This window comes from Danio rerio, chromosome 8 (genome assembly GCF_049306965.1).
Source record: "Danio rerio strain Tuebingen ecotype United States chromosome 8, GRCz12tu, whole genome shotgun sequence".
NCBI classification, from domain to species: Eukaryota; Metazoa; Chordata; class Actinopteri; order Cypriniformes; family Danionidae; genus Danio; species Danio rerio.
Window position 1 is genome coordinate 48,144,303 of NC_133183.1, and position 102,929 is coordinate 48,247,231.

A 102,929-nucleotide genomic window follows, 5' to 3' on the forward strand; every position below is an offset into this window, starting at 1 on the left:
CTAAAATCAGTATGCAAGCCAAGTAGTATGTCCGAATTCATAGAGTTCAAAAATCAGTATGCGAGAAGTACCTGGATGACTTACTACTTCCTGCGAGATTCTAGAGTGCGCATCCCATGCATGCTGTGCTATCCCATGATGCCCCGCGAGCGAATTCATGAATGGGAGTAAAGCGACGCAATTGACGCAGGTAGGTCACGTGACCATGACAAAATGGCGGATGTAGTACGTTCGAATTCCGTTCATACTTTTCACGTTCATACTGTATAGAAAATACTTTTCTAACGGCCGAGTAGTACGTTTAAATTCAAATGCAGTACCTACTGAGCAGTAGGCGGTTTCAGACGCAGCCATGGAGAACATAACAGCAGGTCCCATTAACTAATCGTCCCCCCTAGAAACATGCAACAAACTTTAGTTCCTAGTCCATCAAGCAGGCTTTCTAACATTTCAAATGTAAATGAAGGAAAGGAGGGGAGCTGGCTTTCCCGCATTCCCACCTGGTGAGGTGTGGAGCCTATTGTCTCTGTTTCCAGTATATGAAAGTATTTGTGGTATCTCAAATCTTACAGTCATTTGTAATTATTCAAATTTAATTTACAAGAATTGTGATATTCCATAACTGGAAAAGCTATTTCTGTCAGGATCCAGCCCTTACAGCCCTGTCACTCCTGCCTGTGTTTAATGTCTCTTTGTTTGTTTTGTGTATTAGCACATGGTTGTCTCTTTTGTTGTGTTGCTTGTGTCACTTCCCTCCTGAGTCATTGCTGGTTGTGGATCCCCTTCCCTTGATGATCAATCTGTTTGCCACCCATGTTGCTAACCAGAGGTTCGGTTAGCCACCTTTTGACTGCTTGGCCTGAAATTTGGAATTCCCCTTTCCTGACCAGCCTGTGTTACCCTCTTAAGACACTTCCCTCTGTATCATCCTGAAGTCCTGAGTCTCCTCCCCTCACCAGCCTGTTCTAAAATCGTCCTGCACTATTGACTGTCCTCTTGCATAGTCTTGTTTACCTCCTGAAAATAAACCTTGTGTTCTCTTGTCAATTTTGCATTTGGGTTCTCCTTGCCACCCGTGACAATTTCAACCATCCATAATTTGCATGACCTTGTGTTAAATATGGCTAAAGTATAACTATGAACACATACACACATGAAAAAGTAATCCCTGCTGAAAAAAAAATGGCATGCACAAAAATATCTGAAGAACCATGTGTGTGTGCATACATGCGTAAAACAAAGAAGAAAACAGTAATTATAAGCAGATAAAAAGTAAATGGAGCAGCAGCAGTGTAAAGTATTTAATTGTTATGTTCCTGTAATGTGAATATGAGTTTTGCATCATAGCTTACAGTTTTTCGTTATGAAAAATGTTTAGTGTATAATCGCCTCAAGAGAAACGTGTTTAAAAGTGAAAGTTACATGTAGTTACACACAAAAACCCTATTAATTCAGACTGAATGATTGATTCATGCATATGACATGGTGACATTGAGGATTATTATCAGTTAAGCGTTTTATGATTAGGGGAAGAGACTTGTAACTTGACACATCTCTCGAAAGATAGATGTGCAGTTCAGAAAATGTTTTTAACTGCAAATAGAGAAATATTATAATTTTTATATAACTAAGTAGGGCGACATAGTGGCTCAGTGGTTAACACTGTCACCTCACAGCAAGAAGGTTGATGGTTCAAGTCCCGGCTGGCCAGTTGGCATTTCTATGTGGAGTTTGCATGTTCTCCCAGTGTTTTCATGGGTTTTCTCCAGGTGCTACTGTTTGCTCTTACAGTCCAAAGACATGCACTATAGGTGAATTGAATAAACTAAATTGTCCGTAGTGTATGTGTGTGAATGAGTGTGTATGGGTGTTTCCCAGTACTGGGTTGTGGCTGGAAGGGCATCCGCTGTGTAAAACATATGCTGAATAAGTTGGCGATTTATTCTTATAAAAAAAGGGACTAAGTTAAAGGAAAATAAATGAATGAATATTACAAAAGCAAACACTTTTGATTCCGCTAAACTCCATGATCTCAGAGAAGTTGTTTTCACAACCATTTTTTCAATGTAAGAACATTTTTAAAAACTATTTGATTAAAAATATGATATCCTATACAATAAAATTTACTTTAGATTTAATTAAACTGTAATTTCCAAAAGCAGAATTTCACCATGACAATATAATTTGTAATTAAATTTTTTTAACTTTTTTACAGCTCTTCACTTTTGCGTTTGGTATGGATGTCTATATTACATTCTTATTCTTTATTGTGACTCTACCAACATGCAAGTACTGTTTGCCATGTTATGTTGGTATAAATGTTACCTTGGTTTAGCTGTCATGTTGATACAAATTTACATGATAAAATCTGCAATAAAATATGCTGGAGTCAAAAAATGTTTCTCTCTTTAGGGAACTCTTATGTTCATCAAGGACTGAATTTATTTTATTAAAGATATTATTTTGTGTTATATTTTTCAAAAATTCTAATTATTAAAGATATTTTTTAATGTAATTTATCAATGACAGCTGAATTTGCATCATCATTGCTTAAAGTTTCTGTCACATGATTTTTAATTGATCATTCTATGATGATTTACTGAAAATTATTATTTTATGTTAAAATGATCTGCTGTTTAATTTGTGTAATGAAATTATACATTTTTGGAAAAGTTCAGAATACTTGCTTTTTTCTTTAATAGAAATAATTTTGATCAATTTTACTGTCTCTTTGGATAAATTCTTTCTGAAAGTATTTTAAATAAAGATTTAATGCTCACATGCTAACATGTCAGTTTATTTGTTTGTTTATTACCTTTCTTTTCCTTTTTTTAAACTGATCCAAAACTAAAAATGTTACTAAAGTCACATTTTAATATGTCTCCACTTGACAAAACAAGTGTGTAAAACCTTCAAGATCATCTTTATCTTGGGTTTTTATTAATGTCATTTTTTTAAAGAATCTAAAGCAAAATAAAGTGACTACTACATTAATTGTCTATTTGACACATTTCAAGAGTTTACACTTATATACTGCTTGATAATAATAGGAGGTTTGGCATGCTGTTCCAGGAGAGAACCCTGAGCTCACTTGGTCAATGACCTCGTAAGGGTGTATGAGATCAGGTATAGTTTTCGAGAGCTCCCCCTGGTAAAGGAGGAAAAGGAGAAGATGGGGTCGATTGGTGGACTTTTACAAAAACAAAGATAAGGAAGTAATACTAGATGGGTTATTTATAGTGAGTTTGGATTAATCCTATTGGTTTACTAATGTTTATAGATGGGAGTACAGCCACAATCAATCATATCACATGCTCCTCTTGAAATGAATTTTCTGAAGCTTCACTTAATTAATATGATTTGAATTCTCAGTTACATTCTTAAAATAAAAAATAAGGTTCTTAAGTTTTATGAATGTTGCCCTGAAGAACTTTTTACTGCATAAAATCCTTACCCTTCACAAAAAGTTCTTTATACAGCAAAAAAGGGTATTTAAAATATTTTGGAACGCAATTTTTTTAAGGCATCAAAAAAGTCCTGTATGTGTTCTATGGTTTAACTTTGGATCAAACCTGTTTGCCAAGCACATGCCAAAGATGCTCAACTGGATTGAGACCTGGAATTTAGAGGCTGGTGCAACACTCTTCATCATGTTCTTCAAACCATTGCTGAACAATGTGCGCCAGCTGGCAGCCTCCATTATCATGTATTACTGGTCTGGAGCAGTGCTCAGATCAAACACATACCCAAACCTAGGGTTTCTATAGCCTAAAAAGTGCATCCTGGTGCCATGAGTTCATTTCCTTCACCACAACTACTCTAGCATATGTTTTATGCAGCAGCTTCCCTTCCAGCCACAACCCAGGGTCATGCTGGGAAACACCCATACACTCACAAACTCATACAGCTACTGCATATCTTTTGACTGTAAAGAAAACCGGAGAACCCGGAGGAAACCCATGCTAACATGGGGAATACATGCAAATTCAACACAGAAATGGTATCTGACCCATGCAGGATTCGAACCAGTGATGTTTTTGCTGTGAGGCGACAGTGTTAACCACTAAGAAAAAAAAATCTCTGTGATTTCAACAGTAAAAAACTGAAAAAAAAATAAATAAAAATATATATATAATAATAATAATAAATGCTACAGCGGTAATCTTTAACCTGTTAACACAGTGTCCTTAATGTCCGCAAAAACACTTTCCCACATTTTCCTGCATTGCACTTTTTATGCTTTTTGCTGACGTTACTGTGGTTCTTTTTAGTTATTTTTTACCCATAAGTTATGTACATTAAAGCTTTATGTTACATGTTGATAAATAATATTTATTCCATTATTTTTATTTCAAGTTTGTTACCATGATTGTGTTTAGTAGTCGTGTAAATGACACTGAGCGCCTTCTATATGTTGCCATATATGTTATTTACAGATTGTTTTAAAAAGTGTATTTAAATACATTTAAATAATTGTTTTTACCATTAACATCATGGCTAATCATACTATGTATAGCTTTTTAAAATTGTATGCCAATTGTACAGTGTATGCCTTTGATTTGTTTGTCATGTTCGACACTACTGAAGTTCTCCCTAAACAGCATAAAAGCAACTAGGTTAGACCTTACTTTGCAGTAAGAGATCATTTACTTCCCAAATGGTATGCTGTACTTAAAATAGTCCCCAGTTCCTAAAGTGTGATACACCAACCGTACCTTTTAGGAATTATACAAATGATCATCTTTTGCAAAATCCCTTTATGGTACACTAGTTTGTCTGCAGCAGTGTAGCGAAGATTAGTGCACTGTAACTGCATTTCAGACACTCACTTATCTGAAAACATTGTAAATGTGCAGAGGCATCTGGGTAAAATATTCTCTACCAATTGGCCCCAAGAGAGCTCAGACAAGGCCTCAAAAGTGATAGTGTAAACGAGACTGGCCATGGTACACATAACATGCCCAATTTAGGCCCAAAAGTGGAAATGCGGCCAATGAGCTGGTTTGTAGTTTGTCCTTCCTCAGGACACATTTGGTAAATTCTCACCACTGTTGGCTGGCACTGAACCACAAGCCTTGGTCTTTCAGAGATATACTGACCCAGTCACCTTCCCATAAGAGTCGGGTCCTCATCAAAGTCCCTCAAACATTCCCCTGCATCCAACATATGCAGCATAAAAGAAAACTGATTGTTTCTTTGAAGGTCCTATTTACTGCATCAGTTCAATAAGTTGAATTGCTCTCTAATATCTACATAATAGACAAGTAAGCATAGCTTGAGGCATGCATATTAATGATCCTGTTGGCAACATTTTAGTCAGAGTTTTTTTTTCTAATAACGTGGCTATTTGTCAGGTACAGATGACGAAGAAGTGACCTAAAATGCTTGCAAATGATGAGTCATGCAACAGTCTGTTTTGTTTCTGATTGGCCTTTTGGTAACCAGGTTGATCTGGGAAGACTCAACAAATGGTAATTATAAACGTTTACAAAGCAATGTAATATTTTTGAAAGTTACAATCGCAATATATATCCATGGCTAATATCCGATTTCCAGAAAGTGATAATTTTTTATAAATTGTTAAAATTTTGGTTTCTGTGATGCAGCAAGTATGAAGACTGATGTGTGCACCATGATTTCATATAAAATTCACTTTAATGTGTGATATGATTAAAGAGTGGTCATAAACGAATATTTTCTCAATTCAAATAAGTAGCGGCTTGGACCCGGAAACAGTATTTCATACGTCACGACTTAAGCGGATTTACATGAGAACAAGGAAACAATGGTGTCTGAGGGTCACGGTATAGCTATTTCCAAATACCAACACTAATTATTCATTCATTTATTTTCTTTTCGGCTTAGTTCCTTTATTAATCCGGGGTGGCCACTGCGGAATGAAACGCCAGCTTATTCAGCTTATTTTATGCAGCGGATGCCCTTTCAGCTGCAGCCCACCTCTGGGAAACATCCACACACACTCATTTACATTCATACACTACAGACAATTTAGCCTACCCAATTCACCTGTACCACATGATTTTGGAATGTGGGGGAAACCATATCACCCGCAGGAAACTCCAATGCAAGCTCCACACAGAAACGGCAAACTGACCAGTGACCTTCTTGCTTTGAGGCGACAGCACTACCTACTGCGCCACTGCGTCGTGAAATTTCTACCAATTTTTCCAATCTTAAGGTTCATCCCATGCTGTTATCTTAACTCTAACATTAATATCTCCCCTTTAGCACATCTATCTTTTATGAAAAACTTGCAGTAGTTTAAGAACTTGATTGAGTGTACAATACCCAGCAGTTCATATTATCCAGTGATAATATTTAATGTTGTACATCCCCTAACAATGTTTGTTTTTATTTATTTTTTTTTTATCTTTGTGATGTTTATAAAATAAATGTTCTTTCTTCTTACCTGGTAGGTGTTGTTTTAAGATTCCTGCTATGCTCAAGCAAAAAAACCTTGAGTCCTGCTTGCTTTTTGACGGTCCCCACACAAACACATATGACTACAATTGCGATAAGATTACAAGAACCTTCACGTGTTTGAGTGAGTAAAAATAAAACCCATGATTCCATCACATATCAGTGACTCTAAGAGACATCCTTTTTTTAAAATTGAAAAAGATGAATGGTCACATAGATGACAACACTGGAAGAAAATAAAATGCCACATTATAAGCAATATCACAAAAGAGAGAGTGCTGTAATCTAAATATTAACCAAAGCTTCGGACACAATAAATAACCAGACAATATTATGTTGGTTGTTTGGGCTTGGTTGGTTGGTTGTGAATGTACTGTAGCTGAACAAAGTAGTTGAGTGAATTATTCAGTCACTTACTTAACACACAGAAGTTCTCTTAATGCATCACCCTTTGTTAATGTGCATTTTAAAGTATTGCATGAGAAACAAGTGATGGAAATGGCGATTTTGAATAAAATATCCCTTAATTCGCAGCTGGGTTAATGTAAATAATGGGAGGTGGAAATGCTTTTGCTGAATAAACTCTGACATAATGAACACTATTCAACTGTCTCTGATATGCTTGCCTTTGATAACTGTTGGTTACTAGGTTACCAATACTACAGTCAGACACTGTAACAACACACCATCGTCATTTACCATTCTATCCCGATATCATCCCGTTAATATATTTTCCCATATTTCTCCCGTAATTCATCCTTTCTATGAAAAGTGTCAACACAGAAGTAAAATCAACACAGAGTTGATCCGCTGAAGCCCTAGGGGGCAGCTTTGCTTTCTAAATGTAAATAGTTGGTGTTCCCGGTGACTTCTCTACACGCAATTTGAACAGGAGTGAAAGTGGACACTTTGTAATTCGGGTGTGTGTTTAAACCAATGACTAAAAAATATGGACGACGCAACAGCCCTTTTTCCCATTGAACGCCTTGAGGGCAAAACGCCTGCTTGACGGGCACAAACTGTCGCAAAAGACTGCTGAAATTGGAGCCAGACATGCGCAGAAGGATTGTCTGATGGAGCCAGAGGAGGAGCCGCGAAAATGAGCAGAGTCGAGCTTCCAATCAAACGCTTTATGTAAAATCAACTACGCCCCCCGAACTTCTCAGCATGCGTTTGCTGTCATATCAACACAAATGGATGTAATAACGTTAACAAATATGAGGGTTTTATATATTCAATCGCGCCAGCTCCAGGCCGCAGCGCATAACTTACTCGCGGCGTCGCGGGCTGATTCCGGCTCGCATGCGGCAGCGCCTGCTCGCTCGGCCGCCGCATCTGGCTCGATTGACTCGGGCTGGAATTGGGTAGTGAGTCCAGGCATCCGGAGTAGGTCCAGCAGAGGTAACATTAGTCAGTCTGAGCTCTAAGAGATAAGTCTCCGGCAGGCGAGAATCTAGCCGGAACTGTATTTTGCTATCTGGGTGGCTAGGCGTGTATCAGCAAACTAATAAAGCCCGAAAAAAGCCCTGAACTTAGCGAATAAACAGTGTTCCACCAGGATCATGTATGTCAGAAACTATAGTTTACTGCTGAACTCATTTTGTCATGGTAAAATAACACAGAAATCGAATAATAACATTTCAGTCTACTTCAGTCTCCTGCCGAAGCTCAGACGCCGCGCTTTGAGAAACTGTCAATCACAGCTGTCAATCACGATGACACGCCCAGCATTAAATTACTGCTAAAAACAAACTGTTTACAAAAATGAAGATCTGCACCTATTTCAGCACAATAACCAGTGCCTTAATCGACCAGAACTATCTTTCGCGACATTTTATTGCAAGTGTAATTTTTTTTTGATTTGGGCTCAAGTCTCCTTCATTAACACGGAGGAGGCGGGCTTTATGACTTGTACTGCAGCCAGCCCCCAGGGGGCGATCTAACGGCCGAAACCTTCACTCAAACGTAGGCTTGCGGCACACTTGGTTTAAACAGACAATTGCACATAATAACATGTAAACGTCCATCTTGGTGTGTTTTATTAAAAACAAAATCAATTGTTCCTTGAATGAGCATAAAGATGGGAATGGAATTGAAAGTTTCTCATTGTAATCTCTTATTTTTATGTCCCAATGTTGACAGAAACAGTACATTGAACAACTTGATAAAAATGGGTGTTAGAAACTACCATGGACTGAGTTCCGGGCGGCAGCAATATTATACTAAAATTGACAACCAGGGACACAGTCCAATATGTAGTGGATGTGGGCGAGAGCAGATTTTGTTGTAGATACAAATTATTTATTTTAATTGTTAAATTACACATTAAATTGTGTTATTAATGTCTACACTTTCCCACTTCCCTTCCACTTTACCTTAGTGAGTGTTACATTGTCCACTACGTAATGTACCTGGTCTAGTAGATCATCGTGTTACGGACTGCAGCAAGGACAGAGAAATAACAAAACATCTCTGTCGAGAGATGATTCTAAAATATGGGAGACTCCAGAGAAAAACGGGAGTGTTGGTAAGTATGGTGTTATATCCTGTTTGGATTGTACTGCTGGCTAGTGTTAGTGAAAGAATCTGCTAATTCAGTGGCTCATTTGTAAAGATACCACACCTACTGCTGAAACATATAACTACAGAAAGATTCAGTTAAAATCATCAACACTAATACAAAGTCAACAGACAAGCAAACAATCAAACTGATTATAACAATAAAAAAAGTTTCAGAAATATCTGTTATAAAATTTCACATTAATAAATGGATCTTGGTCTCGCAGAATAACGCCGACAGCTTTTAGGGGCCTTTAATTCTTTAATATAAAATCTGCAAATACATTTTTTTAACTACACTTTAAAGCAAGACAGGCTCATTCCAAAAACCTACATTTCTGAATATCGCAAATTAAGTAGCAGAAGTATGTATGGCTGTTTTTTGTCTTTAAAACAAATGCTACGGGGCAGTATGATGGTGTTCCCTTTTCGCACTTACCAGCTGACCACTTACCTCCATGTGGACGGTTTTCCGCTGTTACCATTTTGTCCAGTTAGCTCACCATGTACATCGGCAGACTTGAGACACAGAGAGGAGTTGACCACAACGATAGGGTTCAAGTCTGGTGAATAATAGTTCCAGAAATTGGATAAGACAAGAAATCAAAAAATAAAATAAACAACAGCGTAAGAATGTGGTAAAATCTGAAAGCATTGTAAAAAGCAGGCAAGGGCTTTTCTTTTTCTGGATTGCTTTTTAAAACTGTCGGTTGAGTTTAGGGAAGTGGGTGGTTGGCTCAATCGGTGCTTTTGAAAACACTATTGGTTGGGTTTAGGAAAGGAGGAGTCGATCGGTCATTTAGTCAGTCGACAGCAGCCTCTGGTGGATTTAAGTGAGAACAGCAGGCTCGAACGACACTTGCAAGCGAAATTTGAGATCTCAAAAAGTGTACACAGCGGCCTCTGGTGGATTAGCAAAAACAAAAACTTAAAAAAACATTGCTCTTCGCACGTATTTGGCACTCTCCAGAAATGTATATACAGTGTAGCGGTACATTTTCAGAATGAGCCTGGGTTCCTTTTAAGATATGCTCAACCTGAAGTATACTGGAAGTTCACATTCAAAACAGTGAGTTAATTTTGGACAATTTTCTCTCTGTGTCTCTCTTTCAGCCAGTAATGATGCCTGTGAAATGTTTATCTGCAAGTGTAACACGAGTGTTTGCAGTGCAGCATCCAGACATCAGCAGCTTCTTACTGCATTCACATTCACTCTCATAATCTCCCTGTTCACCCACAGCCGTCAGTGAAATGTGTATACAATGAACATTACTGTATTGGTCAAAAAACATTAGAAAATGTTCTGTGGTGACAGCTGTTTTGCATGTACTCTTGTAATGGACGCTTAGTAACTTTTTCAAGGCCTTATGACGTTTTTGCCTTTTTAGAGAAATTGAATTCTCATCCCAGCTGTGCAAATTGCCAACATATGCTGATGTTCCCAAAGAGTGAAACACGCACACATGCGCACACGCACACACACACACACACACACACACACACACACACACACACACACACACAAACAAGTGGACATAAACACTCAGCTTGTACTGTAAATAGCTCTACATCTAACACAATATATTAGGTGTCTTTTACTACAACGCACTTACATTTGAATGAATCGTTTGGTACAATACAATTATTGTTTACAAAGTTTAACAGTACTTATGTTTTAAAAATGTTCTGCATGTAATTACATCTGAAAATAGGTTTACAATTACACTCTTGATCCATGCCTGAAATATTAGCCTACCCTTGTGTGTGCATAATATACTGCTGAGGTCAGAATTATTTGCCCCCCATATTTTTTCTCCAATTTCTGTTTAACAGAGAGAAGATTTTTTTCGACACATTTCTAAACATAATAGTTTTAATAAGTCATTTTCTAATAACTGATTTATTGTATCTTTGCCATGATGACAGTAAATAATTTTTTAGTAGATATTTTTGTTGAGATTAGTATTCAGCTTCAGCTTCATGACATTTAAAGGCTTAACTAGGTTAGTTAGACAAGTTATGGTAATTAAGCAAATTACTGTATAACAATGGTTCTGTTGACAATGGAAATAAATATAGCTTAAGGGAGCTATAATATTGACCTTAATTTAAAATTAAAGTTTTAAATTAAAACTAAAAATTTGTTTTTTTTAAAACTACTTTTATTCTATCTGAAATAAAACAAATTAGAAGAAAAAATATTATAGGAAACACTGTGTAAAATTCCTTGTTCTGTTAAACATTATTTGTGAAGTATTTGAAAAAGAAATAAAAAATTCACAGGAGGGCTAATAACTTTGACTTTCACTGTATATATCACATGTTCCTAATTTACACAGAAATGGTTTATCAATTAGCCCCGCCCATAAGGTTGTAAAAATGATATAAATAATTGTCCGTTGACAGCTGTTCAGTTAGTTTTCACCATGAACACATTCCTGTCTCTCGTGGTTTTGAGCATCAGTTTGCCTACCTGTAAGTACATCAGATGAGTTTTACTGTACGGGAACATTTTGTTGAACATTTTCTGTAATATTTTAAGTCTTTACTTTAGCAGTGTTGGGTAAGCTACTTAAAAATATACTCTACCGGTAAAAAGTTTGGGGCCTGTATGATTTTTAAATGTTATAAAATAAGCTTATCATGGTCACCAAAGCTGCATTTACTTCATCAAAAATACAGTACAAACTGTAAATAGTTACTGCACTATACAATAACTGTTCAAAAGTAGTTTAGAATTTAATTTAATAATTTATTCTTGGGATTCTAATGTTGAATTTTCAGCTTCATTACTTCAGTCTTCAGAGTCACACAATCCTTCAGAAATCACAGTAATAAAAATTATTATTATTATTATTATTATTATTATTATTATTATTATTATTTATAATAATAATAGTAATAAAAGCAGTAATGACTGGAGTAATAATTTCATTTGAAACTACATACAATAAGAAAGCAGTTTAAATCTTAAAATCTTAATATTTAAGATTTTTTTTTCATTAAATAAATGCCGCCTTGATGAGCAGAATAATTTTCTAAAATTATTAAATAAAACAGATCCATCAAAAAAAATGATACTTAAGTACTTTAATGACAAACATAACATTCTCTAGTTAGCTGACAGAATTACTCAGATGTTTAACATTATATTTATGACATTATGATAAACAAGCAATGACAGTATATGTAATACCACATATTGTCATTAACTAATTTCTTAATGTTTTCTAAGTATGTGCAATTGTCTGACAAATATGACATTCAGTTGAAAATAAAATTATGCTGCAACACATCTGAAAAGCAACCAAAAATTGCTCAATTGCTTTTCTTAAATTATGAACTAATTTCTGACTCAATTAATTTTTTCCTAAGCATATGCAATAACCCTGAAAAATTGTACCTTCTTTAGCTGAAAAGAAAAGAATTATTATCATATATTATTGTTCATTATAATAGTATACAAACACAAGTCTCTGAATTAATTACAAATCTGTTGCATTTCTTAACAGATTAAGGCTAGTAACTAATTTTTTATTGTTTTTAAAAGAAACAGTAATCCCAAGTGACTTCTAGTAACCTAGTGACCCTGTAAATATGCAAATCAACTGTTTATTAATATGTTCAACAATTGCACATTTTATTGTTTATTTATTAAAACTGTTTTGAATTGAAAGAATGCGAACCATCCTGAATTGAAAATTATGTGAGAGCTTAGCTGAAACTTGCCTAAAGTTTCTAGAATATCTAGAGAGCTTGATTAGCTGGTTTAGGAGTGTTTGATTAGGGTTGGTGCTAAACTCTCCAGGATCTCCAGGACCAAGTTTGGACTACCCTGGTCTACACAGTAAAAGGCAAATGGTTAATGTTGTTTAGTTCCTGGAGTTCACTGAATTATCTTTTATGATGCAATTTAAAATATAAATTAATTAATTAATCAATTAATAAAAAAACAAACAAACAAATAAAATTTTGTGACCACATGATAGAGTAAAAGATGATAATGTTTTAATATTTGGATGATGTATCTCTTTATACAACACCACAAGGCAGGCAACTGGCTAAAAGATCATTGTGTGAAATTTGGTAGACATTTTGTTGCAATGTCTATATTTTTGACTATTTAACTTTTTTATTTTGATATGATATCCACATATTCATCTGCCACCGACTGCAGTTCTTTTTTAAAATTACAGTGCCATGTGAAAATTAATACAGCAATTTGAATTGTGTAATGCGGTCATTTCTTAACCCTTCAACTGCCCCACCAAGAAAAAAAAAATTGATTGCACTTCTTAACTCATATGTCGCTAGTTAACACACTCAATGCATTTTCTTAATGCACATCCCATAGTTTCTTAAACATCAACCTCTACAAAATTTGGTTGTCAGTTATGTTATAAGTACTGAAATGATAACATATGCTATGAAAAATCTGAAAATATGAAGTGTAAGTCTAATTTACTTAAAATATGATCAAAATAAAACATTTCTGAATACTAAATCATCTTTATTTTTTTAAGTTAAAATATTTCAGATTCTCATTTAAAATTTACAATAAAGCCAAAATCAAGTGTAGTACTCAATTCTGTGTTATTTTTAACACCGCTGGTGGTTCCCATATAAGCAAGATTTAAATGTGAGATGACTGCACCCTTACGACTTCTAAAGTATTGGGATAGCTTGATAGCTTATATTTTAGAAAATATGGAAATTTAATTTATTGTATTTTATTTTTGCTGTTGTTACAATGCAATTTCATGACAATTCGTAACTTTTTGATTTAGTGGCTAATTCGTATGAATTCTTATGATATAATTTTTTGCACAATTTAGTACGATTTGCCTATCACACAATGATGGTTGGGTTTAGGGACAGGGTTGGGTGCCATGCCTCCTTTTTAAATCGTACATTTTCATACGACTGAACAAAATGTAAAATACTTTTGTTTTCTCATGAGATTAGGCTGGTTGTTAGTTTGAAAAGCCAGTTATTTACTAAATATTAAGATTATTTTGCAGCATTGTATCACATAAAGCAATAATCAATGTCACTGTTCAACAGTGTTGGCGACTCTAGACTATCGTGCACTGTGGCAGTTCAGGGCCATGATCCTCTGTACCATCCCTGACAGCTGGCCCGCACTGGATTACGCAGACTACGGGTGCTACTGCGGCAAGGGAGGCTCGGGCACCCCGGTGGATGAACTGGACAGGTCAGATTTCAACATCAGCCATTTCAATCAGTTTGTTCAATCACAGTTTATTAGACAGTTTAATATAGCATGCAGAATACTCCATAAATTGTATAGATTACAGATAAGTCTCTTTTTTTTAATTACCTTATGTTAAAAAAGGATCCAAATCCCTTCCATTTTGAGGCCCACTGCAATTTAACGTAAGAGCATGGTTTCTCCGCCCGCCGAATTAATTGACAGCAACGTATGAACATGTCTCCATAGTAACTCATTTATTCATATCAACATGACAGGATGTGAGCAAAGTTACTGGAATTAAAAGATCTGTTGAGCTCACTGTGATCATCAATCATCATCAAATGTGATCAAGAATGAGTTTTACAAGTGTAAAACATTTTTAAAACAATGCTTGTTTATAATGAATTATTGCAATTTTACTGTCTTTATCACCAGAGCCACTTGTCTGTGTGATTGCAAAGGAAGCGTGGAATCGTATTAAATCAGGTTTATTTTGTAACATAATGGAAATCCATACAGCTCTTGATGGTAATGTGTATCTTGTCACATTTGTTGTGCAAAAAGTCATGCTGTGTGTGTGTGTGTGTGTGTGTGTGTGTGTGTGTGTGTGTGTGTGTGTGTGTGTGTGTCTGCTGTGTGTGTGTCTGCTTTGCATGTATGTGAACTTTGTAACGACATTGTGTGTGACTCATCGTTGCAGAACACACTCTGACAGGCACATGGGAATGGGGCAGGGAGAACTAGCATTAAATATACAGGCCACAAAAACAGATACAGAGTGTTTGGGGCAGAAAATTCCAATATTCTGAAAGCTAAGATAAAAAAAATATGATGGGTTATATTGAGCTGAAACTTTACAAACACATTCTGGAGACAAATATTTTTTTTTAAACTTAAATCTTGAAAAAGGGGTAAAATAGGTCAACTTTAATGTATTGCATCCAAGCAATTTTAAACATTAAGCTCGGAAAGTTTTGACTATTCTGTTTTTGCACATATGAGTTTGTCTAAGTAATAATAATTAGATAATAAAAATTTTGCCTTTAAATAAATTTAATGTTTCTTACTTAGCATACTTTTTTGCATGCTGTGATATTATTTACCACCGCTAAGAGGTTTCTTGATATAAATTTTTGTGTTATTGTATCCTAAACCTTTGTTGCACCAGCGGTGTTGATTTCAGTCATGTAAATGATAAAGATATCTCTTAATGTTCAACAGAAAAGTGAATTCATTGTTTTTCTCCTAATTCTCTTGTGAGAAATGAACTGACCCTTTCATGTGTTGTCTGACTGGCTGTTTGCTGCCTTTGTCACACTTTTAGCTGCATCCAATCCAGTGCTTAGTTTGTAAATGAAAAATGTCTGGAACAAAATCAGCAAATAAAAGTTACTGTGACCGATGTCTGACACACAATTTCAGTTTTCCTGGAACATGGTACTGAAGTGGTCATAGCGAAAAAAAACCCATCAAATTTCTGAACAGTCTTTAATTATTTTGTGCAATGTAACAATATGGGACAACCATGGATAAAAAACAAACAAACAAACATGTAGCTATAAACATAAATCATATGAAACAACATTGCCATTCAGTTTATTAACACCACTGACATAAAAAATGACTCACTCAGTCTAATCTTGAAGAGCCCATGGTTACCTCTTCCGTCATGTTTTCTGGCTGACTAAAGATCACTTTGCTTCTGTCTCCTGCTTTCCTTATTCGGGAGCACAGTTTCTTCTTCTCTTGATCAGGCTAATAATCAGGTTTACTCATGATTTTTAAAAAGTGGTATAAGCATGACTGCTTCTGGCATTTTGAAAATGCAAACACTGTTTAGGTAGGCCACTATGGCATAGACCCTTGTCATATTTCTGGGTTTCTCAGCATAAGGCATCATGGTTGGGTAAACTTAGAGCGCAGTGAATGTGAGAATACAACAAATCATTGTTTTACAATATTTGCTGAAATTATAGAAGGAAACACTCCTTGATGGTGTTATCAAGACTTTCAGAAAAAGGGAAAAAATGTGTGAGACTGATGATGGCAACCTGACGAGAGAAAAATGTCAAATTTACTCTCAGCCCCATAGACGCTGCATTAGAAAAATCTCGCATAAGCGGTAATTAGTTTTTTGTAATTTGAAACAAAAATTATAAAATACATTCATAAATGCATATAAATATTACAAATATTAAAATAATAATAAACTTTCAAAGGATTTAAGATTATGATTACTGCTTAACATGTCATAAGTCTTGTGAAAAGGGTCCATTATTTATTACCGCTGCTCACTGCATGCGAAACAATCATCACTAACCAATGAGAGTGATTGTAAACGTAAGAAAGCTGATTGGTCTAGAGTGACTTCCTTTATGTGTGTGTGCATGCACACAATCAACACATCTTTGCTCGCTGTTTTACAATCAGACTCAATCAAATTCTCTTTCTCTCTCTCTCTCTCTCTCTCTCTCTCTCACACACACACACACACACACACACACACACACACACACACACACACACACGTAGGAATTTACATGAAGGAGTTTACCATGGAAGTTATTGCTGGATCAATTGAAATAAATACCGGAATGCACAACATGAATATCTGACATTTCCCGGAACAGGATCCGGCTCAACTTAAGCACTGGTCTAATCCATAGTTAAACACAAAATCTGAGCTAAATCCACAGTTAACAGAGAAAATTTACATCAAGCATTGTTTAACAGTTTAACGGCACAGTTCCCCCAAAAATGTTACATTTACTCAAGATTTACTAATCCTCATGTGGCTTTAAACTTTTATAAGATTCTTTCCTCTTTTCAAACAAATACTATGGACGTCAATAGTAACTTTCTTCTAAATATCTATTGCAAAAATATAACAGCAGAAAGAAACTCATAAAGCTTTGGAACAAGAAAAAGGTGAGTAAATGATGTAAGAATTCTTTTACCTGAAACTTAATCCACAACCTACAGTTTGTTCAACTCAGTTTGTGCAGCAAGCCTGTTATATGAAAGCAAAACAAATCACAGAAACAGTGTAATGTTTACATGAGTTTTGTCTATCTATGTGCTTTTTTTTGAAGAGTGTGACCAACATGCTGCAAGCAGGTCTCATTTCCTCTGCAAGGAGATCCTATTTTTTATATTTAATTTCTGCTTATAGAAATGGACTTCTGTGTCCTTTTAAACCTTTCCATCACACTGGGGATAAAAAGATGCATGTGCTTTTCTGGCATCACTTTAAAATCAAACCACACGACACAACCTTGAAGTACAAAAATAACGTGAGCATGCAGGGGCAAACAACCAGTGCTTTGATGATAAAATATACTGTGGTTTGGAGCCAAAAACCAAGGCAAGGGTGGATTAATCAAAGTTGAGTTTGAGTCAGCCGATCAGGCAAGCATGTAAGCACCCCTTTATTATTCTTAAAGGAACACTCCACTTTTTTTTTTTTTTTTTTGGAAATGAGACATTCTACCGGAAACGTACATTATCTGTCCCTGAAATAAAAACACAAATACAGTGAATAAAAAGTATTTAATCCCAGAAATGTCTAAAATGTAGAGATAGTTGATTTCTGTGAGTTGTTCTCAAAGAAATATGTCATTTACTTGGTTCTCAGATTTTTGTTACTTATTAAAAACACTTTACAAATGTACAAACCCTGTTCACTGTAAACCAACATGTCATTGTCCTCAGCCCCTTGAACCTACAGCTTTAATAGTTATGGTATGCTAAAAACTATTATTTGGGGGAAAAAACTTCAGAAATAGCAAGTTTAAGTTGTTATCATTCATATCAATTAATTTAAAATATATAAATTATAAATACTACAAATATAAAATACAAATAAACTTACAATTGTCCCCGGTTTCTGTCAGTTCTGTCACATTTGCAATCAATTTAACATAAAATGCATGCAATACACCTTTAAGGTTATGACTTGGCAGGGACATCATTTGATGGAGAAACTCACAATGATCAAGGATGCGTTTTATAGATTTAGGACATCAGGTGATCAAAATTCATTGTCTAGCCAGCGTCTAAGAAGAATGTTAAATAATGTCAAAATACATTTGGTTGATTTTAGGTTGTGTTGGAAAGTGACCAAAATCCAACGTCTGATAGATGTTATAGTGATAACGTCCACACAACATCAAGGTGTAATATGATTAGACATTGATATTTGGTTGATTTTAGGTTGGACATTGGACATTGACGTCGGTCAGACGTTAGGTTCTGACGTCAACCCGATTTTTCACTTCCAAACAAAATCAAACATCCCTATGACGTTGGGTTACAATGTCAGTGTGACTTCATGTTAATATCCTGTGCCTGCAGAGTTGTCATTCTAAACTATCTTACAGCAGATCACCAGAGTAGGGAAGTCCCAGAGTAAAATAAGAAAATATGATACACCGGTGTTTTGGAACATGGAAAAACGCTTTACGCTGTTTTCATCTGTTGTTACTATTTGCTTTGATTTTATTTATACTTCTCTCTTTTATTCCTGTTTATGTAAAGCACTTTGAATTGCCACTGTGTATGAAATGTGCTATATAAATAAACTTACCTTGCCTATTCATTAAATTTAGCTAATATTACTGCAGTGTTTTTTTCCAAGGTGCAGGAATGTGTTATTGATCAAAAAGTGAATGTAAAAAATGTTTATAACCATATTCCTGCTTCTTTATATCTGTAGATGCTGCCAGGTACACGATCAGTGCTATTCTGACTCGTGGCAACATGACGACTGTTGGGGAATCTTGGACAACCCCTACACTGAAATCTATTCATTTGCATGTGATAAACCAGCAAAGATAGTCTCCTGCAATGGTAAGGCACATTACTAAATGAAACAGACTGTGCTAAACAAGCAAACACTAACTATTATTTGATATGCGTCTGCATTGTGGCAACATGGCTGGAACGTTTTTATTTTTCTTTCTGTTTCTTGCAGCTGACAAGAATCGCCCCTGTGAGATGTTCATCTGTGAATGTGACAGAATAGCAGCCCATTGCTTTGCACAAGCAGGTTACAACCCAGAGTATGAGCACTATCCTAGCAAAAACTGCAAATGAAGAAAGTGAGAATGCTTGAAAAGTGTTCTCAAAGTTGTATTAAACAGAGCAAATGGTCTATTTGTTCATTCCAGCTGGTTTTTAATTTAAAGCAGACAGATTAAAATTATTTATTATACACGTCTTTAAGTTTTTGTATTTTATTTTCCACTATAAACATTTAAGTTAGGTACAGAACATTGAGATCTCAGAGAATATAGCTTTATTATAAGACTGAATATTATTTTATTTCTCATTGGTAAACTGTTTTTTTTTTCTTGTTTTATGAAAATTAGGTTTGAAATAGATTCGAATGGTTGTTAACACTTTAAAAAATGGTCAATTAGTTAATGTCAGTTAATGTGTTTAATAATGTCAGAATTATATTTGTATTTATTTAGGTTTGTTAATGCTAATAAAATAATTTAGTTAACTGAGTTGGGTTGTTAACCCAGTGTTGGGTTGTAGCTGGAATGGCATCCACTACTTAAAACATATGCTGGATAAGTTGGAGGTTCATTCTGCTGTGGTGACCCCTAATTAATAAAGGGACTAAGCCAAAAATGAATGAATGAATGAATGAATGAATGAATGAATGAATGTTAACTCAGTGTGCACTAATAAGCACAACTATGGATTTTAATATTTCATTAGTAAATCTTGAATGCTAAACAAGATCGTTCATACTTAGTTCATGTTAGTAAATATAATAACTAACATTAACTAATTGAGCATTATTTTAAATGTCACTGATAAATTTGGGAATTGAGCAATTGTTAATAAATAATTTCTGAATCATTTTATAATTCTTTACTAATTTAATTCAGATAATTTTTTGCTGATTCATCTCAATTAAATTTACCTTGGAAAAACAGAAAGAAAATGACACATTAATTTGTAGTTTAAGCATATTGAACACACACCTTTTCTGAAAATCATAACCTTTTAAAATGTTGCATATATACTTAAAAATAAAAAAAGTTGTAATACTGGATACTATTCTGTCACAAACTATTTTTGGCAATAAAAAATAAAATGTAATAATTATAACATGAATTTAAAATTAAATTTTCCAACATCTAAACATCCTTATCAACAGTAACAATTCTTTTTTTTAAAGCATTTAAGCACAAATTTAATTCGACTATGTTTGACATAATAACTAACCATTTTGTTGTCATTTTTGACAACAACCCTTTCAAAATTTACACTGATTCATGGAAATGTCTAAAAATACAGATTATGCAAGTCAGGCTAGCAATTTAGTTTAATTCATGTTTATTTCTATAGCGATTTTAAAATGTAGATTGTGTCAAAGCAGCTTAACATAAGATTTCAGAGTTAAAGTTCAGTGCGGTTTAAATGTCACTGCTGAAAGTCCAAACACTGAAGAGCAAATCAATCTAGTATGGTCAATTGTTCACCAATTCAAATAATATGCATGTTAATGATGTTCTCATTTTCACAAATGCATTGTTGTTTTGTTTTACACTAAAATAATTAGTTTAGTATTCAAAAACTTGTACTTTGAACGCTTTTCAGGCTCCTGCATTTTTTTTGTGTGTGTCAATTAATGTTCAAAAGAACAAAAAAACATTTATAGTTGTGTAAAATGATGTTGTGTAAACATAAAATTCAGCTACAAATTCCAGATATGTCTTCTGATTAGTCTATGATCATCAGTTTACTGTCAAATAAATATATCTTGTTTTAAGGATGTTTAGCTATTTCTACTGGAACAAAAGAGAGCAAATTAAAGTTTAAGTGAATTAGTATTGGAGATTAGATGTTGATTGTCAGTGGCTCTTGGGGTTGCCCTCACAGATGTAAGGGTAAGAAAGTGTGCAGTCTGCATCATTCCACATCCTCCGTCTGTTCACTATCTCCCTAGAATGAAGCTGCCCACAATCCTCACCATTCACACGGACATCCCAGTCATCTGGCTGACCGACATCCCAGTGGCTGAAACAAACATTTGTAATTATATTAACACTAAGCACCATGTGGTCAATAGCCAAAGCTCAAAAATATCCAAATGTCCTAGTCAAATTGTGTTTTCTTACAGTCCCACAGCTTTAATCAATAACGAATTAGATGAAACGACATTTTTTTAAACATTGTAATTTATACCTATAAGCACCAGAAGGTCAAATTTACCCATACTGTAAAACTCAAGTTAAGAGAACTCAAGCCATTTTGAAAACCAATTGCATTAAATTGTGCTCCTTTTTACAGGATGTAAAATAAGTCTTTGGTGTCTCCAGAATGGCTTTGTTAATTGTACCCTGGTGAAAATGTCTTTTTTTTTTTTTTTTTTTTTTGCTTAAGAGGAAATTGTAGCTGTTTTGCACCTGTGCCTTTAAATGCAAATTAACTGGTTAACCCCGCCCACCCAGCATCAGACAAATAAAAGAAAGCAAAATGACAGACAGCAACTGATGAAAGAGACCTGCAGTCACAAATACCAAAGGTTAGGACTGAATCCGATAGTTTCCAAATGGTTATTTGATTTAGTTGTTGTAGAGTTTGTTCAGCTTTTGTGTAACGACAAATGAGCCACACACAAATATTGTTATTAAATGTGCTATTATTACAAAAAACAGTCTTAAAAGGGTACCTATTATGTAAAAATCACTTTTATAAAGTGTTTTAACTTAAACACAGTTGAGTGGCAACAATAAATGAATATATGCAGCTTCTAATGGTAAAAAATATTAATTTTATTTTTTAATAATCACACTTTTGAAAAACTGCAGAAACCCTTCGATTGACATTCTCCCATTGTACGTTTCATCAGAGGACAAAAGCCCCACCCATAAGTGAAGATCTTTCCCTCATTTGCATAGAACGCTAGTCTTGTTTCTGAATTTGCCACTATGCTGACACATTTGTAGTCCTGTCCTCTTTTGAAAAGCGGACTAGGAGCAAAACTCATTTAAAATCAAAGCCACAGTCAGTTTCAAAGAGTCATAAAACATTGTTTGTGGGATATTTTGAGCTAAAGTTTCACATACACACACTAGGGCAGTAGTCCCAAACCTATGAGTACTGTTAACTTAATCCATTTGAATAAACAATTGTTCTTACTGTTCAGTAGCACTAAACTCTGTTCCATCCACCCAGGACCATTGTCCCTCTTCTTTCTCAACAAGCCCGATCCAGTAGCTGTCAGACAGCTTTACGATTGAAGACAGAAAGTCCTGGTTTAAAAAGAAACCAAACTCCAATTGAACTTCATGTTTAGACTTCAACAGATATCTGTAAGGTGTGTTCTTGTCTTACCAGTTCAGCCAAGTCATTGACAACCACTAAGTGCGATCCTTTCTGGATACAATTGCTTTCTGCAGTTTTCCAGTTCCTCTTCATTGTAGACTGAAAGTAGCACGAGCCTTTATAAAACACCCAGTTTTCCTGACAGGGTCCTGTACGAACATTCAGTTACACATATATAATCTACCTCAAATCAGAAAATGTTGGGACTACATGAAAAATGCACATAAAAAAATAAGTAGTGATTTCTAAATATACTTTGACTTGTATTTTATTGCAGACAATACAACAAACATTATTTAATGTGTTCCTCAAGAATTATATTTATTTATTTATTTACATAATTTTTCCAAATAAACTCGTATTCCAATTTTGGTTCTTGCAACACAATTTAAAAGTTGGAACAGTCCAGCATTTACCACTTTGTACTGCTGCTATTCATTTTCACAACACTTAAAAGATGTTTAGGGAGTGAAAACACCAAGTGATAGGGTCGATACCAGATGCCGCCAAGCCCAGAGAAGTCAATGACACCTCTGGACACTGGTAACATGGGGCTTTCTTTTGGCACAGTACAGTTTTCACTGGCATTTGTGTATTGTGTACTGGCATAGCTGTGTATTGTGGTACTTGACAAAGATTTGCCAAAGTAGTCCTGAGCCATGTGGTGTTATCGCTTATAGATGAATGACGATTCTTGATGCAGCATCGCCTGAGGCATCAGAGATCACGGTTGTTCAGCTTAGTCTTGTGCCCTTCTCATTTACACATAGAAAGTTTTCCAGATTCTTTGAATCTTTTAATGATATTATGCACTGTTGAAGTTGAAATATCCAAATGTCTTCCCATCTTTCTTTGAGAAACATTGTTTTTAAACATTTCAATAATTTTATCACATATTTGTTTGCAAACTGGCCATCCTTTGGCAATGTTTGCTTGCTAAATGACTAAACTTTTCTTGGATGCTGTTTTTGTATCAAATCATAATTACAATCACCTGTTGACATCTGTTTTAAATCACATCATTATTTACTCAATTTATCTGCTTACTAGCCCTAAATTGCTCCTGTCCCAACTTATTTGGAATGTGTTGCAGGTCTGAATAGCAGGAAAGGATGTATATTTACTAATTAAATTAAATGAAATATTTTGTGTTCATATTGTCTGTAATAAATTACAAGTCAAAGCATATTTGGAAATCACTATTTTCCTTTTTTTAATTTGTGTTTTCTATACTGTTCCAACTTTTTCTGATTTGGGATTGTAAATAGAAATGAACTTTAAAGAACAGTTCACCAAACTTTGAAAACTTTCTTAATTGACTATAGGGCATCTGAGATGAAGGTGATTTTTTTCTTAAGTAAAATATTAAAGAGGATTTTTAGATGAAACCGTGGTCCTTGGTCTCTCATAAATTGCAACTCAGTGTATAAAAGAAAAAAAACTGGGCCACATAGCATAGGCTACATCATTTAAAAATATTTTTACATTTTGATTTCCAAATAAAATTGTTAAATTGCTAATGCTATTATTAATTAATTAATTTATTTATTTTATTGGTAATAACAAACCTTGCTCTGCCACTGGCACCTGCATCACAAGTTCAGAGAAATGACCATTCTCTGTAAGAAAAAAAACATGAATAAATTTATTTTTACACAACAAATTAGATAGTTAATATGAATGAACCACATTTACCAGTTGTTTGTAATATATGATTCATAAGTGTTTTCCTGTAATTACACTTTTGAATTGCATTGATGGATCATTTGTTTATATATGTTTACATAGTGTATATACAGGGTTTCTGCATGTTTCACCAAGTTAAATTTAAGACTTTTTAAGTGATTTTTAAGACCATTATGAATGAAATGACCTATACAGGGTTAATTGTTAAGGATTTTTGGTGAATATCCCAGAATATCCAAGATTTTTCACTTGCCCAAATAAAAACTATTATAATTTAATACAGTTAATGATACAATAATAATAATATTAATTTAATAGTGTGTCGGTTTCCCCTACAGTCCAAAGTGTATTGGTGAATTTGTGTAGGCTAAATTGTTCTTAGTGTATGTGTGTAAATGGGAGTGTGTGGGTGTTTCCCAGTAATGGTTTGCTGCTGTAAAGGCATCCGCTGCGTAAAACATAAGCTGGATAAGTTGGCGGTTCATTCCGCTGTGGCAACCCCAGATTAATAAAGGGTCTAAGCCCAAAAGAAAATAAATTAATTAATTAATAATTTAATATATACAGTTGAAGTCAGAATTATTAGCCCCCTTTGGTTCTTTTTTCTTTTTTAAATATTTCCCTAATGGTGTTTAACAGAGCAAGGACATTTTCACAGTATGTTTGATAATATTTGTTCTTCTAGAAAAAAGTTGTATTTGTTTTATTTCAGCTAGAATGAAAGCTGTTTTTAATTTTTCAAAAAACATTTTAAGGGTAGAATTTTTAGCTTTATTTTTTGATATTTTCCAGAACAAACCATCGTTATACAGTGACATGCCTAATTACTGTAATCTGCCTAATTAACCTTATTAACCTAGTTAAGCTTTTAAATGTCACTTTAAGCTGTATAGAAGTGTCTTTAAAAATATCTAGTCAAATATTATTTAGTCATCATGACAAAGATAAAATAAATCAGTTGTTGGAAATGAGTTATTAAAACTATTATGTTTATAAATGGGTTAAAAAAAATCTTCTTCTAGAAACATCTGTGCAGGTGTGTTGAGGCAAGTTAGAGCTAAAATCTGCAGGACACTAACCCTCCAGGACCGAGTTTGGGAACCACTGTTGTAAGGAAAGAAACGATTCTGTTTGTAAATAAAAAGTTAAAAGTTTTATTGAGATTGGGATTGTTGATGAGTGTATGTGTGTTAATGGCCAGATTGGGATACATGAACAAAGGAAAATTACGACCCGTTAAAAAAGATTTAAGACCTACAATTCTATATTTCTGTAGGTTTAAGACTTTTCAAGGCCTACAATTTTGCTTTGGAGTTCCAAAACATTTTAACACTTTTTAAGACCCTGCGGATACCCTGTATATAACATTTTACTGAGAAACAGGTCCTTACCAAATTGTGGAGTTTTGGGGGCATCAACAAAGGTCTTCATATAAAGTCTAACATCTGCAACCTCTTGGCTGATCTGAGAGACTTTAAAGAATCATAGCCAAAATCAAACTCCAAAAAGACAAACTACAATATCAAAAACATAATAGGTGGCAGAAAAATGCTTAAACATACTTTTAATTCCAACAGCCAGTGTCAGAATAAACACATAGAGGGCAAGAATGGCATATATTATATAAATCATTCTGTTCCTTCTTCCTGTAGATGGAAACAAGAAACAATCTGAAAAAACAAACCTCTCAATTCAATGTCATTTAACAAACAATAATAGTATTTCATCATCATGTTGTTTTTAAAAGTCAGACTTTGTTAGTGATGTGGAAAATTTATTCTGTTTTCAGTTTTTAGAATACCTTTTTATTATTATCATCCTTAATTAAATTAAACATTCTCTACAAGAAAGAAAAAAAAATCGTCTTGCTCACCTGATTGCATAATGAATTTTTGTCCACTGTGATTAATTTCTGTCTCAGCTGATGTAAATCGATCATATGATACAGTTTCCATGTCTGAGAAAAGCAAGACGGAGGACGTATTCAGAATAAATGATTAAAAATAGATTGAAATGTGCATATTTTTTTCCTTTAAACAAATGCCAAGAGTAATACTGAGGTGTAAATAAAAAGCATGAATGTACAAAACGCAAGAGTTTCAAGGCCATGTAACAGGCAGTTGAATATTAACTTTATCTGAACTTCATCCATCACAAACATGGAGAAGAGCAAATGAAAATGTCTGTCCACATACTGTTTGTTATATAAAAAAGAGCAGAATGAAGGCACTTTTGTATATTAGAGATTTATTACACAATATATTTTAGTTAAAGAAATTTATTGTAAAGCTGAAAGCATTCTTACTACATTAAGAAGCACTTAAAACATTCTCATTACATTCTAATTTTAAAACAAACTAAATAAAACACTGACAAACCAAATAACTCTGTTAAAAGTTTCATTTCAAATGACATATTTTAAGATCATGGTTGTGTTTCCCCTAATTTAACCCACATTTGGATAAAAAAACAGCATTTTACCTGAAATAAGGATTTTATCATTAAAGTTCTTATAAAAGAAAATTATTATGCAAAAATACAGAAAATCAAACAGTGGAGTGCAGTCAATCTTACTGTATAAAGTGAGTTTGTGTGGACTCTTCTGCTCGTCTGCTGCGGTCAGTGTCCTGATGGCTGTTTTCATGGCAGTCTGCACTTACGCAACAACTCCTATTCATTTCCGAGAGGGAAATCGACCATCCTAATGTCAACTGGACTTATTTATAAAAATTGTGATTGCACAAGTGTGAAATATCACAAAATTTTCAGTTAAGAAATGGGCTACACATCCACATTTTGTTTTACACCCTGTTATTCCAAATGGATAAAATGCATTGCTTTCCCTCTGCACTTAACAAATCATACAAAATATTGACAACATGAAAGACATTTGAGTGAATTCTTTGCAAATTTATTTCAAATTTATATAAGGATTCACTGTCATTTCTCAATACTTTGTTGAAGCACTTTACTCAAGCAATCAATTTAATTTTGATGTTGTTGTTTTTGTTGTATCTAAATCCTTACAAGTATTATCACCACCTATTGTATCGGATATCAATTTAAACTTGTACTGGTGATGAGTCTGAAGTTTAAAAGGGGCAGGAGGAGGGGTTTGGGCGTAAGTAGAAGAGTGGTAGAGATGCTACATACTGTAAATACACTATAAATATCGCGTCCCAGCCCTGAAAATGAGTCAATACCGCTGCCATATTGGTACTGGGTTCCCAAGACAAAAGTAGTTAACTGCTCTTAGTAATGACCAAAGGCGCTTTTGCGCATTGTACGGGTCTAATAATCAGTGAACAAAGAAAACCAAGCTTAAAGGCATAACATTTCAGATATAGGTATGATTACTTTTTTTATGATTTTGCATGGTACAAATCTTTTTACTCAATGTTGCTGATGTTACAGTTCCTTACCGCATTAACCATATTGCAAATTGTGCCAACTTGCAATGAATAGCAGCTTTTTTTTTTAATTGGCAGGATTACATGATCTCAGTAAACAGAGCTTCCTAATGTCATACGTGTTTTGAAAACTGTACGTTTCTCCACTGAGGAGAGATCTGTGTAATACCATAAAATCCACACAGGTTCTCACAGCGTGCCTGCAAGTGGTGAATCATTGAACAGATTTATAGTTTTTAACTGATCTCAGATCAGTTTTACAAGTTTGTTGATGAAATTAAAAGGAATATTTATAGCTACACTGCAAAACATTACAGTGAAAATCACTTAATAAAATAAGGTAGTTTAACTTAGAATAAAAAAGTTACTTTGATTTAATGAAAAAGAGTTATGATAACTCATAAACTGATTATGTTAATTAGAACACTAATTGAATGAGTTATGAATTAGTTAATTCTATATTTGTGTTAACTCTAATGCTAGAAGGAATAGCAAACCATTGTAGTTTCTTTATAGATGTTTGGACTTCCCTGAAGTTAATTGACCTGTTTAAGTTAATTGAAGTACTAAACTGTTTAAGTTACAAATACTCTTAAAGCTTGATGATATCAAGACAATTGATATATGTGTGCATGTAACACAATATATATGTTTACAGTACTCAAAACATTCTGTTTCAAAACTTAAATAGCAATTTAAATTGCAACTTTTCCGCAATCAGTTTCCTCAAACTGTTTGAGAACCTAACTTATCCGGTTTTACAGTGTCTCTTTTTTACCTGAATAGTCCAGCTGGGAACAAACAATAAGCCATATTCATAAAATTTATTTAAAAAATGCAAATTATGCATACACTTAATATTTAATGATAATGATAGTTGATAAGTGCATTTATACACTGTAAAACCCAAAAAGTCAAGGTAGCTCAAACTGATTGAAAACTGAGAAAACCGATTGCAAATAACCATTTAAGTTCCAAAACTAATCCTAATGAGTTCTGTGAACTTAATCCATTTGAGTAAACAAAGCAATCTGAGCACAGTAAAACCCAAATAAATGAAAAAGAACTCAAACAAACTGAATACTGTAAAACCTAATAAGGCAACTCAAACCATTTGAGAAAACCGATTGCCACAAACCATTTGATTAAAAATAAAATCTACATGAGTTCTGTGAACTTACTCCATCTGAGATGAAGTAATGAGGTATTTAAATAACTTATTACCTTCAACACTGAGTTCAAAACTCTTTTCAAATGAGTAGAATTAACTTTCAGTCAATTTTGAGTTAAATACTCATTTCATTTGACAAAGTTGACTGTTGGGTTTTATAGTCTAGATTAAACTGTCAATTTAAAGTTTGCAATGTGTTTGAAAAGGTCCATTCTAATGCCTGTTTTGTCTGAGTTTTTGTTACATTTACAAGTCTAAAATTTTTGAATGCTTTGCAAAAACAGTAGTAATTTTTCAGAGTAATTTTGCAAATCAATTGGTTAAATTGTTTTGAGGCTTTGTTTCTCCCAACACTACTGCAGTTTATGAGACACTCAGACCATGTTTATACCAAAGCTGCATGTTCAGCTTCTTTAACACTTATAGGGTTCCTATATCTTTATGTAGAGTACTTCTACTAATTGGCGATGCATTCTAAAAAGGATACATATTGCCCTATGAAGGTCACTTAGGAGTGACAAAAGTTATGGCTGCCAAACTGAAGTCGTTCCAAAGCCAAAGTGCTCGAATCTGGCCATTTCAAAGAGCCCTTTGGAATGTCAGATTTTGAAGGATGTGATGGACAATTCGGGCCATGGTCCTGTGAGTAAGGAAATTGTTTGGTGACACACATTTTTAACTTATTGGGGCATGTGTAGACATTCACAAAGCACAATAGTGGGCTTTGTGTCATGTACAAGACATTAAATAAATAAAAACTCCAGTTTTGTACAGCATTTGGAGCTCAAGTCCCACCTACTTGGAGATGGTTCTGACTTCTGTCTATATCCTTCTCAATTTTATTGCCAAAGTTCAAAATAAGGCTTGTCTGTTAGAGGCACATTTCACCCAAATTATGAAAGTTTCAAGTGGTTCTAAATGCTCTAAACACAATACAAGATATTTAGAAGAATGTTGGGAAAATTAGCCGTTGATATCCACAGTAAGAACAAAAAATACTATGGAAGTCAATAGCCATTTTATTCAACATTATTCATTCTTTGTGTTCAACAGAAGAAATAATATCAGACAGGTTTGTGGGGTGTGAGTGAATGGTAACAGAATCAAAGCTCTTTCAGATTGACAGTATATATTTTGGTCACTATGCACTATCAATGAACACTTCTGAATGTGTTTGTCAAATCCTTTTCTTTTTTTTTATTAAGATCACACTTCATTTTATTACAACAATTGTAAACTGAAATTATATTTGTGATACTGTACTCAAGTGTTTGTACATAAACTTATAAAATTATAATAATATAATAATTATGTAACAGACAATTGCTTTAAAGATAAGATGAACAAAATAAGAATTTTAGTAAATATTTTACTCAACAGGTTATGTTCATATAACAGGTCTTGAAACTCAAACAAATGTAAAAAGCTCAAGTACAGGTGCACCAGTCAAGCATGTACAGCTTAAATCCCAAAAGCAGACATGTATAAAGATTTAACAAAAAATCAGAAGGGGTTTATCCAGAGCAGGATTTTTGGAAAACAGGTAACTAGGAAACGTTTCCTTCTACGCAGTTTATATTTGGTGTTCACAAATGTGAAAACGCTGACTGCTGCAGTCAGAATCATGAAACAGCTTCCGATTCACTGTGTCAGATCCTTTTAAGTAGACACAGGACTCCATACCACCATGAGCAGGCTGATTTTCATCCCAGAAACTGAAAAGTACACAAAACACAATCAATTTAGAAGACAATGTGTAAGCTTTTTTTGGTATGTCATCTGCTTGTGGTCTGGTTTAAGATGTTTTTGTGGACTCAAACTTTGACATTCAGTTGTTTTTGTGTTTTATTTGCTGGTGTTTCTCAACTCGGTTTTGCAATGTTTACGCAGCAACGTTTTCAACTAAAAGGGAAATCTTTCTTATGAGTTTGGACATTGTGCACTTACAAATCTTGCTGTAATCTAGAATTGAAGTAGGATTGTTTGGATGCGAAACAGCTCTAGGTTTGTGCTACTAAGTATATTAATCAACATCACAAAATACTGGCCAGACATACAACATTTTTAGGCCAAATACACACATATTTGTATATTTTTCTCTCTGTTTAAGCTTTCAGTCAATTTTGTTTTCTTTAATTATTCCTGCAGTCCTATGTGTTCCATGTCCAAGTTAGATTTGTGAAAAAAAACTTTTGTTTTAAATAGCTGTCTTGTTTTTATCGAGTGTTTACACCACCACAGATACATCATAATATTAATAAGGCTGCCCTTCCTTATAGATTTTCAAAAGCAATCCCAGACAACATAAAAGTTTGCTAAAAATTTTTTTTTTAAAGGCAGTTCTGTAATGATTCGCTACTTCTCCAGAGAAGGCACAAAAAAAAAAAAAACACTTGGCCTTTGCAAATACTCATCTGGTTGAAGAAGACTTCTGGTCTTCAGTTGTATGGTCATTCATTGTTCATTCATTTTCTTTTCGGCTTAGTCCCTTTATTAATTAGAGTTTGCCACTGCGGAATGAACCGCCAACTTATCAAGCATATGTTTTATTCCCTTCCAGCTGCAACCCATCACTGGGAGTCACCCATACACTCTCATTCACACACATACATTATGGACAATTTAGCTTATTCAATTCATCTATAGTGCATGTCTTGAAGGACTGTGGGGGTAACCGGAGCACCTGGAGAAAACCCACGCGAACACAGGGAGAATAAGCAAACTCCACACAGAAATGCCAGCTGACCCAGCCGAGGCTCAAACCAACAACTTTCGTGCTGTGAGGCAAAATCGCTATCAACAGCGTCACCACGCCACCAGTTGTATGGTCACATGAAACAAAAATGTAATTGTTTGACCACAATAATGAAACCTTTATTTGGAATAAAAAAGGAGAAGCCTTCAACCCTAGGAACACCATCCCACTGTTAAACATAATGGACTAGGGAACCTAATCACAGAAAACAGCACCATGAAAAAGGAGCAAAAGATCAAAATTCTCAACCACAAAAGACTGCAGAGAAATTGAGAGCAGGACAACAACCCAAAACACACTGTTGAAGAAATAGTTAGCAGACAAAAACGTTAAAATTTAGCAGTGGCCCAACCATAGTCCTGACCTAAAACTAATTGAGAATTTGTGAAGGGAGCTAAAGATCAGAGTAATGACAAAGAGACTTTCCTACCTGAAAGAATTGTAGCTCATTGCTAAAGATAAATGGGCAAAAGCAAAAGGGGAGACATGCAAAAAGCTGGTCAGCTATTATAGGAAGCCTTTTATTGCTCTAATAGCCATTGAAGGCTTTTCTATTAATTATTGAGATGGTATGAATAATTTTGGACGTCCCACTTTTTTGGTCAGATGTAAATGAAAGCTGAGAAATTTTTTTTGTTTTCACAATGATGCCTTTTGTACATTGTTTCATTATCTTTTGGGTGAAGCCTATGTCGTTTCCAGTCAATAAAATCTTGCTGGTTGAATAAAAGTAACTATAAGTCATAATTTGCCAGGGGTATGAATAATTCCAGGCTTAACTGTATATGGGGTCACTGGTGGGAGGTGTGTGTTGCCTTAGTGTCCCACCAGTGACAATATACTGCCATATCATGTATGTGTGATATTGCGATTATACAACAGTTTGACGGCATAATCATGTGTATAAAAAAGAAAATTTAACACAGAGAGTCTAAAAACTTTTTTGTATGAGGAACTACTTTTTGCCGACATTCCTTAACATCTGCAGCCGACGTCAGAACAGCCGAAACTGTTACTACTTCACAAATGTCACTTTAGAGCTAGTATTTGAATGATTCTCTAGCATAATGTCTAAATTGATGACAAAGCATGTGATTTTGCTTACATTTAAGGATGATAAGGCTGAGCGGCATGAAATGCCATCAGTCTACAGAGATTTGCCAGTATTTAAATTTGGAGATCACAATAATTAACCCCGCAAAAAGCCAAAGCAACGCAAACCCCATCAGATTACTGTTGTGTTTTCGATAAGGAAAAACACTAAACACATGTGGGCGTTTCTTTTTTTTTTTTCTGTTTACGGATCTAGTCAGTAATGAAAGAAAAAGCCCATTAGAAACAGATGGTCAACCAAAAAGTAATTCAGGGTTATACAAAGAGTGGCCAACATAAAATACATACATTCCTAGAATGTGAGTCTCATTTCCCATCCAACACACTGCAATTACTATGGTATAAATATAGAACTACAACAGACAAAAGAGAGAGATCAATTTAGAACGTCATTTACCTCTTTAATCATGCATTGATCAGCTGTAGTTAGAATTTACGCTGTTTTTATCCTCTAAGAGCTTATTATGTGGTCTCTGTCACTATCTTGTAAATGAACAATGCCAACCATCTCATCACAGGTTATTGGCCGATGGCGTGCTGTCTCTTCAAAATTATAAATATTTTAAAATAGGCACTGTCAATATAAATAAATTGCATAGTTGCAATCTAAACAACGACATACTTGACTAAAAAAGCCTCAAAAGTTCATTATGTTGTTCAACAGCAGCAATATTTGTCAAACTGTAGTGTCCTCTGCTTGTCGCTGTATGTGGGTGGAGTGCAGTATGCACAGCTCTCAGCCAATCAGATTCAAGAACCAGACAGAACTGCTGTAGAAATACATTTATAGAAGGCAATGATGTCTTACTGTAGATTTGAATGATAATCATCTCCATTAACCCAGAACCATTTGCCCATTTTGTCCCTCTTGAGACCTATCCAGTAGTCAGTCCATTTCTGAACAACTCTTGAAATAAACTCCTAAAACAAAGAGGTACAAATGTGCTTTAATACTACAGCTGGTTATTTGGTTATATTTTACAGCTGTGGTTATGTATTTGATTGAAGTAAATACAGTAATATTATACAATCGACAAAAACTCTTTAGAAAAAGTATCTAAAATAACTGTTTTCTGTTTTAGTTTATAGTTTAAAATGTGCTGAATTCTTGAAAGAACAGTTAAAAAAACAGCAATTATTTGAAAAAAAACATGCTTCATAACGTTATGCAGAGCTGTCCCGTCACTTTAAGTGTATTTTTCCTAAAATTATTTGTTCTTACCAGCTCCTCCTCGCTGTCCACAACCATCAGATGTGCCCCACGGCTAAGGCATAAAGACTTTGAGGATTTCCATGTCCCATAAACATTCTCTAACAAATAACAGGTGTTCTTATATAAAAGCCAACCATCTGAGCAGAGACCTGTATTTAACAGAACAAAACACAGCACTATTGACACAGCTTTTTATAATCAACCTTAAATGTGCCTCAGTCGAAATGAAAACGGACTATCAAGTTTACATTAGGATGTGTCCTCTTTCATTTGTATTTCTCAACCCAAAATTATTTCTGTCATACATTTTTCATAATATTTAAAAAGACGATCAAAAACATTTATCAAAAAACAGACCAAAATATCTGCACCACACTGTGAATATTTCATTCGTAAAACATTTAAACTGGCAACATTTCAGGTCAAAGACCTTTATCAGGCTCACATGCTTGTAAGCAAAGACAGCAACTCCTGCCCCATTCACACGGGGCGTCAGCGTCAACGCTTCCTATTCACTTCATATGAGTGACGTCAGCCATTGCCGAACTGCATTGTGGATCCGTCTGCGCCGCTTCAGTGGCGTTGCTCACTACAGAAGTTGGGAAATTCTCAACTTTTCAAGCGCCAACAAAACCGTCAGCCAATTAGAACGTTTCATGCAAATACCCCAGCTCAGACAGTAGCCGATTGCGGACTAATTTTATTGGCTGATGCTGCTATGACAATCGCGTCAGCACCAACTTCGGACAAGCCCTCTGTCAAAGTGTTGATGCTGAAGCCCCATGTGAATGCTCGGTTAAGGTCTCAAAGTCAAACGTAATTCACAGAAATATCCACTAAAAACCCTCATTCGATATGTTTACATAAATCTTGTCAGGCATATTCATAGCAGGAACCATTGGATGACACAAAAAGAATACATTTAAAAGGATAGTTCACCCAATTATTAAAACTCTGTCATCATTTACTCACCCCGACTTGTTGAAAACCTGTAATCACAGAGTATTGAAAAACAAATACTATGGAAGTCAATGATCACAGATTTCCAAAAAACTGGTTTGGAACAAGTGAAGGGTGAGTAAATGAAGACAGATTTTTCATTTAAGGGGGCATATATCCCACTAAACACAACTGTGTTCAAATTATATCTTTGAGATGTTTCTTTTGGACAATTAGACATTGAAATGGCATCCTTTAATGCGTGAAGAATGAAAGTTTTACGATGTCCTTTTTGGATTAGACACGAATTAAATCAACTAAAACATTAAGGGCCCTATCATCCACCCGGCGCAATGTGGCGCAGGCCGCAACGCAATTGCTATTTGCTACTTTCACCTCGGTGCAAGGGTCATTTTGAGGCATTGTGCCACACTATTTAAATAGCAAATGCATTTGCTACTATTTAAATAGCAAATGCATATGTGCACCCACAGGCATTCTGGTCTAAAAAAGCAGGCGTGTTTTGGCGTGTTGCTATTTTGAGAAACTGTAAATAGTCTGGTCTTTAGACCAGAACAAAGTCGGTCTATTATCTGGCGCAAAGTGCGCCTGGCTTACACACTACACACAAGATGTAGAGCAATACGCAAATATCTTTACATATGAAAAAGATATAATATATTAAGGATATATATATATATATATATATATATATATATATATATATATATATATATATATATATATATATATATATATATATATATATATATAAAGGATATATATAGGATATAAATATAAATGATTTAAATACTACAAAACATATTAATTTCTAGCCTACATGAATTTAAAAACCACTGCCTTTATACTTTCTTCATCTCGGGAGGCTTTTTCAGTTCATTCAATTTGCCTTAGTATAATGTTATTATTATTAGCAGTATTACTTATTATATCCATATTTATATTTTTTTTATTAAAAACAAGCTTAGATTTGTCCACCTGTCAGGTTTTAGACCATATGGGGCATAGCATGTGTATTTGGAAATAACTCAGTATTTTCACTATACTTAATATTAATATTGTTTATTTATTTGTTTGCTGGAAATTAGAACTGAATTTAGAAATAGTTTTGAAACAAATCTTTGCACTTAACAAACGAAATTAAATATTTATAGGCTAATTGATGTCTGTGCGTAAAGGTTTTCCTATCCACGAGAGCAAAAGCGAAAGTGAACTTACTTTACGTTCTGCAAATAGCAAATGCGCTTATGACATGACACAGCTGGCTCTTAAAGGTAATGGGAGATGAGACTCTCATTGGTTTATTCTCAAAACACACCTCTAACTCATAAAGAAAATAAACTCAACCCTTTTAGACCATGCGCCATGGCGCAAAGTGGATTTTCCCGTCCTTAAATTTGCAAATATGGATTCAGACACGCCCTGACAGCGTTTGCGTTTTGCGCATGGACCGTCAAAATAGAGCCCTATATCTTTTAAAATCTCAGCAGAGGATCAATAATCTTTGCAAATAGCATTAGTAGCTTCACTTACTACTAATCTGCTTGTATTATTACTGTCAGATGTCTTGAAAAGCCCTTCATCACATTTATTAAGAATGAAATTCTTTACTTGTTTTATTGACAGTAAGTTTTCAGAATCACCTTTGCAGTGAAGCATGGGTCCTTAACTTGGGGTCATTGTTTTAAGGATAGCTAAATCGTGTGATTGTTGCTATGGCAAGAAAACCTAGAAGCAGTTTGTTAATACTGCTGGGTTATTTAAAAATTTGATTTGCTAATCTCATTTAGTCAGTGACTTTTAATGTTGTATAACAATGGCACAGTGCTGTTAATTTCACTGATAACACAATCAGAGCCAGCAGTGCATTGATCTGGTTTTAAAAGCACAGTGGATATCTGAGGCACTAAAATACTCACATATCAGGAATCAGCATATGCATCTCAAAGATGATGAAACATGTCCATAGATAAATTTTGTATGATTCTCCCAGCATGCACTGCAGCATGAAATGTGCATGTCACCATGATTTAGAAGTATATGATGATTCTTGATGTCTCTCTTTTTTTAATTCAGTTACTCAGATGTTCAAGGTGTTTTTAAAACCTGACCAATGCACTGCTGTCTTTCAATTTGCAGAACCACATAATTTCTATTAACAGCTCAGTAAAATCAACACCATGTTATCATTTTTGTACATGATAAAAATCACTGACAAACCAGTGAATCAATCTTTTAAAAGAAAATGTTGTCCCGCAGAATGTTTTGACATAACACATTGCTTTAACAAACAAAGAGAAGTTAACATGAAACACTCAAAGTAAAGCAAACACTTTTCACTGTCGTGGTCATTTGTTTTTAAGAAAACATCTGAAACTTTATGTTCTCAATAATTGGAACTGTGCACTTGGAACAAGAACGCTTGTTCATTTGTATATTTGGATACTCACTTCTTTTTTATTTAAAGTATATTTATTATCGTTTTTTTGTCCTGTCTCTGTAATTCTGTTGCACTGTAGAAGCTCTGTCACAAAAACAAATTCCTCGTATGTGTGAACAATAAAGCTCTTTCTGATTCTGATTCTGATTGGGTAGACAACTGACAGCCAAAAAGATTAATTATAAGTGAAGCTGCTGATGCTGTTTGTAAAGGAGTTTATTGAGCCTCTGCTGAGATTTTGAGAGACTTTAGTTCATTTCATTTAAATTTAGTCAATTTCAAGGCTGTGTCTAAGTTCAAAAAGTAAGTCATAAAAACGTTCATTCTGTACCTTTAGAGGATGCAATTTCAACATCTAATTATCCAAAAGAAACATCTAAAAAAGGTCATTTGAACACAATTGTGTTTTGTGGGATCCCTTTAAGGATCAAAGTAAAGCCCAACATACTAATTAACTATGCATTTTGAAATCTTTATACTTTATAAGGATTTAAATCTTTGTCACTTTCCTTCAAACTACTATACGTTTTAACTATTTGTCAACAAAAAGCTTTAATATGTTTTATATATCTCAATAGGTACAGGTCAAGATAAGTGTTTCATTTCCAAATAAATATAACTGTTATGCTCATAGACAATGGAACATTGTCACAAATAATTTGATAATCTGTTGTAAACATTATACTTTACTCACTAAATCACTTTTAAATTTAGTCTGACCCAGACAAAATCTTGGTTATAATATAAAACAATTTTAATATTAATATAAGGTTCATCATTTCACTAAAATCCTTTCATATCTTAGTTGAATCGCCATTGCGTTCAATTTCTATAAATGAATATAAAACTAACACTTTGTACCTTTATCACTTTTATACTGGAACGGGATTGGCGTGATGTCATCAGAAAGAAGACCTCTGTTCTGATCCTCTTGTGGACTCTTCTTGACTGATGGGTGGTGAAGTATATAAAAAAAAAGTTTCACATCCATTAACCCATACCAATTTGTTGAGAGACAATTACAGGGATAGTTCACCCCCCAAATAAAAACACAATTTACTGACCCCTAAATGGTTCCAAACCTTTATGGATTTTTTTTGTTGTTGTTGTTTATCACTTGAGAAAATATTTTGAAGAATGCTGAAAACCATAGATAGTAGGAAATATGTACTGTACTATGAAAGTCAATGGGTACAGCTTTCTAGCTTTCTTCAAAACATCTGTTTTTGCGTTCAACAGATGAAAGAAACTCAAAGAGGTTTGCAACAAGTAAAGGGTTTGTAAATAATGACAGAACTTTTTTGGTGTCCCTTTAATAATATTTTAAATGAAACTTACAGTTGAAACCCGTTACGATTCCTATTACCAAGAATGAAAAGAGGAGGAGAACTGTGAACATGGCACAAGCCACTTTGCCTGAAAAAAGAAATCAAGGAAATCTCATTAAATAGATTTGCTAAATGTCAACAATTTAAAAAGAAATTGGCAACATGTGCCCAGGGATACAATTTTTGAAACCACAGAATATGTTTATGTCTGGCTGAATTTTGTGTGTGAAACGAATGCTGGGCAGTATACCGACGCAGACAACTCTGATACCTTTTCGCCCCCTGTTCTTTTTCTGACCTCTTACTTCTGTATGGGCGGACTTGGGATGCAGAGCGGATCGGGTTTGGAGTCTGCCGAAGGACAGTTCCAGAAACCAGGTGTAAAAAAAAGGAGTGTAAAATCGTGGTAAATGCAAATGGCCACGATGTGCATTTCTCTAGTACTTTGCTTTTGAAAAGGATAAAACATACAGGATATTATGCGCGACAACTGGTTGATTTATGAAAAGTACAAGAAAGCACAAGAAAATTTGGTATGAGAAAACATGGCCAAGTAATGTCTTATTCACATAAGCAGCAACTTTGTAGCTTTGTGTTGCTCCGTCTGGTGATTGAAGCCGTTACTGTGCGTTCCATTTTGGGGTTGTTTAGGAAACATTTATGATGATATTCACCAAGAGAAAATGCATTTACGTTTCACGAAAGTGAACACTGTTCTGGAAAAGCACAAAATATTAATGGAATCAGTACATAAACTGCTTAATTACAAAGATGAACCAAAAAAAAAGTGTGTTCTCTGTCATTGCGGCTATTGATCTGCTGCAGACACCGGTCTGTTTAGGTCTACAGCACAGAGAATACAACTGGCTGCAGCAGGAGCTGAGAGGATCATATGAACTGTACTAAACATCCTATTGGCTGTCGCTTGCAGTTGAAGGATTCTCTTTGTCCTTCACTCGACACTTTGCTGCATCACTTGACATGAACAGATCCAGTCGCCAACAGTTGCTGTTGCTCACGTAGCCAGAGGTTGCTGGAAGTTGCTCGTTCTCCGTTGAAACGAGTCACTTGTTGCTTTGTCGCTATGTGATGCTTGTAGTGTGAATGGGGCATATTGGAGGTTGTCAAACATGCACACAGCTGCCTCTAGAGGATTTGTAAAAAAAAAAAAAAAAATGCAAGCAATCGTAGCACTGGGCACATATTTCATGGTTCCTAAAAATGTAGCCCTGGGCACATATCTCCAATGAGCCTGAGTTGGATACTAAATTTGTCAGGTGAAATTATTCAGAGTGAAATCAGCTATAATCGATGCTGACTTTGACCTTCTTTTAAAACAACTATTCTACAATTATTGAAATAAATGCAAATAAAGCAGGAACACAACAGAAGCTCAGTGGGTATCACTGACACCGCACTGCAAGAAGAACGCTGGTTCGAGTCCCAGCCACTTCAGAGTAACTGGTCTTAGTCCTCAAATTAATGTTTTTAAAGGGACAGTTCAACTAAAACTGAAAATGTTATCATATAATCACTCGCCAATCATTCCAAACCTGTTTAAACAACTCAGAAAGACATTTTGAAGAAGGATGAAAACCAGTAACTTTCCATAGTCTTTGTTTTTGCTACTTTTGCTACTGCTGAAAACGTAACCACTAACATCAGTGGTTACGTTTTCAGCATTCTTCAAAATATCTTTTTTTGTTTTTAATCAAATAAAAAAACTCAAAGTTTTAAATATTTTGAGTGAACCATTCCTTTAACTCAATAAAGATAAAATATTAACATTAATTGAATTATAAAAACCATAAACATATACTACTTTTTGTAATCAGACGGTCACTCTTTATCTTAAAGTACATTTTTAGCAGGGTTGAGCACCACTGGGTTTAGACATTTCAGTAGGAAAAAATTGTAGAATAAGATCATGCAGATTATGAACTTTATGAGTGCAAATAAACTATCAGTGAAATGTGTCCTAATAGGGTTTTTAGCAGCATGGGACACATATATGACTGTCAACAGCTCAAAAAATGTGTGTTGGTGTTTCGTGACCCTTTAATAATAGGCAGGTAATGAGTTGGTACTTAAAATGTAACCAAAAGTTTTAGCCAAATTTTAAAAAGTGTTTACAAACTGCAATTTTGTCTTAATTTTTACTCAGTTCAAAGTAATTTCACAAAAGAGACATGTTCTTCATGCACAGTAGAGCTTTTTATATATTACTTGCAGAATATAATAAATAATAATGATGATAATAATAATAATAATAATAATAATAATAATAATAATAATAATAATAATAATAATAATAATAATAATAATAATAATAATAATAAATAGGTCCAGATTTCACAATACCTTACTTTAAATCTGTGTAGCTGACATTTTATTTACGCATCATATACACTAATAAAGCCATGAATTAACATTAGTCTATTCCGTGATTTATGTTTTATTTGTTTGTCTGTTTATTTAAGCTTCTTATGGTCCTTGATCTTCCCTCCAACAACTTTTGATGTTGAGACTTTTCAATAGTCTGAAGTTATATATTGGCTAAATTTGATTTGTAAATTACACTACAAACAATACAAAAACTAAACTGGCAGTAATTTTTCAGTTTTTTTACATAATTCTCTATATGATATTTTTTATACAATATAATGTTTCAAACTACTGCAATGTCAATAAAAGCCACTTTGTTAAACGACACAATTGAATTTTTAACATCAAGAGTCAACAGAGCAGAGATAAGGTCCCGTAATGCAATTAACAGCCATAAATATACAGAAAAAATGTAATTTACGAAATTCGAAATCTGTAAATGAATACATACTTTTTACAGTGCAATAACTGCAAATGCCTATGATGGCATAACATGTCTTTTTCCTTTCATAGATACCAGTACATCTAACTTTTACCCACCGTATGAGCAAGCCAACACCCATACAGCCACTGTCTCAGCTATAATAAGCGTGAGTGAGACTACATTACTTGCCTTGCTGGTGGTAGGGATCCACCCTGTCAGGATTTCCCTCCACATCTTCTGCGAGTTTGTCGGTCTGCATTCCTTGAGGTCAGCCTATAAGCCTGATTCGTGGCGGTACAATATAAATCAAGTGTTCATCTGCAAATGTAAAAGAAAACACCTCTTTAAAACATTCACTGAGACAACACATCTCCTAAAAACAATGAGCATCAACATACTCATTTAGAGTAATCTAATCAACAAAGCACAAATAGTCTTTTAAGAAAACTTCAACTTACTGATGAGCTTGTTTCCTTACGTTTTCCATGGCATAGCATGGAAAGTGAAGACTTGTGAGGAATGGCTGGATGACGCCAGAGGGGCTGGTCTCCTCCACCCAGCCAAACCAAAGCTCTGGGTTTTCTGCCAAGAACATTGCAGCTGCCAGAAAAGCATGACAAAGTAGTTATAAAATATAAATATCTAAGTGGAAGTTAGAAAAACAACTGCACATGAGCTCTTTGCATACCCACTGGCCTTTTGAAGTTCAATCTGTCAGTTTAAACCTAAAATTACCTGTCATGTTCAATGTTGTTATCACATTTAATCAACCATACTACTCATTAAGGGACTGCTATTTAAGTACAGCTAATTGCAGCAATACTACTGAAAAAAATGTAAGGACAAAAAGTCAATTTTTATGTTGCTTTAAAATACTTTTAAGAAGGTTTCAACTACACTTTTTTAAAGTTATACAAAGTTTAACTTAATATTTTTGGTCAGTTTGGTCAATGTAAGTTGAGATGACTAGAAAAGTTCATTTGATTCAACAAAAATTAAGGCAGCAAGAATTTTACAGCATTTTATAAAATATGGATTTGTCACGATCAGTGGGTGATGAAAGGAGCAAGGACTAAAATGCAGACTAAAAATGGGTTTATAATTATAAAATAAAACAAAAAGCAACAAAAACTACCCCAAGGAGGAAAACATAACTAAAACACACATAAATAAACAAACAAACTTGACTAGGCAGGGATCAGGGCTGGAAAGGGCGAGACACAACAAGGAAAGACTGGAAATGTTATATGAACAACAACGAACTGGCACAGGACAGCAGACATGAGGAGACTATAAAGGAGAAATAACTGGCAAACAGGTGAACATAATAAACTATAGGTTAACAAGGAGGGTGGGACTGAAACATGCAGCCAATGAGAGAGCTCATTACCTGCGTGTTCACATGAAACATAACACTAAAGCCAAGATGTAGACATAGAGCCATGTGCTCTACACAGATTTTCTTGCGAGGTCCCAAATATGCGCTGCTCACGCACAAATTTTCTTGCATGTTCTCAGTACACTGCTCGCTCAGTGAGATGATATGCACACTCACAATTTGTGTCTTGTGTTACTTCTTCCTTTCATGTTTTATTTAAAAAACATTTTTCCCTGTTTTTAATCGTGTCACTATTTATTAACAATAACTAAAATTCTAAAACAAATAGATCTACATATAAAATTTTAAATCTAATGAACCAGTGAACTAGTCTCTGCTGTCTTTCACATTGTTGATGTGATTTTGGAGGGCATTTTCCTTGTCATCTTTTTCATTTTGAGGAAAAGCTGTTCCACAGTGCCTCTGATCACGTCTATTGGCATGTGCAGTGTTTTGAACAGTACTATTGTAAAGAACTTCAATTCACCTGTTGTGGTAAAACTATCGCAATAACTGTAATATAAACAAATGAGAAAAAACTGTAGTTTTTTACAATATAGGGTATATTATACTACAATTGGGCAGCACGGTGGCGCAGTGCGTAGATGGTTCGAGCCCCAGCTGGGTCAGTTGGCATTCTGTGCAGAGTTTGCATGTTCTCCCCGTGTTCGCGTGGGTTTCCTCCGAGTGCTCTGGTTTACCCCACAAGTGCAAAGACATGCGGTATAGGTGAATTGGGTAAGCTAAATTGGCCAAAGTGTATGTGTGTGCAGAATTGTGTGGGTGTTTCCCAGTGTTGGGTTGCAGCTGGAATGGCATCCGCTGCGTAAAACATATGCTGGATAAGTTAATTATGGTTCATTCCGCTGTGGCGACCTCAGATTAATAAAGGGACTAAGCCAAAAAGAAAATGAATGAATATTTTGCAATTAACCATACTTTACTGTAGTAAAGCTACACTTTGTATTTCATTTTATCAGTTCACTATTCTTAATACTACACAAATTGTGAATCCATATCATCTGACTGAGGGAGAGCAGATCATATGTACTTGAGCAGCCAGTGTTTTGAGTGTGCGCAAGAAGTTTTGTGCACAAGCAGTGTATACTTGAGTGTGCATGAGAAGTTTTGCGCACGAGCAGCGTATATTTGAGAGCGAGCAGTTTTGTCCATGAACAGAGGAAATGGGCCCGCGAGCAAAGAGTTTAGCTCGCTCGTATTACATGAATGCACTCTTGACTTGTAATACTGCATTCACGACATTTGTCAGTGAAATAATGCCATACATGCCGCGAACAAAACACACACCAGGACGAGAGTGCGCATTCTACACACCCGGACCCCACACGTCCGCATCAGGATGGTACTCATACAAAAGACAAAGACAGAGAAGAACAGCATAAAAGTGCTTGACCAGAGAAAACTCATGCCGAGCACAATATAAAAGACAAGACAGGACTAGTGTCTGGACTCTGCCACCAAAACATGAATTGACAAGGCCGAAGTTGCAGACTCCTGACAATAAGTCCTAATTTAATCTCTGGTAAACAGGGACATTTCAATGATTCAAGAAAACAGTTACCTATACTTATGCAAGTAAATTTGCACATAATATAGCATAAAACATGCTTAGTAATACAATGCAAAATAAAAAATTTTTACATATGCAATCCATAATTTTTACAACATCAAAACTACTTCACGATGAAATACCATGTAAAACACATAAAAAGATGCATGATGCATCTTGAATACTGCTCTGAAGAAGTATTAAACATATACTGTGTTCCAATATATTTTTTATGCCCTTCCCTTACTAGCGAGAAGGTTTTGGCTGCAAAAAAGTTGCACATGTAAGCTGAGATTGCTTACAGATTGTTAATGCACACACCTAACCCGCCCCTAACCCCACCCCCTCACAATGACATCACTAACTATAATTATTGCATGTGTCTGACACTGCATGTCTCAGCCTGCATGTGCAGTTTTGCAGCCAGATACTATTGAAGCTTGGTTTCATTCATTTTGTTAACTTGAAATGGATGTATGGCATTGATTAGATTACACATGTGCCCAATATTGGCTGGCAGAACATTCAAAATGGGTTTAAATGGAACACCATAAGCCCTATAAAACCTAAAATGCAGTGTGAATGAAAGCTGCTGTTGTGACATTGTTATTGCATTGTTAAATATCTAACAACAATGAAATCTTGTGCCGCAGCATTTTGATGTGGTGTAATGTAATTCATCCATTAATTTTCCTTTCAGCTTAGTACCTTTATTAAACTGGAATCACCACAGCGGAATAAACCTGCCAACTTATTTGTTTTACACAGCAGATGCCCTTCCAGCTGCAACCCATCACTGGGAAACATCCATGCACACTCATTCACACACATACACTATGGACAATTTAGCTTACCCAATTCACCTATGAGTCTATGAGTGTCTTTGGACATGGGGAACTTCTTACTGTGAAGCAATTGTGCAATTGTGCTACCACCGCGCCATTCATTGGCCTATTCATTACAAATTAGTAATTTTCTGGTTGATTAGTTATTCTTAATTCATATGACACCAGTAAAATGGGTTTTTTTATTAGCAAGATTTTTAACCAAACTTTACTTTTGCTGTTATGACTAGACATAAAAAAATGGTTGGGCATATTTAGAAACATTACTAGTGACATTTTTAAAACATACTAGTGTTTAATAAACATGTAATAACATCAAGTATCTGTTTAAAAGGTACTAGCTAACCAGTAAGTACTAGAATCTACTTATTTGGCACAACTGCCTAATTAATGAGTATTAGTATATAGTAAATAAGTATCAAATAAATAAAGACAAATAAATTAAAACTATCTGTTTAATACTATATCTCTTTTGATTACCTAATGATGAATACTCAAATCTAATAAACAATTATTAGTATATCACAATAATGTACTATAGTCACTGTGATACATACTGTGCACACACCTGTTTGGTGATTCAAAGACCCTCTTCTTAAAGGGATAGTTAATCTAAAAATGAACATTTGGTTGATTGTGCCGTCTGCTGTAACTCCTCTGAGTACATGCAATATCAGAAATACAGTAATTTCAACATACATAATGTTCTGTTTTTTTAGAAATCTGCTTTTCTATGGCAACATGATTAATGACTATATAAAACAAAATATTTTGCAGTCAGATTGTACAAGTTGCAGCTCTCTTCCTTTGTCTGAAGTTACTCAATACACTACGGAGTGCATGGTCATTCTGTAGTGGTGTCCTACATTTATTCTTTCACTTTTCATGCACTGTGTAAGTGCACATCCAAGATACTTTTGTTGAAACACCATTTCCTAAAATACAAAGTCAGATGATGTTAAAACAAAAATAAAAGTCAGAAACTTTCATTTATAATTTTGCAAGGGTTACTTCCATAATTACCTCGAGGACATTAACCTAAAAAAAAAAAAATATATATATATATATATATATATATATATATATATATATATATATATATATATATATATATATATATATATATATTTTTTTTTTTTTTTTTTTTTTTTTTTTTTTTTAAAGATTATATATATATATATATATATATACTGTTATACACTCAATGTCCACTTTATTGGGAACACCTGTCCAACTGCTTGTTAATGCAAATTTCTAATTTGGCAATCACATAGGAGCAAACCCAATGCATTTAATCATGTAGACATGGTCAAGACGATCTGCTGCAGTTCAAGCTCGGCATCAGAATGGGGAAGAAAGGTGATTTAAGTAAACGTGGTATGGTTGTTGGTGCCAGACAGGCTGGTCTGAGTATTTCAGAAACTGCTGCTCTAGGGTTTACAGAGAATTGTCTGAAAAAGAGAAAATATTAGTGAGTTCTGTGGACGCAAATGCCTTGTTGATGCCAAAGGTCAGGGCAGAAAGGTAAGACTGGTTCGAGCTGAGATAAAGGCAAAAGTAAGTCGAATAACCACTCGTTACAACTGAGGTATGCAGAAGAGCATCTTCTGACCATATTGTTGCTGACCATGTCCATCCCTTTGTGACCACAGTGTACCCATCTTCTTATGGCTCCTTCCAGCAGGATAACGCGCCATGTCATAAAGCGCGAATCATCTAGGACTGGTTTCTTGAACATGACAATGAGTTCACTGTACTCAAATGGCCTCCACACCACAATCCAGTAGAGCCCTTTTGGGATGTGATGGAGATTTGCATTATGGATGTGCAGCCGACAAAACTGCAGCAACTGCATGAAATGCTATCAATATGGACCAAAATCCTGGAAGAATTTTACAGTATCACCTTGAATCTATGCCACGAAGGATTAATGCAGTTCTAATGGCAAAAGTGGGTCCAACCCGGTACAAGTAAGGAGTCCCTTATAAGTGGCTGGTCAATGTAAGTCATTGTGACAGGGTTTAATTCTTCAAAATATCATTGTAAATTATAGGCATACTAGTCATACAGAGAAACTGTCTGTCAAACCCAGATTATTTTTTATTTATTTAATGCATTTCTCCTCCCTCCTTCTTGCGATTAAAGATTAGGGGACTTTGGTGATCATCGAGGTCTTCCAGTCATGCACACTTGCGACCTTCACGCGCCCAATACAACTCTTGGACCAAATACAAGGAAATAAGTAGAGAAGAAGCAAGTGGACAACAGCATGTGTGAGTATATGTGCAGGCCTTCAGAATCCAGACGGGTCACTCACAGCTCGTGTCGGTGGTCCACCTCGCCGGTAGGCGGCGGGCGCGTCCATTTCCCACAGCAAAACCGCTTTAAAGCTTCCTCCGCCGCTCTGCCTCCAGTCTCCGCAAAAATGGCTGCGATCGGACGCTTGTCCCAGAAGCTCTTCAAGTCCGCTGCCCTGACCCAAAGCCGTCAGCTTTCGGCTGCAGCTCATGGTGAAAATGCAGGTGAGTTTTCAACGCTAAAAGGGTTAAAACAGTCACTGTACTAAGAAGATCAACCATTTTAAATAGCCGCAACTCTACATTTGACCTTGCGGATGTGACGCGAATGGCTGTCTAGTGTTGTCCTGTCGCTGACATTGTTGCAAAATATCAATGAATAAGTGTTTTGTATAATAAAATAAGTTTTCTACATATGAATAGTATAATAAGAAACACAGCGAAGCGAGCTAACGTTAACATTAAACTACTAACTAACGTTAGCCAGTTAGACGGTTCGACTGACTTCATTATTAAGGAATTATTTAACACGTGCCATACACATTTATTTATAATACGACTTTGTTATGTGTGTGTCATGTAGCCAAGACCTGGAAGATCCTGACGTTTGTTGTGGCTCTGCCTGGAGTAGCTGTGTGCATGTTGAACATGTATCTGCGCTCTCAGCACCACCATGAGCAGCCCGAGTTCGTACCCTACAGCCACCTGCGCATCCGCTCCAAGGTAAAACACACACTTTACCCAATAACATCACCTCTTTCCTATTACCAATTACGAATAATTTAAACGATAAATAATGTTTAGAAAGGAGTACTATAAATTTTCTTCTTAAGTTTCGTTTTTGGAAACATTTTGGTGTTAACAAATAACTTTGAGCAGACTAAGAGTGACCTATTAAAAAATACTCAATGAGTCTTTCCACAACAACATTGACATGTTGAATAGTACATTACTGAAGTGATTAAGAGGAACAAAACAGTGAACAGGTGTAACGGGAGTCATATTCGCTTTGTGCCTGTACAGTATGCATTACAAGCGAACAATTAAGTGAAGAAACTGAACAAAAAGCTTTAAACCTGTGAAAGTGTAAAATGTAATATTCTCAGTGCCAGCACGCTTAAAGCAGCCCAAATGACATAATGTGACAGTCAATAAGTGGTCTTCTATTTTAACTGTCAAAGAAAAATGCACTGCTCCAGTCAGGCATATGCTGGATGAGCTTGTTGCTATAATGGTATTATAATAAAGGTGAATTCACCAGAACATGCTTGGTGTGTGTGAAAATGCTCTTCCATGAGCACCTGACAATGCTTCTGCACTTCTGCATTTAGCTCACTCTTAAACCGTCGGTGCATTAAAAAAATGAAACAAAATGCATGTTCGTGCTTCACTTGAAAAGCACCTTGTCATGCTTTCCATAAAAAAAACAGTGTTTTCATTAAATGTTTACATCGAGTCCCTTTATAATATAGTCCTCCTAGGGCTGGACAATACGATATAATTTTTTTCAATAATGGTGATATAAGTTTTATATTTTCGATATAAATTTACACACACACATATATATATATATATATATATATATATATATATATATATATATATATATATATATATATATATATATATATATATATATATAATTATGATCACAAGGTCTTTTACATTGTATCATTTGTCACTGAGTGATGGTCAGTGCTCAGTCGTCAGAAAGAGCGTGATGTACGTCATCACGCAAGTGACATCACAGACACGCTGCCAGCGCTCAGCCTCAGCACAGCAGTTGGTTAGCTCTGTTGCAGAAGAAAGTTTGCCCTGAAGTGTGCACTGAATACAGATGTGATATGAAACTGACACGGTTAAACGGGTCTCCTATGAAACCCACCACGGTAATTTGCTGAAGTCCAGATTGTGTTTTATTAAAAATCATTTTCTCACACCCTCACCCTACCGCTTGGACATAAAACAACTTAATGCCGAAAAAGCACGCTCTAAATGTATGCTCTGCAGCTGAAAAATGGTGACTTGGAACAGTCGATATGCCAAATAATTTTCCAAAGGCGAACCACAATTTGAAATGTTATGAAGACTTTTGTCCTTGTAACGCATTTGTTGCCAACACAGATTTGCTAGGCATACCGATGATAGCCAGATTTGAAAGTTTGCACAGACTACAGTCCACTACACAAGACAAATGTGTCCATTTGCGCTTTGAAATCATTAACACTGGATTGTCTTTTTAGGCTACATTTGTCCTTAAACCTTATCCCTTACCTCAAGGTATTTTGCTGTAAGCCTAAACCTCTTTTTTTATTGTGGATGCCCTCAAACATGATATACACAAACAAATGTTTAGAACATGTGCTCCAAAATAATTATCACAAGAAATCATTCAGAGCTGAACACAACACAAGGATGAACAAAATATTTTCATTTTTTTTTTTTTAAGTTTAGTGGCTTATTTACAGGATTTTTCATGGCCTGAAATCAGGATATTAAAATTCCCTGATAATTCCAGTTTTTCCTGGTTGCACAAATGTCTTTCACTCATGGTGTAAGCTATAAATTCAGAAACGCATAGCTGTGCAGCCACTAACCATTACGTGTTTTCTGTAGTAGCTGTGTATAAGGCCGTACTCACACTAGGTACAGTTGCCTCGAACCGGGCCAAAGAACCCTTAATAAACGTCTTTAATAAACTACGGCAGTTTGCATTCACTGAACAGTAAGAATGATTAATAAATCCATATGAAACAGTCACGTCTCGCTTTCAGTTTCGGGCTTTGGCACGTTTTGCACTCACACACAAGCGTACCGCGCCAAAGCCCAAGTGAACCGCGCTCAGGCCCACCTCTTCCAACCGGGCCAGGGCCGGCCAAGTGAACTGTGCTTGAGTCCAATTCAGCGCACTCACACTTCTCAAACGATCCGGGAAACGGGCCTGGGCACGGTACGGATGGCAGTGTGAGTAGGCCCTAAAAGAGGCGGGTGCTGTAGCAGGCACACATTACACTGGCGGATTCTGTATCAGCCACGCATAACCGTGGCAGGTGCTGTGGCAGACCCGTTTTCTGTGGTGGGTGCCTTATCAGCTGCGCATAACCGTGGCGGGTGCTGTGGCAGATCTGTATAACCATAGTGGGTGCCGTATCAGCCCCGCATAACCATGGCGGGTGCTGTGGCAGGCTTACAAAACAGTGGCAGGTATTTGTGGCGGGTGCCTTGGCAGGCGCGCTTAGCAGTGGCAAGTTTAGAGGCAGCTGCCTCTAGCATTGACTGCTAGAATGGCAGGCACACTTAACTTACAGGGCTACCCCTGCCACGGAGAGATTTTACTTCCTCTCCAAATTAGAGAAAAGATAATGCTTTGTGGTCTTGGTTATAATAAACAAAAAATTTAAAGAGCAAGATTTTTTGATTTGCTGTATCTAAAACATTCCAAGTTGACACCATGTTGTATCAAACCAAACTATGAATTTTGTGATATGTTACTTACACCTCTATTGATCTCTGAAAAGCTTTGGCTATAATGGATGGATATAGATATGAAAATAATGAAAAAAAAACATTCCTTTAGTTGTTCATATAGTTAGTTTTAAGCAGAGTCTTGTCATCTGAAGTGATTTCAGCTCATTTGAATGAGAATTTTCCAAATTGAAAGTGCAGCCAGTATTTTGAAATGCCATAATCACTTGCAAGAAAATAAGGATAAAGGCCACCGTAGCTTTAATTAGGTGCCCAGGTCTATAATGGAATGAGTGTTAGTTCAATGTAGTCTCATGCATCTCTATATAGACAAAATTGGGAATACTTAACATTAAAATTGGGAAAATAAAAGTTGGGTTTATTATTTTTCTGTCTTGTATTTTATCATGTGCCAGTGACATATTGTAAGATGTCCTTGAGTGCTTTGAAAGGCACTTATAAAAAGGTATTTAGTGGTTTTGGACCACTCTTTAATAATTTAATAGTTATAGTATAATAGTTAATGCAGATTCAAAGCATTTAATGCATGACTCTGCACCACTAAAACAAGTCTTATCTTACATTGTATTTTTTAGATATTGCCAAAAATATACCAGAGTCGAATGTGTCAACCATAGATTTTTAATTGATGCAAAAAACTAATTAGAATATTGGAATATTAAATGGGTTCCATAGAGATAATATATACATTTTCTACTGTCAATATATTAAAAAGATGCTTTTGAGTAGTAATGAGCATTGCTAAGCACTTTATTTAGACAGATTTGAAGTTATTTTTATCAGAATCTCTGCCAAATCATGTTTTATCCTGAATTATGCATCAATAGAAAACTTATTTATTCAGTCTTCATGTGATGTGTAAACACCCACATTGCTTGAAAATAAATCTGCACAAGCAGCTCATGATCGAATGTCATGAGCATCCCAGAGCAGATCTTGTTGCTTGTTTTACTTCACTAATATTGTGCATTTAAAAACTGAATGCTTGCCTACTATCTTTTCATTACTGTACAGAAACATGTTACATTAGTTGTCTATTATTAAATACACGTTTCTAGTTTATAATCCGTTGTTATTGTTACAGTAATAATATGAATTAACATTAAATACATTTAAAGAATTATAATTATTTTTTACTATTATTTTATTATTAATATTATTATTATTATTAATAATAATAATCAAATAATATCTAATAAATAAATAAATATCAGTATGAATAATCTGTGCATTTACTATGTTTACACTATGAGGTTGTTGTTTTTTTCCAGTAATGCAGTAATATGGCTTATCAAGACCCAAAGACTATTGGAAATGGAATTGCATAAATATGTATTCTATTACACAGCACAAACATTTTAACGTGAGCTTTTGATAGTGGTTTCAGCTTGTCAGAGCAACTGTTTGCACTTTGATTCACACAAAATCCAACTTTAAGTGCTGTAAGTCTAAATCTGATATAATATGCTTTTGAAGACGCATCAAACATCTTCCCAATGATGAGGGGTTGTAATAACAGTAAATCTCTTGTCAAAAGAGAAATTTCCGTGTTTTCCACCAAAATATATTCTCTGATTTGTTAAACATTTTAAAACACCTAAATAAAACACACAAATAATAGTTTTGTCATTTTACTGTTGTTAATTTTTCCTTGATACTGATTTTAGTTTTGTTTAATGAATCTTAATTATTGTGTTACATTTTCATAGTATTGCAGTATTTTGTTTTTTTTTTAAGTTATAAAATAAAAAATAATTTTAATGAAGTGGTGCACTGCAGTTTCACTCCGTTTAAAAAAAAAAGGACAAAATATTATTCTCAGGTCATATTGGTGGAAAGCTGATCGGATGCCTGATATTAATAGCAATATTGTCTTTTTACAATTAACCAAACATTTGCTAAATGCATAAAGTGTCACACAGACTCTTGTTCATTTCATTTTTCACTTATAATTTTAGTTAATCAAGGACATTTCTCATCTGTGCCCTATTTCCCCCCCCCCCCCCTCTCTCTCTCTCTCTCTCTCTCTCTCTCTCTCTAACATCAGCGTTTCCCATGGGGTGATGGCAACAAGACGCTCTTCCACAACCCACATGTAAACGCCCTGCCCGACGGCTACGAGCACCATGACGAGTAAAGGGTGTCAGGAGCTCTCCAGATCCCCCCTACAGGGACCACAAGGCCCTCAGTCTGCTGGCCTGGACCACTCCTCACGTTCTTTCAGTTTACATGACGCCTGTCCAGTTTGTCGATCTTACCTCTGTGCTATCCACACCTCGGAGAGGCACCTTAAGGAAACAGTTACATTTATTCATGGACCATTGTATCACACTGTCTGCTTAAACTGATAAATAAACATCTATTAGTTAAATTATAAACTGTCTGAAGTCTGATTTTTCAACGAATGATCTGACCACTTAATATTTTTAGCTGGGTTTCCATTGCACTTAAATTGCTGTTTTTAAGCATTAAAAATGAGTAAATTTAGCAAATATTACACACAATATATTACACTTTTTTTTTTTTTTTCACTCAAGGCATGATTTTTTAGGCAATTCAAAAGGCAATGTTTGACAGCTACAATAGAAATTTTTTCACATTCATAGGTCACTTGGTGTTTGCAAATTACATAATCGTGTTTAATGGACTTTTTTTTATTATTATTTCGAAAATATTGCAGTTTTTTTTTTTTTTTTTGCAAATATGAAGTGTTAACCCGACCGTTGTTTTAATTGTAAAGGTTTGGGAGGATTTTTTTATTTATTTTTTACATTTTGTGTGAGTGTCATTTGAATGGTACAATACTGTAAAGGTTTTGCCACTTGCCATACAAGCGCAAAAAATATCTAACCAATTGAAAAGGTTACTTTTTTAGTTTGCTTTCAAAAATAACCTAATTGTCAACTAGGGATGTTTCAGTACTACTAGACTGGCTATGTTGGATTATGCTGCAGTCACACTAGAGTTTGTGAGTGCAAAATTCTGTCGTATGGTGCTGCAAAAAAGGGCGGGATTAAACAAGATGATTAGACATTAAAAAAAGCGAGCGATTGGTTCATGTTATAAATTTCTGTTCAGAGTGGTCATGTTTTGATCTTCAATTGGTCTCACGCAATCATGTAATGTGATTTCGCAGGTCAGAGTTCACCAAGCTTAAACTTTCCAACGCAGCAAACTGCGAAAACATGTCACACAAGCTTGCGTTTCCGCTCTGACGCATTTGTGTATGTATGAATGAAAGTCTAAGGGCAGAAAAGTGTTGTGATTGCAGCTTTAGGGTTGCAGCAAAACTGTGCAGAGCTTGGCCCTCCAGGAATTGAGTTTGAGACCTATGTTCTGACCATTCATGTATGCAACATCCTTAATTTATTCTCTTAGGTAAGGCCAGATCTCATACATGGAGGAAAATGTGCTTATGCAATAGCAAAGTTATGTAAAGCTTGAAGCATCAGGATCGAGACTTGGAATCGGCTGAGACAAGGAATTGGTACTTAGAATCCGCTGCAAAAGTCGTGATCGCAGCATCTCTATTGTCAGCATAAACCAGTAGAAATTATGTTTAGTACTGTGCCCAAGCAAAAGTCTTACTGAAAACTGCATTTTGAGATGCTAACCTCAAATTAACAACATAACTAATTTTCTATGCTCAGAAGAGTGGTTGAATTCACAAATCGTTCATAAGCACTGCTTTAAGATTATTTGCTACTTTTTAAAACCAGCTAAAATAAAAATGTATAAATTCCTAAAATAATTAAATTTAAATATAAAAGGCATATTTTTGCCAGCACCAGTGTTACACGTTAATACTCTGAAAAACCCAATAGTCAACTTTATTAAATGAAATGAGTATAGTTAACTCTATAAAGTTAATTCTACTCATTTGAAAAGAGATTTGAACTCAGTGTTGAAGGTAATGAGTTAATTAAATACTTCGTTACTTCAACTTTGGAGTAAGTTCACAGTACTCAAATACAGTAATTTTTTTAACTCAAATGTTTGTAGCAATCGATTTCCTCAAACAGTTTGAGTTCTCTTCATTTATTGGATTTAACTTGTTTGAGTTACTGTGCTCAATTTGCTTCGTAGCTCAAATTGATTAAGTTCACGGTACTCATTAGGATTTTTTTAACCTGAATGGCTTGTTGCAATCGGTTTCCTCAAATCGTTTGAGTTACCTTAACATTTTGGGCTGCAGTGTACTTAATCTACACCCACACCACGATTCACTGAGAACGCAAGACTGAAATAGAGAGCGGTTGTCCCTCAAGGCGTGCCGTACTGTCAAGACACACTCACATGACTTCACTCTTGTGACACACATTCCACAAAACCCAAATATTGTGGCTTAATGAAACATCATGAAACGTCATTTTATATTTATTAGTAGTGTCGAGCAAATGTTTGGCTAACTGTGAGATGTTCCTAGCGGGCTGTAAGAGTGTTTAAGGCGGTGTGAGTGAATTCATGAACTCTGAAGCTGAAGATTGTGACACCAGTTAAGTTTATCTGCTGTCCATTCAAATCTCTGACGGTGAGTCAAAACTATCCTCGTATCGGTTCTTGTTTGGATGTGGAACACCATGTACCGTTTGGTTTGTAAAGCTGCGTGTTTAGCTCAGTGCACACTAAAATTGTCGTGCATTTGATGTGAACAAACAACAAATCTGCAGCAACTGTCGATGCTCAATGTTTTTAGGAAATGAATAAGTTTTCCTGCGTTTTGCAGCACAAAAGTTAGATTCGATTTTTTTTTTGTCTTGACAACAACGCTCGAGATGCTAGACCTCCCAAATGTTATCTAACACGAGTTGAACATCTAAATAACTGTTATTTCTAATTCCGATTATTTAGTTTTCTAAATTATTTTAGTTTCTAATAAGCACAGTAAACTCGTATTTATTGCAGCATTTAATGTTGTCGATCAGTGCAACTATTTATATAAAATATTGTCAGACATATTTAGAACATTATTTGATGATATATATTATAATTATTTTGTAACAAGTGATTGGCATTTCATAATGAAAACATTTATTTACAAATGTGCAAATTAATGTTAACTTAATATATGAATGTTAAAATGTTAAATTAATTCAAATTAATTTAAAGTATTTTATTAAAAATTAACTAATTTAATAATGATGTTTTAACAATTTTAATATTTTACTGACTGACAAATGGAAGCCACTTCCTACTATAGATTAATCAAAAAAAAAAAATGGTTTTATATGGTCAACTCTGATATGTTAGTAACAAGAGTTTGAAGGTAACAGAGTTGATCATTTAAAAAGTTTCTGCACAATATTGGAATAATAATGTAAAAATAATGTAAACCAATAATGTAAAAATAATATCTTCATATTTTAATATTTAATAAATAATCTATTTTAGCTAGATTAATCTCTAGTTATGTGACTTGTGGATACAAACATTGTGATATTGATTCTCAAATTGTATATTTTTCAGCCCTTTTTTTTCAACCAGTTTTTTTGTTTGTTTTTTTTTTCAATTTCTGTTCTGTTCTAGGAAGATTGTTTCAGCACATTTCTAAGCATAATAGTTTTAAAAACTTGTTTCTAATAACTAATGTATTTTATCTTTTCCATGATGACAGTAAATTATATTTTACTAGATATTTTTCAAGACACTTCTATACAGCTTAAAGTGACATTAAAAGGCTTAACTAGGTTAATAAGGTGAACTAGGCAAGTTAGGGTAATTAGTCAAGTTATTGTATAACGATGGTTTGTTCTGTAGATTATCGAAAGAAAAATTAGCTTAAAGGGGCTCATAATTTTGTCCCAAAAAATGTTTTTAAAAAAATTAATAACTGTTTTTATTCTAGCCGAAATAAAACAAATAAGACTTTCTCCAGAAGAAAAAATATTATCAGACACACTGGGAAATTTTCATTGCAATGTTAAAAATCATTTGGGAAATATTTAAAAAAAGAAAATCAAAATCAAAAGGGGGCTAATAATTCTGACTTCAACTGTATATATATATATATATATATATATATATATATATATATATATATATATATATATATATATATATATATATAGTTTAGCGCATTTACAATGTAAGTTGTGTCAAAGCAGCTTAACATAAAAGATTATAGTAAATTGAAAGTGTAAGTCCAGTTTTCAGTTTAAGTTCAGTTCAGTGTGGTTTAATTTTCACCGCTAAAAGTCCAAACACTGAAGAGCAAATCCATCGATGTGCAGCTCCACAAGTTACAAATCAATCAAATGGCGACAGCAGTAAGAAACAAAATTTACCATCATATATATATATATATATATTTATATTTATATATATATTTTTTTTTTTATATCATATAGTTATTTTTGACATAAATGTTACACTGAATGACATATAATTATACCCATATTTTGACTGTTTTCAGAAAAGTTAAGAATGACATATACTGGAAAAATTACATCAATAATATTTGAAAAAGAGTAAACATTTCACATTAGTTTTGTCTTTAACCGGATGTAAATCACATTTGTAAAAGTAATTCAATTGAGACTCTAAAAACATCTTCATCAACAGATCACCAATGGCTGAAAGTGCTGTTTTGGCCGATTCCAGACGGTGAGCGTAATATTCAGCTTATTATATTAGTGTGCAAATCTTTTTTGCCTTTCTTCAAACAAAGTGATAGTCTGTGGTCTTAATCCAACATGCATGCAGCTTCTTAACCTTTCTTTAGAAATGCATTCTTACGATGTGACCCATCATTGCCGTCACAGAGAACAGAAGGCTCATTGTCCAGCATGTTATATGCTTGCAGATAAAATCATCCTCAAGATTAACGCATCAGTTTCTTCATTTTCAATCAGTATGTCTGGTAGGCAAAGAGGTTGGTTAAAAAAAAACTAACTGTTTCTGTTTGGTCATATTTCCAGATGCTGTTTCTTTCTGTATGACAGTTCAAAAGTGCAGGAGGAAGGTGACCTGACTAGAGATGGCATTTATTACTTCTATCCTGAAGATGTAAGCCTTGCAATACTGTTTATATTAAATCATTATTTCTAAAAGTACCTTAAATGAGCACTCCACTTCATTAGGAATAGTTTGATTTTAAGCAGTTTATTCACCTGATCTTTGGGTCTGGTGGGAGCATTTTTTTTAGCTTAGCTTAGTTTAGCATAGATAATTTAATTAGATTACACTAAATAACATTTGAAGTGGATTAAAATGGTTTTCAAAATTGTCATAAGACAAGAATGGGTGTTCAATAGTTTTAGGACAACTTTGATGAATGGTTTTGATCCACTTAAATGTTGACTATTAGAGCATTAGCATCTTGCTAATAACTTTAAATAAGAGTTAATAAAAAAAAACTGTTTGACTCTTCTGTAATTACATTGTTTACTAAGACTGATGGAAAATTAAAAGTTGCTATTTTGATCAATGTGGCTAGCAATTATGCTTTCTTTCTGGCATATTTATAAAGGAACTTTGCTGACATGGCTGCTGCAGGCGCATTGATATTACAAATATTTATTCGCCATATAAGCCTAGAAAATAGCAGCTTTTCATTTCCCTTTTGGTCTTAGTACATGATGTAACTACTGAAGAGTCAAGCTTTAACCAGGAAAAATACCAAAACCCCAAAAATTACCTTTTTTGAGAGATCCTAATGGTCTAATCCGATTGTATGATTTATGCTAAGCTAAATATGCTCCCGCCACACTTTGAGATGGCTGAATGTATTAAAAAAGGTACAACACAACTGTTGGAAACTTATTCTTATTGTTGGAGACAACCCTAGGAGTCATATTCTTATTTCTTAAAAAATAAATTATCCTATTTCTTGAAAAAGTGGGGTGTTTCTTTAAAATATGCTATTTAGTCATGGTTATTTTAGAAGATGACCACAGTGTGTGTTGTTACAGACACCGATAGACCAGCAAGAACTGCTTTGTGGACAGTTGGCCGGTGTGTGTCGCTGTGTGTCTGAACTGTCCTCATCTCCTGTTCGTCTGCTCCGTCTGCGCAAAAGCAAATATGCCGTGCGAATGAAAGATAACTTTCTTTGGGTGAGAGACATTTGGGCTTCATGAATTGTTCTGTAATTGGTGATGCATTTTGCAGTTTGCTATAATAAATTCTTTTAGTTTTTTTATTGGAAATATTTTGGATGTTGATAAATCACAGATTGCCAAACACAAGTGACTTGATGACCTTTTACAAGTTTAACAAAAAAAAAAGATTTCTTTCTAGTATGGTCAACTCTATGATGTTGGTTAAACGAGTTTGATGGTAACAATTTAAAACTTTTTGGTCACAAATCCCGCTTGTTACCATAAATGCTAGGAGCATTTCTGTTTGTTTTTTGTTTGTTTGGGGGTTTTTCCGAAATAACACTCCGTTATATATTCAGAATCAGCAAGAGAAACATACCTTTCAGTGTTTCAGATCTGATCTTTTAAGCAAAATATCTTCTGTATTTTACATCGTTTTGGGAGATATTTGACTTATCTTTAAACTATTTAATGTTGCTAAATTACAAAAAAAAAAAACTATTCAGTTCATGAAATACTACAAAATGTTAAATAGACTAATTTTATTATGCATAAAAATAAACAGAATAATTTGGAATTCAAAAAATAATGATTTCAGCTATCGAAGACTCTTTTTTGCAGTAGATATATTAATATGCTTATTAACATCATGTGATACATAACAATGAGAGACAATTCTATAAAAATATTACAAAATTACCATTTAATAATGATTTTGTAAACAAAATGTACCTGCAGTTCTAGAGTCCTACTTATGTAAGGGCATGAGCTCTGTTACAAAACCTAATGCTACCTCCAGACAAGGTTGTGAAATGGATTGTTTTCGCTGCAGGCAAGGAGTTTGTCTGCTATTTTAGTGGTTGTACAACACCTTTAGGTGTTTTTTCTGGTTTTCAGGCATTGAGCTGTTCAGTGGAAATTCCGGATGTGAGTATATGTGATGTCCTCGACCAGCTGATTGCCCTCTTCTGTTTCTACAATGGGCCAGTGCGGCAGAGCTACCAGGTGCAGCATCACAGTCTATAGGATTCTATTTCCTGGTTATGATTTCTGCATGGATGCATATTTTTGATGGGGGAAAATTATTGTAGTAAAAATGTTTAAAGGGATAGTTCACCCAAAAGTTTTCCTCATCATTTACTCACACTCAAGTGGTTTTAAACATTTATGAATTTTATTCTTCTGTTGAACACAAAACAAGATATTGTGATACAAGACATTGTATCAAACAAGACACTTGACATACATAGTAGGAACAAATACAAATAATACTATGAAAGTCAATCTCTTTTACTTTTCCCATTTAATTTTGCGTTCTCTCTCTAATCTTTTGCACTCCCCTGAGTAACTGCTTGCTAGCAAACCTTTATGTTTCCATACGAAACATTGTATTTGCTGAAGTCTTATAATCCCTGAGCTTCGGGGTGACTCATGAAACTTTTGTGTTTCAGTTAATTATGCATTCTCTCCAAAACGTTTTAAATATACCCGAGAAATTTTGCATTCTCAGATATTTTTCCTGTTTAGAAACCTTATGCTCATTCTCAAAGACTTTGCGCAAAGGTAGCATGTTTTTCCTCTGAGAAACTTTCCGTTCCCTTTTAAAACTCATTGAGATTGGCATTAAAAATGTTATTGACATCTAAAATTTGATTTGAAACCTCATAACTTGACATCTAAAAAAAGATTGACATCTAAAAATAAAAAAATATTGTTTGTATTCAGCAAGAATCCATTAAATTGGTCAAATTGACATTAAAGTGTTTAAAATAAACAAATGCTTTTCTTTTGTACTTTACATATATTTGAAAAAAAAAAGTGTTTCCACACAAACATGAGCAGGACAGCTTCTTTCAACATTGATTTCTTATTGAATTTGTTATGTTGTCTTTCTGCCTGAACACAGTTGTACAGTCAGGAGGAGTTGGCTCTGCGATGGGCCAGATATCTCCATCACCTGCAGGGCGGCTCTACTGAGCTCCATAGTATCTTCAGCTGCCTGAGGACCATCGACTCTACTAATGTAAGCAAGAGTGGAATTATAGTTAGGCGGCTGTACGTATTATATTAGCAATGTGCCACAAAACAAGTTTAAATAAATCTTTCAGTCAGTACTGCAGCAAAAAAAATTGCCAAAACCACTCTATGATAATGAGTATGTTTACCATTTTGCAATACAACCCCAAATCAGAAAAAATTGGGACCATATGGAAAATGAGAATAAAAAAATAATAATTTAGTGTTCAAATTCTTTGCAATGAAATGCAATTATAAAATGAGTTAATTTAAAGATGCCATAGCTGTCATTGACTCAATGTTAAATTGTTCAATGATATATACGTAGTAGTGGTTTAACGATCACAAATCTCATGGTTCGGATCACTCTTTGGTTTTGAGTCACAGATCGAACCATTTTTTGGATCAGCATAAAAGGGAGAAGACAAAAGTCATTTGCTTTCCATTTATTACAATAGTATTAAAACAGTACTGCAAGAAACTTTTAGTTTTAACAAACAGAACTTAGAAACTGTGATTTTAGTAAAATAAAAATCAAGAAAAACACCTGAATAAAAAAGTAAAATATTCAGTAACGTGAAAAATGGTCTTTGCTACTGTTCTTGATAATACAAAATGTATAAATCTAACATTATAATCTTGTACAACACATTTATTTTTTAGTCTAATTTTTTAAAATAATGATTCAATAATTCACACATGAACTTTTTTTTTTTTGTTAGATGTGTCATTTTTGAAGATTTAGTGACACATTTTTGATGGTTGGTTGTCCCCACCTATAGCTTAAATAATGTAATTTGCATTAAACGATGATTTTAATCTTTAATACAAACATCAGTGTTTATATTTGAACTATATACTGTTATCTTAGTACTTCCGTGTTTTTGATTGTTTGTGGCTGCATTTACACTGCATGGTTGAAGTGACCCAATTTCGATTTTTTTTTTTCTCCTATGTGGCACAGATCAGATATGGCCCACGTACATGTAAGCAGGAAAAAAAAATCACATGGATTCCAATTTACTCAAATCAATTCAGTCAAAGTGAAAATAAAAAATGTGAAAATAAAAAAATGGAACCCTACAAACAGATTAAATAAGGCAGGGCTTGACATTAATACCCGCCAAATGCAGGTAGATTTCAGCTGTGGCGGACCAGACAGACGCTCACACTAGCCACTTTGGCTGGTTGAAAATAATTTTTGAAATATAGTTTTCTTAAAAGCAGGGTTTGATTTTAAAGATGACCCAATATGCATGCTAATGTGATATTAGAATCGAGAAACAGCAAGACAAACAAAAATAATTGTGTTCGCACGAGCAAAAGAAAGCAGATGAATTATATAATAAAACACATGCACGCTCCTGTTTCCTTGCATGAAGCAACCATGCCTGGAAGGCAACTATGATCGGTTCTCTTTCAAATAGATTAGACAAAAACTTATGCTCATGAACCAACACATTTGCTGCTTTTAAAAGCCCCAAATTTGTATTTTTGTAAGCAGCACCAGTTGTTTTCACTTTGAACAGATTATTAATTGGCCTTAACCGCATGCATGTGGTCATCCTTTCATTATCACACACAGAATGTTTTTCACATGCTTTCTTTTGCTTACAGTTATTCTTGTCAATATGGTTAATTACCTTTTTTTTAAAATTATTATTACAAGAACATTGCTTTAATATAAGATTAACTCTCCCTTTATGTTTAGTTAACTGGTGATCTGAGAGATCTTTAGCCAGGACAGATTACTGTGCATATTTTTGTTACATGACAATAATTGTTTTTCTTAGTTTTTTAAAGAAATGTTTTGTTAAATATAAAGTATAGGATACAGATATATTTAGCTTGTTTTGACACATTTAAATTTTGTAGCTAAGAAATAATTATTGATTGGTGTGGTTAGAGATAAATTTGGTAAATCCTTAATTTTGAGTTCTGAAAAGTCCTGTGAAATAAAAACTATTTGCAATGCACTATGAAACCATGACCTTTTTGCTCATACATGACACACACAAAACGTGAAATGAATAAGGAGGCATGCGGACAACACAAAATCTAAATCAAGTAATTTTAGCCCGTCAAAGTCTTAATTATGCATATAAAAATATTTTCCCAACAACAAAATTGTGGCTGGTGAAAATACAGCGGCTAGTAACGCTAAAAAATTACTAGCCACAGCAGCTGGTGATCAAAAAAGTTAATGTCAAGCCCTGAATACAGGAGTGGAGAAATAGAGCTCTTTTATTATCAGCTGACAGTCAGCGCCCCCTTTTTGTTTTTCCTGCTCATTACGCCTTTTTTACCTTACGCCGTGTAAATGTAGACAATTGGATATGAGTCACTTTTAAAAGATAATGTAAGCTAACTAACAGAAAAGTAAAAAAAAAAAGAAACTCTCTCGTTCACAGATTTGAATGCAGCACATCGAAGGATTAATAAACATATGCAAATCATCATCATTTACAGGCTAATTTAGGTTACATGGGTTTGAATTGAGATCCTGGTCTTTTAATGATGCATTCTGAAATACTCGCATGCAAAGTAATCACACGTCAAGTGTCAAAACATATTTAAACCTGAGTAGATCCAATCTTTTTAACTAAAGATGTAGACAAGTGGTTTATTTTAGCTAGGAGGAGTGAGTGGAGATATCTTCAAGCCACCAGAGTAACCTACTCTTCTACCGAGGTGTTTTTTTTCATTGGAACATGGAGGAAATCAAAATTATACCCGAAAAACTGGATATGTTTTTTTCTTGTTAATTGTGTATAATGCATGTATACACACACTATAAATATATATTCTTCAATTGTCACTTGTCTTTTCAGATTGATCCTCTGTTATTGCTGAAGGCGGCGCTCATACTTCAGGCTTGTCAGCGATGTCCTCTCGTTCTGGCAGGTTGTATTCTCTACCGAGGCAGGTGAGCCTTCTTGCTGCAATTTGTTTTCTATAATTCATATTTACACTAAATATTGATAGCTATAAGTATAGTGACATGTCGCTGTTATTCAGGGTTGTGAGTACTCAGATGCCTCCTGCGCTCACAGTGAAGGTGATGGTGTATGAGACGCAAACATACAGCCAGGTGCAAATCACATTCATAAAGATTCTTGATGAAACTTGACACAGTCTTATACTGTTGTGTGTTTCGTCTTGTGTTTGGTTCTGCAGGATAACCGTGTGTCAGTCAATGGTCTGAGCTCATCTGTGGGATCGGCGGCATCCGTCACAGTGACCACACAGGTGTATCTGACGCCCTCTGAGCTGAACATGATCCGTTCTCCACCAGTTGAAAGAGCATGCAGGTACAAATAGATTCAACTTGAAACTACTAGAAACGACCTTTTTTGTCATGGAATTTTTGTTTTTACAAATAGCAATTTACATTTTATAACGACCCACAAAACAATCCCCAAATAAAACAATCAATATCTGCAAATGAAGAAGTAAATAAATAAAATAAACAAAATAATAATTAATAATTAATAAAATAAACAAAAATACAGAGAAAGAAATATAATAACATACCATATACATGCATACATACATACATACATATACACACACACATGTACCTTCGCTCAATCCATATCTAAGGTTTTTAAGTAATTAAAGAATGCAAAAAATTGTTGCCATTTTTCAAAAAACTGTTCTCCCCTACCTCTTATATTGTATTTAATTTTCTCAAGTTTTAAAAAGAAGACCAAATGTTTGAGCCACAATGAAATAAAGAGGGGTTGTGGGGAGGTCCAAGACTACAGTATTCTGTGCCTAGCGAGAAGAGATGCTAAAGCCACTATGTCAGCGTGTCTCCGGTTTAAAGTTTGACACTGAGAGGGTACACCAAAGATCGCGATTAAAGGGCAAACAGCTATCTTCATCCCCAGAACATCAGAAACAATTTTTAAAAAAAAATTCAATAATTTTGCAACTTGAGACAAAATACAAGCATATGACTAAGGTTACATGGTGAAAGTTTACATTTAACACACAAATCTGAAACATTGGGATACATTTTGGAAAGTTTGGCCTTTGAGAGATCTAGCGCATGAAGTGGAGGTGCAATACTCCAATTGTCCAATACTGCACTCCAGTAGTCATCTTCAAACAGTCAAGTTCCTCTTCCCAGGCCCTGATAGCTTTAATGTTATAAGAATTATCTTTTGACAAAATAATTGCGTATATTTTAGAAATGATTCCACTCATATGACCATTTAGTTTAAATACCTCTTCCTATAGTGACTTTGTAGGCAGGGAGGGAAACTCAGAGAACAGAGAGGAAGCACAATGTCTAATCCCAATGAACCGGAAGCTGTGATCGTTCTTTTTTTTTCCCCATATTGTGACGCAGTATCTAGAGAAACGAAATAATAAATGAGCAAATAATGGGCGTGGCTTGATTTTTCTAACGTTGGCTGAATTGATGTAGTAAAGTAGACAATTCATTTAGAAAGATCGGGAATGGGGTTTTAGAACAATTATTTCAACCTAACAGACTCCTCCTGCTTACCATTTCTGTTTGTTGTCAAAACTGACAGTTGAAGCAGCTTGGTTAAGTATGTTAGCCACACCCATTACCTTAGAATGACCTAATCTGATCATTTAACTGAAAACAAACAGGAAGTGCATTTTCAGATTTTGATTAAAGATTAGAGGAGCAAAACAATTTATCTTAATGACATGCACAGCTAAATTGTTCACCACAAATCTAGCAATGTGACCTTACAAAATCATGGTTAGTTTAGATTTCTTGGGGACTTTAAAATATGAGGTTGAGTAAAATGAAGCTCTTATATCATTTCTTCAGAATTTTAATTACTTTTATATTTTTACAGCTTTTTTGGAAGACAATGATAATTAGTCAGAAAATTTTTTCTTTCATGATTAAAAATCTGGGTTATTCCACCTAATATGTATTTCATACAGTTATAAGTTACAACAATGGTATTGTGTTGTCTAAAAATAAATATAAACATGTCTGGTAACATGAGATCTTATTTTTTGATAAGCAAAAATTAAATCATACTCAAAAATATATCTATAAAACATTAATGCAGAGAATTTCCAAATAGTTTTGGTGACTGTGCATTCACTACTGTTTAAAATTACAATCAAACAATAAAGAAAGTATTTTGCACACAAAAAATAAGGGATATACCTCATCGTCTAAAGTATTTTGATAATTAAACTTACACATATACTGCTTTCAGATGCTTTAAAATTTAATTATAATATTATGTAATTATTATAGAATTTTTAGCATACTTCAGTCTTCAGTGTGGCATAAAATAAATGAAAACAGTTGCTCCGGGGTTTTTTGTGTTAAAAAAATTGATTGTGTGTGTGCGAATGTGTATATATGTTAAAATCAGAAATATTGCCCCCTTTTGAATTTTTTTCTTTATTTTTTTAATATTTCACAAATCATGTTTAATAGAGCAAGGAAATTTTCACATTATGTCTGATAATATTGTTTATTCTGGAGAAAGTCTTATTTGTTTTATTTCGGCTAGAATAAAAGCAGTTTTTAATTTTTTTAAAACCAGGTCAAAATTATTAGCCCCTTTAAGCTATATTTAATTTCGATAAAGTAGATAAACAGGGGGGCTAATAATTCAGGGGGATTAATAATTCTGACTTCAACTATATTATATATATATATATATTAGTACTGTCAAAATGAAATAATTAACGCGTTGAAAAAAATTCACGCAATTAACGCAGTTGCAAGTTTTTATTTTTTTTTACTTCCTGTTGTGGTGGACGTGTGTTTACCATGCAAAGAAATATGGATAAGATCAAGGAAGCACTTTTTGAAGGCAAGTTTCAGTTTAAAACAATTAATGTCGCATCTCACCAGGCTCTCCAGAGTTTCCTGCAATTTCGGGTGTTTCATGGCAAACGTCAAGAAAAGCCTACGCATTTCGGTACTCGGTGTTCCTTTGAGGGGATCAAATTGCTGCTTACACGGTAGTCTCTAAATAAGAGTATTAATCATATTAAAATCGGAGAATTGGTGTCCTATGTAAATGTACTCAGAAAGTCTCTGGTGAAGTCACGAGCTGTCAAAGAGTCTGCCTTTCAGCATGAGCCCTCCAATGTTTCATTGAGTTTAACGTGTTTCCTCATTAAACGCAATGAAAGCGTTTGCTTCGTGCTGTTGTATCAGAATCCTTGTGAAATACAGCCATACTTAAGAACGCAAATTTCATGAACGCGATCATGCGAGTTCAATCTAAAGGGAGTCACTCCAGCGCGTTGTGTGTGTGTCTGTCTGTGTCAGGCCCGTTGAGGCGTGTCAGGGGTTGAGTGAGGTGAGCGACGTATCTGGGTAGGGGTGTGTGCGCGCGCGATATACCTGAAGAGCTAGGAGGGATGCGGTGGAGAGTGCATTTGCGGGTTTACTCCCAGTCTTAGCAACTGGATGAATGTAAGGGACTGAGCAAAATTGTTTCTACTTTATAATTATGTTCTCACCTCACAGCAATACAACTTTACAATAAGTGCAACTGTTTGTATTCAATACTTTATTAGTATTATTATAACTTTCCATTTTCCAAATCTGCAACGCCTGTATTTTGGCATTTTTTTTGCAGTCCACTAAGAATCCAACATGGAAATCTTTTTTTTCTTTATTGGTATTGATTGTTTTGAAATTCAAATGGCATGAACATTCCTGTTTTAATTTCTGTAATAAATATGGCTGTCAAGCCAGGATCTTGATGGTTTATTGTGGGTATGTTGTTTACATGAAGAAATCTGTGTTACAAGTTAAACAAAAATTCTAATAAACAATTATATTTCGAATTTAAATTTGCGTTTACATTAATTTTACATTTGAATAGCCAAAATTACAAGTTTCAGTCTTTTAAATGTGATTAATCGCGATTAATATTTTTTTAATCGATTGACAGCACTAATATATATATATATATATATATATATATATATATATATATATATATATATATATATATATATATATATATATATATATATATATATATATATGAAATTATTATTATTATTATTATTATTATTATTATCTTTGCATTTATTTGCAGTTATTACATTATATTATTGTTACTGACACCAAAGTACTAATCATATTTTTAAAACAGAAATCTTCTGTAACATTATAAACCTCTATACTGTCACATCTATTTAATTTAATATATTTATGTCAATCCCACATAACTTGGATAACTAAACTAAGATAACTAAATATCTTTAATTTTTTCACAACAACAATTTTGTAAATATTGTTTCAGATATATTTATATTTTCAGGTCTCACTGCAATCCACCTCCCTGCCAACCTCGCAAGTCTCGCCTGTCCCGGACTTTATCTGACACCCCAACCTCAGATACGGACTCCTCAAGCTTAGACGCTCTTCAGTGTCCTCCAGTGTCCTATCAAACAATGCCGTCGTCTCCTCGCTCTTCACTCTCTGATGAACCATACTTCAGTCCATCTCCTTCACGGGGGAACACTCCCCTTCACTCCAACCTCCTCAACCAATCAGAGTACTTCAATTCTGAGTCACATGACCACCAAACTGCATTAAAAGAGCAAAGTCTGACAGAAAGTCTTAACAGAAAACAGGACACCGACACAAACTCTGAGTCCGAATCCAAAAGCGAAGGTTTGAATTCAGACCAGGACGTCCAGAGTGAAGAAATCAAAGCCCTCACTAATGGCTTTCAAGAGTTGAACTCTCATGAAAACCATGCTTCAGACAATGATGAGCAGTTTCAAAGTACCGCAGATAAACTGGAATCTGACAGTCATGTGACCAGTAAAAATGGCAAACTGCGAGGGGAAATGGAGGCAAGAACATTGAGCAAGCAGGCTGACAGAAGACATCAGGATAAATACAAGCCCACAAGTACGCTCTCACCAAATGAAACCAAGGAAGACCCCTCGCTAGTCCCCTCGATATTATACCAGCATAGGGTCCGAGGCCTGGTTCTGGCTCTCCTGGTAGAGCCTGAATTCAACACGGACCCAGCAGCCAGAGAAGAAGTGGTGAGAAGTAAATCGGTTATACTTGACGTGGATGGGTTTGGAGTCAGTAAGAGAAATTTATTTAGTTTAATTTTTTTAATTTAAATAAAAGAACTTAATAATCTGGTATTAGTCCACACGTAAGCTAATGATACATTCATTACTGTTAAAATCTACATAAATATTGATTTACAGTAATTGGACAGTATATATTTTAGCCTAGAATTGAATGTTTTTATTAATGAACAACATTTGTTAGACTTTTGGGCGGTTTAACAGAGTTAGTGAATCTTGAACTTGTATTTTGTGCTAGACCTGGCAGCTTTGAGCTGGACATTCTGTTGGCATGGATCTTGACATTCTATTTGCATGGGTAATAGTTTTTTAATAGGAATAATTGACGATGGACTATCAAAGTTTTAGGAAAAGCCACATCAACACATAGGGTGTGTATTATTGTATAATAACTCAATAGACTGGAGTGAATAATTCCACTTATACTACCTGAAGACACTGTTGAGATTTTGTATTTTAAGATATTTGCCCGTTTTTTTGTCCTAAAATGCTCCTGTGTGTAGAACTGGTCTCGTATACATTTCATTTAAATCCTTTTGTTTATTTTCATTTGATTTTTTTTTATACTTTTAGGAAGTGAAAAAATAACTAAAATAATTTAGCATATTGACATGGAACTGTAATGCAGTCCAGACCTGCCTGGAACTACTTAAACTGTGTTGATCTAATAAATAACTTCTCACATTAGAATGTTCATCAGCCAATCAAAATCAAGCCTGTAGTATAATGAAACACTAATCAATTAACACATTGATGAAAGAGCAGAGCAAAATTTTTAGATAATACCTGTATTTTAACAGTACTAGATGATCTAAGAAGTGTGAGTGAGAAGGTTTAAACTAACAATCTTTAATTTAAAAAAAAAAAAAATTTTTATGTATAAAAGCATCCCTACAGAAAGTAATCAGCATACAAATAACAAAAGTAATACGATACGAGTAACACATATGAGTAACAAAGGTACAGAAAGAGAGCAGAGTAAGTCATTCCTCTACAAGCGCAGTTTTAGTGTCATAGTGTTTTGCCTGATGTCTTGCCAGTACTTTTCTGTAACTTAGGAAGCATGGTCTTTCCAAGTCAAACTATTTTTTTAATGAATTTTAGAGTTTTGAAAATATGCAATTAATTTACTCGCCATTTACTCTTTCTCTAGTGCAGCGGTTCCCAAACTTTTCAGCCCGTGACCCCCAAAATGACAATGCCAGTGACACGCGACCCCCAATATTAGGGCTGCACGATATTGGAAAAAAATGACATTGCGATATTTTTTTCCCCTGCGATATATATTGCGATATTTTATATATATATATATATATATATATATATATATATATATATATATATATATATATATATATATATATATATATATATATATACTTAAAACTAGGGCTGTGACGGTCACCATGACAACCGCGTCACCGCGGTGGTCATTGCCACCTCGGTTGTCCATTGCCACCCGCCGTAGTACGTGAAGTCACGCACTTTAAAACACAAATTACTGTTATGTTGCCAAGTATTACATATCTGATAGAATATAACATTAGGCGCGATTCAGCAAGTTCAAGTTCAACCATGAATCTTGTTAGAATACGAACTCTTACATCTGGGAACATTTTGGATTCGTGCCGACCGAGAAAGGTGAACGAATCAATTTGGATTAAGCTTTTTGTATGGGGGTTTTAAGTAAAGTGTGTTTTAATATTCACTGCTGAGTGCTGAGAGTCCAAACACTGAGGAGCAAATCCATCGATACGCAGATCCACGGGTCCCGAACCATGCAAGCTAGTGGCGATTGACGGCGAGGGAAAAAAAAGCCATGTAGGCTTAATCAACTCCTGTCTTCTAAACGCAGAAGCCCAGCTCAGCCAGGCATGGCAGAGGCATTTGCAAAAATGGCCAGATACAAAAGAGAAAGTGATAAATGGAAGACATTGACGAGAAATTGAGCATAGGCTATTTGGTAACTACTTAAGAACGCGCCGCTCCGCGTTGCGAGAAATGCGGGCGGCGGAACAGAAGGAGAAGCCCTCTCTCGCATGGTTGTGAAAAAGTAGCCTGTCTGTGCATTATCGCTACAAGCACACCGTCTGACAGTGTATTGCTGGAAACATTATAACTCCATTCTTCACTTAAACCGGACAAAGTCAACATGTTAGTTTTTCTGGCAAATAATTTAAAATATGACTACAAAGGTGGAGAGAAACTACGCTGTTTTTTTAAACATCTGACTTATATTGTTACTAGGTTAATATTTTCTTTTTACTTATAATTATTAATATTTATATTATTATTACACTGATTAGTAAAGTGCCATTTAGACTATTTGTTAAGTTCTTAAAAATGTAACGTTTAATTGTTGTTATTATTATACAGTTTCAAGCAGTTAAAGTAATGTAATATTTAACTACAATATTTATAAACAGTTTTGTGTTGTTTTATTAACGAAAGTTCAAAAATAAACATGTACGTTTATACGGATGTTTTATTTATTAATATTAAATTCGGTTATTCCTTAATTTTTACATAAAATGTAAATTAACTTAAATAGGCTACATTATTTGTTGATGTACGAGATCGAGGAACATGTTTGCCAGTAAATAATGTTCGCACCACTTAAAAAACAAAACAAATGAATAACTTGCGAAAAGGATGCAATAAAAAATGCAAGTGCTTAATCATTCTTCACAATCGGATTCGTACGTGCAATAAGCCGAGGCTATATTGCGCCGACAAGAACAAGCCCTAAAACTAAGTCTAGAGAGAGAATTAATACTAGTTAATATTAATGATTATAAACACGAACTGCGTTGTATGATAAACGCATCACAATGATGTCGTGATCTTTGCTGAAGAACTGATATGTTATCGCCGTCTCCCCAGCCAGGTTTTCATCTGCTTTTTTCCCCTTCTTCTGGATACAAACAATAAAGTATCAGCGCCAGACCGTGGTTTAAATTATATTTTACTCTCCTGATTTCTTTTCTTTTCATTAAAAAATAATTAAATGTTTAAAGTTTTGTATTGCATAGCATATATTTTTAAAGATTATCATTCAGCCTACCTGCAGCGCATGAGGTTGTGTGCTGGGCAAATCCCCTTTACTCATGCTACCCATTTCATTTATGACACTGTAAACTTGACTTGGCAGGCTGATCATCTTTAAACTCAAAAGGTGTTTTTAACTTGAGACTGCATGCTTCTGCATAATGTGATGTTTCTTATTACAACTGTTAGTGGTGTCAAAATGAAAGCAAACATTAAAAAGGGTTTTGTTTTATCAATTGTATAGTTTAGTTTTAATAATAGCTAATGTATATAATAAATTATAATATCGATTATTGTGTAGACTACAGTGTTCAACAAAACAATTTTATTAGATTACTCTAATAGACCAAATCCCTAACTGAAAAACTAATGTGAAAATGACAGGCAGTTGCGTCTTTGCTAAAATTAATTTAACGACAAATTTCTTTTGCTTTTTTCCCCTTTAGAGATCAAAAGAGCTGTATTTAAAGAATTATTTCACTAAAACATGAATTGAATGCCCAGTTCTTTCCCGTGTGAGTTTAGTGCGCCTCCGCCGCGTCTGCGTTTTTAAGGTTACAGGTGCACCCTGACCTGACGCGGGGACCAGATCTCTGTATTGCTTTAATTTCTCAATTTTCATAACTGCATTGCATTTTCATATGGTAAAATATCAAAATTTATGCTCTGAAAGTAGTAGGAATGACGGGAGTGTTAGTAATTAATAACAGAAAGAACTTTCACTTTTGAGTGAACTTCTGTCACGTGTTATTTTAGTATGATAAAATAAACAAAAATAGTAATGCTGAAAAGTATTTTTCGCTCTGCCAAGCCTTCTCTGTTGCTGTATAGAGAAGCAGCCTGCTCAGTCTCCTTACCCCGGCCCCACCCCGCCCACCGACTCCTGAACGTCTCACTCACTAACTCACTCACTCACGCGGGCATGCACTGCGGTCTCATGAGGAAACGCAGCTTTTTGATATAATGTTTTTCTTGTTCCCAAATACAAATAATTTATCAAGTATTGTTTGACATAAGTATTCGTAAAAACACTCTATTCCTGCTTTTCCGAATACCGTATTCCGGTTCGGCTCCACCCATAATATATATATAATTTATTATTATTATTATTTTTTTTTGCATCGCACCCTCCTGCGATGTGACTATCGCGGATGCGCACATCGCGATTTCGATGCTGAAACGATATATCGTGCAGCCCTACCCAATATCCTCTGAAGTGGTTATAAATACAGAAACCTTGCATGCAATGGTGCACACACACCAACCCAAGTCTATTTTTCGTTTAATTTCTTTAATGTATTTCAGTGCTGTAAATGGGCCAGAAAGTTTAACCTGGTGTTATGAAAGCAATCTGCTGCATCTGACACTATTGTTGTGTCTTTAATATAATGTAATTACCCCAGGGGTCGCAATCCAATAGAACTAGTAACTATAAGCTACTCTTGTAACTATATAGTATATAGTAACTATAAACGACTATTTTTTTCCTTCAGCAGGTTTTGGATAAAATATGGTAATTCTTATGGTTTAATTAAAAAAATAGATTTACGGAAATCACCAGGCGAAAAAAAAACACTAATGATAATATTACATTTTTGTTGAGCTCCAAATCAGCATATGAGAATCTTAATCATACATGATCTCCTGATATAAAAGTCTGTTTTCTCTGCTGTTGTTGCAGCAACACAGCAGCTTGGCATCTCTGAATGGTCTTGAGGCTCACTTGAGGAACACCTCACAAGGAACTCCTGGCCCACCGGGGCCCTACACATTTGCCCACTATGACTGCATTCAAAATACTCTCACCAGTAAGTCCCATCTGATGAATCAACTTTAGCTAGTATCCATCCCCCTAATGCTCTTTGAAGTAGTGCATGACAAGTGATGGAAGTGCCAAATTTCAAATAAAAATCCCTGAATTCACATTAAAAAGGTTTTAATGCTCGCTTGAGGTGGTTTTGGACTCTGGGCGGTTTGTGCAAATAATGGGAAATAGAAACACAATTTTTGAATAAACTTGATGTACTGAACATTTCACACCCACATGACTAATTAGCTGTCTGTTATGCTTGCCGTGTTTACTGTTGGTTACTAGGTTACCAATACTACATTTGACTGCTCTAACTTGATGAAAATAGACCTAATTTGGGATTTTTAAACTTTTGAAAAGATTTGTTTCATGTTATGATGCTAACCTGGCTTATGATTATGACAAAATGACTGAGGTTCTGCACTAAATCAGTGTATAGGTTTGTGTATATTACTAAAATAGTTAATGACTTTTGTGTGTTCTGTAGCTAATGTGTGTGGACGCTCTGTCGGACCCCAGGATCGTGCCTTTCTGAGGGCCACAGCACTGCTCCATTCACATTTTTCACACTTAGACACACTACAGGAGGCCATTGTCAGGTTAGTGTATATGTTTGTGTGCTGTGTATAACTGGTGAATTTATCTCTTAATAAGAAAGGTGTTAAATTAATAAGTGTTTGTTTTTAAGAGACAGTCGGCCCACAATTATTTACTCACTGTAGTGTTGTTCTAATGCCTTCATTTTTTGGGTCACAAAAGAAAAATATAAAAAGCACCAGATATAATTACAGTTAAAAGCAACCAGGATTAAACTTTAAATTATGCTAAAAAACACTGCTGTGTTCATCAGATATATTAAAGGGTTTGGTGGAAAAAAATAAAAAAATATTTTGAATATAATAAAAATACCTACCTTGACCATTGACACAACTGCACATTCATGAGATTATTGGCACAGTTTTTTCACAACGGATCACCCACAGGGTTGGCAGGTTTTTTCAATAAAACTAGCCCAATAATAATACAAATGAGCAATATCACATGAGTAGCAGTGCGATATGGCAGTATATTGACACTGGAGGGAGGCGTGCATTTGGTGTCCCACCAGTGACAATATACAGCCATATCGCACTGCTACGAGTGTGAAATTGTGTTTATACAACAATTCGATGCCATAATCATGTATATAAAAAAGAAAATCAATCGCTGAGAGTCTAAAAATCTTTTTATATGAGGAACTACTTTCTTCCGCCATTCATTCACATCAGAACAGCTGAAACCATTACTACATTACCAACATCACTTTAGAGCTAGTATTTGAATGATTCTCTAGCATAATGTCTAAAGTGATAACAAAACAGGTGATTTTGCTCTCTTTTAAGAATATAAGACTGAACAGTATGAAATGCCATCAGTCTACAGAGATTTCCCAGTATTTCTCTGTTGCAATCGGGATATCACAATAATTAAACCTGAAAAAGCCAAAGCAGTGCAAACACTAGCAGAATTCTGTTGTGTTTGCAAAAAGGAAAAACGTTAAACGCATACGGCATTTCTTCTAAAGAAAACAGGAAATGCATTAGAAATATACAGATGGCCAACCAAAAAGTAACTCAGGGTTATACAAGGAGTGGCCGATACAAAATACATACATTCCTGATATGCGAGTCCCATCTCACACTCAATATTAATACTATGGTATAAATACATTGTCGCTTAAAAAAGACTCAAAAGTACATAATGTTGTCGAACAGCTGCAATATTTGTCAAACTGGAGTGAGTTTATTGATCTGCTGGCACTCTATGTGGGCGGAGTAATACACAAGAGTAAGGAGGCTGTTTGAGTTCTGTTATTGCAGAAAATCTCATGGGTATCAGCCAATCAGATTCAAGAACTAGACAGAGCTGTAGTATAAAGCAAAATCTGCCGCTTATATTTGTAAAATACATTTTTAAATCATTGATATGTCTCTCATTTAGAGTGCCAAAAGTGTGCTTTGTTTTATCATCCTAGCCCAGTTTTTTTGTAGAGATTTACTGCATTTCCAAAAAGGAATTTTTATTTTTTTTTCTAAAGTCGTACAAAATGGCTTAATATTATTAAATAAGTTAATAAATAATTATTTGAAGGTGCTTTCAGTCTAGAATTTTCTTTTCAGTGCATCCCTAGTTTTTACCATTGGTAGAATATAAGTTTTTGAAGAATTAAAATATTTCAATAGAATCATATAAACATAAGTGATGTGATCTATCAAACTTTTAACCTTTGAAATAAAAAAAACACAAGTGTTTAAACGTGCACCAACTCTTCTCAACCCTACTCAACCATAACACCCAAAAAAACAAATATGTTGCGAAAAATCAGGATAAATACAAAATACAATCCAGATAGTCTTCTTTGAGGTATGTTTAAATATCTTTTGTGTTTATCACATTAAGTTGCCACATTTAGCTGTCATTCTCATTGGAGGAAATCAGTTTCATTTGTTATTAGTCTTCATTTATAAAAATGGTGCACTTTTTTTCTAGTCAACTGTCATGCTAATAGGGTTTCATTCACACAAAGTCATTTACAATATATTTTATATAGACTATATATTTTTAAATTAAACTACATAGTAAACTGCCATAACAAATATTATATGGGATGTTGCATGACAATTTTGGCTACTTTAATTTAGTTGGACTCCGTTCACTTGTATTATGTGAGAGCAGGAGATTTTTCTTTTTTTGCGGAACACTTTATTAAGCAATTAATAGGTTGTTTTCAATCACTTGGTTTTGATGATGTGCAAATTTTAGATGGAGGGCAGCAAGACATATAGGAAAGTCTGTATTTTTCTGATTTATACCATATTTCAAAGGAGATACAGTTACAGTCAGAATTATTAGCTCCCCTGGATTATTCACCCCCTGTTTATTTTTTCCCCCAATTTCTGTTTAACGGAGAGAAGATCTTTTTCTACACATTTCTAAATATAATAGTTGTAATAACACATTTCTAATGATGGATTTATTTATTTTATCTTTGCCATGATGACAGTAAATAATATTTGACTAGATTTTTTCAAGACACTTCTGTACAGCTTAAAGTGACATTTAAATGCTTAACTAGGTTAATTAGGTTAACTAGGCATGTTAGTGTAATTAGGCAAGTTATTGTATAATGATGGTTTGTTCTGTAGACTATTAAAAAAAAGTTAGCTTAAAGGGGCTAATAATTTTGTCCTTAAAATGTTTTTAAAGATAAAATGTTTCTTAAGACTTTCTTCAAAAGAAAAAATATTATCAGACATACTGTGAAAATTTCCTTGCTCTGTTAAACATGATTTGGGAAATATTAAAAAAAAAAAAAAAAAAAGGAAAAAATTGCAAAGGGGGGCTAATATTTCTGACTTATAAATAGAAAATAGCCACATGCATGATCCTCACATAATGAAGAGGGTTGAGTTTTTTACTGAACTAAAAATTTTTAACCTTTGCCTGTCATCGATGCGTTATATACTGAATAAGCTATTTTGTTTCAGGAAAAAATACCATAGTAAATACTATAGTGTTTGGAGGCATACTATAGATAATTACTTGAATTAAACTGTCGTAGTAATTATATTGTGTCTGTGGTACAACACAACTGTAGTAATAAACAATTATTCAAGAGGCTTCAGTATTCTATGCTACAATCACGATGCACCAGTTACACTAGCGTTACAGTATTTTTAACAGTTTATCAGTATGCTACAGTATTCGGTAGCATTCATTAACAGAGTTGTACACATTATACACTTTTCAAAAACATGTTTATTATAAATTACTAAAGATTTTTTCGCCATGCGGATATCTTCTAGAAATTACGAAATAACAGATGAAAGCATACAAAAGCGTGGACACATTGTCTATATTATTATTTATTTATTTTTGTAAAGGGGAAGAAGTGCTCCACAATAATAACCATCTAGTTTTGTCGCAAGGGTTGCATTTCTGTTATGTTCAGTCGATTAACTTACTATCAACAAACTTTCACAGCTACTGCGCATATAGACATTTACATTACAGTTGTTCATTCTGCTGAAACGGCAGTAAAGACTTGCATTATTGCAAAATGAGACGGAGATTTCATTGCAGTGATTACGTTATTTATTCTCCTGGATTTTGTATAAGTGAGGTGGTTTTTGTATCTGATTTTTAAATAACACATTAACATATTCATACACATACAGGGTTCATACGGTCATAGAAAACCTGGAAAAGTCATGGAATTTTGACATGGCATTTTCCAGGCCTGGAAAAGTTTTGGAAAAACCGAAAAACCCACAAAATTTTATAAAAGTCATGGAAAACTGATATCTGTCTACTTGAATGTAGATTATTTACTTCTTTTCTGTCCTTGGCCAGTCACATTCTCTCACATTATTAGTGCTGTGTAAGCATTATCTAAATCAATTTTACATAGATACAAATATATATTGAAACTAAGTAGTTTGTTGCGTGTTTAATAAATAAAGTAAATTTGAACATTTGTTTTTCTTTTAGCACGCATCTGTAGACATTGCATAAAACATTAGGTCATGAAAATTTACCTGAAAATCATGGAAAAGTCATGGAATTTTAGTAGTAAAAATGTGTATGAACCCTACACATAGCTTGGCCTGTATATACAGTCATGTTTATTAGTTTTGGCAAACGAATTATCGCATTCAAAAAAGGTTTGTACACATGGATGTATTGAATAAATGTTTATTACATGCCGTCTTCCATTCTTCAGCCAGTTTCTTGAACTTCCCCCCCTTTATGAGCAGCAACTTTTGGAAGTCTATAAAAGCTGTTCAACATTTCTTATGTTGATTGATTTAAACCATTATAAACAACATAAAACAGAAACATTTTGATCTTCTGATAGAGATCCCTATGCAGAAGAAACGCTTTCTGCCCTCCATTTGAATTCCGCGCGTCATCAATGATGTCATGTGAAAACAACCTATTGACTTTACAAGCAAAACATTTATGCGTTTTTTCAAGTAAAGTGATTTGTTGACTTAAAAAGTGAGTAAACCTGTTGCTTTAAAAGTAAAGACTTTACTTTAAAAGCTGAGCTTGCTTTTAAGGCAATTAGTTGACTACTTTAAGAAAGTAAGCAAACTTGGCGCTTTTAAAGTGATCTGTTGACTTAAAAGGTAAGTAAACTGATTGATTTTAAAGCAATTAATTGAATTTAAAAGCAACAGGTTTAGCAGCTTTAAGTAAAAGGATTAGTTGACTATTTTAAAAAATGAGTAAAATGTGGCCTTAAAATTAAGTAAATAAATACATAATTACAAAAATTCAAGTGAACTTAAGAGTTAGAACAGATTTACTCACTTCAAGTAACAATACTTTTACAGAGTATGAATTAAAGAAAAACGTAAACTACTAAAAAAAAAAATCAGGTGAACAAATGATGACTTAATGTTCTTTTTTGGATTAACTAAACCTTTAACCACATCAGTTATACTGAATATACACTGTTTGTGCTCTGTCATTCAGGAATTCTGGTTCAGCAGTGTATGCGACCCGCAGCACAGCCCAGGAAACATACTTTCTCCAGCAGGGAACGCCTGTCAGAAACTCTGGAAGTCCAGATCCGCAGGACAGCGCATTCTCATTACCCAGAAAAGCCCGTCAGCGGCTCCTTAAACATGGAGTTAACCTGCTTTAAATCTATTTTTTAAAAAGATTCTAACAGTTCTTGTATCTGTTTTACCATATTTATATTATAAATGTGCCTTAAATAACTCAAAATGTACATTACTGCTTCTTGTTTATATCATAGGCTGCTATTTTATATAATATACTGTTATCATAGTAGTACTCCACATTTAAGAATAAAATATGGAGGAAGTGTCACCCTCATGAGTCTCTGCTGTAATCCTTCACTTTTAATATGGTATAGTGAGCTGAGGCAGGGTTAAAAATTGGCTGGGAATCATTCAGTTACAGTTAAATCTAGATGCGTACAGTTTTATAGCCGACACTTATTATAACGGCACTAAATGATCCTTGAGTGTTAATAATTATATTTTACTAAACATAATGGGATGGTTAGGATAAAAAGAATTATCACTTACTCCCAGAGCCATTTTAAATCAAAGTTGATATTTAGCCACACCATATTGGTGTTTCGTAACATCTAAGGTTATGAGGAGAGTTGTTGGCCCCAACACTCAACCCCCGATCTGGAGGATCAGGGGCCTCATGTATCAATCAAAACTTTGCGTACGCCAGATTTCACGCTCACGTTTGGATTTACTAACGATGAAATTAAAGTGAGAATATAAGTTGTTGCACACCAACTCCATGTCTGGCGTACGTGCAATTCTTGTGTGTGTTTGTTTTATTTCCATTGGTGACTCCCAGAGGCAGTTGTGTTAACTTGCACACTACAAACTATCTTTGAGCCGTGCAATGCCAGCTGTAAGGGGCGGGATCATCCGCATGTCTAGCAGGTAAACAAGGTTTACATACCATGCAGTTGACCAGCCAAACATTTAAGCGCAATTTGCAGCAGTCGCCAGTTTTCCCAATCGAATCGGAGTGATCGAGTGCATGCACATTGCTAAAAAGGCCCCATCTGAAGGTATTTGCATTGTAAATTGAAAACATTTCCATTCAATAAATGTGTGATGCTGGTATTAATTCCAGAGGACAAACTTGCAAATCAGAGAGTTTTTCTCCAGTCTACCTTCTATAGGAGCACCTCCAATTCACATTCTGTGAAGTTTCTCTTTTAGCTTGCTTTTGCCATTACTTTTTCATTTGGTTTTGCCACAGTGGAGTCATTACCATATTTATACAGGGGAGGAGGCAGGGAGGGGCTTTGCGCTCCTGCGCTCAGTTTCACGTTCATTCGGATGTACAAAGAGAATTTGCGTGGGATTCCGTGTACACAGTGTTTCATACATCTGAATTTTTAACTGCATACGCACATTTACAGCTTTATCCGTACACAATGTTTTAGTATAAATTCATCGCAAGTCTTTGTACATGAGGCCCCAGGACACACACATACACCAAGGACAATTTAGTTTACCCAATTTACCTACAGCACATGTGTTTGGACTGTGAGGGAAACCGGAGCACCCAGAGGAAACCCACGCAAACACACAATCAGCATAGAACATGCCAACTTACTCAGCTGGGGCTCGAACCAGCGACCTTACTGCTGTGAGGCGACAGCTCTACCCATTCCATCACTATGCACAGATATTTAAGAAGCATGCTAAGTAAACATTCTTGTTTATCTTGAAAACAATGCTGAAGTCAGATATTCTGCTTTGCAAATGTGCGCTACGTGCTGGAATGCTGTTTTTGTTTTGGTTATTTTAACCTGCCAAATGCCACTTTAGCCAATTCTATTTCAGCACCCGGATTACCTTGGTGGAAAACAGTGTATTGGATTCATTCAGGGAGGCTATGAAAACATGTGTCCATAACCGAAATGCGACCTCTGGTGGACAGTATCAGACTGCAAAATGAGACACAGATTCAGAGTTCCACATGAGGTTATTAATTAGCAAATAATATACATATTACGAATGTAAACATTAGGTGAGTTACACTGTAACTGCGTGTCCTAATAACACGCTACGTGACTAAATCTGCAGTGATAAGCAATTTGGCTGTTTGTACTAGACGAAACACGACAGAAATGTAAATACAGCCATTCAGAAGCACAGAATATGCACTCACTCATGAAATGGTAAGGTTAATAACCTAATTTATACACATTAAACCTCTTTAACATTATTAACTGTAGATGCTGAATGGCTAATATTTGTTGGTTTGTATTATTTTACATTTCTAAAAGTTCAATTTCAAATGGTTTATTTTATTTATTTTCTCTGAGGTGTACTATCAGCTGCTGCTTTCAGTGGTATGTCAATAAATGTCATGTGAAATGGTATTTAAACTCACCTGAGATTAACCTAGACTGATTACAGTTTATCCTGTTGTTCACCTATAGGAAATAGAAGCCACTGAATATATCAATTCGAGGAGTTTGACAAGAACTCCTTTTCAATATGTAAAATATTCCCTCTATCGCATGCCGTCGCTAGAACACAATTTAAGTAAGACTCGCTCCTCAATCTGGCAACCTGCGCTTGCGTTTGTTTTGATCCAGGAATGTAATACCTAATTCAACCACCTGATATCATTTACATACTGCACCTTTAAATGACAGAAATCAATTTTATTTTAAAAGTAAATTTAAACATATTTTTCAAACTCAATAATTTAAAATGTCACTGTGTTATTAATTAAATAAATGCAACTTTCCTGAGTGAACTAAACTTACAGAACTATATGCTAAATAACATCCAAATCGGCTGCTAGAGGTCATCAATTTCAGGTATAAAACAATGGGGTGCTCTTTCACAGGTCCAAAACTGTGGAATACCCTCCCTTTAGAACTCATCATCACAAATGTGGCCCAGTTCAGGACAAAACATAAAACCTATTTATTTAGACTTGCTGTTTATATTGTTTGGAACAAAATGCTGTTTTATTGACGCTTGTGGTCTTACTATCTTTAGTGTTTTAGGTTTCATTTCGTTTTTTATACTGTAAAGCACTCTGGGCAGCCTCCTGGCCGTAATAAGATGCTATATAAGTAAATCTGATTGATTGATTAATATTAAAATTATAAAACATCACATGTCCCACTAAACAAAAAAAGTTGGCATTATTGGTTAATGCCAAATGTTAGATTGTTGTTGTGATGATTTACACCTGCACACTTTAAGAACAAAAAGAGTTTTCACAGTACTAGAGATGAACCTTTTTTGGTTCTTCTAAGAAAGACCTTTTAGTGAGAAGTTCTTAGAAGTGTCAAATTAATAATTGGCTAAATAAAACTACCCTTTTCCACTAATCCAAGATGAACCAGTTCCAAAATGCTCTTAATGAAGTCATAAATGCGGATTAAGAATCGTTATCTTTTAGAGTATGAGTTTAAAGAAAAAACTGTTACCATACATGGTTTAATGCAGCTTCAAAAGTGAAGTTAATTAAAACCATTATGATTGATTGTTTATTATCTCAACGATTAAATTCATACATTAGTATTAATATGGCTTACAAAGTGTAGCTTAAGTGTCCAGAATCCTACTTGGGGCGTGTGTGTATGCACGCAGAAGAATGGTTGAATGGTTCCTGTATACCGTCAAGAGGAACCGCGGATTACCTCTCTGTTGGCTGTGGAGCTATTGTGACGGTAGGGCACTTTAGGAAAGTTTTATGCTTTAAGTTGTTTCTCTTGCAAATGAGCAGCTCGTTGGTGAAGGTGCAGATGTTCTGTAATGAGGGTCATTAGGAGCGGGAATAAGAATGGAGGCCACTGGCAGGACTCCGTGCGCCTCATTATGCACACATTTAAAAGGTCGATGGGGGTGCGAATGGGCTGTTTAAAGGGTCCCAAACAAAACCAGGGGGAGGAGAGTCAGAAGAAGCCAAAATTCAAATTCCACTGTAGAAACTGAGCTTATTGTCAGAGCAGGAGGATTTACTTTCTCAGTTGAAACGTGGAGAAGCAGTGAGAAGGAGCGCAAATAAGTGGATACTTGAAATGGCCGCGGTTACGCGCACACGGGTTTTACTGCTGGTTTTTGCATTCATGGTGACTATTATGGGAGTACAGTGTCGGTCGCTTCGTACGCAGCTCCGCAAGGTGACATCTTTCCAAGGAGAGCGTAAAATACGTATCGGGCACGTCCCGAGACGGAGCCGCCGCGCAACGGGCACCGAGCCGGACCAATGCGGCCTCCTGAGCGCACCGTGGAAGGAGAGCAGTGGTCAACTGGAGGACTGGAGCCAGATGTATCATCTGAAGATACTGTCGACGATCAATGACGGTCCGCGTCGAGCCGTTTTCCCAGAACAGCCTCTCTTCAAATTTGTAAGACGCGTTTATCGCTGTTGTCAAGCTGGGTACCACTGTGGAAGTGTTAAAGGAATACAGGGAGGAAAAGTTGGCAGTAAGTACCTCTTAATATGATAACCCAGTTGAAAAAATGACGTTCAATTTAAGTAGGCCTATATAAAAAATAATACATTTTTAACAAATTGGTTCTCAATATGGGACTGCATCTTTGGTTGGCTAGTTACGATTGAATCTCATTAAAAACGTGTTCTCATTTTACTTGTTTAAGGGATTGTACCTCAAAATATTCTGTCACAAGTTATCCTAAAAGTTACCAAAAGACTCCTAACATAACTAAAACCAATCCAGCATTGACCAGTCTTGCCATGATTTTTATTCCAGGTCTTTCATTCCAGTTTTAAATATAATTCCAAATTTTACAGTACACCCTTAAAGAAAAGAGTTCCTTATAGGCATGACTCCAAAAGATTTCCACATTTTCCAAAACATTCCTTAAAGTGGAAAAAAAGGTTCCTTTGAACTTTTGTAGTGAAGGATCACATGAGTGTCACAATAAAGTCACATGAAACCTTTGCTTTTGGAACATTTTCCTGTGATCACATTTTCCAAATTTGCAATTTTTACATGTTTTCTTTTCTGTTAAGAACCCAAGACTCCCAAGGGAAGACAAAATAGTTCTAAAACAATCACCTAGCCAATATCTTTGTATCATTTTCTTCATACAATCAGCCCAGAAACAGTTATGTTTAGTACTGACTTCTTTATTAATCTAGGTATCACTTTAGCCTTTATTCTCTTACAGTCCATATATATTTTGTGACAAACCTAACAAATCTCTATCTGAATGTCAAGACAGCATCGAGTTTCTCTTGGGCAAGGACGTCCTGGCAGCGGCACTTGAGAAAGCAGAAGTTCATTTCCATTTTTCAAACCCCCAACACTTGAACATCCAACCCGTCCTGCCATCCCTGGAGAAACGTGGGTTCCCTACTAGGTGAGACAATATAAAGCAAAAATGTTGCACGTACAGTTTGTCCAAGACAATTATTAATCTTAATCGTTTTACCCTGCAGGTACAGTGTCTGGTTGAAAGACGGTGTCATGGAGCTGCGAGTGGATCTTTTCACCCTCTTCCAGGCCCTTCAGCTGCTCCTCGGAGGAGCCGGACGAGGGCCAAGCATCATGGAAATGCATCGGGTGAGGGGCCTGACCAGACCAGGGGTCGTTGTCCAAAAGCAAAGCCCTCCGTCTCTTCATGACACATTGTGGGGGGAGGTGAACGAAGCCCCCCTGCAGCCCACTTTACAGCTAGGACTGGCATTACACTGCAGTCTAGCGGACAAAATCAATATCGCCTGTGAAAATCATGGTGTACATTTAAAACACACACCCTTTATAGCTCTGACCTACAGATAGCAAGTCTTTTTAGCTTTTTGGAAATAGCTTTTTTGTCCAGCTTAATGCGCTCCCCCTTCATGAGTTCTTTGTGGCCATAAAATCACAGTCCATTCAGTCCACTAACACCTGGTGTGTTTTTTTTTTTTTTTAAGAATTGCTAATGATCGCCATTGTTTTCAGACAATGGCGCCTCAGTTCTAGAAGCTTACTGTGATTCAGAGAGGCCTACGTTATATTGGAACACTATGCACTTCGCCATGTAAATTGAATCTATTTATGGCTGTTATTTGTGAGATAAATGTAAATAGTGTATTATTACAGTTTTATATATTAAAACCTTTCTTTGTCATTGAAGGTGTGTGGAATTTGATGATTTCTTGCAGCGTGTTGTTTTGTCTCGGTTTTTGTAGCATGTCTAAGTTTTAAAAACAATTTATAGGGCCCTGAATGTACTTTATTTGTTCCTTTTATAGAATTTAATAAGAGTTGAAGAGTAGTGAACTCCATTTCACATCCAGGTGCTGATTTTTCTGACAGACTTTATTCTGTGAGAACAAACAGCTAGATGTGGTGTTATCCATTACTTAAATTATATATTTTTGATTTTATTACATTTAGATTTTTTTTTTAGTTTTACAAAATGTAGTAGATTCTTCGGAATTGGGGTTTTAACTTTTAAGCAGTCTCTTCATTTTTTATTCTAGAGCTTTGCATGGTAATAAATGCAATATTTTGTTTAATGATATTTAGTTTAATGATATTTTGTTTAATGATAATTTGTTTTGTTTAAATGCAATATTTTGTTTAATGATATTTAGTTTAATGATATTTTGTTTAATGATATTTTGTTTTGTTTAAATGCAATATTTTGTTTAATGATATTTAGTTTAATGATATTTTGTTTAATGATATTTTGTTTTGTTTAAATGCAATATTTTGTTTAATGAAGTAATGCGGTAATTCATTAATTCCTTCGCTTTAGTCCCTTTATTCATCAGGGGTCGCCATAGAAGAATAAACCGCCAACTCATCCAGTTAAGGTTTTACACAGCAGATGCCCCTCCAGCTGCAACCCAACAATGGAAAACGTGAAAAAAAAAAAAAAAACATGTAAAACTCAGGCAGTCAATTCATGAGCAACAATCAAAACAGCCCAAACACATAAGACTTGCATGCAGTCTTTTTATTGAATGCTTCCTGCTTATTATAAAAGTCAGAATTTGTGCCAAGTAGTATTTTGTCAGTTGGTAAATACTATGAAAGGGATAGATCACCCATAAAATGAAAAATATTGCCTTTTACATTGTAAAAAATCCAAAAAAGAGACGTCACGGTGGTGCAGTGGATAGTACGATTGCCTCACAGTAAGAAGGTCGCTGGTTCGAGCCCTGACTGGGACAGTTGGCATTTCTGTGTGGAGTTTGCATGTTCTCCCCATGTTGGCGTGGGTTTCCTCAGGGTGCTCCGGTTTCCCCTACATGTCCAATGACATGCGCTATAGGTAGGGCCAGATGGAATTTGTGGACATTTTTTGCTATTTCTGGCAGAATTTTGTTAAAAACCTTTGGGATTATGCGGAATGACTTTTGGGAGTACCATAACTGAAAACCTAAATATATGAAATAAAAAGTAATACATTTTTATCTTGTATTATATGTTTACCATGCAAATCCAATTAGATCCACTTTATTTGGTAAACAAAGCAAGTTTCTCATATAATATCTCTACTAAAAAACAGAAAATATTACTTTATAAACTACATAGTAAATAAATCATATAAATATTTTCATATTAGTCAATAATAATACAGGGAGTGCAGAATTATTAGGCAAATGAGTATTTGACCACATCATCCTCTTTATGCATGTTGTCTTACTCCAAGCTGTATAGGCTTGAAAGCCTACTACCAATTAAGAATATTAGGTGATGTGCATCTCGGTAATGAGAAGGGGTGTGGTCTAATGACATTAAAACCCTATATCAGGTGTGAATAATTATTAGGCAACTTCCTTTCCTTTGGCAAAATAGGTCAAAAGAAGGACTTGACAGGCTCAGAAAAGTAAAAAATAGTGAGATATCTTGCAGAGGGATGCAGTACTCTTAAAATTGCAAAGCTTCTGAATCGTGATCATCGAATAATCAAGCGTTTCATTCAAAATAGTCAACAGGGTCGCAAAAAGCGTGTGGAAAAAACAAGGCGCAAAATAACTGCCCATGAACTGAGAAAAGTCAAGCGTGCAGCGGCCAGATGCCACTTGCCACCAATTTGGCCATATTTCAGAGCTGCAACATCACTGGAGTGCCCAAAAGCACAAGGTGTGCAATACTTAGAGACATGGCCAAGGTTAGAAAGGCTGAAAGACGACCACCACTGAACAAGACACACAAGCTGAAACGTCAAGACTGGGCCAAGAAATATCTCAAGACTGATTTTTCTAAGGTTTTATGGACTGATGATATGAGAGTGAGTCTTGATGGGCCAGATGGATGGGCCCGTGGCTGGATTGGTAAAGGGCAGAAAGCTCCAGTCCGACTCAGACACCAGCAAGATGGTCAAGCACGAGTCAAGCTCAACTCCCAGTCCTTTTGCCAGTTTCTGGAAGACACCTTCTTCAAGCAGTAGTACAGAAAGAAGTCTGCATCCTTCAAGAAAAACATGATTTTAATGCAGGACAATACTCCATCACACGCGTCCAAGTACTCCACAGCGTGGCTGCCGAGAAAGGGTATAAAAGAAGAAAAACTAATGACATGGCCTCCTTGTTCACCTGATCTGATCCCTATTGAGAACCTGTGGGTCATCATCAAATGTGAGATTTACAAAGAGGGAAAACAGTACACCTCTCTGAACAGTGTCTGGGAGGCTGTGGTTGCTGCTGCACGCAATGTTGATGGTGAACAGATCAGAACACTGACAGAATCCATGGATGAAAGGCTTTTGAGTGTCCTTGCAAAGAAAGGTGGCTATATTGGTCACTGATTAGTTTTTGTTTTGTTTTTGATTGTCAGAAATGTATATTTGTGAATGTGGAGATGTTAAATTGGTTTCACTGGTAAAAATAAATAATTGAAATGGGTATATATTTGTTTTTTGTTAGGTTGCCTAATAATTATGCACAGTAATAGTCACCTGCACACACAGATATCCCCCTAAAATAGCTAAAACTAAAAACAAACTAAAAACTACTTCCAAAAATATTCAGCTTTGATATTAATAAGTTTTTGGGTTCATTGAGAACATGGTTGTTGTTCAATAATAAAACGATTTCTCAAAAATACAACTTGCCTAATAATTTTGCACTCCCTGTACTAAAATTAATTTATAAACTGAATAAATATAAATTTACACAATAAACAGAATCAATGATGGGCTAAAAATCTGCAGAATTCTGCACGCACAGATTCCGTGTGGGCCTAGCTATTAATGAATTAAATAGGCTAAATTGGCCATATTGTATGTGTGTAAATGTAATAAGAGTGAATGGGTATTTCCGGGTGTTGGGTTGCGGCTGGAAAAACATATATGCTGCATAAATTGGCAGTAAATTCCGCAGTGGCGACCCCTGATTAATAAAGGGACTAAGCCAAAAAGAAAATGAATGAATGAAATCCAAGGAAGTAAACCCATTGATTATAATTATAAAGTAAACAAACTTTGTGCATAATTATTAGGTCAATGGTTTAATGGTGTTTTAAGTAATGTCAACTTGTTGCTTTAAAGGCAATGTGTTTACTCACTTTTTTAAAGTAATCGATTTTGAAAGTGTACTCACCCTTCTTTTGTCAGATAGTTGTCTGAGATTATTACCCTGCATTTTTTACACTGAACACATAAAAAGGAATTTATATTTTTTTTTATTTAAATAAGTAGCCTTAGATAGTGTTTATTTTTCTTACTATGGAATTCAGTGTTTACAGATTTCTAACATTCCTTAAAATATCTTATTTTGTGTTCAATATAAGTAGAATACTCATAAAGGTTTGGAATCACTTGAGGGCAAGTACATTTTTAGGTTTGAATGAACTGTCCCTTGAAGGGAATCAAACCGGCGCAGTTTGACTACATGGGCAACAGAAAATCTATCAGGATATGTGAATAAACCAAAAATAGGAAAAGACATGCGCTATAGGTGAATTGGGTAAACCAAATTAGCTGTAGTGTATGAGTGTGTGTGAATCAGAGTACGTATGGGTGTTTCCCAGTACTGGGTTGCAGCTGGAAGGGCATCCACTGCGTAAAACATATGCCAGAATAGTTGGTGGTTCCTTCGGCTGTGGCAACCCCTGATAATCAGGGATTAAGCCAAAGGAAAATAAATGAAATGAACTGAATCAAACTGACTAAAAATATGAAGTTAAACTTTGTATAAATAATTTAGTTGCCACCTGATTACCTTATTAAAATAACCTGAAGCAGCATACAAATATTTGTTGCCTTGACTTTTTGTCAACAACTTTGTTACACTTGAACAAAAGTTTTTTCAGCTCAATTCATTACAGTTTACTATAAAAAAACTAAATTGGTTTAGATGCAACAAGCTGAAGTCATTTACACTATTGGCTTTGTTTTCAGTGTACAGTGTTGAATGTGTTTGTAATGTTCATTTTCACTGAATGCTCAGACTCTACACTTTGCCCTTAAAACAGGCTGAGGCCAAAGTTCACAGAGGGAAAAAGAGAGGGAGAGCGAGCAACAGAGTGAAGGAGGAGGGGATGAGGGAAAAGCAAGTAGCAAAAAAATCGCATTTCAAAGCAAAAGGACAACAGTTTTATAGAGCTAAAAGAGCAGCAGAAATTGAAGAAACCTGAAAGACAGAAAAAACGATGAAGACTATCGACTGAGACACAGGCGAACACCTTGGACGTTTGTTTGCCTTCTGCGAACGTCTGTTTAAGCGTGTTAGTTATTACTCAAGCAAAACGGTCGGACAAAGTGTGTCAATTCTAGTAGCAAAACAAAAACATCTGCTGAGAAACCTCCGAATCTAGGAGGATGGACGGAGGAGAGTCGAGGAGATCAGAAGGTAGCGGTCGGCTGTCAGCCCTACAGGAGCAGCTGGTGTGGTCTCTACTGGGTTCAGGACTGTCAAAAGAGTTACTCATCCAGGCCATGGGAGATCTAGAACGAGAACGGGCCTCATCTGGTGGCGAGAGGGCAGACCGGGCCGACTGTGAGAGCTCAGAGGAAGGAGAGATGGACAATCCACCTCCGATCTATCGAGAGCTGGAGAAACTGCCGCCTGAAGAGGCCGCAAGACAGAGAGCTCAAGTGGACCAGCTGCTACAGTAAGTCCTCAGCCTTCATCTGATAGACTTTCACTCTAAGCTTCATCTAAAACTTACAATCTAGTGGCTCTGATGTTGCTCCTCCATAAAATAAACATCCTCAAAATCCATTATGGCCTCATACAAGGTTATACAAGTTCCTGGATAAACCTTAGGTGTTCTTTTCATTGGCTTCCTCTTCTGTCTTGTGCTCAGCTTTCCAACTGATGGGGTGAATATAAAGGAGGTTCCACCTTTTTTAGTTACTAATTACCTACCCTATTCATTATTCTCTGGCCATTTCTATCTTTTTAATAAATGAGCTACATCGACTGGTTAAAATTAACAGAGTGACACAGTGTCCATGGCACAGAGTGTGTGTGTGTTTGTGTACACATGACGGTGGTGATATTGTAAAGATAGTGCTGTTGTGAGGGAAGGTTTGCTTAGATTTGAATTAACTGTGTGGCTCTTTGAATTGATACAAATGTGTAATGTAGCTTATGTTAACATTAAGAGGGATTTGTATTGGTGAAATGTATTGTTGTTGGATGTGTTAGTGCATTTTTCAAAGCTTTGCAGGTTTGTATTGCATTTACAAGGGTTGTTTGGAATCCTTTTTACTGGACTTTGGTCCCTTGTCTCTTGCCTTATCTTACAGTGTAAACACTGCAGTGCTCTCACTCTATCTTTATTATGCTACCATACACTCCCCCACCCCTTTTTCCCTCACACACACAAAGTTTATATATATATATATTTTTGTATATTTTATATTTTATATAACTAATTAGTAGTTATATATATATATATATATAAATAGATTAAACTAAAATAAATTAAAATAATTAAAGATTCAAATTACAGTTATATTAAATTTTAGAATATATATTGTTGTTATATATACCTATATAACAATATTAAACTCTCATATTTTTCTAAGAATTTTTATGTTTTTATGTACACTACCTGACAAAAAGTCTTGTTACCAAGTATTAGAAACAACAAATAATAACTTCTAGTTGATCATTTGGTATCAGAAGTGGCTTATAAAAAAGGCAAAAGTCATAGTGCAGTGGAAAAAGAATTAATATTGTGTTTGACTCACATGAGCTAGGAGGACTTCATCCATACATCTCTGCAATGACTTAAACACCTTATTAATAAAGTCTTCTGGAATGGCAAAGAAAGCGTTCCTGCAGGACTCCCTGAGTTCATCAAGATTCTTAGAATTATCATCAATGCCTACTCCATTTTACCTCAGACATGCTTCATAATGCGCATGTCTGGTGACTGGGTTGGCCAATCCTTGAGCACCTTGCCTTGACTTTCTTTGCTTTCACAAACTTTGACTTGAGACTGAAGTATGAGAAGGAGTGATATCCTGCTGAAGAATTTGCCCTCTCCTGTGCTTTGTAATGTAATGGGCAGAACAAATGTCTTGATACCTCAGGCTGTTGATGTTGCCAACCACTCTGCAGATCTCTCACACGCCCCTATACTGAATGTAACCCCAAACTATGATTTTTCCTTCACCAAACTTGACTGACTTCTGTGAGATTTTTGGGTCCATTCGGGTTCCAATAGGTCTTCTGCAGTATTTGTAATGATTGGGATGCAGTTCAACAAATGATTCATCAGAAAAATCTACCTTCTAACACTTTTCTAAACGATCAACTAGAAATTAAGTTATTATTTGTTGCTCTAATAAGTGGGATAGATGACAAGACTTTTGTCAGGTCGTGTATTTAGCCACTTAAATGAGTATGCAACCATTTTCACATTACATTTAAAGGGTTTGTGTATTAAAAATGCCCTATTTTGCACTAAAAATAAAATATGAATTTAAAAATTTTTAATATTCTGGAGAAATGCCATTCATTATCTATAATGTGAAACGTCACCCAGCTACTCTATTGATTAAGTTATAAACTGGTCATACACAGTCAAATCTTTTACTTTGCAGTCTGTATCAATATTAATTGTTTCTTATACTTTTCATGTATTTACAGACTGTTGTATATTTTATAATATAGCTATTAATGCTCACCAAAGCTGTATTTATTTTTTTATTTATTCTGTAATAATATAGTGAAATATTATTCCAGTTCAAAATAACTGTTTTTGAAAATATATAAAAAATTATTTATCACTGTTATGGCTAAGTTGAACTTTCAAAGGCTGTTAATCAGTCACCTAATCCCTTTATAGTTATTTTATAGCTAATTATGAAACATTTCTTCTTATTATTGTTATTATTAATAAAGTTGGAAATAGTTGTGCTGCTTAATGTTTCTACTATTTAAGCCATCCTTGCTGAATAAAAGCTATTAAGTAAATGACCTAACCTTAAACATTTGAACCATGAATAAAGAATTAATATGTATTGTAAATTTTATTTTATTATTAATATGATTATTATTATGATTATTTTTTAATAATAATATTACAGTTTAATTTATCATTTAAACATTGTGTCCCACTTTTTTGGAACTGTAAAAGTTGTTAAATTGTGTATTTGCAACCATAGTTATCATCAATAACATTTTATTGATGTCAATAATTTCAATATCTACAATTTGTTCAACAGAGCCTTTGCAATGTTGGGTAATGTTCATTGGTTTTTACTGTTTCAAGATGACGGATGCGTCAACATGTTGGGAGCAGTCACATGTGGAATTCACATGTCCAATATATGGCTAAAATAAATATAGCATGCTTCACAAGTACATAATACACATTTAAAACTCAAACACTTGAAATGTTCCCAGTAATAACCATTATGCATTTTTTTATAAACAATTGATTGCAAATATTCAAGCATATTATGGTGTATTAATGTGTGTTAGAGAGGATCCTTGGCACGTGGCTAAAATGGTGAAGAGCTACATGCAGCAGCACAACCTTCCCCAGAGAGAGGTAGTGGAGTCCACTGGTCTCAACCAATCGCATCTGTCGCAGCACCTCAACAAAGGCACACCCATGAAGAACCAGAAACGTGCCGCTCTCTACAGCTGGTACACCAAGAAGCAGGCAGAGATCAGTCAGCGTGAGTATAACCATACCCCATTTCTCTTATACTCAACACCAATACTGACGACAGTAAAATTCAATGAAATAAACATTTAACATTTATATAATTGACAAAGGAAATATTTACAGTGTTTTCACTGACAGAAGCTGCTTTTCCACTGTGTGGTACAGTACAAGTTGGCATGGCCTGGCTCAGTTTGCATTTCCTTTGCAGCCTAGTATTATATGGCCACAGCCATATCACCCTGCACCCCAAGACCGGTTACTCATTGAAGCTAAGCATGGCTGATCCTGGTCAATACCTGGATGGGTTTCCACATGGGAACACTAGGTTGCTGTTGGAAGTGGTATTAGTGAGGCCAGCAGGGGGCGCTCCACCTGTGGTCTGCATGAGTCCTAATGCCCGAGTAAAGTGAAGGAGACACCATACTGTCATTGAGTGTTGTCTCTTGGATGAGGGGTTAAATCGAGGTCTTGACCTCAAAGAGTAGGGGTGTAACCCTGGTGTCCTGGTCAAATCGACCCTTAAGCATCATGGCCTCCCAATTATCCCTATCAACCGAGTTGGCTGTATCACTGTCTCTCCACTCCACCTATAGCTGGTGTGTGGTGAGAGCACTGGCACCGTTGTCCTGTGGCAGCCGTTGCACCATCCAAGTGGATGCAACCCCACTGTTTGTGGTTTGGAGAGACCCCCCTCGAGATTGTGAAGGTACACTTTAGGTGTATAGCCATACACAATAAATGCGCTATATAAACACAAACATTACATTACTGTTTAAAGTGGGTGGGATGCCATGACTTACTGTGGCTTTCACCTTGGTTACCATGAGCCATGTTTCCATCCATTTATTTTTATGGACATTTTGGAATATCGCAATAAAATGCTTAATGAAAATGCTAAGGTCTGCAAATATCTGTGGAATGACGTTCCGGGATCAAGAAATGACCCAGTGACATGTCTAGCACAATGACTGTAAAAAATATGGACGACGCGACAGCCCCTTTTCCCATTGAACGCCTTGAGGGCAAAACGCCTGCTTGACGGGCACAAACTGTCGCAAAAGACTGCTGAAATTGGAGTCTTGACATGCGCAGAAGGACTGTCTGATGGAGCCAGAGGAGGAGCCATGAAAATGAGCAGAGTCGAGCTTCCAACCAAACACTTTATGTACTCAGCATGCGTTTGCTGTCATATCACACAAATGGATGTAATAATGTTAACAAATATGAGGGTTTTATATATTCAATCGCGCCAGCTCCGGGCCGCAGCGCATAACCTACTCGCGGCGTCCCGGGCTGATTCCGGCTCGCATGCGGCAGCGCTGGCTCAGTTGGCCGCCGCATCTGGCTCGATTGACTCGGGCTGGAATCGGGCAGTGAGTCCAGGCATCTGGAGTAGGTTAAGCAGAGGTAGTCAGTCTGAGCTCTGAGGGGTAAGTCTCCGGCAGGCGAGAATCTAGCCGGAACTGGCCCGAGTATATTTTGCTATCTGGGTGGTTAGGCGTGTATCAGCAAACTAATAAAGCCCAAAAAAGCTCTGACCTTAGCGAATAAACAGTGTTCCACGAGGATCATGTATGTCAGAAACTATAGTTTACTGCTGAACTCATTTTGTCATGGTAAAATAACAAAGAAATCGAATTATAACACTTCAGTCTCCTGCCGAAGCTCAGACGGTCTGCTTTGAGAAACTGTCAATCACAGCTGTCAATCACGATGACACGCCCAGCATTAAATTACTGCTAAAAACAAACTGTTTACAAAAATGAAGATCTGCACCTAATCAGCACAATAACCAGTGCCTTAATTGACCTGAACCATCTTTCGGGACATTTTATTGCAAGAGTAATACATTTTTTTATTTGGGCTCAAGTCTCCTTCATTAACACGGAGGAGGCGGGCTTTATGACTTGTACTGCAGCCAGCCCCCAGGGGGCGATCTAACGGCCGAGACCTTCACTCAAACGCAGGCTTGCGGCACACTTGGTCTAGCAATGCAAATTTAGGATGTGTGCAATGGGAGAGAATTAATGGTCAAAAAGTGGACTGACAATATTGGAAAATATCTTAAATGTTGATTATTTACTGTACTGATAATGACTTAATTGTGTTGGATGTATAATTTTCTGTATTGTACAGATATTCGAGCCATGTGACCACTAAGTGTTCAAATGAACTCCAGATGCAGATGAAGGAAAGCAAGTTTCCCAAAATGCATAGGTGCGGTGCACAATAGTGCAATTTTAAAAATAATAGCCATGTTAATGAAGACTTTAACATTTTTCCGTTTTACTTTTCGGATTTATGATTTTGTTGTTTATCTAAAGTTGTTTCGGCCATTCTAAAATCCCTCAGCTAATGTCCAATGTGTTTTGGTAATGAACTGTTTGGAGTTGCTGAGCTTCCAAAGAGAGTGGTCTCTTGCCTCCAAAAGCCACTGAAACATTTTACTATAACATTTTTTAAAATTGCTATACATAAGTTAAGGCTACTTGGCGTCTGCATAAAATTCTTCCAAAAGATGAAAATCAGCAAAAAATCCTGAGTAAATGTGTGCATGACCTAATTTTGCCCCTAGATTATCAGTATGCAGTTCAAATATCTGATGTGTAAGGTAAAATGCATTTACGCCACCTTAGAGCAGTATTAAATAGTCTGTCATACCAGCGGTGCCTCTATTCCACCTTTATATTAGAATGAATGGTTTTCTCTAACTGATCATTACAGAATTCACAAATGCCAGTCGAGGAGTCATGTCGGGTGAGGAACCCGGGGAAGATGTGAGAAAAGGACGGAGAAACAGATTTAAATGGGGTCCCGCCTCCCTGCAGATCCTGTTCCAGGCTTATGAACGACAGAAAAACCCCAGTAAGGAGGAAAGGGAGGGACTGGTGGAGGAGTGCAACAGGTAAGTCAACACAAGTGTTGAATGGGTACCATAACCTAAAGTGCCTCTGAGGTTTGGACAGGGATAATGGAGTGAAACAGTCCAAGAAAAAGAACCCCAACAAACCCAGGCTATAGGTGAATTATAAAAAAGTTGTTATGGTGGATGAAAGTTTGTTATTACCAATATCACCATTAACTTTCCGCACCAGTGTTTTTTAAAACTAACATTTATTAATTGTGGATGCATTACAAACAGCAAAGAGAGTATTACAGTAATCCAGCCAAGAGGACATTAAAGCATGATCTAGCTTTTTTCGCATCTGAGACAGGTAACATGCTTTTTAGCTTAGCAATATATGAAATATATAAAAATAATATATTATAATATTTAAATAAGGGCTGCACGGTGGCGCAGTTCGCCTCACAGCATTTGGTGTCTCTGTGTGGAGTTTGCATGTTCTCCCCGTGTTCTCGCGGGTTTTCATCTGGGTGCTCCGGTTTCCCACACAAGTCCAAAAACATGGTATGAATGAATATATAAAGTAATTAGATGAATGAGGTGTGAGGTAATTTCTCTTCTTTTGTAACTTCTGGTCTCAGATCTGAAACCGCGTACATGCAAGTGTTTTGGAGGAGTAGCTTTAGGACAGTGATTATCCAGTGTGGGCCATATCTTTAGCCTTAGTAACTGCTAGCCTCTATGAAATCATTTAAGCTACCTTTGATTATAAGGTGGCCAGAATTCTGAATTGGAAACCAGGGATGTTTTTTTTTAAGTTTAACTATTAAAATATGATTGAAATCATAATTGTTATCATTTGGGAATTTTAAAATGACAATGATTTTGTATGTCAGATTTTTTAAAATCGATAAACCAAGTATTGTAGGAACAAATGAACAATGAATCACCTTTAAAAACCAGAAAAAATAACTTGAATCAAAGAATATAAAAACAAAATAAAATAAAAATCTTAAAATAAAAAAATACTTATACTGTATTTACTTTAAAGTTTACTGTAACTTTTGAGTATTATCTCATATTTGTGCTTTTGGAAGTGGAGCTTAACTACGCCAAACCAAGTCAGTCAGGACTTGAATGCCAAGTGTTTAACTTCACTATACATCAAAATGATTTCTCATTTTGTCACGTCTTTAAATAGAATAAGAATTATTTTATAGTAGATTTAGCATTTGATATCAATGATATTTACATACAGAATATTTAAATATGAATTCAAATCACATCAAAAGATATTTATACATTAAGTAAAACTTTCCTCATTAAGACTTGCCCCATTAGTGGGAGACCTATTTGGATAAATTAACATTTGGTGATATTGCATGAAGAAATCAGTGTGTGCACACTAAAATACGTTACAATATTAAATGAAAGATACTTAAGCAGGGCAATTTCCCCATCTTACCCTGCCTGGATGTATGTGTTTCAGAGCGGAGTGTCTTCAGAGGGGAGTTTCTCCTTCTCAGCTGGCTGGCCTAGGCTCTAATCTGGTCACAGAGGTTCGGGTTTACAACTGGTTTGCAAATCGGCGTAAAGAGGAGGCATTTCGCCACAAACTGGCACTAGATGTGCCCTACAGCAGCCAATCAGCTGCCTCCACATGCCAGACACTGCCATCCAGTCCTTCACCAGGTATTCAAGCTCATACCCATCCATACACTATAAAAAGAAAAAAAATATTAATAATAAACAGATGTTTTTCATTTATTTAAAGTTATGAATTGCATTATGGGATCTCTGATCTCAGATCCATCGACTTTTGATGTTGAAAACTCAAAGTTACTTTTACTATCGTTTTAGTAGTTTGAAACAATATACTGTATAGGACATAACAGAAAAAGTACCGACAGTTTATTTACTGATTCGTTTCTGAATCAATTTACAACACCATTTCAGACAATATGACACTTCAAACTATTAAAAAAGACTTTATTGAACTTTTCAGCATCAAAAGTTTTCGAAGGAAAAGTCAAGGTCCCATAATGCAATTCAAAAGCATAAACACATACACAAAAAAATGAATCACTAAATATAGAAAACTGTCAATACAGGGATCTGGTGACAGATGATTTGTCAGTTGCAGACAAAATTATTTACTTTTTTGAAGTTGACTTTGAGATTTAAAGAATTCTTCTTTCATCCTATAACTAATTTTTTCTTTTCTTTATAAACTGAAGGTCTGAAGTACAGTCAGACGGTGGTGTGTGAGAGTTTGGGCACCGTGAGAAGCTCTGGTGGTGAAGATAGAGGTGCCAGTGTTCGTTTAGCAAGTCCAGTCCAGCTTGAACCCAGTCACACACTCCTGGAGACACACCATCACAAACCAGTGAGATTGTGCTAACTATTATTTTATTTCATTTACTTTTTCAGTGATTATCATTAGTTTTATTTAGTTTTCACTCTTGATTTATTGTGAATTCTTTTATTTTATATCAGTTAATGAAATGGTTTTTGACAAATAGTTTTAGTCTTCACTTACTAAAATCACCATGGTTAGAATCATTGCTATCTCTGAACAATACTGTTTGCTTCCTGAATGAATCCACATCAAGATTAAGTTGAGTGAATAATTCAATGACCCATTCATAAAGCCTGTCACTGCATCCATTTCACCATGTTGTAGATTAAAACGGTGTGTGGCAAAAAAAAATGATGCCTAAATTCTAAGACAAATATATATATTTTATACCAGGATAACATTATGGTGGGTACATCCAGATAACATACAAACTAAACACATTAATACTTAAATAGAATGTATTTTGTTTGTAGTTATAAAGTAATTATTAATTTAAAAAAGTTTCTTTTGTGTTTTTCTTCTCTCAGGCATCTGTAGGAGGCTCTTTACCTCCTGTCAGCACTCTGACTTCCCTGCATGGCATGTCCGGATCCTCCGCTGGTGCTCCAGGGCTCTTCATACCAAGTGTCATGAGCCTGGGAGATTCCTCACTTCTCATTGGTGAAATACATACACAGATATTCTGGATTAGCAGAGGACATTGGATTAATTAGAATACTTATACTTTTTTTTTTTTTTTTTTGCTGCAGGCTTGACATCCTCTCAACCCCAGACTGTCCCTATCATCAATAATGTAGGGGGAGGGTTTACCACCCTTCAGCCAATCTCCTTTCAGCAGCCACTTCATGCCTCACCTCAGCAGCCAATAGCACAGCAGCTTCAGAGTCACATTGCCCCAAGCTCCTTTATGGCCACAATGGCACAGTTACCATGTCACAGTAAGTAATTATAAGGGATAATTCACTACAAAATGAAAAGTCTGTCATCACTTACTCACGCTCATATCATTCCAAACTTTTGTTTGTCTTTACATATTAGACATTTTTATTAAAACCTTAGAGATTTCTGTCCATCCATTAAAAATTGTTTCACAAATATCCCTGACTGCAGCTTCTAGTGCAGTGATGTTATCAATGCACTACGTCGTGCACATACTGCATGGCTGTATCTGATATCGCCCCTTATACCCTCAATTGTGATATTTGTGCGAGCAGCCATTTTAAAGGTGTCTGAAAACGGTGGATATTATGAAGTGCACTCAATCCCACAATGCACAGCAATAACAATTCTACAACCCATGTACACTCAACAGCTGAAAAATCCCCACAACGCACAGTGAGTTGAATGAATGAATTAATTTACGAATATGACCACAAGTTTGCATCTAAAACACAACCCTATCTGTGTATAGCAGGGCTGTAAAACAGGCCGGTGTCCTGTAGATTTTAGCTCCAACATGCCTCAGCACACCTGCAAGGATGTTTAGCAAGCCTAGAAAGAGCTTGATTAGCTAGCACAGGTGTGTCTGATTGGGGTTGCAACCAAACTTTGCAGGACACCGGCCCTCCAGGATGGAGTTTGGACATGCCTGGTGTATAGTTTAAAAAAAAAACAGTATTTAGTTAAAGGTATACAGGACAGAAATCTAAAGTCTGTTTTTTTACTACTAAGTAGAAGTGTTAAATAAATAACTATCACAGGGTTTGACCAAGAAATCTAAAATCTATGTCTTAACGATTTATCAACAAATGAACCACAAACAAAATGGCTTTTCACTCACTTGTTTCATTCACCCCTTCAAGTGGACTATATTAGTGAAAGTGTTTAGTGGCAATTTCACATAGAGCACGTGTTTAAGCCACACATTCGCAAAAAAGGACGTCCATTAAGTAGTGGACATTGTCATGTGCATGCTCACTGTGATGGTTAGGTTTAGGGGGATAAGCGTTGACATTAATAACTGTGAAGTGAAGGTTTAGATTTGGGGCAGGTGTAAAATTTGTTTGTGTACAAATATAAAAATAGGAATACTTCTAAAGAAGTGGACTTAGCTTTAATTCTGATTAAAACTTTGTGTTTTAGTGTACAGCAAGGCAGATTTGAGCTCTTACCCTTCCTCCAGTCTCCTGTCTCAGGCTATGGTGATCGCAGACAGCAGTAGCATCGGGACACTGACCAACCTCACAGCTGTTCGACAGGCATGAGCCAATCACAACTCATCACAAACACCCTGTTTTCATGCACAGGCTGAGCTCTTTACACTGGCCTTTAATCACAGTGTTTTACATGCTCAGACACTGGAGTTTTTATTTTATATCCTTAGTACAACTGACACTGAATCACTTTAATACATGTATTGTTTTTGATTGTTCATGTTAGTAGCTGAACTAATAAAACTTTACTGTAAACTTGTACAGTTGTCTCGGTATGGAAAAATAACATAAGACAACATTAATGAATAATCAGTAAGCAACACTGCCTTTAATCACCATTGCAAAAATATGCATGACTCTTGAATGATTCTTCTGACTTCTCTATTATTATTCTTTCATTATCAGATTCTCACCACAGATCCTGAGGGTCACACAGAATCTGCCATTGAAGAGGATTCATTACATCTGCAGTCCACTTCACCTGAAGCAGGTATACATGCTGTCCTAATACAGGGATAGCTCACCCTAAGAAGAAACATTTTCTGGTCATTTACTCAACCTCAATCTATGTTGTTGACTTTTCTTCTTCAGTAGAACATAAAGCAGATTTTAGGCAAATTAAGGTCATTTGTGATTCATAAAATGCAAAAGTCAGGTGCTACGTTAAATAAACAAAACTAAATGAATGCCTGCGGATCCTGAAAATACCATGAGTACCTGTATAGTACTCAATCTATCAAACTATCAGACTGTGCAAGAAACTGAACATTTAAAGTACATTATTAGACATTATTGCATTGCATTTACATTATTAAGTGATGTTTTATAAACTTATTTTGAGAGTAGCACATGCAGGGGATTGATCATGACTGGTCTTGCATTAACAATCACATGATCAACCAATCTGCTGGAATTCCGACTCACACAAATATTCTAAATTGCCTTACTTTAGTCTTCTTTGATTTTGAAGAATCCCTCCTCCATCCCCTCTTACTTCCTCGCTAAGACAGGGAACTCGACCTAAGCTCGAACTCTTCTCTCTCCTGATTAAGGGGGGAGCCCCAGGCTCCTCCAAGCTTAGGGCTGTCTCCCAGGACATCATGCCAAATCTGCATTTATCTTATCAAGCATCAGCTAAGTGTGAACTCTTGTATTTGAATCCTCAAGAGTTCAAAAAGTCCATGTTTTTTTTTTTTTTTTTTTTTCCAGTTTGCTAGCACACATTAAGTGTTATAAAGGCACAATGTGTAAATGATTTTGTTAAAACATCCAAAAACCACTAGAACAGTGCTTTATGTAACATTGGACTACCAATAAGAAACATCGATTTACCTCCCTATACTGTATATTATGACACTGTCACTTTATCATAATTATCATGTTTACAAGCCTATTTGCACTATATACTGTTCTAAATCTGCACAACTCTGGCTTGCACTCATTGTCATATGCCCTTAATGTATAATTTTATTGTTACAAATTTTTATTTTTATTCTTTGTTTATTTTTTTAGATAACATTTTATGTATAATTGTAACTATTGTAAATTTTTTCTAAAACTCCTACTTTTTGTATTAATATTATATGTAAGGCACTTAGGGTCTGAGAGTAGCGTAATTTCGATTCACTATGTCCTGTACATGTGGTTGAATTGACAATAAAGCTGACTTTGAAATCGATAGAATTTCCTGACCCATGTACTTGCATTATCCCAGATATTTTAAAAAATGTTCAAATCAAGAGAACTAGTGACATGGACTGTGTCCTGTGTTGCCATGCTAATGACATCACACATCCTCGATAGATGTGCAGAGCAGCATTATAACAGAACCGTATGTATTTATTATGACAAAACAGCACTGCTGCTTCTATATGCAATCACAATCGGGAAAAAACAGAAGTGGTCAACTGTAGCATAATAAAACCTTTACTGCT

At 35.2% G+C, this 102,929-nt stretch overlaps 7 protein-coding genes across 14 annotated transcripts in view; 5 read left to right on the plus strand and 2 right to left on the minus strand.

The window, feature by feature from the left end:
* Nucleotides 1-11,412: 11,412 nt before the first annotated feature.
* pla2g1b (phospholipase A2, group IB (pancreas)) lies at nucleotides 11,413-19,433 on the plus strand. Its single transcript, NM_001113623.1, has 4 exons — nucleotides 11,413-11,475; nucleotides 14,065-14,215; nucleotides 18,930-19,063; nucleotides 19,188-19,433. The coding sequence occupies exons 1-4, from the start codon at nucleotides 11,427-11,429 to the stop codon at nucleotides 19,307-19,309; spliced, it is 456 nt and encodes a 151-aa protein (NP_001107095.1). The 5' UTR covers nucleotides 11,413-11,426; the 3' UTR covers nucleotides 19,310-19,433.
* Nucleotides 17,750-30,020, minus strand: asgrl1 (asialoglycoprotein receptor-like 1). Of its 3 annotated transcripts, XM_073908923.1 has the most exons (9): nucleotides 27,973-30,020; nucleotides 26,822-27,897; nucleotides 26,121-26,204; nucleotides 25,810-25,917; nucleotides 25,639-25,719; nucleotides 24,130-24,180; nucleotides 22,571-22,710; nucleotides 22,376-22,488; nucleotides 20,550-21,250 (listed from the first exon to the last, which is right to left on the minus strand). In XM_073908923.1, the coding sequence occupies exons 2-9, from the start codon at nucleotides 26,889-26,891 to the stop codon at nucleotides 21,085-21,087; spliced, it is 813 nt and encodes a 270-aa protein (XP_073765024.1). In that variant the 5' UTR covers nucleotides 26,892-27,897; nucleotides 27,973-30,020; the 3' UTR covers nucleotides 20,550-21,084. The 3 variants fall into 3 exon arrangements, with proteins under 3 accessions (XP_005167430.1, XP_073765024.1, NP_001107113.1); XM_005167373.5 differs by lacking the exon at nucleotides 27,973-30,020 and having other exon boundaries at nucleotides 17,750-21,250; nucleotides 25,810-25,893; nucleotides 26,822-27,967; NM_001113641.1 differs by lacking the exon at nucleotides 27,973-30,020 and having other exon boundaries at nucleotides 20,861-21,250; nucleotides 26,822-26,899.
* si:ch211-170d8.8 lies at nucleotides 30,000-55,243 on the minus strand. Of its 4 annotated transcripts, none has more exons than XM_073910983.1 (8): nucleotides 55,198-55,243; nucleotides 41,905-42,046; nucleotides 41,636-41,764; nucleotides 38,648-38,725; nucleotides 38,171-38,257; nucleotides 33,919-34,058; nucleotides 33,505-33,617; nucleotides 30,000-30,543 (listed from the first exon to the last, which is right to left on the minus strand). In XM_073910983.1, the coding sequence occupies exons 3-8, from the start codon at nucleotides 41,703-41,705 to the stop codon at nucleotides 30,402-30,404; spliced, it is 630 nt and encodes a 209-aa protein (XP_073767084.1). In that variant the 5' UTR covers nucleotides 41,706-41,764; nucleotides 41,905-42,046; nucleotides 55,198-55,243; the 3' UTR covers nucleotides 30,000-30,401. The 4 variants fall into 4 exon arrangements, with proteins under 4 accessions (XP_073767084.1, XP_005167444.1, XP_073767085.1 ...); XM_005167387.6 differs by lacking the exon at nucleotides 55,198-55,243 and adding an exon at nucleotides 47,557-47,776; XM_073910984.1 differs by lacking the exon at nucleotides 55,198-55,243 and adding an exon at nucleotides 44,160-45,032.
* cox6a1 (cytochrome c oxidase subunit 6A1) lies at nucleotides 47,024-53,400 on the plus strand. Of its 2 annotated transcripts, XM_073909166.1 has the most exons (4): nucleotides 47,024-47,240; nucleotides 47,385-47,761; nucleotides 48,120-48,259; nucleotides 53,070-53,400. In XM_073909166.1, the coding sequence occupies exons 2-4, from the start codon at nucleotides 47,509-47,511 to the stop codon at nucleotides 53,157-53,159; spliced, it is 483 nt and encodes a 160-aa protein (XP_073765267.1). In that variant the 5' UTR covers nucleotides 47,024-47,240; nucleotides 47,385-47,508; the 3' UTR covers nucleotides 53,160-53,400.
* Nucleotides 55,244-55,292: 49 nt separating the features above from the next.
* hps4 (HPS4 biogenesis of lysosomal organelles complex 3 subunit 2) lies at nucleotides 55,293-79,909 on the plus strand. Of its 2 annotated transcripts, NM_200326.1 has the most exon segments (13): nucleotides 55,335-55,553; nucleotides 57,584-57,625; nucleotides 57,940-58,027; nucleotides 58,933-59,076; nucleotides 59,959-60,066; nucleotides 60,968-61,084; nucleotides 63,909-64,003; nucleotides 64,096-64,168; nucleotides 64,255-64,388; nucleotides 68,373-69,111; nucleotides 73,895-74,021; nucleotides 74,511-74,622; nucleotides 79,544-79,901. In NM_200326.1, coding segments are annotated over 12 exon segments (1,944 nt in total). In that variant the 5' UTR covers nucleotides 55,335-55,553; nucleotides 57,584-57,590; the 3' UTR covers nucleotides 79,716-79,901.
* A 3,554-nt stretch (nucleotides 79,910-83,463) lies between these two features.
* Nucleotides 83,464-85,688, plus strand: si:ch211-170d8.2. The gene is made up of 3 exons (NM_001113624.1): nucleotides 83,464-84,030; nucleotides 84,789-84,930; nucleotides 85,010-85,688. The coding sequence occupies exons 1-3, from the start codon at nucleotides 83,622-83,624 to the stop codon at nucleotides 85,350-85,352; spliced, it is 894 nt and encodes a 297-aa protein (NP_001107096.1). The 5' UTR covers nucleotides 83,464-83,621; the 3' UTR covers nucleotides 85,353-85,688.
* A 4,363-nt stretch (nucleotides 85,689-90,051) lies between these two features.
* hnf1a (HNF1 homeobox a) overlaps nucleotides 90,052-102,929 on the plus strand; it is a 14,662-nt gene continuing 1,784 nt past the window's right edge. The window contains 9 exon segments of the mRNA NM_170764.1: nucleotides 90,052-90,620; nucleotides 93,449-93,648; nucleotides 96,363-96,543; nucleotides 97,973-98,175; nucleotides 98,721-98,869; nucleotides 99,370-99,502; nucleotides 99,592-99,780; nucleotides 100,925-101,040; nucleotides 101,401-101,485. Of these exon segments, the coding sequence (NP_739570.1) occupies nucleotides 90,328-90,620; nucleotides 93,449-93,648; nucleotides 96,363-96,543; nucleotides 97,973-98,175; nucleotides 98,721-98,869; nucleotides 99,370-99,502; nucleotides 99,592-99,780; nucleotides 100,925-101,040; nucleotides 101,401-101,485 (1,549 nt within the window). The 5' untranslated portion in view covers nucleotides 90,052-90,327.

Bases quoted from the DNA above. Each gene is read 5' to 3' on its own strand.
- cox6a1 (XM_073909166.1), top strand. From the start codon at position 47,509: ATGTGTGAGTATATGTGCAGGCCTTCAGAATCCAGACGGGTCACTCAC. The intron at 47,762-48,119 runs GTGAGTTTTCAA...TGTGTCATGTAG, and splicing joins AGCTCATGGTGAAAATGCAG to CCAAGACCTGGAAGATCCTG. The intron at 48,260-53,069 runs GTAAAACACACA...CTCTAACATCAG, and splicing joins ACCTGCGCATCCGCTCCAAG to CGTTTCCCATGGGGTGATGG.
- si:ch211-170d8.8 (XM_073910983.1), bottom strand. From the start codon at position 41,705: ATGCAGACCGACAAACTCGCAGAAGATGTGGAGGGAAATCCTGACAGG. The intron at 38,726-41,635 runs GCAAGTAATGTA...TTCTTTTTTCAG, and splicing joins GGATCCCTACCACCAGCAAG to GCAAAGTGGCTTGTGCCATG. The intron at 30,544-33,504 runs GTAAGACATCAT...TGTACTTTTCAG, and splicing joins GATTATCATTCAAATCTACA to TTTCTGGGATGAAAATCAGC.
- pla2g1b (NM_001113623.1), top strand. From the start codon at position 11,427: ATGAACACATTCCTGTCTCTCGTGGTTTTGAGCATCAGTTTGCCTACC. The intron at 11,476-14,064 runs GTAAGTACATCA...ACTGTTCAACAG, and splicing joins GAGCATCAGTTTGCCTACCT to TGTTGGCGACTCTAGACTAT. The intron at 19,064-19,187 runs GTAAGGCACATT...TGTTTCTTGCAG, and splicing joins AAAGATAGTCTCCTGCAATG to CTGACAAGAATCGCCCCTGT.
- si:ch211-170d8.2 (NM_001113624.1), top strand. From the start codon at position 83,622: ATGGCCGCGGTTACGCGCACACGGGTTTTACTGCTGGTTTTTGCATTC. The intron at 84,031-84,788 runs GTAAGTACCTCT...CTGAATGTCAAG, and splicing joins ACAGGGAGGAAAAGTTGGCA to ACAGCATCGAGTTTCTCTTG. The intron at 84,931-85,009 runs GTGAGACAATAT...TTTACCCTGCAG, and splicing joins AAACGTGGGTTCCCTACTAG to GTACAGTGTCTGGTTGAAAG.
- asgrl1 (XM_073908923.1), bottom strand. From the start codon at position 26,891: ATGAAAACAGCCATCAGGACACTGACCGCAGCAGACGAGCAGAAGAGT. The intron at 26,205-26,821 runs GTAAGATTGACT...TGCTTTTCTCAG, and splicing joins ACACAAACTCACTTTATACA to ACATGGAAACTGTATCATAT. The intron at 22,489-22,570 runs GTAAGACAAGAA...TTTTTAAACCAG, and splicing joins TCAATGACTTGGCTGAACTG to GACTTTCTGTCTTCAATCGT.
- hps4 (XM_068222895.1), top strand. From the start codon at position 59,056: ATGAAAGATAACTTTCTTTGG. The intron at 64,169-64,254 runs GTGCAAATCACA...TTGGTTCTGCAG, and splicing joins AGACGCAAACATACAGCCAG to GATAACCGTGTGTCAGTCAA. The intron at 74,623-79,543 runs GTTAGTGTATAT...TCTGTCATTCAG, and splicing joins CTACAGGAGGCCATTGTCAG to GAATTCTGGTTCAGCAGTGT.